The sequence below is a fragment of the Xenopus laevis genome, chromosome 9_10S (assembly GCF_017654675.1).
Source record: "Xenopus laevis strain J_2021 chromosome 9_10S, Xenopus_laevis_v10.1, whole genome shotgun sequence".
NCBI classification, from domain to species: domain Eukaryota; kingdom Metazoa; phylum Chordata; class Amphibia; order Anura; family Pipidae; genus Xenopus; species Xenopus laevis.
The window spans coordinates 108882924-109027102 of NC_054388.1; the positions used below are offsets into that span (position 1 = coordinate 108882924).

General features: G+C 41.4%; 4 protein-coding genes and 1 long non-coding RNA gene across 10 annotated transcripts; 3 read left to right on the forward strand and 2 right to left on the reverse strand.

Annotated features, from left to right (window-relative positions):
* Positions 1-11131: 11131 nt before the first annotated feature.
* LOC108703272 (matrix metalloproteinase-25) lies at positions 11132-24728 on the forward strand. Its single transcript, XM_018239385.2, has 10 exons — positions 11132-11575; positions 15125-15257; positions 16296-16434; positions 16520-16788; positions 18364-18540; positions 19788-19866; positions 20658-20740; positions 20828-20980; positions 21172-21429; positions 24155-24728. Exons 1-10 carry the CDS (start codon positions 11495-11497, stop codon positions 24421-24423), a joined length of 1641 nt encoding a protein of 546 aa, XP_018094874.1. The 5' UTR covers positions 11132-11494; the 3' UTR covers positions 24424-24728.
* On the reverse strand, positions 24639-48220 carry srrm2.S (serine/arginine repetitive matrix 2 S homeolog). 2 transcript variants are annotated; one of them, XM_041578171.1, is made up of 15 exons: positions 47991-48220; positions 45376-45634; positions 44343-44444; positions 44055-44219; positions 43539-43619; positions 41728-41784; positions 41563-41595; positions 41391-41432; positions 38878-38949; positions 38622-38772; positions 27366-34111; positions 26745-26990; positions 26535-26642; positions 25960-26052; positions 24639-25243 (listed from the first exon to the last, which is right to left on the reverse strand). In XM_041578171.1, exons 2-15 carry the CDS (start codon positions 45612-45614, stop codon positions 25234-25236), a joined length of 8145 nt encoding a protein of 2714 aa, XP_041434105.1. In that variant the 5' UTR covers positions 45615-45634; positions 47991-48220; the 3' UTR covers positions 24639-25233. The 2 variants fall into 2 exon arrangements, with proteins under 2 accessions (XP_041434105.1, XP_041434106.1); XM_041578172.1 differs by lacking the exon at positions 41391-41432.
* Positions 48221-56672: 8452 nt separating this feature from the next.
* On the reverse strand, positions 56673-58772 carry LOC121399174. The gene is made up of 2 exons (XR_005964791.1): positions 58442-58772; positions 56673-57185 (listed from the first exon to the last, which is right to left on the reverse strand). It is a non-coding gene; the product is annotated as an uncharacterized LOC121399174 (long non-coding RNA).
* Positions 58773-61180: 2408 nt separating this feature from the next.
* bicdl2.S (BICD family like cargo adaptor 2 S homeolog) lies at positions 61181-90814 on the forward strand. 4 transcript variants are annotated; one of them, XM_018237481.2, is made up of 12 exons: positions 61181-61242; positions 75937-76055; positions 77706-77757; positions 78090-78414; positions 78834-79049; positions 79528-79644; positions 80872-81018; positions 81458-81688; positions 81864-81986; positions 83613-83743; positions 89193-89313; positions 89847-90006. In XM_018237481.2, exons 4-12 carry the CDS (start codon positions 78109-78111, stop codon positions 89988-89990), a joined length of 1536 nt encoding a protein of 511 aa, XP_018092970.1. In that variant the 5' UTR covers positions 61181-61242; positions 75937-76055; positions 77706-77757; positions 78090-78108; the 3' UTR covers positions 89991-90006.
* Positions 90815-99372: 8558 nt separating this feature from the next.
* Positions 99373-111039, forward strand: LOC108703273 (ras-related protein Rab-35). Of its 2 annotated transcripts, none has more exons than XM_018239386.2 (7): positions 99373-99591; positions 102441-103081; positions 103172-103222; positions 104490-104613; positions 105113-105237; positions 106038-106162; positions 110164-111039. In XM_018239386.2, the coding sequence occupies exons 2-7, from the start codon at positions 103027-103029 to the stop codon at positions 110287-110289; spliced, it is 606 nt and encodes a 201-aa protein (XP_018094875.1). In that variant the 5' UTR covers positions 99373-99591; positions 102441-103026; the 3' UTR covers positions 110290-111039. The 2 variants fall into 2 exon arrangements, with proteins under 2 accessions (XP_018094875.1, XP_041434301.1); XM_041578367.1 differs by lacking the exon at positions 99373-99591 and adding an exon at positions 101261-101285.
* Positions 111040-144179: the final 33140 nt, after the last annotated feature.

Sequence of the window (144179 nt, forward strand, 5' to 3'; positions counted from 1 at the left end):
TTGTTTATATAAAATATAGTAGTACTTATCTGTTATCTACTGTGTATCCTGTGCTTGAATGGCTGAGGCTGAGGAAGCAGCTCCCATTAATCGGTTAAGGTGGAGCTATGCAAATACATATTATTCTTGGGGCAGTAATGTATAGGAATCCATTGGCTGTTGGAGTTGGGTGGTTAAAATCATAAGAGGCTGGGGATGCAGTTTCTCATGCAGAATTTCAATATATTTTTGCAAACATAGTAACTTAGGTTGAAAAAAAGATACATGTCAAGTTCAACCTTTGAAGTCTATATATAACCTCCAATTTGCCTCAGAGGGGGAAAAAATTCCTTCCTGACTCCAAAATGGCAGTGGGACCAGTCCCTGGATCAACTTGTACTATGAGCTATCTCCCATATCCCTGTATTCCCTCACTTGCTAAACACCATCCAACCCCTTCTTATACCTATCTAATGTATCAGCCTGTACCCCTGATTCACTTCCCAGCTCTCCCTGTAACACCCCTTTCCCTCCTCTAATCTCATTGGCTCCCTCCTGTCTGCTGGGAGGAGCTACTGGTGAATAAAGCATCCGACCCTTCCTTGTACCTATCTAATGTATCAGCCTGTACCCCTGATTCACTTCCCAGCTCTCCCTGTAACACCCCTTTCCCTCTTCTAATCTCATTGGCTCCCTCCTGTCTGCTGGGAGGAGCTACTGGTGAATAAAGCAGCCGACCCTTCCTTATACCTATCTAATGTATCAGCCTGTACCCCTGATTCACTTCCCAGCTCTCCCTGTAACACCCCTTTCCCTCCTCTAATCTCATTGGCTCCCTCCTGTCTGCTGGGAGGAGCCACTGGTGAATAAAGCATCCGACCCTTCCTTGTACCTATCTAATGTATCAGCCTGTACCACTGATTCACTTCCCAGCTCTCCCTGTAACACCCCTTTCCCTCTTCTAATCTCATTGGCTCCCTCCTGTCTGCTGGGAGGAGCTACTGGTGAATAAAGCATCCGACCCTTCCTTATACCTATCTAATGTATCAGCCTGTACCACTGATTCAGGGAGACAATTCCACATCTTCACAGCTCTCACTGTAACAAACCCCTTCCCAATATTTAGCTGGAACCTCTTTTCTTCTAATCGGAATGGGTGACCTCGCATGTTGTGGAAACTGCAAAGTATCCCTTAAGGCTTGAGCAATCGGAGCCCAGCAGCCTCATCATCAAACACTTATGAAGAGAGAGAAGCGGTTAATACACAGGATACAGCCCCAGAGATGTGTATCTGTCCATTGTTCCCCCTGGGGAGGAAAAGCCTCGGGTTACTGGTTTTTTTTTCATTCCAATCCACCCACCCACCCCAGGCACAGATGAAAGCCCATGGAGGCAGTTTCCCAGCAGCGAGGTTCCCTTTAATGATCTTTATTGGGCTGGTTTATGAGTGAGACACCAGGGTTATTGATAGACGGATACTTTGCCTCTCAGACTCCGGCCTCATAATAACTCCTCTGTGGAACTACAGGCGTTTATGAGGTCATAGAGTAAAATATGGGGCTATAAAACTATAATGACAAACGCATCTCATGGGAGAGAAAAAGATATATTAATATTTGGTTACTGATTGCCGGCCACAGATAAATATACAGGTAAAGGATCCCTTATTTGGAAACCCAATATCCAGAAAGCTCTGAATTACAGAATAGACTCCATTTTATCCAAATAATCCAAATTTTTAAAAACGATTTCCTTTTTCTGTGTAATAATAAAACAGTCGCTTGTACTTGATCCCAACTAAGATATAATTAATCCTTATTGGAGACAACACCAGCCTATTGGGTTTATTTAATGTTTATATGATTTTCTAGTAGACTTAAGGCATGAAGATCCAAATTACAGGAAGATCCATTATCCGGAAAACCCCAGGTCCCGAACATTCTGGATAACAGGTCCCATACCTGGACTGAATTTCTAACATTTGTTACACAGTCTAATATCTTTTTTGTTGTTTTACTAACATTTTATCTTTAGAAGAAGAGGCCCCTGTCAGGTGGATCAGTGCAATTCCTTTTCTGAGGGGCAATGACCATTTCTTTACCCATAATTCTTTCATATGGTCAAAATGGCGGCAGTTAATCACTTATACTATATCATTGATAGAGGAATGGGAATGATGGGAGCTACAACAATTAACTGCCCTCTGCTCCTCTATAAACTAATAGCGATTGGCCACCTGTGGTATCACCTGACAGGAACTAGGAATGATGGGAGCTGCAACAAGGAGCCGTCCTGTGCTCCTCTATAAACTAATAGTGATTGGCCACCTGTGGTATCAACCTGTACGGTGTCTATATTATGACAAGGCACATCCTACACCTTCATTCCTCAGCCGTCCAGCGTCCTCATGATTGTCCATGCCCATCTCCCCAAATGTGCCACTCACACTTCTTTAATGCTCCAGTTAAACTATTCCAGACCCCAACTCTTGAAGGCAGCTAATTAACAGACCCGGAGAAGACCTGATTTCCAGAGTCATAGAATTAGAGTTGCCAACTGTCCAGTTTCAACCCAAAGAGCCCAGTATTTTGAAGGACTGTCCAGGTGAAAACTGCCTACCAGGTTTTCCAAATTAGACAAACCTAGCTGGATTCCCAATCGTTGATCGACATGTCATAGCCCTGCCTCCGACGTCATCATCCCTCCCTGATACATCATTGACACACCCTGCCATGCCATTGGTCCTCCCCTTTACTGATGTAAATCACGGCCCTGCCGCTGCCCGGAGATACCCGCGGGAAAGGAGGCAACCCTACATATAACAAATAGTTGTTTTACAGGGGTAGTTCACCATTAAGTTAACTTATAGTATGTTATGGAATAGCTTTTTCTAAGCAACTTTTCAATTGGCCTTCATTTTTAATTTTTTTATAGTTAATTTTTAAATTTTTTGCATTCCTCTTCTGACTCTTCGCAGCTTTCCAATGGGGGTCGCTCACCCCATCTAAAAACAAATGCTCTGTAAGGCTACACATGTATTGTTATTGCTACTTTTTATTACTCATCTTTCTATTGAGGCCTCTTCTTTTTATATTCCAGTCTCTTATTCAAATCAATGCATGGTTGCTAGGGGAATTTGGACAAGATGGCTGAAATTACAAACTGGAGAGCTGCTGCATAAAAAGCTAAATAACTCCAAAACCACAAATAATAAAAAATGAAAACCAATTGCAAATTGTCTCAGAATTTCACTCTCTACATGGTACTAAAAGTTAACTTAAGGCCGAACGACCCCTTTAAAAGGGATTCTGTTTTCCAGGGTCGGAACCAGAGAACAAGCAGCAATTCCACACATGCACACACATTTATTTACACATACCTTTGAAACAAATGATCATTTTAAATGAATGTATATTGAAAATAGAAATGTCATGATGCATAAAGCAGTTGGTTAGGGTGGGAATTTGTTTTAACTGCAATAAGAATACTTTCAGTCATTCCACAGCATCCTGTGTTCTGAGTACCTTAGTGACTCTTCTCCCCAATAGCTCTATCATCCCCTTCCTGTTTAATACCTTCCTTTTATTGCTGTAACCGTTGTGGTTTTTGCTTTAATGAAACGCTTGCAAAAACAAGCCAACGACACATGTCAGCCCCCCTCCTTCCTCGCACACATAGTTCAGTCGCAGCAGTGGGAGATGCACTTTGTGGTCTTAAAGGGGCAAGAAACACAACCTGCAAAAATCCAAAAATATATATTTGCTGTGACCCCCCAGCAGCAGCCAAAGTGCAATGTGCAGCTAATATTGCTCTACAGTCTGCAGACATCATTTATTTATAGGAGACAAAATGCAGCCTTTCCCACTGACAGCACAGATTAGGAGAAAGTGCAAGACGGATCAATACAAAGGCTATTTATCTCCATTAAGATACTTCCCATAGCTTTCCAGGGTCAGGATGTTAACCCATTCAGGACTGAAATCACAGGCACAGTATCAGACACAGTAAACAAGTTTAGGGTTTGACCTATGACCTCACTCACTGCAGCTATGATGTCACAATAAGAGCTTTGTCCCCTTCAATCAGATGGAGATACTGTATGGCTGGTGTGGGCTGCAAGCTTTGAACCTCAACTCGTGGATTGTATTGTAGAGATATCATCTCCTCATCACTGCCTGAGAGTGGGCCTCACTACGAATCAGACCCTCATGTCCTGTACTGTTCTTAGAGGGGCCAATGCCCAATCCTTTCTCTGACTCACATTATGTACTTGGTCCTAAAGGGTCACTTGAATAACAGCCCAGACTCACAATCTATTGACTGTTACCTGGAGGCACTGCAACCAGAAAACAAATGAAATGAAAAGCTTTAGTAGTAGACGAGAAAGTTAAACACTATAAAAAACACACACGCCTGCACAATAAGATATAATGAGTGTACTTTTCTGTGTAATGTCTGCTTTGTTCCTTGTTAGGCTCATATCTCATCTCACAAGCATCTCTAATAACGTTTGTCTGTTTTGAACTCATACCTTGCTTTGAAATGGAGAGGGAATGTTGTCATGTGGGTCTTTTGTAATTCATAAGCTGCAAACATATGTATCAAAGATGAGAATCAAATGGTAAGAATACAATAGTTTAGATGGGATAGAATGCTTTGAATGTGTGGGATAGATTGGTTTAAATTTGTGTAATAGAATGGTTTGAATGGGATAAAATGGTTCAAATGTCTGGGATAGAATTCGATATGGTTTGAATGTGTGAGGATGGGGTGAATGTGTGCAGTACAATGTTTTGCATGTGTGGGATAGAATGATTCAATGTATGGGGTAGAATGGTATGAATGTGTGTGATAGAATATTTTTATGTGGTGGATAGAATGGTTGAATGCGTATGATAGAATGGTTGAATGTGTGTGATAGAATGGTTTACATGTGTGGAATGTGTATGATAAAATGGTTTATATGTGTGTGGGATATATGAATGTGTGTGATAGAATGGTTTATATGTGTGGGATAGAATGGTTGAATGTGTGTGATAGAATGGTTTACATGTGTGGAATGTGTATGATAAAATGGTTTATATGTGTGTGGGATATATGAATGTGTGTGATAGAATGGTTTATATGTGTGCGATAGAATGGTTGAATGTGTGTGATAGAATGGTTTATATGTGTGGGATAGAATGGTTGAATGTGTGTGATAGAATGGTTTATATGAGTGGGATAGAATGGTATGAATGTGTGTGATAGAATGGTTTATATGAGTGGGATAGAATGGTATGAATGTGTGTGATAGAAGGGTTTATATGTGTGTGATAGAATGGTTGAATGTGTGATAGAATGGTTTTGAATGTGTCTGAGGAAGAGATTGTGGGATAGAAAATGTATAACCAAGGAACACAATGAGCAAATATTTTCACCAGGCATGGATTTGCTGCGAAATTCTGCATTTTCGCCATCTGCAAATGTTTTTGAAAACGGTAGCAAAAAAATTCTAAGCAAAAAATCTGCTGCGAAAAAAGTCACCATGACAAAAAAGTCATCAAGACAAAGTTGTGGCAGAGACAAATAAAAACAAAAAAACCCTTTGGCATTAATGCATTTGGCCAAAAAGTCGCAGAGCCAAAGCTGCCACAGGCATTTTTTTTTTTGCATTTGGAGTGAGAAAATAATTTGCACCCGTTTCACAATTTTTTTTAGCAGTTTTGCACATTTTCCAGCGAAACGGGACAGATTACTAATGGGAAAGAACAACAAATTATACCATATTATGATGTTTAAAAGAGAACAACGTCATCTCCCTGGTATCTCACATACAGAAACCCTGTGCTAATAAATTACGGCTCTCACCCTCTATCCTAGATGGACGGGTTGTGTTCTGTTTGTCGCCATTAAAGCCGACCTGTCACCCTAGGAAATAATTCCAAATTATTTTTTTATCATGTTAGTTGAGCAAAATAAAACTTACTTACACTACATTTATTATTTCAATGTAGTTTCCTTCAGTCTTGTAATTACACAATCACAACACACAGACAGGAGCCATTTTGTGGACACTGTTATTAAGACAAGTTGTGTATCACCCAAAAATCTTGTGTATGCGCCCGAATGGGGGAACCGAATGCCCATAAACATTGCCCTACACAATTACAGAGTGTGAGGAGGGAAGGGAAATGTAATGAGAGCAGTGACATCTAGGAAGTGCTGAATGGAAAGTGAAAGTAATTGACTGCCCCGCCTCTATGCCTCAGGCAGAGAGGCGGGGCAGTTAATATTTGATTGACAGCTCAGAAGGAAAGGTTAGAACTAAGTAAGCCTTATCAGAAAGGTCCACCAAAAAATACCAGTAAACCCTCAAAGTAACGCTGCTCTGAGTCCTCTGTCAAAAGAAACACCACATTTCTTTCCTTCTATTGTGTACTCATGGGCTTCTGTATCAGACTTCCTGTTTTCATCTTATACCTCCAGGGCTTGGACTTGAGCATGCTCAGTTTGCTTCTCGCTCCCCTCCCCCCTCCCTTCTCTGCTGTAATCTGAGCTCAGAGCTATAGGTGAGCTCAGAGCTATAGGGAGAGACTCAGACAGGAAGTGATGTCACACCAAGCTAATATGGCAGCTGCTATCCTGAACAAACAAAAAGCTTATAGAGCTGTTTACTCAGGTATGGTTAATCATTCTACACAATATACATAGCATTTTAGCTTGTACTATTGCAGCTAGTCTATTGGCAATAAAATCCCTTCTCTTTTAAATGAGAACTAAACGCTAAAAATTAATGTGGCTAAAAATGCCATATTTTATACACTAAATTTATTGCACCTTCCTAAAGTTTCAGCTTGTCAATAGTCTATGTGTACTGTATATTGTGAGTAAGTCCCTAAGATCAGTAACTGACAGTCGCACAGAGCATGTGCAGTGAATCAGCAGAAAAGAAGATGGGGAGCTACTGGGGCATCTTTGGAGACACAGATCTTTACTGCTAAAGGGCTGTGGTTGCCTTGGGCTGGTACAGAAGCACAAAACATAGGGGCAGATGTATCAAGGGTCGAATATCGAGGGTTAATTAACCCTCGATATTCGACTGCCGAATTAAAATCCTTCGACTTCGAATATCGAAGTCGAAGGATTTTGCGCAATTCGTTTGATCGAACGACTAATTCATCGTTCGAAGGATTGTCCTTCGATCATAAAATTGTTAGCAAGCCTATGGGGACCTTCCCCATAGGCTAACATTGGCCTCGGTAGGTTTTAGGAGACAAACTAGGGGGGTCGAAGAAATTTTTAAAGAGACAGTACGTCGACTATCGAATAGTCGAATATTCGAAGATTTTTAGTTCGAATCAAGCGATTCAAACTAAAAATCGTTCGACTTTTCGACTATTTGAAAGTCGAAGTACTGTCTCTTTAAAAAGGTCGAAGTAGCCAATTCGATGGTCGAAGTAGCCAAAAAAAACCATTCGAAATTCGAACTATTTTTCCTCTATTCCTTCACTCGAACGTAGTGAATGGGCCCCTTAATGTACAACATTTCTAGCTACTTCTTTAGTTAAACTTTACTTCTCCTTTAAAAGCCTTTAGAACAGGTATGGATGCTTTAATGAAAAAAAAACAACATGGGCTCCATGTTTAATTTGCAAATTAATTTTGTTATACCGTTTTCTATGTGTAGGTGACAGGTCCACTTTAATTACACGAGCAGCTTCTGCAAACACCAGAAGCATCTCTACGTCATAATATTTAATTAGACTGCACAATTCCTAATTCCCAGAAGGTTTTAGATTTCCCAGCACAGGCAGCAGAACGACACACAAACACATGATGGGTGGGCTTCTCTGTCTAAAAACAGCCATTTTCATGCTTAAAGCTGGCTATAGACTCAAAGATCCACTCGTTTCGCGCATTCGCCAAACGAGCAGATCTTTTCCCCGATATCGGGGGGCTATATCGGGGGTAATTCGAATGTTTGGCCGTATGGTCGAGCGATCGAATTACGATACGCCAAGGGGCTCCGACGGTCGGGTAAAAATCAAACCTTCCTGATCGATATCGTGGCCAGATATCGATCGGGAAGACCCGTCGGAAGCCCCCATACACGGGCAGATAAGCTGTCAAATCGGTCTAAATGACAGATATCGGCAACTTTATCTGCCCGTGTATGGCCACCTTTAGTCTCAACTCATTGTTTGTTCATTGAAATATCAGAAGGATATCAACAACAATGTTATTCTTTTGTATACCATTTTGAGCCAATGCTAAGTAAACATTTCCCGATGCTGAAGCCAACAGGGATGTGATTCTTTAATTACCCTCCCCCCGGCAGATACCACCACGTCCTCTGCCATCGTCACCACTGAAAGAGAAGATGGTGAAACCATTGTTGGCAGTTCATGTGACAGTTTAGTTGAGGGCAACGAAGGAATGTGGTTTGATGTACCTTACACCAAGAAGATCATTTCAGAGCTTGGAACAGACTGGGTCCAGGGCTGGATATCCAGCATGTGAGGCTTTACTCAGGCTGCCCATTCATGTTTTACTTTACTTAGAAAACTTCCTGCTTTCTCCTTGGAAATCTCATTGCAGTGTGGTGTCAGCTGGACCTTGAAGCACCCACCAGAAAAAGAACTCACATGTAGAGGGTGTTATATGATGGAATAAGAATGGACTCCAGGGAACCCGGGAACACCCTAATAACTAGGCGTACTGGGCAAGGATCACCTGGTATCAATAGCCCTACACCCTGAACCAAACTTCCATGCTTCAGTTGGAGGCAGAGGTTTAATGCTCCTTTTAATACTCTTTTAATACTCTTTTCCCTTACATTTGCCCTTGGACACCCCCATCAAGGTGCAGTATATGACAGCTTTGTCCCATGAGTTTTCAGACTATAGCCTAAATTTAAGCAAATGATCAACCAACACTTATCTTTAAGGATAAGTAAACCTTATCCTTACCCTAAAATAAGTGAATGTAAAATTGATGAGGGGCTATTCTAAGCACTTTTGTAATGTATATTCATTATTTATTTTGTTTTTATTCCAAGATATTAAGGGATACATGTACTGTTAATATGAATGAATTGTGTTACAACAGCGCCACCTGCTGGTCAGTTTCCCACCAGTCTGACCACCAAGTAGTCAAGGAAGTTGTCAGGAGAAAGAAAGAGGCTGCTCTGATGTTCTTCTGCTTAGGAAAGATTTGAGAGAGGTTTCTAATTGTTTTCCTAAGCAGAAGAACATCAGAGCAGCCTCTTTCTTTCTCCTGACAACTTCCTTGACTACTTGGTGGTCAGACTGGTGGGAAACTGACCAGCAGGTGGCGCTGTTGTAACAAAATTCATTCATATTAACATCACATGTATCCCTTAATATCTTGAAATAAAAACAAAATAAATAATGAATGTACATTACAAAAGTACTTAGAATAGCTCCCTCATCAATTCTACACTCATCTTAAAGGTTTACTTATCTTTTAACTAACATTGGGGTTCAATTTTCATGAATATTCAGGAAAGTGAATGAGTATCAGTATCCAACCTCCCATCCACAACCCCCCTCCACCCCCTACCTGTACCTTATGCCTATAGTGTCCATGATCAGGGGAGAGGTCATGTATTTTACTATATATATATGGGGGAATCATCAGGCAGTTTAGGGAGCAAATGCCATGTACCTGCTACTGTATATGACTCCTACAGGTGTGACTATTGGTGACACAGTGAGTAGCATTAGTGCTGGGGTCTGGGGTTCAAGTCTGAGCCAGATCCTATCTGCAGGGGGTGTTCACTTTCTCTGGGTTTGAGTGGGTTTATCCAGAATCAGTGAATGAACGTGAATAAAAATGCATTTAGAATTTGCCTACCAGCGTTGTCACAGTTTATGTATTACGGTGTGATGTCATCAGTGATATCATAACTCCATGAACTGCAATTTCTGTCAACCTTGCTCCTCTCTTACACGATATTATAACTATTTCATTTAAAAGCCCCAACTTGTAAGTTTTACAACCCATCGCTATGCCCTTTGCTCATAATCGCACCGTACAAAACCCTTTCACTGGGGGAAAGTTCAACCTCTTTCAGTTCAGCTGTTTTTAAAAAGTAACAGAAATAATCACTTCTGCTTTACTAAGATTTATGTTTGAAGGAGATCTAAACCCAACACAGGAACGGATGTGAACTTACTCGGGCTGCACCTCTGAACACTTTTGCAGTTTTATATTTAAATATGTATAGAATTTATACTCCATAAAAAACAACTGAACTGAAAAGAAGTTTTTCTGAAGTGACACTTCCCCCTTAAACTGAAACTGTAATAGGGCCCCTTATATAAAATATATGGCTATTAGAAGTCACCTGGGAGCAGATAAAGGAATCTCATTCTAATTCTATATCCATCCTGGGATTTCAAGGTGACGTCTTAACATCCTTATAACAGTATTCCTTATACAACACACATTTCAATGCATGACATCACTAAGCTCCATTTATAACATGACATCACTAAACTCCATTTATAACTGATGACATCACTAAGCAGCATTTATAACTGATGACTTCACTAAACTCCATTTATAACTGATGACATAACTGAACACCATTTATAACTGATGGCATCACTAAACTCCATATATAACTGACAACATCACTAAGCTCCATTTACAACTGATGACATCACTAAGCTCCATTTACAACTGATGACATCACTAAGCACCATTTATAACTAATGATATCACTATGGATGGATTTCATTGGTTGCTGATTGCTGTTGGATCTTGGATGCTCTTGGATATCATGTGCAGACTGTCAGTGGAACAAGCATTACAGAACATTGATTTCTCCAGCAATAAGTGCTGAGGGTACAAAGCAGAGGAGAGCACAGAGATCATGAAATAAATAAGAAGCAGAGACACAGACAGGCAGATACATGAGATCTTATGGCAGGAAGAAAGATCTTACCACCCTGCCCCCAAGGAAAGGATTGTTTTCCTGTGTGGTGACATTTAGTAGCCAATTGTAAGTGCAGGTGTCAGTGAGAGCAGGAGGGCCGGCTGGGGGGGATGGAGTGAGAGCAGCAGCAGCAGCAGCACAGAGGAGAGGGTGCAGGGAGGAGCACATGGGAGGAGCACATGGGAGGGGCAGAGGGAAAGCAAGAAGGGGGTAGAAGTGATGGAGTTGAGGAGGGAGAGGAAGGAGAGGAAGGACAAGATGCTCAGGGGCAGTTCACACGGGGAGATTGAATTGTCGCACGAGTATTGTCGCTAAGGTGCAGAGTGAGGAGGAGAAGTACCGGCAGGAGACAATGGATTTAGGAGAAGCGAGATAATAGCGCTGGAGGTGCAAGGAGAGTCCGCTGCGCATTAATAAGAGACACAAGCTGAGCGCACAGAGCGCGGACACACCGGGGCGGAGCCGCAATATTCGGGAGAGAGGAGCAAGTTTAGGCGCAGCTGAGCAGGAGAATCTGGAAGAGGCGCAAGTTTAGGCGCAGGAGAATCAGGCGCAAGTGGCGGGTGAGAGATGTTGGCCGTGTGGCTGCTGTGGGGGAGTCTGGTGATAACTGGAGGGAACCCGAGCGCAAGAGACATCAGCAAAGGACTGGTGAGAAGATATGACAACTCCCAAACTGACACTTACTGGAATCTCTCCTCCTCCTCCTCCTCTAACCCCACTCTGTCCCCCTCCCCAATACTATAACCTGCCTGCAGCCCAGAATCACCCTAATATTCCTACTAGCACCCCTAGTGGCAGCTTCACAGCACCCCAATATTATATCTACACATTGACTAACAGCAGTAACTCCATCACTTGATCAATGTCTCTCCATCCTCATCCTCCAGCATCAGCTTTACACTATTATTATTATTATTATTATTATTATTATTATCAGACCTGTATCGTACTCCTCCAATCAGTACCTGTACCCTGACCCTTCCACTTCACCCTATTACTCCTATTAGTACCTACTATTCACCCTAATCCTCCAGTGTCACCCCATTACACTATTAGTTGTTCAATCCTGTTAGTCCAGCGTAATTCACTGTTATCATTAGAATTCTCTATGCTTCTCTTGCTGTACAACCCTACTATTCATACTCATTACTCCATCCTGTTACTATAGAATCAACCAGCTTTTCCCAGCAGCACCTCATCCCACTAATCCTACATCACCATATTTTCACATCATTTCCCCCATTCTGCTGCTCCACAGCAGCACCACACTACTACTCCAGTACTACTACTACTACTATTACTACGATTACTACTCTTATTATTCTGTTACTACCCAGCAGCAGTTACAGGATCCTTCTCCAGCATCCTACTGGATGCTACTTTACTACATAAGCACCTACATAGAACCTTCAACCTTCACCTCAACGTCTTATTTCTCCCATCAGCACCCTGCCTCCCCCTGACACTTCAGACATTATCATTTTCCTACTTGGCAAGAAGCACCTTAATAATCCCTTAATATTCATCCTGATTCTCAAGCATCACCCTATTACCAATAGTTCCTCATTCCTGTTCCTTCAACATCACTGAGTTACTCCAAACAATTCCTACAACCAGTCCCTACAACATTACTCAACTACTCCCATCAGCCTATTCATCCTGCCTTTCCAGCTTCATTCTACTTCTTACACCACTACATTCATCATGCTCCACCAGCATTAGCCTACTAATCACATTCTACTCCTCCAGCATTACAGTCAGGGCTGCCATCAGGAGGGGACAGGGGGGATAGTTGTAGGGGCCCGAGGGTAAGGGGGGCCGGCCACGCTTACTTGATTAGCCGGGCCCCTCCTCCTTTATGAGAGCTGCTGACTTCGGGAAGGCATGGAAGTTTAAGGGGCCCTGGCTTTCCCATAATGTGGGGGGGGCCTGGACACCAATTTTGGCCACCAATATTTTTTCTCATGTGGGGTCCTAGCCACCAATATTTTTTAATGGGGGGTACCTGGCCACAAATTTTTTTTATGGGGGGCCTTGACCACCAATATCTTTTTATTTTTTATTAACATGTGGGAACCCTAGCCACCAATATTTTTTGTTTTTTTACTGTGTGGTGGGGGGCGGACCTGTAGGTGTGGAGGGCAGACCTGTAGGTGGGGCTTGCGGTGGGTGCAGCCCAGGAAATTTTGTTGTATGGGGCCCTGTGATTTCTGATGGTTGTCCTGATTACAGTACTACACTACAGTGCTCATCCCAACATTCTTCATCTCTACTATCACCCTACTACTCACACAGCACTTGCATCATTTAGCATCACTGTCCCAGTGGCATCAGTACCTGCATTCTGCTCATTCAACTTTTTCCTTCCATCAGTTCCCTTCAGCCCTTTCCTCCTGTTCCACTAAACTACTCAATTACTACTACTCCACATTGACTTGTCTAACCCCTTCATATTTTACCTTTCTAGCCTTTTGTGTTCTTTGAGCATCATCAGTATGATCATCATTCAATCCTTTCCATAAACTTGCTCCTCAAGCATCACCTCACTGCTCCTAGCAGTCCTTCTAACTAACACCCTTCTTTTGTGAACAGAACCTCAATCCTTCTCTTTGGAGCAGAGAACAAAACAACCTTTCCGTTACCCTTCCAATACTACAGTTCTACTCATCTCTGCTCCTTATCCGAATCACTTCCTCCCTAAAGGACAAGTAAAGCCTACATTTTCCTACCATGTATATAAGTTGGGCACATCTCCTCCACCCAAATGGCATTATTTGTACTGCATCCCCTCCGTTTGTCATTACATTTCCCTAAAACAAATGGCAGCTTTCACCCAGGGGCCATTGTTCCTCTGACACATCATCAGTGTATTTATATTTACAAACAGCACATATGCAATGAGCAATTAAAGAATCACTGTTGATCACCTTTCTTGCTATTTCATCTGTACCATCTTTCACCACCTCCAGAAGCAGCAGTCAGTCTCACTGAGACCACAAGGCCCCAAATATATGACTCCAAATTCTGACTAAATTCTAGACTTTCTTCCAGCCATGCAGTGGCAACATCAGCTTCATGTAACTGCTTCTTCAGTGTGACTCTACTTCAACCAGTGTCACAAGATTCATGATATAACAGTGTTATCTTCCTGAGCTTTGACTTCCAACCAAAATAACACCTGCACTACGTCATTGTTACATGCAAACAAGTGTTTCTCCTTATTGGAGTTCCACTGAATCATATCCATGTAGACAATATCTCATTTCGTAAACCTCCAGGTACATCACTTATGCCTAACTAAAGAAGTAGCTAGAAATGTTGTACATGATGTTTTGTGCTTCTGTACCAGCCCAAGGCAACCACAGCCCTTTAGCAGTAAAGATCTGTGTCTCCAAAGATGCCCCAGTAGCTCCCCATCTTCTTTTCTGCTGATTCACTGCACATGCTCTGTGCTGCTGTCACTTACTGAGCTTAGGGAGCCACTCACAATATACAGTACACATAGAATAGAAATGTCACAATATAAGGCTGATTAGTAATTAATACACATAATTACTACATGGCAGCACAGAAACCAGTGCAATTAGCATCAGAATTTAATAATCAGCAAACCTGTAGCATCAGCTTATATTACAGCCAGGGAAGCTCATTTTCTGCTGGATAATTAGTGACGAGCCCTAAGCTTAGCTTCTCAACAGCCAATCAGAGCCCACTGAGCATGTGAGTGTCACAGACACTTTCCAAGATGGTGACCCCCTGTGACAAGTTTGAAGTCCTGGATCATTGCTGCTATTGACAAGCTCAAACTTTAGCCTTGTGCAATAAATTCACTATATAAAATATGGCATTTTTAGCCACATTCGTTTTTAGGGGTTAGTTCTCCTTGAAACATAAGCCCCATCCTGCCATGTCCCATAATAACATAAGGCTCTGTTAGTTCTTACAATCTGTTGTCACTCTCTTACTGTATATTCCTCTACCTTTCTGGAAATACCCTCAAATTCAGTACCCTTTGCTGATATTATGCAAGTTTCAATCTTCCTTCCTCTCAGGAATCTAAAAAAAGGGAAGTTTATTTTAAAAAAGAAATATAAAAAAAAGACCAATTAAAAATTGTCTTTGCAATTCTACTGTCTACTGTTTTTTTTCCCTTGGACATTGCAACAGAATTGCTCTAAATAATATCTCTAATTATAGGACTGGCTGACGAGATATGGCTACCTTCCACCTCCAGACCCTTTTTCAGCTCGGCAGCAAACACTGGAGGGGCTTCGCGAGGCAGTCAAGACTATGCAAAGGGTAGCAGGCTTGCCAGAAACCGGGGAACTGGGTAAGGAATGACTGTGGTGACAATACTGTTCCTGTGACAGTTGCTAATGCCATTTAGTATACTATGGTCTGCAAGCTATTAAGCAATTCAGCACAATAATATGTATATGGGATATAAGGGCACTGACTTGGGTGCAATATTGATCTTTAGTGATACTTTGCTGGGGGCTATAGGTCACTTTATTGGGTTCATTTGTGGACTGTGGTGGCTTATATGGACAATGTAGATGACGTCTCAGGGGATGGCTAGGTAGAGCGCATAGAACTCCAGTTCTGGCATGACAATACAATGACAAAACATATTAATGGTTTCTTGTCTTCTAATACTCTTTGAAACCCATTGGGCATACCCAAGCAAAATAATTAATGATCTCTAATAAGAAAGGATTGAAACTTAGTTACAGATGGGCCAGACCTTGATAAGAGTGGAACAGTTGTGCAGATGGAGCAGACCTTCTCAAGAATCTAATGCATCTGCCTTGCCAATCATTTCAAAGGGAAAAGTCTTTGACCACATGGGCTGAAGGCTTCAGTTTGGCCTCGAAATTACTAACCACCTGCTGCAATCTATAAAAGCCTGTCAAAAAGGGCCAAAACCATTGGAATATAGCCCCCAGCTCAAAAGGGCACCTATATCAAGTCAAAAAAATATATATTCCAAAACATTCTTTCAAAGTTTAAAAATGTACTCTTTATTTAGCATAAATATTAAAAAGTAGGCATACAGACCAATTGATGCTCCGCCTTACACGTTTCGTGCACTAATTCATAGGCATTTCAGTTTGGCCTCCTCAGTCTGTACAAAAGTGCAAGTTCCTAGAATAGACTGGAATATAGAGAAAATCACACAATTTGTGATGGACAGGATTATTAATTGATGTCACATTTACATCAACTGGCTCATTCTCAAGGCAGCAAACTCTGTATTAGATTCCAAAGTTGTGTCTTGAGTTCAGGTCTTGAGGCCTCAATGTTTGGAACACAATGATGATGTTTGATCATGTTTATCACTTCGCTTTGTTTTACTTCTCTTTATTAGATGATGCAACTGTGCACATGATGAATAAGCCACGATGTTCACTTCCCGATATCATTATGAGGCCTGAGCGCCGCTCTCGTCGCAATAAGAGATATGCCCTGAGTGGTTCTGTGTGGGATAAAAAGCTGCTGAGTTGGAGGTGAGAAATCGAGGTAACAAGAAAACAAAACTCTAGACTAAAACCCTGCCAAATCCCTCCATTCAATATGTTATGTCTGTGATAGGTTGGAAAACTCCCCCAGTACCCTGCCCCATGATGTCACCCGCACCCTAGTAAGCACTGCTCTTGCAGTCTGGAGCCAAGAAACACAACTGCGATTTAGAGAAACGCAAGACAAGCCTGACATACATGTAGGATTTGTTGCTGGGTCCCATGGAGATGGCTATCCCTTCGATGGTCAAGGAGGAACTCTGGGTCATGCTTTCTTCCCAGGTGTGGGGGAAAGGGCTGGAGAAACTCACATGGATGCTGATGAATCTTGGTCATATAATAGTAAGTTTAAGTGGGTTACTGTGTCTTCTTTGCAATCTTCAACAAATGGTACAGCCTTTCCAGTCATTGTTGCTCTTGCTAGTGTCACCCTTGAATCCTCCTTTTCTTTTCTTGGTGCACACATACATGGAGCATATTCCCAGTTCTCCTGACCCCTGTAGCCTGCATACAACCTCCTTGTAGAATGGCCTAAAAGCTTCTCAGGAACCAGTTCTTACATGTGCCTCCTACCCAAATATATCTCTGTCATGTATAACAGCACCCTGCACAATTCCTATCCTGCCCAATCTGGAGCTTCCTTTGGTTCCCACACAATAACCTCTGCTTAATTACTATTATTCCTAAATGGCGCATAATCGACTGGGACGCAACGTATGAATGGGGAGCTCCAATCAGGCCTTAATTTTGATAGATAATCTACTAGAATAGGCACTATAAACTATGTATTACTGTCTACATAATGAGTCTTTCTTGAACCAGTTTGATGGGCCAAATGATAAGCCGACTGTACAGAAGTTTCTTAGTGAAACTATAATTCATATCTTTTGAGGTGCCCAATGGGATTTTTAATAGAGATATTGCATATAACCGATAATGATTCACACATTTTCACACTCTTAACATAATAATTCTATCCTTTAGGAGGACTGGAGGCTGAAGCTGGGGTGTCTACTATAGGGTCAGATTTAAGACATCCCTAAAAGAAGCCAACTGCTATATATTCCTATACACTACACAATACATATCCTGTCAATTGGTATGATATGACTGAAACTTGAGTGTAACAGAAGATAATTTACCCTCTGTTGTATACACGAATATATTAGAAGTCAACTTGCAGTTCCATGCTGTATAAAAGCCTTCAACCTTGTACTGTATCTTTATATGGTCATGGAACTCCTTGGACCTTAAAATATCCTTATATATTACAATAGAGGGTACATTATTTACTAAATAATTATGTTTGCCTATGGAATGTCTTCTATTGGTACACTCTTCAAAACAAATGTCACCCTCCGACCCTAATTTAGGAGATGGCATGTAAGGTTGAGGCCATTGTTGACTGTCTTTCATTTGATGATTTCCTACACCTGTAGTATTGGTGCAGAAGGACTTGACTTTAGTTAAAGCATAATGATCAGGACATGCCTGAAGATTCTGCTCTATATGCATTTTCTTCTCTAAAATGTTCTTACAGATAGTGTGTGGGCAGTCTTGATCTACAGGAGCCCTTAGGGTCACAATCATCTGATTAGGTTTTACTTGGCCTCTTACTGAAGATGCATCAGCTGCCTGAGCATCTTCCTAATTGGCCTCTTATTACCATTACCAGGCTTCACATTTCCACAAGGATCTAAGGGAGCATCTTTGCTCTTAACTTTAATTGTTTCCTCCTGTTACGCCTCAGCCTCATGGAAGATGACAGAGAAATATGCCAATTAGTCCATGCTCTTCTTTCAATTCACCATTTTTTCATTTCAAAACACAGTTTGGTTTTGTTTATCTCGTATTATTCTTCATCTTTTTTAACAATCCTGGTTTATGATTAATTTTTTTTTCTTTTGTTTCCATCAGCCGAGGACGGTACCGACCTCTTTGCAGTGGCAGTTCATGAATTCGGACACTCCCTAGGGCTGTATCACTCATCCAGTGAAAACTCCATCATGAAGCCATATTATCAGGGGACTGTAGGGGACCCTAGCAAATACCGACTGCCCCCTGATGATGTGGAGGGGATCCAAATTCTTTATGGTAAAGCAATTAATCAATTAATGGGGGAGGGGATTCAAGACACAGTTGTTTAATTTTTAGCTTGTCGGGATTCTGAAACCATTAGTAGCAGCACTTGGATGTACCATGTGGGAATTGTTAAACTGAGTGAAAATGTGATAAGACAATAGCACTTGTTGGTGGGTGGAGTCCTTCAACTGTACTTGTGGGTCAGTTGATTCTCCATCAGAAATGTGGCAGCTAGCATTTCCAGCTACTACCCCTGATCCATGAGTGTATTAATGAGGCTAGTTGATTGCCATTGTAATAAAAAGGTGTGATTCTAAGCATTTTGTCATCCAACAGGCGATACATGGTTTCTAAACACTAGGGGGCCCATTTACTTAGCTCGAGTGAAGGAATAGAGGAAATTTCGATTGTTTTTTTTTTGGCCACTTCGACCATCGAATGGGCTACTTCGACCTTTGACTTCGCATTGAACGATTCGAACTAAAAATCGTTCGACTATTCGATAGTCGAAGTACTGTCTTTTTAAAAAATTCTTCGACCCCCTAGTTCACCAACTAAAACCTACCGAGGCCAATGTTAGCCTATGGGGAAGGTCCCCATAGGCTTTCCAAGGTTATATTGATCGAAGGAATTTCGTTCGATCGATGGATTAAAATCCTTCGAATCGTTCGATTCGAAGGATTTAATCGTTCGATCGAACGATTATTCCTTCGATCGTAGGAATAGCGGTAAATCCTTCGACTTCCTTGAACCTTGTTTTGTACTTGTAGAGTTGGTTACATGCTGTAAAACTCTTCTGCTATGGGTATATATTTACCAAATTGAAATAAATCCAGCAGTTCTCTAAAATCCATGGTTTATTTGTGCCCTTTATCAAGTAAGGTCCAAAACACTGCCTATTGGTAGCCTCAATAAACCTGTTGCTCGATTTGTTTCTAAGCATTTCTCAGCCAGCCATCCACTCAAAATTGCTCGGGCAATATAAAGGTCCAGAATTGCACTCTCATATACCATTACTCTTAGTGATTTCTCTGGTCTAACAAACCTATTCCATGCCATATACTGTAATGCTCACCTATCACACAGCAGGCCTAAGTTTCTGTCTAAGTACAGCATTGCACTTACTAATTTCACCATCCATTACACAGCGCAATACTAATCACATTGTTAACCATGGGCCATTCATCTACTCACTGTATGTTGCTTGATCTTTACAGTCCATATGTTAATGTCCATGTATTTATTGTTCAACCCCTCAGGTCGGCCAGACTCTGGGTATAGACCTCCTGCTGTTACACCAACCAGACGCGCCCTTCCCCCACGTGGGCCCACTCCGGGGTAAGTATCTTGTCTGCACTCTCCGTTTGTACCAAAAAGGCACTTTGTTCTCAGCAGTAGCCCTTCTGTAACCTCACCAATCATTGTGGTAGATAATCACCAACCATCAAAAAGTATACAAACCATTAATGGATTGGAGCATCAAAAAGTGCACAAACCATTAATGGATTGGAGCATACCAGACAGTCAGCCCCATGTTCATGCTCACAAGCACCATCTGACCACCCCTTTACGACCTTCTACTATTATGCAGCCATTTTTTGCCAATCCAAATTCCAAACACTTTAATTCAAACTCATTTGACAGTAGGCCATGGACTATTTTGTTTTCTTCTAAGTAATTGTCAACCTTTTTCATTGCAAGCTTACTGTGAAGGTCCAACCTGGTCAGGGCTCCCTTAGCTCATAACAAGGTTAGATATTGTTGAAAATATTCTTGTAACTGTGGCTAAATGGCCAAAACAACAATGTGTAGGAAACCAAATTAGTTTTCTCCCTAAATCTCACCCTAACTACCTTTCAAGTTGGGCTTTCAGGTGTAACTAGGAGAACAAATGGGTGTTCTTCTCAAACAGGCAGAGACTACCAAAGTCAAAACCCAGAGCACCACAGGTGGGCAGCCCTACACATTGGGAATCACTGTTGCCATGCATGCAAGATGTGTTGTAACTAGCCAGCCGGACACTGTGGAGCTAATGACACCTTAAGTGCACACACCATTAACAGAACCGTAGTGGTACTAACCACTTATCCAGCCTTTATTAATGTTGGCACATTCATACTTCTCTTTAGACCCCGTCTCCCATTCCCAGATCGCTGCTCAACCAACTTTGATGCAATTGCCAATATCCGAGGAGAAGTGTTCTTCTTTAAGAGTAAGAGCCAACAGTGTTTTTTCTTTATATAATGTTTACTTTCAGTATTATTTTGCAGATAACATCTTTATCCTTTTTTGGTTACAGACAGGTATTTCTGGAGAGTGCAGTCCTCAAGGCAGTTGGTCTCACTCAACCCTGCTCACCTCAACCGTTTTTGGCTGGGGCTCCCTCCAGACTTGCCTAAATTGGACGCTGTGTATGAGAGAACCAATGACAGCAAAATTGTGTTTATTGCAGGTAAGATCAAAACATTGCTAGGGTCAAAGGGGAAAATTGGGAATAAAAATATATTTTCACAATGCCATAATATTAACAGTGTACAATTGTATGATGCTAGTACCAAAAGGGGAGGGTTCACCTGCATCATAGAAGGTTGTGATTGAACCTGGTGACAAACAGTATCTTACTGTCCCATGACATCTGTGTAGGAAACTCATACTGGGTTTTCAAGGACACCTTGGTGGAACCAGGATACCCTCGGCCTTTGTCCGACTTTGGACTCAATACAGACGGCGTTGATGCAGCTTTTGTTTGGAAGCACAACGGGAAGACCTACTTCTTCCGCAAAAAACTGTTCTGGAGGTTTGATGAAAAGAGAGGACAGATAGACTCGGGGTACCCGAAAGACAGCAGCTTATGGGAAGGCGTGCCACCTGATATTGATGACATAATAAGCTGGGAGAATGGTGAGAAACTGCCCTGTCTTGTCTGTGTGGTTAAAGTACCTTAACTAAAACTAAAAGTTCCCCTGTAGTTGTCCCTGGGACCCAGAATTCATTTGCAGCATAATTAGGGACAGTGTCCTCAGAAAACTTATCCTGCTAACTCAGGTGCATACTCTAAATTTCCCACCCTAACCCCAACCCCGCACTGATCTACCTAAACCAGGGGTCCCCAACCTTTTTTACTTGTGAGCCACATTAAAATGTAAAAAGAGTTGGGGAGCAACACAAGCGTGAAAAAGTCCCTTGGGGTGACAAACAAGTGCTATGATTGGCTATTTGGTCGCCCCTATGTGGACTGGCAGCCTTCAAAAGACTCTACTTGGCACTAGACTTAGTTTTTAATCCATTAAAACTTGTCTCCAAGCCAGGAATTCAAAAATAAGCACCTGCTTGGAGGACCCTGAGAGCAACATCCAAGGGGTTGGAGAGCAACATGTTGCTCACGAGCTACTGGTTGGGGATCACTGACCTAAACTTAATCTGTATATGAGATTTTATGAACTCCATAGTTTCATTTGGACACTAACTATACAACTGGCACTCAGCAACCAACTCAAAACACTTCTGCACTTAAGAATCTCAACGATACCCAACAAGATGCTTGATGACTGCAACACTTACTGCCTGCCTGTATTGTACTGTCCTCCATCAACAGACTCATCAGGTTCTGCCCAAACTATACCAGATGCTAGGAATATTACAATTGCCCACAATTCTCTAATGTCCTGGCCCAAATATCCTCTGTTTCTAGACCAGATTCACAACTTTGCCATGTTCTTTAAATTCCCCCCAAAAAATGATCCATCCAATACTCTCCAAAGCCTCTCCTTCCTCTTCATGCTTCAGTTTCCAAACCCCCGGGCACAGCCCTCTGTTCCTGGGAATCTACATGAGCCATATTCTCCTTGTACCAGACTCTCTGTCCCTACCTTTCTACTTTCCAACCTGACGCTGCCCCACTGTACCAGAGACTCTCCAAAATTTGAGTAATCTTTCTCCTTGTATCTGGGATTTGACAAGCCCTTCCCAAGTTTCTAAATGGGGCTCATTTGGGACTATACTAGAAGGGCTCCAACATTCAAACATTTTAAAAGAAGGGCAGAGAAACGCAGCAATTTGAGGAGATTAGTCACCCAGCGACAAATCTCCTCTTCTTCCAGGTGACTAATCTCCCCAAACTGCCTCTCCTGCAGCTAGAAAGAAAATCGCCGGCGGGATGGCACTTGGTTCGCTTCATTTTCCAAAGTCGGCCGAAGTTGCCTCACAAGGAAACTTCGGACGACTTCAGTGGGTTTTGCCCACTGAATTATTATAAAATGAACATCCCACCTAAAGATATTAGAAGACATTCTATGACCTCTATTCAACAGCACTTGGCCTTTATATATTAGTGAAACTCCACTCTTACTTTCAATAGGGGGTACACTGGCACGGCAGCAATATTTACACAAACATATTTACAAAGTTAAACTGAATTTAGCATGTGCCCATTTATTATATACATGTTCATGACATAGGGCTGCCACCAGGTCAGGTGTTTTACAAGAGCAGGTTTTCGTGAAGGCACATGAACAGTCCCAAAGTCAGGCTTGACTGTATATCGCCCTGCCATGGGTGGCCATACACAATAAGATCCGCTCATTTGGCGACCTGCCCAAACGAGCAGATCTTTCCCCGATATGCCCACCCATGGCAAGGCTGAACAATCATGACTACAACAGAGAATGGCAACCCTGCCATTAAGCGTGAACAGCCAAAATCAGACTTTGCCATTGCAAACCATTATGTGGTAAATCAAATTAAAACAATATTCCAAAACAACACGACTTTATTGAAGCTTCTGTTTAAAATTCAGTGAACACATTATCCCACAGATTTACACTGCCTTTGTCAAACCCCCTTACTGGACACTTTCTCATTTTGACTAACCAGCTTGTCCATAACAAAGGCCCCAGCCTAGAGTCCAACAGAAGGAGCAAGAATGCTTATCTCCATGGTTGCTCTTGCACAGAACCACCATAGGTGTTGCTAAACCAGACACTAATGCCGCAATTAGAGGGAGAGGGAGAAATTGTGCACTCTAATTCATACCCATTCATCAGGCGTATTAATGGGTTCTGCCACCATAGGAGTAGAATGAGTTTTAGAAGCTGATGATGAACTTAAGCCAGACAGATTTCTGTGGCCTCATCACCTCAAGCCTGGTGACTCGCCCTTGGGTATTTAATCTCACTACCGCAAAACATGATTCTGAACTCTACCCTCTACTGATGGCAAATTGAAAACCTTGACCCACCTCCTCTGCATCCTAATAGTTTCTCATCAAACCAATACCCGCACACCTGAGGCACATTTCTAGCCAATGGCATCTGACATCAATGGAATGACCAAGACAACAGGGCAGGTGACTATACCAACTACTCAAGTTGCCCCCCCCCTCCAAAAATGCCTTGGTTCCCTGCACAGACCAAGCCTAGGCAACTGTTCTCTATAAAGGTTATCACAAAGCCATATAGAAGGTTCTAGGAGAGTTTTCCGGCAGCAGTGAATGTTCTTGATGGCCCCATACGATTTTCTTCAATACACTCCTTTATGTTCTACCCCAGTCTCCATTAGAATGCAATGCTCTACATCAATAATGCCTCATTCACAAATTCTTTAACACTTTCACCCATCTGTTCCACAGGTGACACGTATTTCTTCAAGGGCATGCAGTATTGGAAATTCCAAGGTGGCAACGTGGCGGCAGAGCCGGGATATCCGCAGAGCACAGCACTGAACTGGATGTACTGTCCTTTTGAAGGCCCCACCATTCCTACAAATGCCCCAGAAGGCAGGGGTCAGAGAGACTGTAGCTGCACTTGCACCGATGGAAGGAATTCAGCGACACAGATTGGCATCCTTGGGGCGGCGTGGTTGGCTTTTGCCTTTCATTTGCTGCTGCTTCTGTGCTGACAATTGCAAAGAAAATTGCACGGACACACTCTACAGTGTAGCCCTGAGTGGTAGTGCCCGGTGGAGTTTACTTTAAAAAGCAGCCACACAACACGCACAGCATGGACAACATTATTAAATGATATCGACCAACTGCAGACAATGAACTGAGGGGACTCTCTCTATATGGAGCCCAGCACATTCTGCAGTCCCAGGCAGTGACTAATACAATCTCCTGGTTTTGCCTATTCTTTTATTGACAGAAAGGATTCTCTCGCTGTACAGATTACAAAAAGAAAAAAATTAAACACATTACATAAGTCTCACTTTTTAAATTCACTTATTACGAAATTGCTGATGCAGAACGAAAGATGGGAGCAGGGCAGGGCTTAGTGATGTAACCTTAACGATGCGGGGGGAGGGGGTAAATACGCAGTCTCTATGGCATCTCACAGTAGAGGGCTGGGTGGGTGCACCTGTAAGGGACGGCACCAATTGAGTGAGACGGGTGCAAGCTCACATTTCATCTTCCGTGTTTAAGATCCTCAGGACATATGGGCAAGACAGCCAATCCCAGAGTGAATGCAGCTGTACCAGTGTAGTGCAGGCAGACACAATGTGGGTGCAGGGGAGTCACAGGCCTCCTTTATCAGTCACAGCTGCCTCAGATCCCCCACCCCAAGAAAGAAAAAAAAAAAAAAAAGCAGTACTGGGCACTCAAAAGTAAATAGTCTGCACCCTCGCAGGCAAAAAAAGGTCACCAAATTAACCAAGTCCCATAGTCATTACAGATGGAGGAAACGTCTAATCAACTTCCTTCACGTAAATGGATCATGGAGACCTGTTAAGAGAGAGGGACAAACGTGTTACATACGGTCAGTTTACAAAACACGGGCTCAGTGAGCATGCTTGTGTATAATAAAACAGGCCAACCTAACGCTATCTGAATTCATAAAATAAACAACCTTCCACTCACCTTTTATCCCAGGTAAAAGGAATCAAGTCAACTCCTACAAATGACTAAGTACAGAACTCTAATTTTATATGTCCCTTTTCTGGGTCACTCTCTATTCTACAGTCACCAATTGGAACCCAACGTAAAGAGAACTCAGTCAGGGGGAAATGTGAGAATAATGGCTTCTGCGTGCTCCTGGAAGTCAGATTGGCTGTTCTATAGAATATTGGAACTATAGTTGAATGGTTGATGCACCAATGCATTCATATATCTGTAACCTTGAGCTAAGGGTCCCTCACCAAAGATTTGACTTTCATGGGGACATAAAAATACTGTATTGTGGAAAGTTGGCATTTTAGAAGTCTAACAGCCATTAATAATGGTGAAAAGAGGCATGTACCCTAAAATATGTAAAATTGCTCTCATGGGCACTTGTGTAATTCCAACTTTTTTAGAATTCTTAATATTAGCAGCTCTTAAATGAAATGACAAATGAGCATCCTCTGCTGTTCAGCCCAGGTAACAGCCAGACAGAACGGCAAAAGCTTGATGCCCTGAAGCTGTAATCATCTTATCATTGACAAGACAGAGCTTGTGAATACCTTGAAGTTCTTCTGTTAGAGTGTCTGGCGTTGGGTGAATCCTTTCGCCTCTTCCGTTCTGGTGACTTTGGATTCCTCCCAGAATCCCTTTCTCTACAGTGAATGATGAGCAGGTTAATATTCGGACATATACGAGCAGCGAAACAGGCAAGCTTTTCCAAATATAAATAACACGGGGGAAATTGGAATATCACAATGCAGACATGGTTGCCACACTATCACAATCTTTTTTCATTTTAATCGGTTTTTTACCTTAGGTCCCCAGATACAGCTAGACTACATATTCCAGCATCTCTCAAGACATAATCATGGGTTAATGCATGCTGGGAGTTGCAGTTCAGTACCACCCATGGCTCTAACGTTAATAAAAAGGCTTAAATTCTGCATTTTAGTTGCTTTCTACCCAGTGTAGAGAGTTTGGGTGGAACCTATACACCAATGTTTCCAGGAATCCAAGATGTTGCGAAGAATATATTTTAGTTCATAAATCAGTGAGTTAAGCGGAGCCTTTATAATCTCTTCTTCCCATCACACTAAACAGGGGAAAGTACTTACTGAAGAATGCCTTGACTTACCTCCTTCGTGAGGATGGGGGAGATGGTTGGCGCCTTCGTTCTGCGGGAGAGTAACTAAGGGAACGGGAGTCACGCAGAGAGTCAATAGGTTTCCGTGGGCTGCGCGATCTTGGAATGACAGATAAACATTATTACAATCAGTGTTAATCATTTCCCTAAATGACTGGAAATTCCTGCGCAGCCAGCTACACAGGAAGAGATGGAACCCACCTTCTAGTAACAGGAGATGTGTCCTTCTTGCTGCTGGCTTTGTTGGACGCAGAGGAGGAGGAAGAAGACGAAGAGCTTGAGGAAGAGGACGAAGAGTTGGAGGAATCCGAATTGGAAGAGGAACTGGAGGATGACGAGGAGGAAGATGAAGTGGATGAGCTGCGGCTCCGTGAGTTTCGTTTCCTTTCTGAAGGAACAGGGGGCTCTGCTGCTTTGGGGGGTTCTGCTGGAATAGGGCTGGGCACTCTGTGAATAAAGGTAAATAAGACCGACCTTACTACAAAGATACATTTATTACCATGTGTGTAACTGCACTTTGGCTGCATATGAGTCAAGAGTGGAGTCAAGTTTATTGTACACAGCAATATACAAATCTCACCCACCAACCAGATTCATTTGATCAGACTGCAGTCAAAACTGTGTGGTTAAATACAATTTTAAGTACAAATTGGTCATCATTCTTAAGATCACCTTACAGTTTCAGCCCACATGCTAAAACCATACCAACAGGTTAAAGGATTTTATGATAAAATTGGGGTGAACAACATAAAGTGTATAATATCAATAAAGTACTGCAAAATAGGTTTGTACTAAGAAAATTAATCTTCAAGATACACCTACCTCTCCACAGCAGGAACATTCCCAGGATCCACAGAAGGCTTCTTGGGACTAGAGTTCGAGCTTGAGGATGAAGAGCTGTCTGATGAACTACTCTGCCTCCTCGACTTGTTGGTTAAAGATGGTGAAGCCAATGGATGTAAAGGTGATGAGAGTCTCTCCTTTCTATTTTCTACATTTGCGGTCATTGTACAGGCTGTGCTTTCAGTCAATGTCAAAGCCTCATCTTTTGGGGAGTCTATACTTAAAACCATCTTACTATTTTTTTTCTGATCCTGGAAAATTTCGTCTGAACCGTCTTCCCCACTTTTAGATGCTGGAGGTGTTTCTGGGGCAGTTGGTTCTCTAAGTAGTCTTAATGGAGACCTACTACATTCATCCATTACATGCTCTGGCTGTGCAGGTGAACCCTTACCTCTAGTCAAGAGTAGGCTTGAGTCTCTCTTGTTGGGAGCAACATCTTTTACGTACCCAATCTGCTTAGTGTCTAGACTTCCTCCCAGTTTATTGTTGTGTTTTTCAAGAGGTTGGGGTGATGGGGACTTCAGCTTGGTTGAAACGGCAATACTAGGTTTCTGTGGAGTAGTGGAATTAGATGGGGAGGCTGAACGACTTTTACAGGCTGCGCTTAAAGTACGGACAGGGGAAAGGTCACTTTTTTGAGACAGCCTAGATTTTTCTGACAGCCTCAGAGTCTCATTATTAGCATGAGATTTCTCTTGAAGAGCTGCTGGTGAATGCCCATTACTGGGCAAAGCTACAACTTTAGAGATCTGTGAAGTGTTGTTTTTATCAGGTGAACGGGACCTGGCTCTCTTTGCAGGAGAACGGGACCTTCTCTGTGGAGTCCGAGATCGCCTTCGCCTTGAAGAGCCGGATCTTTCCCTGCGATAACTTGTTTGTTTATCTCGTCTATGTGGAGATCTCGATCTTCTTCTTGGGGAAGACCTGGATCTACCACGGCGGGGATAACGAGAAGATTCATGTCTAGACAATGATCTTGATCTACCTCTCCAAGGGGAAGACCCAGAACGGCCTCGCCGTGTACGCCAAGATCTCTCAGTCCTTGTGTGAGATCTAGAGCGTCCTCGTCTAGATGATGATGGAGATCTGCGGCGGCCCCACCGTCTTCGCTCCTGCCAGGAAGGTGAACGATAACGCCTCGGGGACGATCTTGATCGCTCTCTACGCCGTCTATCACCCCTTGACCTGGAGCGAGATCTAAAGGCTCTGGGAGGTGTCCTAACCTTGCGCCGTGGTGGTGTTATAGATATTCCTTTTCTAGATGGAGACTTTGAAAGGGATCGTCGTTTCTGTCTCGGTGATTCCCTGCCTGCCAAACGTGAGCGAACCTGCTGTCTAACAGGTGACTTGGAAGAAGAAACTGAACGACTCTTTCTTAAGTCAGCTTTGCCTGTTTTTTTACTTAAATGTTCGTGTTTTAGAGGGATAGATAATTTGTTCTGGTCTGGGGATGCAATACGCCTTATTGGAGGAGTATTTTGGATAGTGTCCTTCCTCGGAGAGGACTCTACACGTACATGTGTTGACTCCTCTTCTGAAGAGCTGTGTTCACTGTCACTTGAAGAATCAGAACTGCTGTCTTGAGACGATGAATCTGAGCTGCTGTATTTTTTGCTCTCAGTCTTAAGATCTGCACTTAGAGACTTAGAACTTTTCCTTGTGGGAGTAGATCTCTTTTGAAGGGGGGAGTCTCTTTTCTCAGATTTATCAGGGGAAGGTGTCCGGCTTTGAGACTGACTAGAGTCTGCCTTTTTACAAGTTACCAGAGATGGGGACTTGTTTGGTGACAGAGCAGCCTTGAAACTCCTTGGTGGAGACCTTGAGATACTTCTTTCTAATCTTATGCTAGACTCATTAGCCACTGCAATGTAACTAGTATTTTTGGGGGATACTCCAGTATCTTTCTCATGTGACTTTGCTGGGCTGCTAACCTGAATAGTAGCATCATATTCCTTGTCTTCAGGTATTGGTGATTCTGACTCTGTTTTATTTTCAATAGGAGATCTCTTTTTTGGTGCAAGTTTGTCCCTAAATGACAGGGGAGAATCAAGGCAACATTCTGTAAAATTGTTTGTACCAGACAATGTAGGTGACTTTAATTCACATCCAGAGCTAATGCTTGCCTGTAATTGTACAGTATCTGTTTTTTTCTGTTCTGGTGAACGTATACTTTTTTTGCTAGCCTCATCTGGTGTGTTAGGTGCAGATGACATAGATTTATCACAATCCAAGTTTTCAAGAGTTCTAGGCTTAGGAGATGGTGAAGATGTTAACTGTTTTTCAGTTTTCTTTAACCTCTTTGCAGGTGGTGACATTACAATATTTTGCATTTTTGAAGAGTCCTCTTCCTCATCTTCTGAAGAGGAGGAGGATGAGGAGGAAGAAGAGGATGATGACGACGATGAAGAAGAGGAGGAGGAGGCAGAAGAGGAGGAGGATGACGACGAGCCAGATTTCCCTCTCTTGGGTGGATATTTCTGACTTTCATTGTGGCCTGGGGACAATTCAGTTAATTGAGATTGTGTCATTTCAGTTTCAGCCATTACCTCTTCCATGCTGGGGTGTGTCAAAGAAGTCTTTAAATTTGAATCAGACTGTGGACTCTCAATTAAAAGAGGCAGATCCAATTTAGTTTCTGACCGATTTATAGCTGGACAGAGTCCTGCTTGAACTAAGGAATCAGTCACATTTTCCTTGAGAGAAGACTTTGTTTCATCACGTTCACGAGGTGGAACCAAACCTGCATACAGTGAAAACTGGTCTTCAGACTCCGTTGATTTGGATTGTACCAACAATTCACCAGCAAAAGCAGATGATTCAGTCCCGATATTTTCAGAATGGAGACTTGTTTTATACCATTTAGAAGTTGTATCCTTATGTGAAAGAGGTGAGGCTGATTTCTGAGGTATTTGTAGTGGTGATCCTATACTTGATGTCTGCCACAGGTCAGATTTTGTGGTCAATGCTGGAGACTTCGATCTACGTATAAGTGCATCAGTGGAAGAGCTAAGTACCGGTAGAGATGTTCTATGTGGGGGTGTTTTAGATGACGATTCCAGATCAGATGATGATTCAGACCTGCCAGTGTGCTGTTTTTTCTCTCTCTTCAGTTGTTCTGTACTACTTTTAGTTTGAGGGGATTTTGGAGATACAGGTTTTTGTGAGGGAGTCCTAGGTCTGCCATCACTTTCAGATGATGATCTAGAAACAAGTTTTTGTTGAGATGTTTTATGCTCTGTATCACGCTGAGATGACTGAACACTGTCTTTAGATCTAGGATGTCTAGATCCATCTTGCCGGTCCGATCGAGGTAATTCTTTAGATTCAGAGCGCCTTGACCCAGAATCCAGATCTGATGAAGATTCAGAACTAGATCTATGGCGAGGTGGACCAGATTTATATTCTCTTTCAACAGATTCTGAACTACTACGTTTGGACAACCTTGAATTTTTGGAATGTTGTGATGGTGAAGTACTAGTGGCTTTGCAACGAGATTGATTAAACTCATGTTCTTGTTCAGATGATGATTCAGAAGAACTTTTTTGCTGGGCTTGTCTACTTTTAACTCTATCTGATGGAGATCCAGAACTACGCTCTCTCTGCAGTGCCCTAGTTGTAGGTGGACGTTCACAAGATGACCCAGAACTGTTTTTTATCTGCGGTGGTCTGGATTTAGTTTGTGGATTCAAATTCTCTGTGCTTGCTTTGCTTTGAATTGGTCTAGATTTAGAATGAAGACCTGATGAGGACACAGATTTTTTTTGTTGCATTAGACTAGTGGCAGACTGGCGTTCAGAAGATCCAGAACTTGATCTGCTTTTACGTGCCCGAGTAGGTTGCCGTTCCGATGATGATTCAGAACTAGGCCTGTGTGGAGGTACTTTTGCTTTAAGCAGACGCTCTGAAGAAGAGGCTGAACTAGCTCTGTGCTGTATGGATTGAGATTTATGTTCATGTTCAGAAGACGATCTTGCTCCATCTCTATGTTTTGGTAGCCTTGATTTTGTGGCAGTTCCTAGAGACTCTTCATATCTCGGTTTGGTTTGTGGTTTCTTTGATTTAGATTCATCATCAGATGACCTAGTATAAACCTTGGGTTTCATCACCTTTTCTTCCTTTGATAATTGCGACTCATGTTCTGAAGAGGAACCAGAACTAACCCGTGAAGACTGAGGTTTCCCTTTTGAACTTGTTTTTACTTGTAATGGTTTTCCTTTATGCAAACTATCTGATGAAGATCCAGACCTGCTCCTGCTTCTTGAACGGCTAGAATCATGTGATGAGGATGTCGAGCTGGACCTGGCTTTGCGCTGATAATGTTTTTTATTGACAAGTTCTGAAGACTTGTGCTTACGCTGAGGTGATTTGAGCCTTGATTTACTTTCTGAAGAGGACCTTGAATTATCTTTATATTTAAAGGTCTCTGGTTTGCTTTTACGCCCCACAAGTGTTCCAGATGATCCTTTTTTTGGAGGTGTCTTAGATTTAATCTCACGTTCTGAAGAAGAACCAGAGTGACTATGTGGGGATGGCACTCTTGATCTTTCTTTTTGAGTAAGCATCTTATTAGACTGAGATTCTATCGCTTTTGCTGAAGACCTTGAAAAATCACTCTGGCTTTGCCTAGATGATTCTCGTGACTTGATTTCCAGAGACCGACGATGAACTAGCTCTTTACGTTCCGGAGACGGTGACACACCTCGGTTTAAAGGTGCTCTGGAACTTATGCTAGCTCTAGAAGAGATTTTTTTGACAGGGAGATCATTTTCTGTTGATTTTCCATGTGACTTCCGAGATGCAGGAGACCTTGAATGGCTGCGACGATAATGCTCTTTTTGCAAGGACGGTTTGCCAACAGATGTTTTTGTCTGTTCAGGAGAATGACTCAGTTTTCTATTTCTTACTCTTGGCTCAGGTGAAGAGCTATAACCTTGCTTGCTAGAGTCTAATTTTGCCCTCTCTGCTCTGGACATAGACTTTATTGGAGTGGGCGACCTTGAAACAATTTTCTTTTGATTATCTCTAGAGTGCCCACTGCTACGTTTCTTGGGTGACAAAGATCTGCGGGTGAATGATTTTTGCTGTGGTGACACAGAGCGTGAAGAGGACTTTTGTCTAGATTTTGAGACCTCACGCAGATTGGGAGACACCATCTTTGTATGTGTTATTCTGGAGTATGACTGTTTCTTCCTAGATGTTGAACGGGATCGCCCTTTTCTTTTTGGTGTTCGAGAACGGGACTTGTTTATCAGAGGTGAACGACTAAGGGATCTAGAATGCCTGGAAACAATTTTAGAACAGGATTTTACAGTGTCCTTTACAGGTGACCTGGAACGTGACCTCAAATCTTTTGTCGTCAAGGGCGGTGAAACTTTACGCTGCCGCACTGATGTGGAGCGTGATCTACCTCTATTTCGAGGAGTCACGGATCGTGATTTCTTCTGTCTCTGTTGAGACCTAGAGCTCTTCTTCTGATTTAAAGACTTAGAACGTGATCTAGCTTTCCGAGTTGGAGAGGTAGTTCTTGACCTTGGTTTAATGTATGGAGACTTAGAACGAGATCTCCTCTGAGGTGATCCCATGCTGTATTTTGTATTTCCAACCGGTGATCTAGAACAAGAATTTGGCCTTTTAGATGCCTGCTTGTAAAAATCTCTCTTATGTGTTTCCCTGCTTTCTCTTGATGTGTCCAGCCTCCGCTGTGGTGATCTGCGTTTTCCATGTCCCTGAGGAGATCTGTCCGTCTCTCTCTGATATCGTGGGGGGCTTTGTGAAACAGATCTTGCCCAGCGCTGTGGTGTTCTTGATCGATTTCTACTTGGAGAAGACAGGACACGCTCTTTTCTTGGTGAATCACTAGGAGACCTAGCTTTCCGCTGTGGAGAGTGTGTCCTTTTAGAAGGTGAATATGAGGGAGATCTGGCTTTTCCTAAACGAGTTTTCGATCGAGCCCTCCTGGGAGGTGTGTTTGAAGGAGATCTGTATTTTTTTGGAGGTGTTTTTGATTTAACACCTCTAGGGGGACTATTTGATACACTTCTCTTCCTGGAAATGCTGTTATGAGTATTTTGCCTAGATGGAGAAACCTTTGATTTTGTTTCTTTTATTGGACTCACTGACCTCAAAGGTTTACCATCTCTTGCACTTAGATTAGCTCTGGTGACTTTATTCTCCTTGCCTCTTCCCTCAATCTTTTTCGCTCTTAACGGACTGGATTTTACACTTTCAGAGGTTCCAGAAGAAGATGATGATGATGAACGAGAAGAGGAATGAACACTTGGTGAATGCTTCTTGCTAGAAGCTACAGGAGAACGCCTGTTTACAGAGTTTTTGTCAAATCTTGAAGGGGACTCTCTACATTTCTGTAGAGAGCTTTTGCTTCTAGAAGAACTTCTATCCCTCCTTGACACTTTTGTAGATTTTCCGATGGGGGACTTCCTGGGCTCTGGAGAAGATACTTTTGATACCCTCTCTCCCACTCTTTCCTTGGAGAAGCGTTCATGCCCTTGCGGACTCTCCTGTCTGCCCCTCTTTCTGGTCAGCTTGCTGGAACTGGCTGAATCTTCATGAGCTTGCAGACGGGATGATTTTTTTTCAGATCTAGAGCTCTTTTCCCGGGACCTCTCATTATCAAAATCTTGTAGCTCATCTTTTTCAGTATGTCTTTTAGGAGGAGATGTAGAAAGAGAACGGTCCAGATGAACGAACTCTTTTCTTGAAACTTTCTGTAGATTGAGAGGAAATGAAGGCAAGTGTTACCACAACGTAAACTTGTTTGAATGCTATTCTCCGACAACTTGTTTTAAGTCAAACAAAACAGCATTTAACCGATCTTTACAAATATTTAAAATGGGAAGTTTCCTTAATATAGGATACTAAGCTCTTCAGCTTTAGAATTGAAGCTAATACAGAACATATTATTGTTGGTACTTGGTGGGTATTGCTATTTTTGCAGACAGGTAAGATTCATTGGGTAACTCATGAAGTCGGTACACATCCTCGTGTAGCCCATTTAAACTCGTGCACCCTTCACTAACATGCACATCCAAATTAATGAGGTCTAGTCATAAATATGCTGAATACAACAATAGCAAAACCCGTCACTTGTTTCCTCTCAAATAATCCTCCATGGTGTTCAACACAAAAAAAAATTCAAAATCAAACAATGAAGCCTGTTTTACATTGTTTTTAAACTATTTTGAAAAAAATAGTGTGGTATACAGTAGGTCTAGTGCCCACTTCCACCTGGTGGATGAGTAATTGTCCACTCAATCAATAGCTAATGCAAAAATTTATATTTGACAGGATATCAAAATATCACCTTCTTTACACAATGCAATGGGTGGGTGTTTGAACAAGACAGCAGGAATCCCAGTTATAACCGGAATGAGGATATTCAATGCATGTATGGTGGGAGATGAGCGGACCAATATTGGCAGCAGACTTGGATAATGGTCGGCTTGTCGATTGGGCCGGCTGGAATATTTTGAGGCGTCTGAACATCAGATAGTGTTACAGCTGAATCATCGGATACATGTAGAACACTAAATGCAATGGTGGCAGTAAAGATCAGAATTGTTACGTTTATGGCCACCTTTAGAGTATCTGAATTCAATAGGATGAACCAGCAGAAAGTCAAGTCACTGTACTGAATGCATTGTCTACATTAGGGATCATTCAAGCACTTCAACACCGATGACTGCCATCTTTTGCTTATGGTTGGGTACTGCAGAGCTCTGCTGCTTGGTGTTTCGGGCAAATGAAAAAGCAGGAAATAATCGTGAGGTCCATAAAAACAGTTAAAGACTGTGTAGCGGAAGCAAATTAAGATCAGATATGTACCCAACAGTGAATACTATGTGCTGAAAGATCGTAGGATGAGAGATCAGAATAAAAAAACAGGTCTCCAAACAGAACTTTACATCATTGCCGGTAGCAAACACAGGGACTAACAATCTGGAACACCCAGGAACATAAGTGTCAGTACTTTTCAATTTAGCTGCACAATTTGAGGTTACACTGCTGATGGTGCTCTTATAAAGAAATGCATAGAAAGAACAGAGGTACCATGGTGTACAAGAGGCCAGATAAACCACTGTCCAACTCAAAAGGGGAACACCTGTTGGGCTTAAACAAGTTATACACAAAGGGATACAATTAATTAGGAATGCACTGAGTCCACTATTTTGGATTCGGCTGAACCCCTGAATCCGTCACGAAAGCTTCGGCCGAATACCGAACCCAAATACTAATTTGCATATGGAAGTTAGGGGTGGGAAGGGGGAAAACATTTTTTACTTCCTTGTTTTGTGACAAAAAGTCACACGATTTCCCAGCCGCCCCTAATTTACATATACAAATTAGGATTCAGATTTGGTTCAGCCGGCAGACGGATTCAGCCAAATCCTGCTGAAAAAGGCCAAATCCCAAACCGAATCCTGGATTCGCTGCATCCCTACAATTAATACAAACACTGGTTTGGGGTCTTTCGGAACACATACCAGCACAGAAGTACCGAGACTATATTCATAAGTACACAGTGAATTCAGAAAGCGTGTGGCTCGTGTCGATGGGTCGCCAAATTTCCTCAGATAACACAGTTGAGAAGAATATGCATAAGGATCTATTATTTGTCCTTTCCTGCAATGCCATCCGTAAACTATTTAAATGGGGTGTCCATCCAAAAACAGGTTTGATAATACAACTCTAAGTTTACAATATATAGTAAAAAAAATATACAGTGGTTTAAAGAGTTAATAATGTATGGGATTAATACTAAGGATTAATGAATGCGTGCTGGAATGTTACTCGGAATTACTTTCTTATTATATTAAGAACGGCTTTTGGATGGACATCACCTTAAAGAACGTGAGCCTGCACATCAAGCACTAGAGACATACTGTACATCCAGCTGTGGGACAACACAATATGCAACACTGTGCGACTCACACCACAAGTAATAACACCACACATAACAAGAATATGCTTATCCCAACTGTAACGTCCCAAAATACCAATATAAGCCCTTGTTATATATAAACATTCACTGCCTGGCAGCATGTCAACTGTAGAGGTCAGTTGGCAATTTTGACAACCCAATGCACAGCAGTAGGGGCCGGCACTCCTCTCCAAACCTGCATCCACTTGCACAGGCCTTCACAGGATGATGCCCTATAACTGCTTAAAGGGGTTGTTCACCTTCAGGTTAAGTTTTAATGTTATAGAATGATTCTAAGCAACTTTGCAATTGGTCTTCATTATTTATTTCTCTCTAGCTTTCAAATGGGGGTCACTGACACCCTCTATAAACAAATCCTCTCTAAAGCTACACATTGTTATTGCTACTTTTTATTACTCATCTTTCTGTTCCGACCCTCCCCCTAATCCATATTCTCATTCAAATCAATGCATGGTTGCTAAGGTAATTTGGACCCCAGCAACCAGATTGCTGACAATGCAAACTGGAGAGCTGCTCAATAAAAAGCGAAATAAACTCAAAAACCACAAATGAAAATGAAAGCCAATTACAAATTTTCTCAGAATATTGGTCCGTACATCATACTAAAAGTTAACTCAAAGGTGAACAAACCCTTTAATGTAGGAAGAGATACTTTCATTCCTTCGTCATGCCAGGGGGCTAAATGAGAACCGAGAGGATAAAAATACTGAGAAAGCAAATTCTAAAAGTCTTAATGGCCAAGCAACACAAGTGCCAAAAACAACAACCCAGCTCTGATGAAAAGATTAGCATTGGATTTACAGAGAATGTGGTTCTTTAGACTTACATTGCCCAGAAAATGCTACTCTGCCTTAAAGGGGAAGGAAACCTAGTCGGCGCAAACCCCCCACCCATTTGTTGCCCACCCTCCCTCCTCCCCACTGGCCTACTCGTCCCGCTGGGCAAATGCCCCTAACTTGTTACTTACCCTTCTGCGCAGGTCCAGTCCAGGGAGTTCACAGACGACATCTTCTTCCAAGCGATCTTCTTCCTGCTTTGAACGGCGCATGCGCAGTAGGATCATGTTGCCGGTACGATCTACTGCGCATGCGCGTGACTTTTGGCGCATGCGCAGTAGATCCGTACCGGCGAAATGATCCTACTGCGCATGCGCCAAAACGCCGTTCACAGCAGGAAGAAGATTGCGTGGAAGAAGATGTCGTCGGTGAACTCCCTGGACTGGACCTGCGCAGAAGGGTAAGTAACAAGTTAGGGGCATTTGCCCAGCGGGATGGGTAGGCCAGGGGGGAGGAGGGAGGGTGGGCAACAAACGGGAGGGGGGGTAGGGGTTTGCGCCGACTAGGTTTCCTTCTCCTTTAAAATGACAGCGGTCTTAGGCAGGAAAGTGCACAACTCAAACCTGCTGAGCTTTTCTTAACTCAAGGTCTCTAGTCTCCCAGACAGCCTTGTTGGCATAAATTTAAATGAAGAATGGTTTCATGCAGTAATGCTTGATATGTAATCAACTGCCCAAAATCAATGTGTTTAACCCATCCAAACTTTCAGAGTTCCTCCTGTTTTCATGTGGGTGTGTGTGATGTGTATATAATACATATTTATAGAATCTCTCTCTCTCTCTCTCTCTCATTAAAGGAATGCCCTTAGCTGGGTTTCCCTTAGTTTCCCTCTGTTGTACCACTAGAAGTGCAGGAAAAAATGCAGAACCTCAATACTGAGGACAATCTATTTAGCAATTAAAGTGGACCTGTCATCCAGACACAAAAATCTGTATAATAAAAGTCCTTTTCAAATTAAACATGAAATCCAATTTCTATTTTTTATTAAAGCATTCATAGCTGTTGTAAGCTTATTTAAAAATATCAGCTGTCAATCAAATATTGCCTGCCCCTCCTCTATGCCAGTGGCATAGAGGCGGGGCAGATAATTACTTTCACTTTCCATTCAGCACTTCTTAGATGTCACTGCTCTCCACACATTCCCCCGTTCTCTTTACTGTTTAATTGTGTAACCAGGACATGGGGATGGACATCAGGTCCCCCATTCTGGTGCACAAACAAGATTCTGAGATGATACAAGACTTGTCTTAATAACAGTGTCCACAAAATGGCTCCTGCCTGCTTGTTATAATTATGAATTCCAAGACTGAAGGAAACAACATTCAAATAATTTATATAGTGTAATTAACGTTCATTTTGCTTGACTAATGTGATAAAATAGGATTTGGAATTTTTTTTTGGGCGACGGGTCCCCTTTAAAAGTCAAATAAGCATACTTACATCATTATAGGGTTTTTCCACTGGACTACGGCCTCGGTCACTTCTCCGATTTCTTTTCGGAGAGACAGATCTTTTTCTGGCTGGGCTCTCCTTTGCATCGCTTGAATGTTTGGCTCGATCAGATTTGCTTCTTGGCTGGCTGCTTCTTGATCTAAAAAAAAATAAATAAAAAATAAATAAGTAATTGGCAATGAGACTGCCTGTGTGTTACATTTCCCATTAAAAATTCACGTGAAAAAGAAAGCTCGGCAAGTACCTGCTGCGCGAGGCTTCATCTCTTGAAGAGGAGGAGGAAACGTCTCTCTGTTTCGGGGAGGCACTAGGAGATCTTAAAAAAAAAAAAAAAAATAATACAGCAAGCAAGGAAACTTGACAGCCTGTCGCCAACTGCAAGTCTAAACGCTCAATATTATTACTTACAGTTCTGTTTATGTAGCAGAGCCAGTGTGGCATACAAAATACTACACACACAGTCATGCCTCAAGATGCTTTACTAGGCAGAACTACATTTAGTTGATACAGGTATGGGACCTGTTATCCAGAATGCTTGGGATCTGGGGTTTCCCGGATAATCTGTCTTTAATTTAGATCTTCATACCATAATCATGTAAACAATAAACCCAATAGGCTGGTTTTGCTTCCAATAAGGATTAATTATATCTTAGTTGGGATCAAGTACAAGCTACTGTTTTATTATTACACAGAAATCGTTTTTTTATAAATTTGAATTGTTTGGATAAAATGGAGTCTATGGGAGATGGCCATTTTCTAAATCAGAGCTTTCTGGATAATGGGTCTGTGGATAACAGATCCCATAACGGTACATTTAGTTGATCCATTTCTCAGCAGTATCTCTGGAGTATTAGCAACTATTGTATCAATTCTAACAGCTGCCTTTAAAGGGGACCCGCCACCCAAAAGAATAATTGCAAATCCTATTTTATCACATTAGTCAAGCAAAATGAACTTTAATTACTATAAAAATGTTTAGAATTTTGTTTCCTTGAGTCTGGGAATTCATAATTATAACAAGCAGGCAGGAGCCATTTTGTGGACACTGTTATTAAGACAAGTCTTGTATCATCTCAGAATCTTGTTTGTGCACCAGAATGGGGGACCTGATGTCCATCCCCATGTCCTGGCTACACAATTAAATGGTGAAGAGAACTGGGGGAATGTGGGGAGAGCAGTGACATCTAGGAAGTGCTGAATGGAAAGTGAAAGTAATGGTCTGCCTAAGACATAGAGGAGGGGCAGGCAATATGATTGACAGCTGAGATTTTTAAATGAGTTTTACAACAGGTATGAATGCTTAAATAAAATAAAAATATTTGGGTTTCATGTTTATTTTGAAAAGGGTGACAGGTCCCCTTTAATGACATACAAGGATTCTGCTCAGCAGGGACAAAGATAACAAATGTAGCAACTAAATGTATCAATTTAGAACAGTTAAAGGATAAGTAACCATTTAAAATAAGTGAATGTAAAATTAATGGGGTTGTTCACCTTCCAAACACTTTTTTCAATTCAGTTATTTTCAGATTGTTCCCCAGAAATAAAGACTTTTTTCAATTACTTTCCATTATTTATTTTTTTTACTGTTTTTCCAAAGTTGAAGTTTAAAGTTGAATGTTGGTGTCTCTGGTGTTGAGTCTGGCAGCTCAGTAATTCAGGCGCAGACTCTAAACAGTTACAATTTTACAACATTTAGTTGTTCCATTTCTCAGCAACATCTCTGGAGTATCAGCAACTATTGTATCAGTTCTAACAGCTGCCTGTAATGAAACCCAGAGATTCTGCTCAGCAGGGACAAAGATACAAAATGTATCAACTAAATGTATCCATTTAGAATAGTTTACAGGGTCGGCGACTCCCCGTCCCAGAGCTGCTTTAGAAGGTGAAAAATTACACTTCAATATTAGAAAACCAGTGACACATAGAAAATAGAAAGTCTTTGGAAAAAAGTCTTTATTTCTGGTGATCTGATAACTAGTTGTTTGCAGGTGAACCACCCCTATAATGAGGGGGCTATTCTAAGCACTTTTGTCTTTTACATTCATTATATATTATTTTTGTATTCCAAGATATTAAGGGATACATGTACTGTTAATATGAATGAATTTTGTTACAACAGCACCACCTGCTGGTCAGTTTCCCACCAGTCTGACCACCAAGTAGTCAAGGAAGTTGTCAGGAGAAAGAAAGAGGCTGATGTTCTTCTGCTTAGGAAAGATTTGAGAAAGGTTTCTATTTTTTTTCCTAAGCAGAAGAACATCAGAGCAGCCTCTTTCTTTCTCCTGACAACTTCCTTGACTACTTGGTGGTCAGACTGGTGGGAAACTGACCAGCAGGTGGCGCTGTTGTAACAAAATTCATTCATATTAACAGCACATGTATCCCTTAATATCTTAGAATAAAAAAAAAAAAATAATGAATGCAAATGACAAAAGTGCTTAGAATAGCCCCCTCATCAATTCTACACTCACTGATTTTAAAGGTTTACTTATCCTTTAATAAGTCAGCGATCCCCTTCCAGAGCTGCTTTAGAAGGCAAAAAATTTAACTTTACACTTCATTATTAGAAAAACAGTTACAAATGGAAAGTGATTGGGGAAAAGTCTTTTTTTCATTTCAGTCGGCTTCAGATAGATCACCAGAAATAAAGACTTTAAAGGTGAACAAACCCTTTAATAAAACTGTTGCTATGTTAAAGGGGTGCATTGTATAAGGTAAGCTAAAAGGTAACGCCAGTTAAATATCTCCCATTACCTCTTTTTTTTCTTCTCCTTGGTTTTACGTTTGCTCTTTGGGCTGCCGCACAAGAGACAGTAAAGAGGATATTTTAGAGGCAGATATAAATACTCAGGCAGGCGTAAACATGTTGCCATGCAGTTATAAACTGAAACATTATTATACAGCACAATTAATTCTGGACACTCACCTGTGCTTCTGCTTTTTAGAGTTAGAGTCAGATCTAGAGTAAAAAAAGAAAAAAAATTATATATATATATATATATATATATATATATATATATATATATATATATATATATATATTAGGGGCGGTGCTTTTAAAAAGAGAGGAGTCAGGACCCATGGGAATTACCTGTGCTTATGGGACTTGGCTTTCTTGTCCTTGTGACTGGGAGAGCGACTTGAAGACCTATGAGATGACAAGGGATTAGAAGAGTAAGCTCCTGAGAGATTATACTGCAAACAAGTAAATACTCTAACAGCCACAAGGGCAGAAATCACAAAGCATAAGCCTTCCTTGCTTTCAGCTTGTCTTGTCCATCTCTTTGACATGCCATCTGTTTTTTTTTTTCTCTCTATTTTAAAGTGTTTTCAGAAAACTGGCAAAGAATCCTACAGCCCTTTTTTTTTTATTAATAACTTGTTTTTTATTAATGCCTCACCACAATTTTACATGTTCATTTTATGCAGTTTTGATATTGTTGTTACAAAATTGCACAACCGATAATCAATAAGCAATTTGATCAGAGTCCGTTTTGTCAGTGCGTTCTTAAATCATATGAGCATAATGTACAGCGGTAACACGTTTTAAAAAACAAGATTTGAGAAGTTTTACAGGCTGGGTAGTGATGGTCACTGTTATAAATTCACCACTCCTTCTGACAAAACATTTGTGTGAGGTCTATTTTCTCTTTTGCAATCTAAACAGATATCTACATAACAAACACCACAAAATAAACAATAAAATCAATTAAGCCTGTTACTCGCCCTTGCTAGAGGGGTTTGACAATTCTTCCATTACATACATTTTAGAGAATCTTGAGGGATATTGGGAGGCAGTCAATATACCCAACCTTGTTTAGGTCGTCGTTGCTAGAATTAAAGGGTTGGTACCTCGGAGACTTTCTCGACCGTACCATGTGGTTCGATAGAATGTGGAGACTGTAAGCTTTCTTATGTCAGGGGGGAGAGTGAGGATATAAGTGGTCCATATGTCTAAAAATTTGTTGGGGTGAGATTTTATTTAGGGACGCTTCTAGCCAGTCCATGTGGAATAAGAAGTGTAGTTTGCTCTTTACGAGATTCAGAGAAGGTGGAGTGGGCGATAGCCATTCCTGTAGTATAGCTTTTCTAGTAGCTGCAGCTAGCCTTTCTGCGAAGGCTTTGTTAGCCTTAGATATATGCTGGGTGTTACTAAATAGAGCCCATTCAATAGTGGGTTGGAATTTTTGTTTAGTCAGCGAATGCCAGTATCCATATACCTCTAACCAAAAGATTTTGATCACTGGGCAGAGCCACATACAATGAATTAGGGAGGCATCAGCTGCTGAACATCTCAAGCACGATGGGCTGGCTAGTAGTCTCATAGCGGAGTCAGAAAGGATTGGTGTAGTATTTGTAAAGTCATAATCTGGTATTGGCTGGATGGTAGTATGTGCATAGAATGGGAGTGAAGTTTCTCAATGTCTGATGTTGAGGTGCTACAGCCCTTTTTTAAAGTAGTAGTTCACCTTCGTCTTATCTTTTTGTATGACGTAGAGAGGGATATTCTGAGACAGTTTGTGGTTTTAGAGTTATTTAGCTTTTTATTCAGCAGCTCTTCTGTTTGCAATTTTAAAAATTTGGTTGCTAGGGTCCAAATTATCCTAACAACCATGAGCTGAATGAACGAGACTGGGATATGAATAGTAGAGGGCCTAAATAGAAAGAGCAGGAAAAAAAAAAAAAGTAGCAATATACATTTGTAGCCTTAGAGAGCATTTATTTTTAAGATTAGGTCAGTGACCCTCATTTGAAAGATGGAAAGTAAAAAGAAGGCAAATAAGGAAGACCAATTGAAAAGTTTCAAATAACGGAAGAGCTGAATAAAAGCAAGGTACACAAAGGAGGAGCCAAAGAACTGCCCCACCTTCAGTCGAGATTTAAAACTCCCAACACACTTACCGCCCTCGATCTTTCTTTTTCTTCTTTTTCTTGTGTTTAGCAGGAGATGGGGAGCGGGAACTGTCAGAATCTTCAACCAGACTACAAGAAGAAGAATCTGAGTAACTAAGGTTAGAGCCCAATACACAGGAAAAAAAACATTGCTCTCCTTCAAGAACTAGAGGAATGTCTCTCATTGAGTATCTAATTTAACTCCACCCATGTACAGGTATGGGACCTGTTATGCAGAATGCTTGAGACCTGGGGTTTTCTGGATAATGGATCTTGTCTTGTCTACTAGGAACTCATGTAAAATAACCCAATGGGCTGGTTCAAGGATTAATTACATGTTCGTTATGATCAAGTACAAGCTACTGTTTTACTATTACAGAGAAAAAAAAATCATTTTTAAAAATTTGGATTATTTGGATAGAACGGAGTCTATGGAAGACTGCCTTTTCTGAAATTCTGAGCTTTCTGGATAACGGGATTCCGGATAACAGATCCCATATCTGTCTGTATAAAAGCTAAGCTTACCTGTACTGCTTCTGCTGCTCCTGCGGTTTGGCTGCTGCATTAGCAGCTCTTCGGTTTGGGTCGAAACTGCTTCCGTCTACGTAGCTGTCGCTGATTCCAAAAGCAGCGCGCAGCCGCTCATTCTTCTTCTCGTTGGCTTCAGCCATTTGATGAGTCTCTGAAACACTTCATGCAAAAAGACAACGCGTAAACACAAGTAGTAAAACCTGAGGGTGGGAGGGATACGAGCTGCACACCAGACTACCTTCAGGTGAAAAATGATGTGGGCTAGGGGGCAGCATCTCTTACTTTGCCTTCTGCTTCTCTTCTTCTTTGCTTTGGGTCAGATCCTTCTCTTGTAACATCAGTCTGAAGGTGGCCACTTTTTCTTGGATCTCTGCTTCACTGTACCTGGAACATAGGGAGAAGTAGCAGGAGATGCCATTGGATTAGGATAGGACACTGCACAATTTGAAAAACGTCTTCATTTTCTGATTTTTCTGTGTGCATTTACATTCCTTTTTATCTGGTGTGAATGCTCACGACAAGAGCTGCTAGCCTATCAGGCCTTCTGCTGGTTATTTGTAAAAAAAAACAAAAACTAACTGTGCCAAATAGAAAATCCCCTATATAGTCCCCCCTCCCTGCTTTCAACCGGGCGAGCAGGCGCGCGCCTATAAAACCGATAGTCGGATGCTGGCAGAGCAAGGTCGTGGAAGGGGAGAGCAGGCAGAAGAGCTCAACCTGAACCTCACATCACTAGATATTATGGCTCCCTCACTTAAATGCCACAAAAGCACAATGTAGAGTTATATATGTTTAAAACATAAGAAGCAAGGATCTATTTAATTATAGGAAAAGCTTACCGATTTCCACGGTGGCTCCGGGTGCTCATGCCCCAGACCTTCAGCAAAGGGGAGCAGGGAAGGGTTTTTATTTTTAAGGGTTGAATCCCTTGGGGAACATGAAACGCGTAAGGCTTTTGTTTTATACATAATGTATTTTGTATTGTTTCAATTTCGGACTCCTGGATTATAATAACTCATTGACTTTGGTGTTCCGGAGTGGTGTCTGACTGATACTGAAGTTTTCGCACAATGTAGAGTTGCCTCATTGTAAAGCAATCATTATATATATAGGATGTCTTGATAAAGGTCCTCTGTGCAGGACCGGAACATTGACTTTCCCAATTAAAGTTTTAATTAAGTCCCATGAGTGCTCCGTGTTCTTTATGCTGATAAATATCTGTAACTGCTGAACATTTTGTCTAGAGAACAAAATTCAGTCTACACTTTACTATTACAACAAGCAACCCCTGTGCCGATTTCACATGAACTCTCACCCTTGCTCTTCCATCATCTCCTCCAGTTCCAAACATTTCAGCTCCACTTTCCTTTTTCTCTCATGATCTAAAATATCCTGGTTTGGTTTCTTCATCAAGAGGTTTTCCAGCTTCTTCAGCTCCTCCTCAGACTTGTAATCGGTCCTGTCCTTCTTGTGTCTGACGGAGGACAGGTTGCGTTGGACGTAGCCGTTGGTACCACTTCCCCTTGGGGTGGTGAGTCCAATTCCATTGTACATTGTGCTCCTCGGGAGTCAGGCTATTGGAGAAGAGAGAGCACAAAGAAGATGAAATATGTCGGTACAACAGTTCCCAACAACTCCAAACACAGCAGTTTATTTTGCGCCGTTGGCCCTGAGGAATATAGTTACTAGTTTTCCAGGTTTTCTGCATGGTCTGCGCTTTCAGAAGAAGTGGAAAGATACACTCCGGAGCTGGGCCGGAGGCAGGGTCTGTGTGTTTTAGGGCAATAAACCGTTTGTTCTGTAATGAAGGATGATGTTGCTTCTAGAACCATGCCAACCCATGTATCGTCTCAAAACCATTCAAGCCCAACAGAGGTGTACTATACTAGAACAGAACTAAATGATCAACCTTCATAGAAACAAAAATATATTAGAGAAAAAAATAGATTAAAATGAAAATGCAATAAGTTCAATAGCTGTGGTCAGTGTCAGTAGTAAAGTAGCCACGCTAGTGCAAGGGGTGCCACCCTAATTTCTAGAATTGCCCTTCTTCTATGAATCGGTTGCGTCAATTGCCCCAACTTTTCATTTGGTCTGAGTTTTACCTCTTTGCCACCAAAAAGTCTATCTAAAAAAAGTGGATTTTCCCCTAAAAGGCTCCATTACTCAACTCATCAATTTACAAGCCCTGCTGGATTGTAGTCCACTGGTTCCCTTGAAACCCACAATCATCTTGTGAAACCACTTTTCCTTCTTGCCACCACTCTCAGCCCTTGGCTTTACGCTCTCTATGCACAGCTCGCTCTCTATGCACAGCTCGCTCTCTATGCACAGCTCGCTCTCTATGCCCTTACTTATCTCCTGGCCTGTTAAAGCTCTATTATTGCCCACATACCACCACATCTGCCTGTCCTGTTTATTCCTGAACATCTGCATTATTATTAACATGTCTTTATATAGCGCCAACATACAGCGCGGTGATACACCTACCAATCCTATGCTTCTGTGACACCTCCCCAATATTCCTCCCCCACTGCGGTTTGTTGATGTGCAGCTTCTCTCCTGGCAATGTTAAGAGCCTTCCAGTTCTGCACGCCCTTTCTGCTCCCTGACATTGGGTCTCCATATATTACAGCTTCTGGTATAAAAGGAAAAGTTCTGCGTGAAAATAAAAACTGGGTAAATAAATAGGCTGTGCAAAATAAAAAATGTATCTAATATAGTTAGTTAGCCAAAAATGTAATGTATAAAGGCTGGAGTGACTGGATGTGTTACATAATAGCCAGAACATTACTTCCTACTTTTCAGCTCTCTAACTCTGAGTTAGTCAGTGACTATAAGGGGGGCCACATGGGACATAACTGTTCAGTGAGTTTGTAATTGATCCTCAGCATTCAGCAGCAACAGATATGACCCACGTGCCCCCCCCTCAAGTCTCTGATTGGTTACTGCCTGGTAACCAGGGTAACTAGTCAGCGTAAACCAAGAGAGCTGAAAAGCAGGAAGTAGTGTTCTGACTGACAAGTTATACATCAAATCACTCCAGCCTTTATACATGACATTTTTGACTAACGAACTATATTAGAATTTTTATTTTATTTTGCACAGCCTATTTAATTAGCCAGTTTTTATTTTTATACTGAACTGTTCCTTTAATAATAAGTGGAAGGATGACAAGACCCAGGGACCAAAGGTTAATAACAGGGCTGGCTTGTTCAAGAGACAAAGATGTATGAACAGATATATTGATTAACAAAGGGGTGATATATATATATACACCCTACTAGTTACTTTATTCGATTTGCCAATTGCACAAAAATCTTCTGTACTAGAACTGTAACTTCCTCCTCCTCCCATTAACACCTGTGACATGACAAGTCCCTAAACTGCCCCAAATTATAGTTTCCAAAATGTGTGTCTGCTGCCCCCTGATCTGCAGGCTCCTCATTCCCTGCCAGTGTTACTGCTGCTGCCAGACACAATCTAACGTGGGATTTCCAGAAGGAAAGGAGCTTTGCCATGTACAGGAGTAAACAATGGAGGGAACAATGGAGTGTAGAATGTTTCAGGAGTCAGAAGCAGCAGTGCAGAGAACAAACTTGGTGTGGAACTACAAATGCCTGTGAGTATTTGGGTTAAATCAGTGTCTGTCCGTGGGGGGAGTGTCCGTCTGTGAATAAAAGTCATAAGGAAATGGTGGTTAAATAGTTCGGAGGAGAGAGCGGCCCATAAGCGAGTGACAAAGACAGACACACGTGACACACAGACACGTGACTGCGGCCCAGCAGCACCGGAGAGAACTTTCCCGTTCGTTCCCACGTTTGGTTTAGTCCATTTCTACCCATAATAATAATAAAGGTTCCCCCTGGCCCGAGCAGCGCGCCATTTCCACTTATCTACCAGCAATCGCATCACCCGCCGCCCTCTCACCTCGGCCTTGGAGTGACCCTTTCCCGGCCTCCGGGCTGCTTTACGGGTTGCGCTTCCTTGGCCTGGCACCGACACTTCGCTGCGCCACTCCACACAAGGTGCGCGCTGTACGTTCCTCCCCCACGTGACCAGCGGGAGCGGAGGTGGAAGTTATCGCACCAATCAGAGAGGCAGCTCGCTGACGTCACCTCCCGTCGGACTGCGCGTCCCGGCGTGCCGCGCGGTTTAGTGCAACGTCACTTTCCTGCGTCTCCTTTTCCCGTATTCAGCGGCGGGAGCACGTGACGTCATGTTTGCTGTTCGGGAGCTACAGATGCCAGTGTAGGACTGATGGGGGAACGCTGGGAGATGTAGTTCACTCAATCAGAAGAAACAAGTGCAGAGGATCATTGTATTGTGTCCCCGGTGTCCTCACAAGCTCCTGCTTTCACTTAACTCTCTGTAGGTCACACAATGGCCCAGTCTTAGCTGATTTATATTCCTCTTCACTATTTCTTCTTCATAATCATTTTCCTTCTTCTTCTGACTCTTTCTAAAAAACAAATGTTCTGTAAGGCTACAAATGTATTGTTATTGCTGCTTTTTATTACTCATCTTTCTATTCAGTCCTCTCCTGTTCATATTCCAGTCTCTTATTCAAATCAATGCCTGGTTGCTAGGGGAATTTGGATCCAAGCAACCAGGCGGCTGAAACTGCAAACTGGAGAGCTGCTGAATAAAAAGCTAAATAACTCAAAAAACCACAAATAATAAAAAATGAAAACTGTTGGAAACTGTCTCTCAATATCACTCTCTATATCTTCGATGTAAAGGTCAACAACCCCTTTAAAGTTTATTTTCATGGAGACTTTGATGCTCTGAGACAATGTCGCAGTCGGCCAAATCGCCTCGGTCTAAAGTGAATGGGGCCAATGACACGCGGCATCCAGAAAGCACCTTCCATTTGTGACTTTTATTATTATTATTATTATTATTATTATTATTATGCCTTTGTATCTCTTCCCTCTCTGTCCAGCCCCTTTCCTATTCGTTATGCAGTCTGCTTGGTTGCTAAGGTGACATGGACCCTAGCAACCAGATAAGAGTTGCTGTACCAAATGGGAGAGCCCCAGAAATAATCCCAAAGGCTACAGCACAAATGGGACCCTCTGCAAGTTGCCTCAAGATCCAAATATGTCTATAAAGGTGTCCATATGTAAAGAGGCTGTATTGGCCCCAGACTAAGTCAGTACCTTATTGTAAGGGGCCCAATAACCTGACCAATATTATACTAATCCCTCTACATGTCCCAGGCCATTAAGAGCAGGCTGGCGGGCCCCATTATTTAGTACAGGCTTGTCTTGCACCTTCACATTTCTAATCTTGTGCAAAATGTGTTATTGTCACCTCTGGTGGGGCCCAAGAGGAATAGGGGCCCAGAAGGTATCGGAATAGGGGCCCAGGAGACATCGGAATTGGGACCCAGAAGGAATCAGAATTGGGGCCCTGAAGGCATGGGAATAGGGGCCCAGAAGGCATCGGAATAGGAGCCCAGAAGGCATCGGAATTGGGGCCCAGGGGGCATCGGAATTGGGGCCAAGAAGGTATCGGAATAGGGGCCCAGAAGATATCGGAATAGGGGCCCAGAAGTCATCGGAATAGGGGCCCAGAAGGCATGGGAATAGGGGCCCAGAAGGTATCGGAATAGGGGCCCAGAAATTATCGGAATAGGGGCCCAGAAGGCATGGGAATAGGAGCCCAGAAGGTATCGGAATAGGGGCCCAGAAGGCATGGGAATAGGGGCCCAGAAATTATCGGAATAGGGGCCCAGAAGGCATGGGAATAGGGGCCCAGAAGGTATCGGAATAGGGGCCCAGAAATTATCGGAATAGGGGCCCAGAAGGCATGGGAGTAGGGGCCCAGAAGGCATGGGAATAGGGGCCCAGAAATTATCGGAATAGGGGCCCAGAAGGCATGGGAATAGGGGCCCAGAAGGTATCGGAATAGGGGCCCAGAAGGTATCGGAATAGGGGCCCAGAAGGCATGGGAATAGGGGCCCAGAAATTATCGGAATAGGGGCCCAGAAGGCATGGGAGTAGGGGCCCAGAAGGTATCGGAATAGGGGCCCAGAAGGCATGGGAGTAGGGGCCCAGAAGGTTTTGGAATAGGGGACCAGTCCGAGGCCAAATCTGTGGAACACGAGATTACAATAGGGTGGCCCTTTCTTACAGGGGTGCTTCACTTTTAAGTGAACTCTTAGGGGCAGATTTATCAAGGGCCGAATTTCGAATTCACGTGAGTTTTTTTTTTTTTTTAAACTCCCATGAACTCGAAATTCGGGTGAATAGAATCGACCCGGAAACTTGAATAGAATTCGAATTGCATTTTAAAAGCTCGATTTTTTTCCTCCGAAAAAAACTTGGATGTCAGGAAGGCTGTAAACATCAGCAAATTGATCCCTGGATCTCTCCCAATGACTTTTACTGCAATTCGGCAGGTTTTAGGTAGCGAATAGTTGAATTCAAGTTCTTAAAGGGATACTGTCATGGGAAAACATGTTTTTTTTCAAAAGGCATCAGTTAATAGTGCTGCTCCAGCAGAATTCTGCACTGAAATCCAATTCTCAAAAGAGCAAACAGATTTTTTTTTATATTCAATTTTGACATGCGGCTAGACATATTGTCAGTTTCCCAGCTGCCCCCAGTCGTGTGACTTGTGCCTGCACTTTAGGATGGAACTACTTTCTGGCAGGCTGTTATTTCTCCTACTCAATGTAACTGAATGTGTCTCAGTGGGACTTGGCTTTTATTATTGAGTGTTGTTCTTAGATCTACCAGGCAGCTGTTATCTTGTGTTAGGGAGCTGTTATCTGGTTACCTTCCCATTGTTCTGTTGTTAGGCTGCTGGGGGGGGAGGGGTTGATATCACTCCAACTTGCAGTACAGCAGTAAAGAGTGACTGAAGTTTATCAGAGCACAAGTCACGTGACTGGGGGCAGCTGGGAAACTGACAATATGTTTAGCCCCATGTCAGATTTCAAAATTGAATATAAAAAAATCTGTTTGCTCTTTTGAGAATTGGATTTCAGTGCAGAATTCTGCTGGAGCAGCACTATTAACTGATGTGTTTTGAAAAAAACATTTTTCCTCATGACAGTATCCCTTTAAAGGGGTCAGACTTGAAAATCAAATTCTAATTTTTTTTTAAAAAACTAGAATCGAATTTGGATAACGCCCTAGTCTAAAGTAACAGTTTTTGCCATAAAAAATTCAAATTAGAAATTCAACCCTTGAAAAATCAGCCACTAAGTATATTATAGAATGACCAGTTCTTAGCAACTTTTTTAATAATTATTTGCCTTTTTATTCTGACTCTTTCCAGCTTTCAAGTGGGGGTCACTGACCCCATAAAAAACAAAAACAAATGCTCAGTAAGGCTACAAATGTATTGTTATTGCTACTTTTTATTACTCATCTTTCTATCCGTTCCCTCTCCTATTTATAATCCAGTCTCTTATTGTTGTACAACTGGGGAGGAAAAGAGTCGCAGGGGGGGGACTCGCCCCTTTTATTGTCACCACATGTGTATGATGCCCTTGTGGTGACAATAAAAGGGGCGAGTTCCCCACCTGTGACAAAATTGTTGTTGTGCGACTCTTTTCCTAAATCCAATGGCATGTGACTGACGTGTGCCGGCCGTCTAGAGGGATCTGCACCACCAAGCAGGGCTCATAGGAGAGGAAAGGAGGTGCGGCAATAAACAATATTCAACTTGTACAACTGGGGAGGACGTGGCCCTCCTGGAGCTTTTCTGGGGCCCTCCTGGCTCTTTCTGTTCCTCAGAGCTCCACAGGCACGTGGATACAAGTGAACCTTAACAGTACGAGGGGTCATAAAGATAATAAACTCATAAAATCTGCAAGGCAAGTCGTTCTGCTTCCTAGACTGATGTCATATGGGGTGTGTTGTTTGCTGCTTTGTTGTCAAAATACCCGCACCCTTCAGCTGGCCCTTCCCATTGACGGCATCACAAGCAACTTGGCTCACACCGAACCCACGATTATTACCCAGAAACATTGATTTTTTTAGGGGTCTGAACTGACCAAGCAGAGTGACCAGCCACACTCACCACTGAACAAATCGGGGCCATATTTTCTTTATAGGAGCCTGTGGGCCAATGTCTGGGGTGGCAGCTTAGGGGAAAGGGGAGTGACCCATGGGTGCCTTTTTAATAAAAAAATCCCCCTTAGGTTAGTGACTAACCAAATAAAACATTCAATTCTGCATTTCCAACTGCCAGCCATTAAGTGGCAAATTCACTAACCTTGGAATTCACCATCTTGGAAAGTGTCTGTGACACTCACATGCTCAGTGGGCTCTGATTGGCTGTTGAGAAGCTAAGCTTAGGGCTCGTCACTAATTATCCAGCAGAAAATGAGCTTCCCTGGCTGTAATATAAGCTGATGCTACAGGTTTGCTGATTATTAAATTCTCATGCTAATTGCACTGGTTTCTGTGCTGCCATGTAGTAATTATGTGTATTAATTACTAATCAGCCTTATATTGTGACATTTCTATTCTATGTGTACTGTATATTGTGAGTGGCTCCCTAAGCTCAGTAAGTGACAGCAGCACAGAGCATGTGCAGTGAATCAGCAGAAAAGAAGATGGGGAGCTACTGGGGCATCTTTGGAGACACAGATCTTTACTGCTAAAGGGCTGTGGTTGCCTTGGGCTGGTACAGAAGCACAAAACATAATGTACAACATTTCTACCTACTTCTCTAGTTAAGCTTTAGTTCTCCTTTAAAGCAGGTGTTTTATTTTTTGAATTTGACTAACCCATGAAAAACCATGGGTTAGTCTAGTCAACATAGGAACTACCAACAGCCAATCACAGCCCTTATTTGGAACCCCCGTGAACTTTTTTTTCATGCTTGTGTTGCTCCCAAACTCTTTTTACAGTTGAAGGTGTCTCACAGGTAAAAAAGGTTGGAGATACTGCAGCACAGTGTACCCGGGTGCATTACTTGCATTGTAGCAGGCAGGCTGCCCTTTTGTTTTCAGCATCATGGCAGTAGAGGGCGCTCCTACTCCAATTCAGTCATTCATTTGTTCTTGGCATTTAATTCCAAAATCCTCTTTCCTCAACCAAATCAGCCCACAAGTCTTACCTGCAGCCTAGAGAAGGGGGGAGGGAGCCGGGTTACTGATGTCAGTCTTTGTTTTCATGCAACTGCTTGGGATTTATTATTATTTTATTATTATTACTCATCTTTATACAGTGACAGCCTATTACACTTTATAGATCAGGCTTAGTCATCCCCAGCAATGCTAGCAGTGTAATTGCCCTGCCCACGGCACGCGTGTTGTTTTTGCAAGTGTGAGAGCGAATCCACATAAACACGGGGAGAACATACAAACTCCCTGCTGTGGTGGGAACTGAACTTGAAACTCAGAGTTGTTATAGCACTAACCAATGTTATTTGATCCATAATAAGCGCTGGCAGGTTCCATCTAGGAATGTGCTCGGCCACAGTATGGGAAATGGATCAGCTGCTTAACCACAGACTCAGACTGGATGGTAAGATCCTACAAAGTGGGTGAGGTTGATGGGTGGCACCCTAGGGATACAATCCGTGTATGTCCGTGAGATTCTAGAGTTTCTAGACTTGTGTTAGTTCTATGCAAAGTGGGGCCAGCAAGGCCGCCATTAGAAATCATTGGGCCCAGTACAACAACATTTTCCGGGCCCACCCCATCCCCCAAGCCCCACCCCAGATCCCGCCCACTCCACACAACAGTTAAAAGACCACACAGATATCAGTGCTAAAAAATGTAACCCCTCCACACAAACAAGTTATAAAAAGCTATTGATGGTCATGCCCCCCCTTTACAAAAAAAAATTGAGGCCCCAAAGAATATTTTTTTTAAAAAACAGTGGCGCCAGGGGCCCCCCATACAAATTAAAAAAAATTGGGGCCCCAAAGAATATTTTTAAAAAAAACATTGGTGGCAGGGGCCTATAGAAGATTACAATAATACATTGATGGTCAGGGGATTAAAAAAAATAAAAAAACACACTTTGGTGTTCAGAGGAATTGAACTCGTGGCTTCAGGACTTCAACATCGCCTCCTCTCGTGACTTCTGGTCTTTTCGCTGCTTCCGTGACTTTGTGTCTTTTCACCGCTTCGAGACTTCAATTTCGGCTGTTTTTGTGACTTCGGGTCTTTTCGCCGCTTCTGAAGTTCGGCTGCTTGGCTTTTTGGCTGTTCGGGACTTCTGAAATGGCCACAGACTTCGGTGCTGTCAAGGGGGGCCTGGCTCTTTTGAAAGTGCAGCACTGCCAGGCCCCACTTCAGGCCTGAGACACTCGTACCCTCTGTCCCCCTAATGGCGGCTCTGGGGGCAGCCATGTTGTCACTGTGAGGTCCAGCAGTTGTCAGCCTTGTGTGACTGTGATACTAAATATAATCAATTAAAAATTCAGCATCGTTTCTGAAATAATCAAGTTTATCTTCACTATTCCTCTCTCAGCGTCTGTTTCTCCTCATTAGGGATGCACCGAATCCAGGATTCGGTTCAGGATTCGGCGTTTTTCAGCAGTATTCGGTTTTGGGCGAGTCCTTCTGCTTGGCCGAACTGAATCCTAATTTGCATATGCAAATTAAGGGTGGGGAGGGAAATCGCATGACTTTTTGTCACAAAACAAAGAAGTACATTTTATTCACTTCCCACCCCTAATTTGCATATGCAGATACAGGTTTGGTATTCGGCCGAATCTTTCCCTGAAGGATTCGGGGGTTCAGCCAAATCCAAAATATTGGATTCGGTGCATCCCTAGACTTCATGCAGCAGTTGGGTGTCAGATATTCATTGACAGTTAGATCCAATATTTCTTATAGGGGGGCTCCCTTTCCTAGCAAATGTATTAGAGCTCATTCAAGTTACTGAAATAACTTTTGCACAAATTCTGCATGTAGAGAGACATGATGTCTGATGATTTAATAGAGTGAGCTCTAATACATCTTCTAGGCAAAAGGAGCCCCCCTATAAGATATATTGGATCTAACTGTCAATGAATATCTGACACCCAACTGCTGCATGAAGACAAAATGGAGAGGAATAGTGAACAAAAACTTGATTATTTCAGAAACGATGCAGGATATTTAATTGTGTTTAGAAAGTTTCTTATTTCAGTACGATGAAGCTTATATTACATTTTCTCGATAGTTCCCCTTTAAGGTGTTTTGGGCATTGTTCACCAGGGGACCCTAGGAGTGCCGATTTTCTGTAAGACCTATGTAGGCCATCAATGAAACCTTCAGGAGCCATGATGTGTGTCTGAGCCTCTTGCTGCTGCCCATGAGCTTCTGTCCCAATTTTGTGTAGGAGGCATAAATATTTCACATTATAACTGTTTCTCCCTCCTAGGTTTGTGGTGGGGCCCCCAAGTTGAGTCTTTGGCACCTTCGCTCCGTGACACAGACACCAAAACGCATGATTTAATAGTGCTGCTCCAGCAGAATTCTGCACTGAAATCCGTTACTCAAAAAAGCAAAAGAGATTTTTTTATATTTAATTTTGAAATCTGACATGGAGCTAGACATATTGTCAGTTTCCCAGCTGCCCCCAGTCATGTGACTTGTGCTATGATAAACTTCAGCCACTCTTTATTGCTGTACTGCAAGTTGGAGTGATATCACCCCCTTCCAGATAGCCGCTCCCTAACACAAGATAACAGCTGCCTGGTAGATCTAAGAACATCACTCAATAGTAAAATCCAGGTCCCACTGAGACACATTCAGTTACATTGAGAAGGAGAAACAACAGCCTGCCAGAAAGCAGTTCCATCCTAAAGTGCTGGCTCTTTCTGAAATCACATGACCAGGCAAAATGAGCTGAGATGCACCTACACACCAATATTACAACTAAATACACTTGTTGGTTCAGGAATGAAATTTTATATTGTAGAGTGAATTATTTGCAGTGTAAACAGTGTCATTTAGAAATAAAAACTACACCGTAAAAATCATAAAAGAATCAAAACATAACTTTAAAACATAAATTTAACCAAACATAAACCTTTCATAAAGGGACATTGTCTGCTTTGATAAAGCCATGTAAGTGCTGTTGTGTAGCTCCATTTTTTTTGGGTGAAGTCCAAAATCGAAACAAGTGAATTATGAAACATAAAATCGAAAAAAAAAAACAAATTTTATTAAAAGATGATCTCTTACCAGGGTAACCCCCAGTCCAAGGGTTTGCCAATTTTTAGGAAAATACAGAGCATTCAAGTGTAGTAAGAGGTCATCCTGTAGTAAAGCAGTAGCCACAAAAGTTTTTATGACGCGTTTCATGCCTGAGGTGGGCACTTACTCATAGTAAGTGCCCACCTCAGGCATGAAATGCGTCAGGCTTACATATGTCCTAATAAAGTTTTTTTACTTTAGTAAGTGCCCACCTCAGGCATGAAATGCGTCAGGCTTACATATGTCCTAATAAAGATTTTTTTCATTAATGAAAACTTTTTTGGCTACTGCTTTACTACAGGATGACCTCTTACTACACTTGAATGCTCAACATGATCTGCTTTGACCACAATTCCCCCCTCCCACTGGCTTGAGTCTGTACCATCTACTGCTGTCATCTGCAGCTTATACTGTATCACTAATATTTCTTGATTTTCTCTCCTGTCACTTTATTTTTCTTGAACTTGAAAAAATAGAATCGGCAGCCTCTGGATGAAAACGTGGCTTATTGCAACAGGTCACAGATCAACATCACCTGACGCGTTTCTGGAGTAACTCCCTTAATCATCCAATGTCACTTCCTTAAATAGGCCATGCAACAGCGACCTCTACAGGAATTACATAAAATTACATAAACATATATAAATCCCCAAATCTAAAAATACCATTTATGAAGTTCTCCTCCCCAGATCCTGTGTGCCAGCCACGCCCCATTTGTTAATCATTGTCAGATAAATGGGGAGATCAAAGCACAGATTCCCAGCACCCCTCGCTGTGTTTACTCCGTGAGCGTCAATGAGTCATCGCAGGAAAATAAGGTAGGAATGAAAGTGTTGGAGGCTCCTGGCTGAGTGCCCCGGGCTTATTTGGGTGAGTGAAAGGGCCTGGTAGCTGGGGCAGGAAAAAAAGAGAGGAAGAGGATGGGGTGAGAGGTGACAGTACAGGAAGGGGAATCCATTCAGCACCTGCAGAGAGACACAACAAGGTTTGGGGTGGGAGAGATGTATTTATTCTTTCTTCACTTGTATTCTTTTCACTTTATAGGTTCTCACAGCAGCCGGCATTGGACCCAAAATTGATGTATTCACCAACTTCCGATACAGAGCGTTCTCTCTAACTTTCACTTAACCTCTTACTGAACATTCTCTTCCATCTCATTCAATCCTTTGCCTACACTGAGTACCTTTCTTTTATCTCACTGAACATTCTCTTTCATTTCATCCCAGACTCTCCCTCACTGAACATTCTCTTTCATTTCATCCCAGACTCTCCCCCACTGAACATTCTCTTTCATTTCATCCCAGACTCTCCCCCAATGAACATTCTCTTTCATTTCATCCCAGACTCTCACTCACTGAACATTCTCTTTCATTTCATCCCAGACTCTCCCTCACTGAACATTCTCTTTCATTTCATCCCAGACTCTCCCCCACTGAACATTCTCTTTCATTTCATCCCAGACTCTCCCCCACTGAACATTCTCTTTCATTTCATCCCAGACTCTCCCTCACTGAACATTCTCTTTCATTTCATCCCAGACTCTCCCTCACTGAACATTCTCTTTCATTTCATCCCAGACTCTCCCTCACTGAACATTCTCTTTCATTTCATCCCAGACTCTCCCTCACTGAACATTCTCTTTCATTTCATCCCAGACTCTCCCCCACTGAACATTCTCTTTCATTTCATCCCAGACTCTCCCCCACTGAACATTCTCTTTCATTTCATCCCAGACTCTCCCTCACTGAACATTCTCTTTCATTTCATCCCAGACTCTCCCCCACTGAACATTCTCTTTCATTTCATCCCAGACTCTCCCCCACTGAACATTCTCTTTCATTTCATCCAAGACTCTCCCTCACTGAACATTCTTGTTCATATATTGGCAGACTGTAGTATACTGAGCATTCTCTTCCATCTCATCCAAGCTGTTGCCTACTCTCAGTACCTCCCTTTTATCTCAGTCTGTCCTACATTGAACATTCACTCTCCGCACCCCCACTACCAGTAACACTGGCTAACCATTTATTTGCCACCTGAAAATATCCTATGTTTTTTGTATTATTTTTGTAATAAAACCAGTTTTTGTGGTATTCCTGTTGACTATTTGTATTTCGGAATTATAGGTGCTGAACAAAATAATAGACACACCAGTGGCACGAGATAAGTTTAATAACACGGTGTTAGTTGGCTTTTTGCCTTGTTTTCTACAGACACTTACTGTTCCAGAAATGATGATGATGATGAGGGAATCATTATTTTTTTCCACTGGTGCCAGCGATCCACATTGATTAAATCCCTGATAGGACTGAGCATGGGAGATGTGGAACTTTACCATCATGATCCATATACCATGGGCGCGACCCTCTGATATTCGCGACCCTCTGATATTCGTTATATCCCGAAGCTGCAAAATGCCTGAATCCAAAAATACTCCATCTCAGACCTGTTGAAGTCAATGGGAGAGGCATCAATTTCAATTTGAAGATATTGTGGTTTTTAGCTCAGTTTAGCCCTAAAATCCCCAAAATTCAGAGTTTTCAGACAAAAATACAAAAAATTTGAGAGATTCGGGGAAAAAGTCTGAAAAAATCAGAAGGTTCGGGTTTTCATGCGATTTTATCATGTTTTTTCCCCCAAAGCGATTGATTCAAGTTTTTTTTATGAATAAATAAGGTCAAATCGAGCATGGGAGTTTGGTTGTGTTTTTTTTTACTATATGAGATAAATTCGGAGTTTAGATACTCAGTGGGCAATGGGCAGCAGAATAGTTTGGTGAGGGAAATGAGTGATAGTCTTGATTTCATATAAACACAATATGGAGAGAGGGCAACTATAGGGCCAGCAGAGCCCGTGGCTATGGACGACTCCAATAGGTCCCACTGACAAGTAGAACTCCATAAAGGTAGAATGGAACATAACTCTGTGAATGGTGCTGTAATAAGAATTACAGGTATGGGATCTGTTATCCAGAATGCTCGGGACCAGGGGTTTTCCTGATAAAGGATCTTTCTGTAATTTGGATCTTCATATCTTAAGAGTCTTTCTATTAGAAAAATCATATAAACATTAAGCTGGTTTTGCCTCCAATAAGGATTAATTAATAATTATATCTTAGTTGGGATCAAGTACAAGCTCCCATTTTATTATTACAGAGAAAAAGGAAACCATTTAAAAGATTTGGATTATTTGATTATAATGGCGTCTATGGGAGACAGCCTTTCCGTAATTCAGAGCTTTCTGGATAATGTGTTTCCTGATAATGGTCCCATACCTGCATATGATGGTTTCACAGTGGATTACTGTATATTCTAGTGTGACAATAGATTGTAAGCTCCATTGGCACAGGGACTTATGGGAAAGGTGTCTTTTCTGTAATGCACCGTGGAATATGTCACATAAAGAAGAATAATAATGATGTTTTTTATATATATATTTTCAGCTAGTCTCCATAGGAGATGCTTCATTCAGAACTTAGTGCAGATGCCAATAACAGAAATGCCCGTATAGATTATCAGCTGTAGTAACTCTTCTATTATTTATTATTATTATAATTATTATCATTACAAGGAGAACTAAACCCAACAAATGAATATGGCTGGAAATTCCATATTTTATATTTGTCAACCCTATAACAGTAATGATCTGGGCCTTTAATGCTGTGCAGAGGAGCTCACCATCTTGGATTTTGTTAGACATCTGCTCAGTGCTGGGGTGGAACTACCAGGGGTGCAGTGGGTGCAGGGCCGCCATCAGGGGGTACAGTAGTACCAGACCAAGGCCTAAAGAGGAGCCTGGCTGTACTGCACTTTCTGAATAAATTGGGCCCCCCTTGCCGATGTTCCTGAAGAGCGGAAGTCCTGAAGCACGAACTCCCGAAGACATGAAGCCACCAAAAAGCCACGAAAAGACCCGGAGCCACAAAAGGAGCCGACAGAAACCAAAGAAGCTGTCATCACCAAGGACAAGGAAGAAGAAGCTACGGTAAGTTCCACTGAGCTAGAGTCCTGCAGCAGGTCGGGTACCCGCGGGTTACCCGCAAAAAGCTGTGGTACCCTGTGGATTGAAGTTCCGGGTGCCGCAAACCCAAAGCACTTCCTGATTCGTGAGGGTCAGCGGGTCCAGTTGCGGATAAGGTACTTGCCGGTCGGGTAGCAGGTCCAAGCGGGTAAGAATGCAGGTCCGGGTTGCAGATTGCAGGATGCGGGTACGGGTCTGGTACGGGTTCCAAAAAATGGGGGGGGCAACTAGTTCTGTTATTGGCTTAGTGTGCTCTGGAGACTATAAGTTTAGAAGCTGTCAATCTTCCAGCAGAAAACAAGGTTTGTCTGCCATATATAACCTGATAAATTACATTCTGATGCAGAAGGTACTGGTTTCTGTGCTGCCATGTCCTGTAAATCCCAATGAAGTACCAATCAGTCTTACACCATGACATTTATATTGCAAATAGACAGTATTCGGTGGGTCAGACCCTAAACTCAGTTAACTGACGGCAGCAGAAAAGTGAAGTTAGCTTTGTTGAAGCAGAGCAAACAGAGACATAGTACTTTAAAATATAAGATTTCTGCGTCGGCTATACTGTATATAAGAGCGGAAAAAATATAAAATATTGAATCCCAGTCTGATCTGATGATTGACCAATAACTGATTCTGAAAGGCCAAGGATGATAAAGTGCAGGAGATTGGTAGATTCTTCTCTTGATGAGCTCATTGTGATATAAAAGAGTGTGACAGACCTGTCAGTGAGGCTACAGGGGCAGTCGTGGCCTATAGAGCCGTGAGACAGAGAGACATGTATGTGTAGAGTTCAGGAGACAAGTGGGAATAGACGTCCCATCTCCTGGTACAGTGAAACCCATAGGCCTCCTCCCTAGCAGCCACACCTGGGATCTGTGTACGTTACCTAGGGGGGGAGGAGTTTGGAGGGAGGTGGGGAGAGGGCAGGAGAGAGTCAGAAGTGCAGAGAGAGAGAGAGAGAGAGCAGCCAGGAGCACCTGAGAGGCAGCCAAGGCTGAGCAGGTGAGAGACAGCAACGTTAAAAACTATATACAGTACAGACAGTAACTGGTGCTGGGCTCAATATATTGGGGACACTTTGGCAGAGATACTTTATTTAACTTTTCTGTTGTATGAATGTTCTGTATATGCCTATGTTACACAAAAAGGTATACTTGTATATGGCTGGGTGACAGTCAGGGAGAGCTGTATATATGGCTGGGTGACAGTTAGGGAGAGATGTATGCATGGCTGGGTGACAGTCATTGAGAGCTGTAAATATGGCTGGGTGACAGTTAGGGAGAGATGTATACATGGCTGGGTGACAGTTAGGGAGAGATGTATATATGGCTGGGTGACAGTCAGGGAGAGATGTATATATGGCTGGGTGACAGTCAGGGAGAGATGTATACATGGCTGGGTGACAGTTAGGGAGAGCTGTATATATGGCTGGGTGGCAGTTAGGGAGAGATGTATATATACATATGGCTGGGTGACAGTTAGGGAGAGATGTATATATGGCTGGGTGACAGTCAGGGAGAGATGTATATATGGCTGGGTGACAGTCAGGGAGAGATGTATACATGGCTGGGTGACAGTCAGGGAGAGATGTATATATACATATGGCTGGGTGACAGTCAGGGAGAGATGTATATATGGCTGGGTGACAGTCAGGGAGAGATGTATACATGGCTGGGTGACAGTGGGTATTCGTGCCTCAGATACCCATGAGGATACGGGTCTCACAATGGCATTTCTCATACTAATGAAGGATGGACTGGATTGTTGTTGTGGGCAAACAAGGTCATGTGATTGTCTGTAAGGAGAGACAAGGAGCAGCGCTCGTGCCCATTGGTGTCCCCTGGCAATGACACTGATAACACCGACTGATTCAAATCAAAGTCACGTGTGAATGAGCCTCGTTCCCAGGCATTGATTAGATTAGCTTTCTGCTTCTTCCTTTATCTTAATGACCTTTCTCGTTAGGGCTGACAGCGTCCCCGGTCTTTTCTAGGCCTTTGTATTTAGGCCAGATAATGGGGTGATTCAGCTTTTAGTACTTTACAGAATGGCTCATTCTAAGCAACTTTCCAATTGGCCTTCAACTTTTTTTATTGTAATTTTTCGATTATTTGCATTCTTCTTCTGTCTTTTTCAAATGTTCAAATGGGGGTCGCTGACCCCATTTAAAAACAAATGCTCCGTAAGGCTACAAATGTATTGTTATTGCTACTTTTTATGACTCATCTTTCTACTCAGGCCTCTCCTATTCATATTCCAGTCTCTTATTCAATTTAAAGCAAGGTTGCTAGGGTAAGTTGGACCCTAGCAACCAGATTGCTGGAACTGCAAACTGGAGAGCTGCTGAATAAAAAGCTAAATAACTCAAAAACCACAAATAATAACAAATGAAAGCCAATTGTAAATTGTCTCAGAATATCACTCTCTGCATCATACTAAGAGTTAATTTAAAGGCAAACAACTCCTTTAAAAACTCCTAAAAGCAGCACATGGATGGCATAGGCCTATCTGATGCCGTGATTATTTTAACACAACTTTAACACAACAACAGGATGACTTTATATTTGCCTCCTTTGTGTTTAAAGCTGAGCACCACCACTTTAGAGGATGGTGATGACAGGTCTAGTAACCCATAGCAACAAAAGAACGACGAGGTTGTTCCAGGGAAGTGATGTCATAAAAGTTTTTTTTTCCTAACGCAAAACAATACATGAACCAGATTTGTGCTTCTAATAATAGCGCCAGTCGGACGTCAGCGTCTTGTTAGGGATGGACCTATTCTTAGCAGCTTTGCAATTGGCCTCCATTGCTTATTTTGCACATTGTTTATATTATTAGTAGTGATGGGCGAATACATTCGCCAGGCATGGATTTGCGGCGAATTTCTGCCTTTCGCTCGAATAAATTCATAAAATTTCACTGGCAAAAAATTTGCTGCTATAAAAAAAACTGTCGCGCATCAAAATTGTCACGCATTTGGACTCCCATTGACGTTAATGCATTTGGATTAGGGATGCACCGAATCCAGGATTTTGTTCGGGATTCGGCTTTTTTCAGCAGGATTCGGGCGAATCGAACCAGAATCCCAATTTACATATGCAAATTAGTGGCGGGGAGGGAAATTGCGTGACTTTTTGACACAAAAGAAGGAAGTAGAAAATGTCTTCCTTTTCCCATCCCTAATTTGCATATGCAAATTAGGATTAGGGTTCGGTATTCGGCCGAATCTTTCGCAAAAGGGTTCAGGGAGTTTTGGGGCGAATCCAAAACAGTGGATTCAGTGCATCCCTAATTTGGACAAAATAGCCATGCATTTAAAAATTGTCGATCGCGTCAAAATTGACGCTCGTCAAAAGTATTTTGACGCCCATTGCGTTTTCGCTAATTTTTCGGTGAAGCGAAACGGGACAGATTTGCCCATCACTGATCAGTCTTCCTACTCTGTAGCTGAAAATGGCTGGGGTTTGCTGACCCTCATCGACCAACCAAAAAAAAAACCAGATGAGCTATGTGTTATTTCTATCCTTACATAAAAAAAATCATAAAAACTGCCAATTCAGTGCAATCCTGCTGTCAGTACGGTGCACAGAGTTAGTCTTCCCCGGGGGCCATGGAGTCAGATTAGACGCAGCAGAGAATTCCACAGACAGGCAGAAGCATGAGGGAAATCTTTTCAGATAAAGGCTTGAGGATTCTATAATGAGAACCAACGTCACCAGACAGACAAACGATTCTTTTCTCTTTAGAATGTTGTGATTTCACGGCTCTCCGAGTCCAAACCTTTGTGCACAGCTTTGATCATACAATAAAGGACTATTTTTGCACCAATGGGCATGCCTAGAGACTCTACACGCTCGCCTGTTCTTATGGATACTGTCTGGCTGTATTTGGTTACTATATAATATATATACAGGTATAGGATCCGTTATCCAGAAACCCATTATCCAGAAAGCTCTTAATTACGGAATGGCCGTCTCCCATAGACTCCATTTTATCCAAGTAATCTAAATGTTTGAAAATGATTTCCCTTTTTCTCTTTAATAATAAAACATTCGCTTGTACTTGATCCCAACTAAGATATAATTAATCCTTATTGGAAGCAAAACCAGCCTATTGGGTTTATTTCATGTTTACATGATTTTCTAGTAGACTTAAGGCATGAAGATCCAAATTATGGAAAGATCTTTTATCCGGAAAACCCCAGGTCCCAAGCATTCTGGATAACAGATCCCATACCTGTATATACTAGGGATGCACCAAATCCAAGATTCAGTTCGGTATTCGACCATTTTCAGCAGGATTCGGATTCGGCCGAACCGAATCCAAATCTTTAAAATCGTGACTTTTTGTCACAAAACAAGGAAGTTAAAGATTTGTTTGTCACGCACTTCGTGTGCGGCTCTCTTTTTTCCCTCCCCCTCACTGATCTGCATATGCAAATTAGAGTTCCGCTTCGGTATTCGGCCAAATCTTTCAAAAAGGATTCAGGGGGTTCGGCCAAATCCAAAATAGTGGATTGGGTGCATCCTTAGTATATACAGTAATACACAAGAGCCATGAATATCCTGTAAATGATATCCTTATAAACGGTGCTTAGTGATGTCATCGGTTATAACAGCTTAGTGATGTCATTTCGGTCACATGACTCACTGAAACTTGTGTATTATAATAAAGTAACCGCTGAGGATATTAGAAGTCATCTCGGATTTCGATGACCTTGTGCTTTTTTTATGGTCATGCAACTCCTCGGTAACTTATAATATCCTTATATTTTTAGGGGATACTTTATTCACTATATATATATATATATATATATATATATATATATATATATATATATATATATATATATATATATATATATATATGTGTGTGTGTGTGTAATACATCCTTTTTAGTTATGTAAGCAAGTTTCTGGTTTTGATGGACTACAGCTCCCAGCATGTATATAGCCCTAAAATAGGTTAAAGTATGTTGGGATATGAATTCCAGGGTTTTGTTCCCCTTTAAACCGTTTACTAAGATCGAGTGGACGACAGAACCTGGCACCTGTAGCCGCATCCAAAAGAGAGGCTCGTTATTTGGACAGTAACCCAGTGTGATAGTGAGACGCAGCATTCTGCTACTGACAATTAAGTGGACAGGCACGTCTTGTTAGGCCAGAAAATCTGAGTATTTCCATTTTGCACAATATGCAGGTGTGGCTCTATCTCTATAAGTGATGACAAATGGGAATTTAAGTAGAACGCCTCTCTCATCTGTGCATGGGCGAAGCTGCAGAAGCACCCATAAATGCCTGACGCTGCCCATATGTTTCCCCATGTGCATTGTTCTCATTATGAAACTAGGCCAGACCAGAAGTCACATTTACTTTGTGTTCTGTCTCTGGGGGGAACCATTTACATTATACACTGCAAATAATAGTGGAGAAAGGGGGAAGCCCTGCCTGGCGCCCCCAGTTCCCCCAACAAATGTATCATTATGATGTATTTTATTTACTATGACCACTCAGAATTCCATAACCTGCCATCTGTTTGCTGTAGCCCTATTAAGTATGCATACAGGTTAACCAATCAGCTTGTCTGTCTGCTTCATATGAAGCTACAGCCCCGCTCTGCTCTAAGATACTATCTCACTACTGTAATCTGTCGTGTTGGGGAGCCACAAGCAAATCGTGTGACTTTCTGCTTCCCCTTGTAATGAAGACAAGTGCTAAACTTTGTTTGTGATTTCCTCTCCTCATGTTGTTGCTCCCAGTGTTCTCAAAGCAGGTGCTTATTTTTGAATTCTTGGCTTGGAGGCAACTTTTTGTTCCATAAAAAACAGTTGCACTGCCAAACAGAATCTCCTGTAGGCTGCCAGGTCAGATGGGGCTACTAAATAGCCAATCACACCTCATGTTTGGTATCCCTGTGAACTTTTTTCTTGCTTATGTTGCTCTCCAGCCTTTTTTTTAAACATGAATGTTGCTCACTGGTGAAAAAAGTTGGAGACCCCTGAAGTACATAGGCCATAGCAGATCTCCAATAAAGGGGGCCATTTTTACAGATCATTTTAGCTGAGAGTTAAACCAGCACCATATAGTATTCATTATTGGCTACAAGATTAAGGGAGTTTTTCATTTATGCTACGTGTCTCCTTTAAGCACTCTGGGTCACATTCTACACTGAAGTTTTTAATTGTATTTTACTGAACGTCCTGAAAAACATAGAAGTTCTGTAACACATATAGGTCATGGGCTGAACAGTACCCAGGTGTATCCAGAAAATAATCTTAGCTGACCAACTTTGTTTCAACCGAACAAGATATCAACTACGTAGGAGCTTTGATGTAATTCTGGGCTGTGAAGGGTGGAGTCTATAGTCTCTGATTTATACCAGTTTATAATTAGAGTCATTTATTAATTTGATGAAATGAAACACAATCTACCAAAATACACTTTTGGAGAAAGGGGAGAGGCTGCTCCGGTTCAAACTCACATCTGCGGCTGCTGTAGGCTTTTTGTTTAATATAAGAGTGTCTACACAGAGGCTCATGGGCCAGATATGACCACCTATAGAATCTGTATTGACCGAGATCTACAGATCTGTATGCTCTATCGATGATGTGCTCCAAGTCATTGGCTAAGGTGTGTGGGCAGTATCCAACCTAAATTGAAATGTGACAGAAAGGCAGAGTAATTGGGAAATAAAGGGAAACTATACTCCAGAATGAATACTTTACCAATATGTCATATTAAGTGGCCTAGGAAACAATCTTCCTAAACTGGAATGTATAAATCAGCAAATACTGCCCTTTTACATCTTTTCCCTTGAGCCACCATTTTATGATATTCTCTGGGCGGCCTCAGAGATCACCCGACCAGAAATACTGCAGCTCTAACTGTAACAGGAAGAGATCACCTGACCAGAAATACTGCAGCTCTAACTGTAACAGGAAGAGATCACCTGACCAGAAATACTGCAGCTCTAACTGTAACAGGAAGAGATCACCTGACCAGAAATACTGCAGCTCTAACTGTAACAGGAAGAGATCACCTGACCAGAAATACTGCAGCTCTAACTGTAACAGGAAGAGATCACCTGACCAGAAATACTGCAGCTCTAACTGTAACAGGAAGAGATCACCTGACCAGAAATACTGCAGCTCTAACTGTAACAGGAAGAGATCACCTGACCAGAAATACTGCAGCTCTAACTGTAACAGGAAGAGATCACCTGACCAGAAATACTGCAGCTCTAAAGCTCGCCATAGACGCGACGATTCTTCTTGCCGAACGACCGATTTTAGGGAAGTCCGACCAATCCTTCGAAATTATCGTGCGGTTAGTGGGATTCGAACGATCGTACATCTTACGATTTTTCGTCCGACATCTGTCAGGAAATTGATCGGCCAGGTCAAAAAATCTTTGTCGGTCCCAGTGCAATCTATCTATGTTTGCAGGGCCAAGCAGGCAGCTCCCCTTTGTTTTCCTGGCAAATTGGTCTTTTTAGTTGATGGTAAATTCGTACGATCGTACGATCGCTCCGAGAAAATTGTGGTCTCACGACGAGGATCTGATCTTTTAAAAATCTCAACATCTATGGCCAGCTTAACTGTAACAGGAAGAGATCACCTGACCAGAAATACTGCAGCTCTAACTGTAACAGGAAGAGATCACCTGACCAGAAATACTGCAGCTCTAACTGTAACAGGAAGAGATCACCTGACCAAAAATACTGCAGCTCTAACTGTAACAGGAAGAGATCACCTGACCAGAAATACTGCAGCTCTAACTGTAACAGGAAGAGATCACCTGACCAGAAATACTGCAGCTCTAACTGTAACAGGAAGAAGTGAGTAAAAGACAGAACTTTGTCCATTGGCTCATGTGACCTAACACGTTTAGGTGGCCTTGGTTTGTTTGCATCGTGAATCGTATGGTCCCAGGGGTGGCCCTTATTACTTAAAATGGCAGTTTTCTATTTAGGATTACCCAATGGTACATGCTAGTAAAAAAAAAGTATATTATTATGAAAATGGTTTATTTAAATGAAGCTGTTTTATGTGATATATTTTTATAGCGACCTACATTGTTTGAGGGTATAGTTTTCCTTTCAAATGAGCAGATCATGAGCCTCTTTAGTTTGACTAGAAGAAGAATGCATAAAGAATGTTCATTAAAAGGCTTTAGTTGTCCTTTTAATGTGATACATGGCACGGCTAAATGAATGCTACGCATTGGCACAAACTCGCCAGCCTTAAAGCACAATGCATGAGGGTAGAGTTACGAAAAGCCGAATTGGCAGAGTTCAGTGATAGTGATATCGGGAGTTGTATGAAGAGAACACTGTGCGTTTCTCCTGTCCTGTGTACATTCTTTGTAATATCTTTCAAGATCACATTAAAACCTTAGGGGAAGTGTGTGGGGTTTTTGTTGCCGTGCGAGAGTTTATGGGTAAAGCCACTGACTTTTAAACCCTACAGCTGATTGATTTTAAAAGAGGAGGAAAAAATTCACCCTTGAGCAGAATTTACTGTATGTATGTTTAAAATGTCTCAAAAGAATTCGGATTCTTTACTGCTAGATGAAGATGAATAATAGGGGCACGTTCCTTTAACCATACAGACACTAGGATCTCATTCAGGTCTGTATTTTATATACGAGTGTAGATATAAAACTTGAAGAACAGGGACCGCAGGAAACACCTGCCACCATGAATTTAACTGGGTTATTAGGTAGCTCCGCATGTGCTGGGCCTTAAGCCCATGACTCATTTTTGCCTACGTGTCCTTATAAACTAGATATTAGTCTCATTTTATACAAGCCTACATGGCTGTATAGACTGGAGGTTAATCATCACATTTTCTGTTTGTGTACATAGCCTTAAAGACTGCAGTTTAGACTAATTGTTTGCTTGCTTACATGGCCTTATAAACGATAGAGCCTCAGTTTCTGCTTGCTTAAGGGCTTTATAGACTGGAGGCTAGTCTCACGTATACTGGCGTACATGATTCCTGAATGATATTATGTACTGAGAATTGGCTTATTTATTAATTGCTTATATGGCCTTATAAACTAGGGGGCCCATTTACTTAGCTCGAGTGAAGGAATAGAGGAAAAGTAGTTCGAATTTCGAATGTTTTTTTTGGCTACTTCGACCATCGACTTCGACCTTCAACTTCGAATCGAACAATTCAAACTAAAAATCGTTCGACTATTAGACCAATCGATAGTCGAAGTACTGTCTCTTTAAGAAAAAACTTCAACCCCTTAGTTCGCCAACCAAAAGCTACTGAGGTCAATGTTAGCCTATGGAGAAGGTCCCCATAGGCTTTGGTAGCTTTTTTAGGTCGAAGAAAAATCGTTCGATCGATGGATTAAAATCCTTCCAATCGAACGAATAGCGCTAAATCCTTTGACTTCGATATTCGAAGTCGAAGGATTTAACTTCGACAGTCGAATATCGAGGGTTAATTAACCCTCGATATTCGACCCTCAGTAAATCTGCCCCTAGATGTTAGTATCATTTCTGTTTGTGGCCTTATAGACTGGAGGTTAGTACATTTTTTGTTTGCTTATATGGACTTATAGACTGGAGGTTAGTCTCATTTTCTACTTGCTTATTGGGCCTTATAGATTGGAGGCTAGTTTAATTTTCTGCTTGCCTTAAAGATTGGAGGATAGTCTTATTTTCTGATAGTTTACATGGCCTTATAAACTGGTGGTTAGTCTTTTCTGTTTGCTTACATGGCCTTATAAACTGGTGGTTAGTCTTTTCTGCTTGCTTATATGACTTTATAGACTGGAGGTTAGTCTTATTTTCTGCTTAGATGGCCTTAAAGATTGTAGTTTTGTTTAATTTTCTGTTTGTTTATGTTGCCTTAGATACTGGAGGTTAGTCTTGTTTTCCGTTTGCTTACATGGCCTTATAGACTGGAGTTTAGTCTCATTTTCTGTTTGCTTACATGGCCTTATTGGCTTATAAACTGGAGCTTTACGGCTTGCTTATATGACAGTTTGTACTGTTGCATATGTTGCCTTATGTGCTGGAGCTTGGCCTTGTTTTCTTCTTGCTTGTACCATAAAATATTACAATTCTAATGTTATGTAGAAGCAAGTGGTATGGATCCTGAGTAATAGGAAAGAGGAGATTACTCAATCTCAATATATATCAGTTTTAGGCCTATAAATCTGTGCCCTATGGAATCATACATGACTATTCCTTTATGTCATCTGGGGCTGCAGCAGACTGAATGCCTTATGTAAAATGTCAGATGAAACGTATAACTGCTTACAATACTTTGAAAAATGCCAGGCAACTCAAGGACAATAAGGGGCAGATTTATCATGGGTCGAATTTCAAGTTCATGGGAGTTTGTAAAAAAAAAAAATCAAATGTTTCGAATTCAGGTGAATGGATCGACCTGCAAACTCGATTCGATTTTTTTCACTAAAAAAGCCTCGATTTACAGGATGTCTCCAAACCGCTCTAAATTGATTCCAGTACGTCCCCCATAGGCTAAAACAGCAATTCAGATGTTACATTTCGAATTATTTAAAAACTCTAATCGAATTTTAACTATTCCCTAGTCGAATTACACTAAAATAAACTCGAAAGGTTGAGTTTTTAAATTAGAAATTCGAATTTTCACTTCGACCCTTGACAAATCTGCCGCTAAGTGAATATTAAAATTTTGTTAAAATACAATATTATAATATTTATTGTAAAATGAATCTGAAAGGCACAAAACTCTGTGTTGCTTTTATATAGATCATGAAGGTCAGAGGGACTTGTAATTTCCAGACTGTGCATCATTCCTTTATAAAAATGCTAATAAGAGCCGGGCTGGGGGATTCAGTAGGGATTTGCGCTACATAAAACATATGTTATAGCAGAGAGAGAGTACAAGGAAGGGGATGACGGGAATTTAGTTACCATGAGGTGCTGGGATTAGTAACAATAGAGTAGAGGAAATGAGTATTTTGCAAATATATTACATACTAGGAGGAGTCTCTTCAGCAAGAAAACTAGTTCTAAAGGACACAATGGAATCCATTTAAAAATAAAGGTTTTCTTTTTTTAGGGGGCAGGGAAGGGTTTTTTTTAGCAGTAAAAATGATCCAGTTGGGAAATTCCCATAACACAGGGGAGCCCAAAAATGTAGATTGGGATCTACCAGTAGATCTTTAGCTGGATATTAGTAGATCTCAAGACACTGTCAACAAACAGCTTAACTAAATCACCCTTCTATTTCATGCATTATTTCAGATATTTATTCTAAAAGTAGACCTCGCATTAGTTAAAGGGATCCTGTCATCGGAAAACATGTTTTTTTTCAAAACACATCAGTTAATAGTGCTGCTCCAGCAAAATTCTGCACTGAAATCCATTTCTCAAAAGAGCAAACAGATTTTTTTTATATTCAATTTTTAAATCTAACATGGGGCTAGACATTTTGTCAGTTTCCCAGCTGCCCCTGGTCATGTGACTTGTGCCTGCACTTTAGGAGAGAAATGCTTTCTGGCAGGCTGCTGTTTTTCCTTCTCAATGTAACTGAATGTGTCTCAGTGGCACCTGGATTTTACTATTGAGTGTTGTTCTTAGATCTACCAGGCAGCTGTTATCTTGTGTTAGGGAGCTGCTCTCCCTTCCCATTGTTCTGTTGTTTGGCTGCTGGGGGGGAAAAGGGAGGGGGTGATATCACTCCAACTTGCAGTACAGCAGTAAAGAGTGACTGAAGTTTATCAGAGCACAAGTCACATGACTTGGGGCAGCTGGGAAACTGACAATATGTCTAGCCCCATGTCAGATTTCAAAATTGAATATAAAAAAATCAGTTTGCTCCTTTGAGAAATGGATTTCAGTGCAGAATTCTGCTGGATCAGCACTATTAACTGATTCATTTTGAAAAATTTTTTTTCCCATGACAGTATCCCTTTAAGTATGGACACTCTTGTCATAAAATGTCCATTCAAAAATTCAAAGGCAGTACAATATAACAGATAGGTCTAAGAAACAGCTTCATACCGTCTTATCAAACAAGAGAAAAACCTGTGTCATACCCCATGTCTTTGCGGGGGTGGGGCTTATGCAGATTTGGAAGCTGATTGGTGGCATATCTGGGCATATGTGCATTATTGACTGGTGTCTTTTTGGTTTCGTGTTCACGGTCAGTCACGGGGCACAAGCGACATCAGCTAAATTTTGCCGTTTGTTCTAGGCATTTTGTGCGACGAGAAACTACAACAGCCTAGTTCATCTTTTGGACTCTAAAGACGTAGTTATGAATAACTCATGTGAGATGCATTTAATTATCAATATGTGCTAGTGATAGGGACGCCAATCAGGGAACTGATCTATCACCTTGGCTCCAGGAATCATGTGACCCCACATTGATATGTTACACTCTAATGAATCACTTATAAACTTGAATTAAAGGGACACAGACGAGTCTCCTGATTTTTACAAGAATATTTTTGAATCACTTTAAAAACATCCTCTAGGTTCTATTCTAACTTCTTCTCCTCTCCTAGCCCCTTTATATCTAGCTGTTTCAAAATCCCTTTCAACTCTGGCTTCGGCCATATTGATGGACATGATTGGTTGGAGTCAGTACCTCCAGCCAGCTGGGTCTTTGCACTGTACAGCACAGTGGCTGGAGTGTCAGAATCTGAGACAAACACGTGCAAGGGGTGGGTGGAAGAAACACCACTTGGAATGTTTTTAAAGTCACACCTTCCGGTAATAATAAAAACCCAAAAACATCCTGCGCAACTTATCTCTACTTATTTTGGAGAACGCTTAATGTATGATATAGTGTGACTTTTTCCACTTTGATAAGCCAGGAATAGAATAGTATACCCTACTATATGTGTATTTGCAGTAGGGCTGCCACCTGTCCGGCCTGTATTTAGAAGGGCTGCCCAGTTGAAAAATGCAAAAAGTTCCAAATTAGGAAATCCGTACAGGACATTTAAAATAATGACATGGTGATCAGCCAATCGCGGATTGACACATCTTCTGGTCCACCCCAATGTCATTAGACCTGCCCTCAACCTCACCAATCCCCCTGACGTCATCCACCCGCCCCCAACGTCATCCGCACTGCCCCTTTTCAGTGAAGCCAAAAGGTGGCAACCCTTATTTGCAGAAGGGCCGTTGGTTTGCAGCATAAACCTATACAGGGTCAGACTGGGCCAACGGGACACCGAGAAAAAACCCGGTGGGCTGGCCCAGACCTGCTCTCCTGATTAGGGTGGTGATGTTCGCACATGCATGGCTATAAAAGTCGGGAGGGGACCCCAGGTGACTGCCAGGTGGGCCCTTTTGGTTTGCAGTCCCGGTGGGCCCCCAATGCTCCAGTCCGACCCTGAACCTGTATAAGGACAAGTTATGAACTACATTAAATTTAATACCAGCTATAAATAGAGAGAGAGGCCTAAAGGTTTATCATCACCTAATGTTTACATTCTGTTTATCTGAGACGAGACTGTGAGAATGTATTAAGCCATTCAAAAAGGATCAGTAAACAATCGAAATGAAGTTAAATTGCATTAGTCATGGGCACAGATTGTCCCAGGGATAAAACAGAGAAGCTGCACCTCTACATTTAAGGCTGGGTAAAAGTAAAACCAATTAAAGTTCTCTTGTTATGGAAACTGTAAATACATTTCCTAATCACAATTCTATATGAAAGTTGGTTGCGCCATATTTTCTCAGCGTGCATTGGGTGCAAGCAAATAGTTTTGTCTAGCAATTGTAGTTATTATTAGTCTTGGTTTTCTGGGGGGCTTGAGGGCTGATGATACCCCTGTGCCATGTTCACAGATGATAAAGAAGTTGAGATGATTAGAATCTCCATTATGGGGGTAACAAAATAAAAGATGCAAGGTTTACTTTAGGTCTAGTAACCCATAGCAACGAATCATACATCCTAACTGTCCCGTTTTTAGAGGGACAATCCCTCTTTTGACAGCTCAACCTGCAGTCCCTTGTTTCTACTGGAAAGTCCCATTTTTCTCTGCACTGAACAGCCAGAAAAAGAAACAAAGTTTCTAACTTAATTGGCTTTTGGCAGAGAGCCCAGAACAGCCACAGAATCAGATAAGAATATAAGATAACAGGTCCCTTGGGAAAAGTTAGACAGCTTAATGGGCAATTCACCTTCATTAGCAAAACGAAAAAATTTGTACCGCAGAAATATGTTCAATCTTTCATAACCTGCCAAATTTTGTAAAATGAACATGGTAATTTAGGGTGTGTGGCCACAAAATTGCCACTCTAAGCGCAACAACGTTTTTGTCCCTCTTTTTATTTCCAAAATGTTGGGTGGTATGTAAGATGTTTGGATTCAAAAACTTTTCCTACATAGTGGGCTTTATGTGAAATATATCTAGCAATTAGGGAAATATCTTAATAGGATCAGCCTTGAGAAAAAGAGCTGGGATAAACAACAAGTACACAGAAAAACCAAGGAAAATAGCAACAGCCCCCCACTAAAGTTAATAAGTTAAATAATATGAGTCTAGGATTCCATTCGGGATTCGGCCAAGATTCTGTCTTTTTTTTAAGAGGATTCGGATTCAGCCGAATCCTTCTGCCCGGCCGAACCAAATCAGAATTTGCATATGCAAATTAGGGTCGGGGAGGTAAATCATGTGACTTTTTCTCACAAAACAAGGAAGTAAAAAAAATGTTCTCCTTCATACCCCTAATTTACATATGCAAATTCAGATTTGGTTCGGTATTCGGCTGAATTCGGCCGAGCAGCTGTTGAGAAGCTAAGTTTAGGGCTCGTAATCCATCAGAAAATGAGCTTCCCTGGCTGTAATATAAGCTGATGCTACAGGTTTGCTGATTATTAAATTCTGATGCTAATTGCACTGGTTTCTGTGCTGCCATGTAGTAATTATGTGTATTAATTACTAATCAGCCTTATATTGTGACATTTCTATTCTATGTGTACTGTATATTGTGAGTGGCTCCCTAAGCTCAGTAAGTGACAGCAGCACAGAGCATGTGCAGTGAATCAGCAGAAAAGAAGATGGGGAGCTACTGGGGCATCTTTGGAGACACAGATCTTTACTGCTAAAGGGCTGTGGTTGCCTTGGGCTGGTACAGAAGCACAAAACATAATGCACAACATTTCTAGCTTCTTTAGTTTAACTTTCCTTGTCCTTTAAGGACTGTAGGTTCTTCAGTCCTCCTTTCTATAAAATAGGTTCTGCAGTCCTCCTTTCTAGAAATATTGGGCCCTTCCTGACATAATGGAGGTCATGCTAGACATTGATATAATGAGTGTGTATTGGCCCTGTCAAACAGCCCAGGGGCTCTCAAACTATGGAGAGGTATGAGGAGGATCTATTATATACAGGTCTCACCATAGTTCTTACAAGTAACACTGGTGTGAGAAGCACTGGAAGAGTGAACAGTGGAAAGAATTTAGCTATGGTTCACTAGTCAGGTCTAAATAAAGTTGCTATGCGACTAAATTTTGTTCTCATCACTGGCTAGCAGTGCAATGGAAAATCCCAGCCCTGTTAATAATAACACCACAGTAAGGGAATGTGTTTTTGGCCTGATCTGCATGGTAGCGCCAAGCGGTGTCCACCAACCTTCTAATACTTAAAAATGTAGCTAAAAAGGCTATTATGCTAAAAATTTTGATAATCTATAAAATACACAGTATGAAAATACGTTTCTTTAATGACAGTGATGGAGCTCAGGAAAACGGGACGATGAAGAACAGAAACTGTGAGGAGCTTTCAGTATCTGAGATACTTTGAGTATTCTACACGGAATGAGACTTCTCGGCTGTTTGTGACAAATCAGGTATAAAAACCAAATTGGGAACAACAGATACATTTGGGTTATTTGCTGGTCTAGTTGGAATTATTTTTTGAATGATATTGTTATTTACCTCTTTGGTAAGTTCTTAAACTAGTCTATAAGACTAGAATCTTTCATCCTGATTGAGAATAAGAAGACCCTTGTGTTGGTTGATAGACAAAATGTCTACATGAATCAGCGGTCGGCCAAACTGGGAGAATTCAAACACCCAGTTCTTGAGCTAAGGATCAGATCAGACACAGAGCTCACATATAGGCACGGCCCTTATAGTGGACTTCTCTCTCTGTTTCTTTGGTCTCTTTGTCAGTCCTTTCAGACAGTACAATGCTGGTTCAGCCTTGTTTTAATTTAATGGGTCAGTTATTTGATATAGGACCCATTTAGGAATGAACATGATAACGACATACGAAAATCTAGAGGTTCTGGGCACGCTGATGACCAAAATCATCACATAGTTCATGGAATTTTTAACCTACAGCTCAGGACTTGAATTTGGAGCTCCATGCTGTTTTGGATTGACCTATGGTCACAAGGTCCTTAACTAGTTCTAAAGGAGTTTTTTTGTTTTACAGCTAATTCTGCAACTTTATTTGGGTCCCGAGGGAAAAGCCTAAGAAACACTTCCTTAGAAGGTCTCTGGCACATTATTAATGATATTAGGGTAGGGGAGAAAGAGTCAGTAAAGACCAGTGTATATAATAGGAAATATTGTAAATATATATATAGATATAAATATTATCTTGTTGGATTTAAAAATGTATAATTTTGTCACACCACCCATTGTGGAACTACAAAACCATCATCCTCATCTGTTTTGTGGTGAGAGTTAACATCCACGTAACCATAGAGTTTAGTGTGACAATCCTATAAAAGATGGGCCGCGCCTCTGCCAAAGCTTCAGCCTAAGGAGATTACACGCTAGAGGATTTGCCGCTGTGAGGGGGGAAAACAAACATTTCATGTGCTGTGGGAAAGAGTCTCTTTCTGAATGGTGTACTTTATTTTCATTTGTTTGGTAGATAATTAAATATGGCTACCAGGATATGCTATACCAGAAGAGCCCATAATTTACTAACGCGAGGTCTTCTTTTAGCGATGATGTCCGATTACGATCTACATCCACAAAAACATTGTTAGCCTTCTGTTCCATGGAAAATAGTACTTAAATATATGATATTGATATATGAGAGAATTTATATTGCTATATTCAACAACTATTTCTTATGTAACCTTAATGTACTAAATATCTGAATGAAAAGCATCAATAGGAGGGTGATTTAGATAAGCTGTTTCTTGACATTGTCTTGAGATCTACTGATCCCCAGCTAAAGGTCTACTGGTAGATCCCGATATACCTTTTGGGCACCCCTGTGCTATACCTTTGGAACAATGATAGAGAATCAGTCTGGGTAGGCCGGCTCTGCATTATTTTGGGTTGTGAGTTCTGCTTGATGCAGTTGGTCTAGTGTATAGTCAATGTTTGTCTGGTCCAAGTCAAATTTCTTCTGACATATACTGTAATGTACTTCATCATCTGATATGATACTGTCTCTACTGGTAGCCAGTCCAGAGGTCCATAGGAATATCCTTCCTCCTTTCTGTCTAAGTACACACTGTTTTTAATATTTACAGGCATCACAGTTGGGTTGTCCAGTCTGCCATCCACTGTCAAAGGAGGGATAAGGTAAGAACTTTTCTAAACTGGCACCTGTCATTTAATTAGCAATTAAATATTTAATGAAGAGTTGCATAATTTCCTCTAAGTGTCTTCTTAAAAAATTAATGCATACTTTGCACGTTCTTTTGGTAGGGTGTATGATGATTTTTGATGACTCACTGTATCAGCTATCTGCATTCTTTCATATTAAAATAATATACCCAGTGAATGTGGTGAGCAGAAAAACCCAACATATGTATATGAATGGTTTCTGAAAGGCTGCCTATATCTACATAGTTGGAATTTGTCCTGATTCTCCCCCACCTCTTCTAAAAAGTATTCCTCTTCCTTTAACTCAGCAGCCCCCTCATCCCTCTAATGACCTCAAGTGGAGCAGAATCTCATGAAGGGGGAGCGGAGTATCTAGGGAGCATGGGTTGGAACGGAGGCCTCACCTCTCCAAGTATGGAGGAACATTTCTATCCTTTCTTAATTGAGCGAAGACCCTCATACATGGAGGAGGATGAAGAGGAACATGAAGATGAAGACCTGAGTTTGGTGTTGGAGAAAAAGGACAAGGATCTACTCCTAGCCGCAGAACTGGGGAAGGCTTTACTGGAGAGAAATGACCAGCTGATGAAGGCAAAAGATGCTTTAGAAGAGGAACTTCGAGAAACCCTTGAGGTGAGTTTTAACCATGAATGGTAAGAGAACAATTAACAATTAACTATGGATGCTTGAGATAATAGAGAAAATCCTGAAGAAGGACCTGGAAGATGGAAGGGAATGGATTGTAAACAGAAAATGAAATTGTAAACATTTGTAGACTGGTTACATGCTTCCCCTCATCTGTTTCCTAGGGTGGCAAAAGGTAGGGTGGTCAGCGTAGCTGCTTTGAGCTCTAGTCATGGGTTCAATATCAGCCAGAGCATGAAGTATCTATATACTCCTCAGGTACCCTGCCTCCAGTACATAGAGGCATAGAGTTAACAGGCCCTTGATGATATGTACCTGAGGGTAGCAGAAACTGATTGAGGGGCTAAGGAAGATACTGTAATTTCATGAGTGAAATCATAATGCCTGTGACCACTTTTGCCTTGCAGACGATAGAACAGGAAAAACATGATATGCGGCTGAAGATGGAGGTACAGGAGAGCGAGTGGAGAGCACAAGTGGCAGACCTGGAAAGTGACCTAGCAGAAGCCAGACTACAGATGCAACAGCTCCTGTCTGAGCAGAGAGAGTGCGGGAGAGAGTCAGCCAGTGCCGCGCAAGAGTTGTCAGAACAGAACCAGAGACTTGTGGAACAGTTAGCGCAGGTGAGACACATGGGAGAGAGACTGCCCTGACTGTCAGATGGAATGTAGAGCAGATTGCAGTTCAGACAAAACCACACCTGGCAGTCACAGTCCCCGACCCTCCTTCTTTATTATGGAATTTCCCAATCCTATTATTGTGTAAAGCCATAATCCTGCCAGTGCTCTTTGATTTCACTCCATGGGGTCTGATGAGGAGAGCACTGATATTCTAAACATGGAGGCTGTGAAATCTATAGCCACATGTCTCAGCTGTAAATAAAACAAGGATAGTTTCTGCTTCCCAGCCACAAAGAATGGGAATACATAGATCTTTCTATAATTTAATCCTATAGGTAAATAGGCACATAAAACGTTTCAGATAGTACCTCTATCAGGAAATCAGACCTTTATCTTTAACATGAATGCATAAAAATTTAATTTAATAGCCACTCAGTTTCATACCTCCTGTCTACGTGTCTTTCATTTTCTTCTCACCCAGGCTTCTCAGGTAGAGCAAGCTCTCAACATGGAGCTCAAGTCACTGAGAGAAGAAAATCGAGACCTAACCATCAGCCGGGGACAATTTGCTCCATGTCTACAGAGCCTACGGAGTGAGGTAAGATTCTGCACATTCCTCATAGTGATACCTATTAAATATCACGGGCATATTCAGTCTGTGCCTCCCTCAGGGTGCTTGAAATACAGATAGTCAGGACATGGTTGTAGTTGAAGAGGTTCATGCTTTGAAATTCTGTCTCAGATTGTGGCTACCGGTACATGCACATAAGATTATCCATCAGACATTCTCCAGCACAACAGTGCATACTTTGTTAATTCCTTCTCTGGTTAGCATTTAAGAGTTCAAAACTACCTTCGGCAACAGGCAAACATAAACAAAGCAAAGCTATAAAAAAAAGTCATTCTTCATTGCACATGCACATAATGAAAGTAAACAGTAGTGTGGTCAAAAATGGAATATTTTTTAGAAAGTAAAAAAATATGATTGAAATAGTATCCAGCAAAGAGAATAACAGCGAGAGAGTCAGGCAGCCTGGGACTCAGGAGAAAAGACACAGGATGTAGAAATGGAAGATCCTGTATTCATGTCCATGACTTGAGTTCTTGGGGGTATATTTATGAGAGTGAAGTTAGAGATGGCCACAGTACGCTAGAGTGAAATTCCGCCATTTCTATGGGATTTTGAAAGGCGTATTTATCAAAGGATGAACTTTCACTTCCACTCTTTGATAAATACACATTTCAAAATCCCATAGAAATGAATGGAGAATGGCTCTTAGCATATCAAAGAGTCATGACTTGTGTCCATGGTCTGAAGAACAGGCAGGCATGTCAAATAGCCATAATCTGCGAGTTTGGTGAAAAGGGATGGTAAGATCCTGTAGGCATGTCAGACAGACATGACAGTTGCCATAACTTGCATCCATGGTCATGAGGAAGGTGAGGCTCCAGTAGAAATGTCAAACATCCATGACTTGCATCTTTGGTTAGAAGAAAGGTAAGGATCCTGTAGGCATAAAGAACAATAAGGGGAGGATCATGTAGGCATGTAAAGAAGCCATGACTTGTGCTGTTAGCATATCCATGAATTGTGTTCATGGTCAGAATGGAGGGGTGGATCATGTAGGCATGTCCATTAGCCATGACTTGTTTCTATGTATGTTTGTCAAACAGCCATCCATGACTTGCAGTAATAGGGAAGGGCCTAAAGCTACCCAACAACCTTCCCCATAAATACGCAAGATAAAAGTGTTGGTTAAATGCATTTCTTATATCCCACTATACCCAAGTGTCCTCTAAGAGATTTTCTTTGCTCTGATCCTAGAATGTTCTCTTGCTGGAAAATAAAAAGGAAATGGAGTCACAGACTAAACAGTTACAAGATGAGAATGATAATGTGCAGAACCAGCTGATCTCTGCTAAAGAGGGCATCTTTCACCTTCAGAGACAGAAGAAGGATGCTGAGTTGCAGGTAAAGGCAAAGAAATTGGGTCAGAAGAATGGTCAGTGAAAGTCTTGGGGTTCCTTGAGAAAAAGAACTGGGCATGTAGTAGTATGTGTAGCATTATTGTTTATAGGTGGAATGGGTGTGTTGGCCTATATCAAGGGCTGTCCAACTGGAAGCCAAATGTGGCCCTCAGAGGGATTGTTATGCCCCCAATCTACTCAAGATTTCTTAGTATGATATTCAATATAATCTGACCCTTGAACATGTAGTATTGGAAATGAGTGGCCCACTGCATGCAAGATGTCAAACAGCAATGACCTATACCATGCCCTTATAGGACCAGGTGGACACGAAGATCTTGTGTGTCCATCAGTCAGTTGCTAGACTAGAGCAGTGACTGAGAAACTGATAAAAAAGAAGAGTTGCTAGAGTGTGGGAAATGCTCACAAAGTATCTCTTTTAGGTGCAACAGTTGCAGTTGGAAGCCCAGAAACTGAGAGACAGTCAGCGCACCCTGCAGCTCCAGGTGAAGGAATTGCAAGAAGAGCTGCACATGAGGGATAGTCAATTCTCCACTCACTTCTCACTGCACTCTGAGATTCAGCAGAGCACTGCAGGCCAAGATCACGAGATGACTACTGAAGCCTTCCCTGGGTTGCCCTGTTTACCACCTTCTCCATACAACTTGCAAAAGGTTTTATTTTTGCATTGCCTCCCAGTTGGACACTCAAAGTATCTGCATTTTCACCTTTCTACTGCAACACTTCATGTTTTTTCATATTCCCTGTAAACCTGTTGTCCCAGGCCTGTCCCCATGCAGAATCCTCACATGTGAACCTTCCTAATAATGATTTCTCATTACACTGTAGATGGGGAGAAATTCTGTTGAGACCCAAAGTATTACCTCTGACTACATGGATACGTATCTGACAGAGAGGGAAGGGGATCTGCTCCGAGATAGTGAAGAGGAGACCATAAGGCTACAGGACAAGGTGAGGGATGGAATGACAGAATGGTCTCATTTTCACTTGTCATCTATTTATATATGTAAATCCCCTTCTTCAATTCACTAATTTAAATATACTGTATATAGAGCCCTGTCTCTTGTAAATTCTTGTAAAGAACTTTCCACTATCGCACAGGCCTGCTCCATATTTAGCATATAGAACTTTCCTCTCATGTCTAGGTCCTCAAACAGCATATAGAACTCTCCTCTTGTGCCAAGGTACCCTAGCATCATATAGAACTCTCCTCTCATGCCAAGCCAAGGTCCTCATGTAGCATATAGAACTCTTCTCTTGTGCCAAGGTCCTCATGTAGCATATAGAACTCTCCTCTTGTGCCAAGGTACCCTAGCATCATATAGAACTCTCCTCTCATGCCAAGCCAAGGTCCTCATGTAGCATATAGAGCTCTATTCTCACGCCAAGGTCATCATGTTGCATAGAGAACTTTTCTCTCATGCCAAGGTCCCCAAGCATTATAAAGAAATCTCCTCTCATGCCAAGGTCCTCATGTTGCATATACTGTAGAACTCTCCTCTCGTGCCAAGCTCCTAATGTAGCATATATAACTCACCTCTCATGCCAAGGTCCCCAAGCATCATATAGAACTCTCCTCTCGTGCCAAGGTCCTCATGTAGCATATAGAACTCTCCTCTCATGCCAAGGTCCGCAAGAATCATAAAGAACTCTCCTCTCATGCCAAGGTCCCCATGTAGCATATCAGTTTAAGAATAAACTCTGGAGAACCACAACGATTTCAGTGTATTTTTATTTCTCACAACATGTTTTTGGTATAAATATCCTTCATCAGGTGCTGGGCTCTTCTCTTGTGCCATGGTGCTCATGTAGCATATAGAACTCTCCTCTTGTGCCAAGGTCCTCATGTTACATATAGAACTCTGCTCTTGTGCCAAGGTCTCTATGCATCATATAGAACTCTCTTCTTTACCTCTTGTCCTCATGCAACATATAGAAGTCTTCTCTCATGTGAACATGTTTTTGGTATAAATATCCTTCATCAGGTGCTGGGCTCTTCTCGTGTGCCATGGTGCTCATGTAGCATATAGAACTCTCCTCTTGTGCCAAGGTCCTCATGTAGCATATAGAACTCTCCTCTCATGCCAAGGTCCGCAAGAATCATAAAGAACTCTCCTCTCATGCCAAGGTCCCCATGTAGCATATCAGCTTAAGAATAAACTCTGGAGAACCACAACGATTTCAGTGTATTTTTATTTCTCACAACATGTTTTTGGTATAAATATCCTTCATCAGGTGCTGGGCTCTTCTCTTGTGCCATGGTGCTCATGTAGCATATAGAACTCTCCTCTTGTGCCAAGGTCCTCATGTTACATATAGAACTCTGCTCTTGTGCCAAGGTCTCTATGCATCATATAGAACTCTCTTCTTTACCTCTTGTCCTCATGCAACATATAGAAGTCTTCTCTCATGCCTTGGTCACCAAGCAGCACATAGAACTCTCCTATCCACCCCTGGTGCTCATGCAACATACAGAGCTCTCTTCTCATGCTTAGGTCCTCATGCACCATACAGAATTCTCCTCTCTCCCCTGGTCAACACGTTCCATATAGAATTTCTTCTTTTACTTTTTTCCAGGTCACCATGCAGCATGTAGAACTCACCACTCTTCAAGAAGAAGTGCAGAGACTCCAGGATTTGTTACAGCAGAATAACTTAGACAGCATTGCGAAACAGGCTGTATTGGACCGGGACGAGGCTCTTATGAAGTAAGTGGACAAAGCCTAGAACAACATAGTCTGACATAGTAGGAGACAACTCTGCACTTTCCACTGCGAGAGTTAGAGGTATGTGTCTACTGTTACACACTGGGCACGTGCTTCTTCAGCCTACCTCTAGTATCACCCCGATTATGACTTGATATACTGTATGCTTATGAGCTGTATTACATCATGCAAAAACTATACATGGATTATAGGATACGTAAACCATAGGGCTGCTCTGATGTTCTTCTACTTAGGAAAAAAATTAGAAACCTTAAATCTTTCCTAAGCAGAAGAACATCAGAACAGCCTCTTTCTTTCTCCTGACAACTTCCTTGACTACTTAAAGGGATACTGTCATAGGAAAACATGTTTTTTTCAAAACGCATCAGTTAATAGTGCTGCTATAGCAGAATTCTGCACTGTCCCACTGAGACTGATTCAGTTACATTAAGTAGGAGAAATAGCCTGCCAGAAAGTAATTCCATCCTAAAGTGCAGGCTCATGTCACATGACTCGGGCAGCTGGAAAACTAACAAAATGTCTAGTCCCATGTCAGATTTCAAAATTGAATATAAAAAAAATCTTTTTGCTCTTTTGAGAAATTGATTTCAGTGCAGAATTCTGCTGCACTATTAACTGATGTGTTTTGGAAAAAACATGTTTTTCCATGACAGTATCCCTTTAATGATCGGGAAATGACCACCAGGTGGCGATGTTGTAACATTAATATAGCAGTTGAAATAGTAGTTATAGAGGTATTTTATACTTACCGTAAAATCCTTTTCTAGTAGGACCGAACTGTCAGTGCAGACGTATGGGTTATGTGTAGGTTCACCTCTGGAGGCAGGACAGAAAAATTGGTCTCTTGGCCCCTCCCTCAGGATATATAGGCTGGCTCCACCTCTGTTCTCCAGTTCTGTTACAAAGCTTAGTGAGGTGATTAGGAGACAGCAAGTAGGAAGGAAGGTCAAGAGACAACAGTATTGAAAGTAACATATATATATATATATATTTTTTTTAAACTTTTCACCCATACTAAAATCAGCCTGGGTGGGACTTACTGCACTAACAGTTGGGGCCTACTAGAGAAGGATTTTACGGTAAGTATAAAATACCTCTTTCTCTAGTCGGCCCTCCTGTCAGTGCAGACTTATCGGGACGTCCAAAAGCTGTCCCGTAACAGAAGAATAGGGTGGGAAGGCTGACCCTCCATCATATCAGTCATTAATTTATGCAACTTTGCAGCCAAACACGGCCTGTGTGGATGCAAAAACATGTAACTGGTAAAATTTTATAAAAGTGTTGGGAGAAGCCCATGTGGCTGCTCTACAGATCTGTTCTGGTGTAGCTAGGTTTTGAAGGGCACAGGAAGTACTTTGTGCCCTTGTAGAGTGGGCTGCCACTCAGAATGGTGGTTGCTTGTTGCTGAGGGTATAGTCCATGTTAATGGTCTCCACGAGCCATCTGGCAATAGTTCTTTTGGACACTGCTAGGCCTTTGTGTTCCGGAGAAATGAAAGGCAAGCGTCCGTTTCTTGTATATTTTAAGTGCCCTGACAACATCCAACTTGTGTAACAATCTTTCCTTATTGTTAGCGGAATTTGGGCAAAAGGATGGAAGAACAATTTCCTGATTGATATGGAACCTCGATACTACTTTTGGAAGAAACCAGGTATTGTCCGAAGGACAACCTTGTTATTGTGTATCACAAGCCATGGCTCTTTATGTGACAATGCTGCTATTTCGGATACTCTCTTTGCTGACGTAATTGCAATAAGAAAGTCAACTTTTAAGGTCAACCATTTCAGGTTACAGGTATGGAGTGGTTCAAATGGTGCCTTTTGAAGAGCTGACAATACTAGCGTTAAGTTCCAGTGAATCGCTGGGTCGCGAAAAGGTGGTCTAATCCGTAGGGCTCCTTGCAGAAATTGTTGGATATCTGGTTGTTCTGCCCATTTGAAGTAGAATAATACTGATAAAGCGGACACGTGAGATTTTAGTGTACTAGGTGCTAATCCTTTTTAGAATCCTGCTGATAAAAAATCAGTCATGACCTGTGGTGTACTGTCTTCCCAGGACAGTTGTCTTTCGTTGCACCAGGAAGGTTCGCCAGACTTTTTGGTAGATCTTTGCCATCGATGTCTTCCTAGCCTGGAGAAGGATGTTTATCGCTGGCGGAGAAAAACCTCTGTTGGACCACAATTGGGTCTCAAATGCCATGCCGTCAAACGGAGCATGGCCAGGTTGAAGTGTCGGATTGGACATTGTAGCAGAAGATCTGATCGTAGAGGTAGTTTCCATGGTCTGGAAATGGACATGCTCACCAGGTCTGTGTACCAAAGTCTGTTGGGCCAATCTTGTGCAATAAGTATTGTGGTCACTTTCTCCTGTTTTATTTTGTCTACCACTCTGGGAAATAGGGGGGAAGGCATACACTTTCTGGAAATTCCAGGGAAATACTAAAGCCCCTGGTCTCTTGTCCTGGAGCAGTAGCACGGGACTTTGAAATTGTGTCTGGATGCCAAAATGTCTATATCCAGTATTCCCCCCATGTGAAAGATTTTGGGATGGAGGATCCAATCGCCGTGGTCGATTGTTTGCCTGCTGAGGAAGTCGGCTTCCCAATTGAGTACTCCGGGTATAAAAACAGCTGATATGGTTGGTACATATTGTTCGGCCCAAGACATCACCTACGCAACCTCCCGCATCGCTAGTTTTCATGCGGGTTCCTCCTTGTTTGTTGATGTAGGCCACAGCTGTGGCATTGTCTGATTGAACTCTGACAGGTTTCGCTCGAAGCAGGTTGGACCAACATTGAAGAGCTAGCACTATAGCCTGCAGTTCTAGCACATTGATTGGTAAGAGGGCCTCTTGTGGGGACCATCTGCCTTGAAGTGTATGAGACTGACACACCGCTCCCCACCGAAAGTACTGGTGCCGGTTGTCACTACAATCCAAGTTACAGGAGCCCAACTTCAGCCGGCATTTAGGTTTGCTGGGACAATCTACCACAGGAGACTGTCCTTTGGGAGAGTAAGGAAATGATTTGCTGAAGATCATGGTGATCTTTGTTCCAGTACTGCAGAAAATTGTGTTCTAGAGGTTTCAAATAAAATCTGGCGTACTGAATGGCCTCTAGTGCCGCAACCATGAACCCCAGAAGTTGTAGGCAGTCGGCTGCCGTAACTATGGCCTTCCTGAGAAGAGATTTTGTGCAGATGATTATGTTTTCTACTTTGATATTTGTTAACTGTACTGTCTGACGCCTGGCGTCAAACTGCAGTCCCGGAAATTTTATTTGTTGGGCAGGTAGTAGTGTGCTTTTCTGGTGGTTGATTAACCACCCATGCTGTTTCAGGACCTGTAAAGTTAAGGTTTTGTCTTTGGTTGCCTGACTTAGTGATTGTGCTTTGAGCAGTAGGTTAACAAATGGTAACACATGGACTCCCATTGTCCGCAAGTGAGCTACCATTGGTGCTAGTACCTTTGTGAATACATGTGGTGCCGTGCAAAGGCTGAAGGGTAGGGCCACAAATTGGAAGTGTTGATCTCCGACTGCGAACCGGAGGAAGGTTTGTGATTTTGGATGCATGGGAACATGAAGATATGCATCTTGTAGGTCGATCAATGTCATGAAGCATTCCGTTTCCATGAAGACTATTGCTGATCTGATCGACTCCATCTTGAATTTTTGGCTGTAAATGAATTTGTTTAGTTGTTTTAGGTTGAGGACAGTGTGATAAGTCCCATCTTTTTTTGTTGTGGTTGGTCAGGCTCAGGTTGGTTTTGTGGTGGTATCTTTCCTCTGCCTGTCTGGTTGTTGCCACTGTTGCCTAGTGCGTCTAGCATTTTGTTCTGGATTAGTGCTACAAAAGGTGGATGATCTAAAGAAACTAAAATTACGATTTGGTGTTGACCATGTTCATCTATTGGTAGGCCTGTGTGGTTGATCCATCCGTGCCTTTTACCCTGGTGGAAGGAAGGTACTTTTTCCCTCCTGTAACGTCTGTGATGCTGGACGTAGTATAGCTGCTGCCTGAGTATATGCTCGTTTCTAAGAGGAATCTAACTTCCTGTCCATAGGATCTTTGAAGGCTGCCTCTTCAGTTGGAAGGGTAGTTTGTTTTGAAAGTCTAGAGATGGCTGAATCTACTCTAGGTGGTTTATCCCATAATTTGTGCTGTTCTTCAGGTACTGGGTAAGTATCATAAAAACTGAGACGCATTTGCGTCTCAGTATTCGCGCCAACAGGAGAAGTGCGCCAACCTTTATACTGGGCCCTTTTGTAAAATGGTGCTGTCTGCTGATCTGAATGCAGGCCATTGCGCTCGGATCCCCCATATGTACCCGTGCTTTACCGAAAGCACAGGTAGTGGCTGGGGCTCAGTGTGGTCAGGCGTTGCGCTGACAGGTTAGTAGGTAGTCAAGCAAACAGTCACGTGCACATCCGAGCCCTATGGAATGCCTACCCCTGGTGCTCGGACCCTAGGAAGTCGGCACTTCCTCAACACAGCCAGAAAGAAAGAAAACAGGTACCGGCACACAGGGCGAATTCAAGTAGGTGACTAGCCCCTTACGTGTTTATTAGTCAACACAACGTTACGGGGGCAGTTCCCCCTTCGTCACCTGACTTGAATTCGCCCTGTGTGCCGGTACCTGTTTTCTTTGTTCCAGGTTAGTAGGTAGCTCAGCATACCTATGAGTTTGTGCGCTGGTGGGATCAGCTGTACTTATACTTATCTGAAGCCACAATCCTGATATATAATGTCAGATATATTGGTAGCATTGCATACCCATCTGTGTGGCTGTGAATTTTATTCACCTGCAGGGCATTTAGGTAGCACTGCATACCTGGCCCAAAACCCCAGTCTTGAGACAGTAACTGTCAGGGGTTCAGGAATCCTTTATTCCACTTACTGCAAACTGCCAGCAAGGAGGGAATAGTATAAAAAGGTTGGGAGACAGCTCTGCATGGCTCCTTTGTAGTAACCTGTAATAAAAATAATAAACTAGAAGAATGATTTCTGTCCTTCACCTCCGAGGCAGGACAAAAGAACTGGAGAACAGAGGGGGAGCCAGCCTATATATCCTGAGTGAGGAGCCAAGAGACCAATTCTTCTGTCCTGCTTCCAGAGGTGAACCTACACATAACCCATACACTGCACTGACAGGAGGGCCGACTAGAGAAATGCCCTCTAGTGTCAGGCATACAGATTGTATCCTGGAAACTATATACCTGTAGTCCATGTAGAGACCACTGGATGAACCACTGCATCTCCATCAGTTATGGAACTCTCATAATTATCTGTACACTTGCTGGGAGCCTTAGTTACCCACATCTGGAGACACAAAGGAGGTTCATGCTACAGACCCCTTGTCTCATTTTGGGCATTAAAATGTTGGGAGGTATGTTATGAATATACAGTATATATAATATATGTTTGTGTTTCAGGAAAGGGGAGCTGGAACAAGAGTTGGCAAGGTGCCAAATGGAAAAAGAGAGCCTGAACCTCCAATTACTGAGCACCATCCAACAGAAAGTGATGCTGAGTCAAGAGCTGGAGGCCTGGCAGGTAGGTGGCACCAGTAAGAACCGTATGGGGTGTGAAAGTGCGGGTGCAAGGATTGTTAGGGTAAGTCACTGTGGAATGAGACTTGGTCCCCATAGCATTAAGGCTGGCTAAGGTAACAAACCCCTAAGTACTAGCTGCTCCCATGAACAAAGAGGAGGCTGGGCTTGGTCCCTAAAGAGAGGCCGTTTGGGTTTTTACTGTTAAAATTATCTTAGCGAAGAGAGCATCATCAAAGTGCTTTACCTTCCTATCGAATGCATTAGGAAAAACTGAGGTTGGCATATCAGTGCCATCCATGTCCCACCCACTTCCTGCCCATGGGAAAGAGAGCAGTGCAGAGATGAGAAGGCTGAACCTGGGTTAGTACTAGAGGGAGACTGTATTCCTGTACTGGTCGATGCACCATGTACCAAGGTTTTGTTCCAAAATCTTGATGTTTTGTTCCAAGTGGACTCACCCTTTTAACCCCCTACCACAGTCTCAGGGAAAACCTGGTGTGAAACCTCAGTCACCGGCATTCTCTCACTTTACAGGACGACATGCAGATTGTGATCAACCAGCAGCTGCAATCCCAGAAACAACAAGAAACCCAGAAGGTTCCAGAGACCCCTCAGAATTCCTTCATGAGAAGGGACAGCAAACAAGGGAGGATCTTCTCCTTCTTCAAGAACATATGATGGTGAAGGACACTGCCCACGATGAGCACTGTTACTACTTTTTTTAATCATATTTTTGTAAATACCTCTGAGAGGGAAAGACTGGACGTTGCACGTTCTTCTACCCATTGGTCTTGTGTCACATGATCGGGATAATACTCATTTCCCAGGGTTACCTCTTTGTCTAACGCCCCATAATGACCTACCATCTTTCTCAAAAAAGTTGGAGGAAATTCAGAAGATCAACCTGACCCTCATAAGAGAATTCTGTCACCTGGAACAGGACCTTGTACCCACACCCCCATTATATCTGAGAGGTCATGATCTCATTAGCTGTGCTCAATGATGTCATCATACAGGGAGATATTCCTGGATGATAATGAGATGCCTACAGTGATCAGAGCTACCATCTATAGCTGATGGGACCAGAAATTTCTTGTGTGCTCCAGGGACCCTCCCAGAGACACCGCTGTACCACATCTGCGTCACCCTGCAGGGGGAGGAGCAAAATTCTTGTCCCAGTGACCCATTCCACTGGCTACAATCCTGTACTACCCTACGTTGTGTATGACAACAAGTTCCCTTATGAGTGTTCCTGCGGTGCCCTGCAGTGGGAGGGGCATATCAAACCTAAGCTGCCAATAGTATGACTGGGCTACTTTGCAGAGAAGGCAACAGACGCCATGCTGGGTGGCTCTGCCATTTGATTTGGGGGACAGAGGGGAGCAGAGTGAAGCAATAATGGGTGCATCGTACTTTAAAGCTGTAAAGTTCTATAGCCTGTACATACTGTCCATGAATTGAGTGTACATAAAAATGAATATTTATATACTTATTTTAACAAATTACAGCATCTTTTGCGTTTCTTTATCCAAACATAGGTAGGGTTGCCACCTTTTAGTTCTGGCCCTACAGGCCAGGAATGTAGAGGGTGGGGGCTGGCCAGAGAGGGGCGGAGTTCTTGAATTTTCGGGGGCAGACGTGACATTTCAGTCACTAAGTTTTGATAGCGGTTTGGCAGGGAAGGGACTGCAGCGCTTGATTTGGTGAGTAGGGGAGCTGAGAGGGGACGATTCTGAGGCAGACCAGTGGCGGATCTGAGGCGGGCCAGGGGCAGAACAATAGGGATTACAAATTTACCGGCTAATACTTTGACGGTATATTTTTAATCCCGACCTTGGCTGGTATTTTAGCGGCTAAGCCTGTGAAATACTGGGGTGGCCAGTGTTGGACTGGGACACCAGGGGCCCACCAAAAAACCTTATACCAGGGGCCCACCAAAAGTTTTTAGACCAGGGTCCCACTCTCAGTACTATTTTCTTCCTCTCCTCAATCAACCTCTATTCTCCTAGGGGCAAATTCACTAAGATTCGTAGTTGCGCCAGGCGCAACTTCGCCGCGCTTCGCCAGGCGTAGTTTCGCCAGCGCTCCGCAAATTCACTAAAATCCGAAGTTGCGCACAGGGGTAGCGTAAGGTTGCGAAGTTGCGAAGGTTAATTTGCATACGGCGCCAAATTCAAATTTCAATGGAGGAATACGTAGAATCACTACAAATGCCTGGGAAACCTTCAAAACATCAAATAAAATTTTTTTTTTACCCTACACATGTGCCCACTGTATAGTTAAGTTGCCATGAGTTAGGAAATGTAGGGGGGAAGGAGGGGAGCCCCAAAAAAATTCTCTATCTTTTTCAGCCTATCAAAAAATTTGAACTTTTTTGGAAGCAATCCCTATCTACTCTATTGCGCTTCGCCTGGTCTGAGGTGGCGAAGGAAGTCTAGCGTAAAAGGTAGCGTTCAGTACACTGCGCGCGTTAGTGAATTTGCGTAGTTACGTCGCTAGCGAAACTTCACCAGGCGTAAGGGTGCGAAGTAACACTAGTGAATCTACGCCAGCGTTCGTTAGTGAATTTGCGAAGTAACGAAAATGCCCAACGCTAGCGAATTGACGCTAGCGTTAGACGCTTCGGCGCTTAGTGAATTTGCCCCCTAGTCTCTATTCTTTACACACTATAATCTATTATTCCACCTATTTTGCCAATTTGTTCTCATAGAAATAGGGAATGACCATGAAATAGGCCAAAAGTTTAGCAGCACTGACACCTGGGAGTTTTCCTGGTATCCCGGTGGGCCAGTCCGACACTGCAGGTGGCAACCCTACACATAGGTGTTAGTGATGTGCAGGTTGAGAATTTCTCGACCCGCACCCGACTCTAACTGGGCCCGCTGCTGTCCTCTTTTTATAGACCCACGCCCGCCCCGCAGTGACGTCACAAGGGGCAGGCGGAAGTCTATAAATTCCGGCCCTGGAAGCTGGCAGGCCTAAAAACTAATAGTGCCCCAATTTAACCAACAGGTCCCTTCCTTACTGTTTAGGGTTGTGGTAAGTGGCTTTTACTCCCAGCATCCTCGGCCAGTTAGAGCCTCTTTGGCCTCCTCCCTATAAATATATGTGTGAATAATACTCCCAATACCTTCCGGAAACTGCCTATTCCCTATTGAAATGAAATGGCTGTATGCCGCCATCTGCTGGGTGTAGATGGTATAGCAACAGAAGTGCACTTGTTGCCATTAGGATGATGGGAGTTATAGTTTAGCAAGGGCTAGAGAGCCATCGCTTGAGGATAACTGACCTTGTAACTTCACTAAATAATATATCTATTCTGTTAGTGTATGAAAAGAGTTACATTAATTTCTGCATACATATACTGTACCTTTGCTCGCTCTTCAGCAACTGCCAGCTCTGTGACTTCCTTTAGGTCCAGCGCGGTGACCCCAGATCTTCATGGCCAAAGTAATATATGAAACAGAGGCCCCAGCAATATGCCTTTTTTTTTTTTTAACTTTCCCAGCATTATGACGTAGTGGCCCCAGAATGTAACACAGACATATTCACTCCAACATACCCCATGTTTTTCCATGGGGCCTTGAACAAAACAAACTAAATACTGGGTTTCTGGGACCCCAGCAATGATAACTCACAGTATGGGTGCACACGCAAGTGATGTCACAATTCCCATGCTGTTATTCTATATAGCCCTGTCTCTCTGAGAGAAGCTGAGTATTGCAGCTTATACAGAGAACAGATGCTGGGGCCAATGTGTCTTTGGTAAGATCATGTAATGCTGGGAAAGTTAAAAAAAAAAAAACTGTCATATTGCTGGGGCCTCTGTTTCATATATTACTTTGGCCATGAAGAGCTGGGGTCACCGCGCTGGACCTAAAGGAAGTCACAGAGCTGGCAGTTGCTGAGGAGAACTATCACTTCTATAACACCCAAACCAATGACTTCCACCAGACGTGCAACACTTAGGGGCATATTTAGCAGTTAACGGGCGAGTCACTGCAAATTCTGCCAAAAGCGAACTTATAGAATTAAACTGTCGGCCAGGCCTGTCTCTGGTTGCACCAGCTGGGGGAGAACTGACTTCTGCTACATTGTTTTGAGAGTCAGAACCAAAGAACAGGAACTGCTTTGAATAGCAAGTCCAGCATGGGAAGGGGAAGAAAAATAATCCTCCTTAGCTCCTAGTCAGGAGTCATAACCCGCAGTGCTAAATACAGCAGGCAGCCGGGAACTGATAGAAAAGTCGCTTCCCCATAGGCTTATTCTGTGTTCTTTCTGGGAAATTTTCGGCCTCACCCCCCAACGACTGCTGCGAGTAAAAGCTGCTGTGTAAAGGGGAGACTGGCAGGGGGTGGGGGATAAACAAGGAACAGTCGGGCAGGGAAAGAATTGGCTTTAGGCACAATGAGAGGGGGCGGATGGGAGGCCCATGGAGTTAATAAGGAGCCTGCTGTGCTAGAGCAACACACAAGTGCCACACAAAGCTCAGAGTGTAAGCTCCCCAGCCTACTGCCGGCATCAACTACACCTCCCAGCATTCCCTGACAGCCCTCAGTCCTCAAGAGATGCTTATTCTTTAATAATTATCACCCCCTGTGAATGATCACGATGTACAACAAATCCATCACAGTCGCTCCAGGTCCCGCCCACATTGCTCTGCTGAGGAATAAAAGGGCAGCATCAGGCTCGCAAATGGTGCCCCCCAGTGGAGCAGGCTTGTAGTTGCGGACAGCTTTAAGGGTGCTTCACCTTTAAGTTCACTTTTAGTATGTTATAGAATGGTTAATTATAATGTTACATTGGCCTCATTTTTATCTTTTTTAAATTATTTGCCTTCTTCTGTTTCCAGCTTTCAAATGAGGGTCACTGACCCCACCTAAAAAACAAATGCTCTGTAAGGCTAGAAATGTATTTTTATTGCTACTTTTTATTACTCATATTTCTATTCAGTCTTAAAAACCACAAATAGTAAAGAATGAAAACCAAGAGTAAATTATCTCAGAATATCACTCTCTACATGATACTAAAGGTTAACTTAAAGGTGAGCCACCCTCAGCTTTTAAATGGGGGTCACTGACCCCACCTGTCATGGTTTGTCAAGCTACAAATGTATTGTTATTGCTACTTTTTATTACTCATCTTTCTATTCAGGCCTCCCCTATTCATATTCCAGTCTCTCATTCAAATCAATGCATGGTTGCTAGGGTAATTTGGACCCTAGCAACCAGATGGCTGAAACTCCAAAGTGGAGAGCTGCTGAATAAAAAGCTAAATAACTCAAAAACCACAAATAGTAAAAAATGAAAACCAATTGCAAATTGTCTCAGAATATCCCTCTCTACATCATACCAAAAGTAAATTTAAAGGGGAACAACCCCTTTAATGTTTGCTGAGTTTACACTGGGCCTGATGGTCTCATATTGCCCTAATAACCAAAAGCATGATGGGGTGTCAATGTTACATTGTTGGCAAGGGGGGCAGGGACGAAGGTCCTGGAGGGAAGTCAGTGCTCGTCTACCAATGAGCAGGACAACGATCCTATGCACAAAGACACAGCAGCTCACTATGAAGGAAGGCAATGTCCTCGAGTGGCACAGTCAATGCTCAAAGTACAATTCCCTAGCAACATGTGCCATGCCCTGCCTGCTCACAGATACCATAAAACTATGGCAGCACATAGGTATTACCTGTACTAAGCACAAATCAGCAGGAACAGTCCCTAAGTTTGCTCATAGTCTGTACAGAGGGATCCCATAAAATTATGGCAGTATAGGTATTCCCCTGTACTAAGCACAATTCAGCAGGAACAGTCCCTAGGTTTGCTCATAGTCTGTACAGAGAGATCCCATAAAACTATGGCAGCATAGGTATTCCCCTATATTAAGCACAATTCAGCAGGAACAGCCCCTAAGTTTGCTCATAGTCTGTACAGAGAGATCCCATAAAACTATGGCAGCATAGGTATTCCTCTGTACTAAGCACAATTCAGCAGGAACAGTCCCTAAGTTTGCTCATAGTCTGTACAGACTGATCCCATAAAATTATGGCAGCATAGGTATTCCCTGTACTAAGCACAATTCAGCAGGAACAGCCCCTAAGTTTGCTCATAGTCTGTACAGAGAGATCCCATAAAACTATGGCAGCATAGGTATTCCCTGTACTAAGCACAATTCAGCAGGAACAGTCCCCTAAGTTTGCTCATAGTCTGTACAGAGGGATCCCATAAAACTATGGCAGCATAGGTATTCCCTGTACTAAGCACAGTTCAGCAGGAACAGTCCCCTAAGTTTGCTCATAGTCTGTACAGAGAGATCCCATAAAACTATGGCAGCATAGGTATTCCTCTGTACTAAGCACAATTCAGCAGGAACAGCCCCTAAGTTTGCTCATAGTCTGTACAGAGAGATCCCATAAAACTATGGCAGCATAGGTATTCCCTGTACTAAGCACAATTCAGCAGGAACAGTCCCCTAAGTTTGCTCATAGTCTGTACAGAGAGATCCCATAAAACTATGGCAGCATAGGTATTCCCTGTACTAAGCACAATTCAGCAGGAACAGTCCCCTAAGTTTGCTCATAGTCTGTACAGAGGGATCCCATAAAACTATGGCAGCATAGGTATTCCCTGTACTAAGCACAGTTCAGCAGGAACAGTCCCCTAAGTTTGCTCATAGTCTGTACAGAGAGATCCCATAAAACTATGGCAGCATAGGTATTCCTCTGTACTAAGCACAATTCAGCAGGAACAGCCCCTAAATTTGCTCATAGTCTGTACAGAGAGATCCCATAAAACTATGGCAGCACAGGTATTCCCTGTACTAAGCACAATTCAGCAGGAACAGTCCCCTAAGTTTGCTCATAGTCTGTACAGAGAGATCCTATAAAACTATGGCAGCACATAGGTATTCCCTGTACTAAGCACAATTCTCCATTCAGTTAGTCAGACTCCCCTGAGAATGAGAAGATGAAATTCCAGTTTATATTTCAGGACAAAGGCTCCGCCCCAGTCTCAGGGCTATTGATGGTGCAGTAATAAGCAGTGACGAGACAAGCCCGGATCTGAAATACAATACAGTGCAACCAAACACTCCCTCAGGCAAGGGCACAACTGATGCCTGGGAAACTGGCAGTCAGCACTGTGACGTCAACTACACCCACGCAGGCCATCGGGCAGGTGAGGCTTTAAACCTGGCATTTTTAAAGGAGCAGTTTACCTTTTTTGTATGACACATACCATTTAATGCTAATTTGCAATTAAACTTCATTGTTTTCATTTTATTTATTATTCACTTACATTTTAGGTTCTGCATCTCTCTCTTACCACTACGTTAGCAGGATTCTTATCCCAGGGGGCCCCAAGTACCTTACCAACAAGTAAAATAAGGTTCCAATGAAAAAAAAGCCTCCTTTCCATCACGGCCACACCCCTGATCTTTCCAGACATGCCCAAATTATGCCCAATCTCCTCCTATGACCACCCAAACCCACAAGCCCCACCCTTTTTGCTCTCCATTTTTAGAGCTTTACTGTCTTGGAGCACCCCTCTGCCACGGGAGCTAATAACACAAACTTCATATGGAATAAAAAAAAAGACCAACAGAAAAGTTGCTTGAATCAATCTGTTTAAATATAAAAATGACATAGAAACTCCCCATACCTCCCAACATTCAAAAAACGGAAAGAGGGACAAAAAGTCATGCCACGCGTAGCGAGGTGAAATTTATTGACCACGTCCATTGTATGGCCACACCCTCTAATTACCATGTCTGTTTTACCAAATTTGGCAGGTTATGAAAGTTTGGACACATTTCTGTGGGTTTCAGTGCAGTGTTTTATGTGCTATTGCAGTTTTGCTAATGAAGCTGAAATTGCCCTTTAAGCATCTAGTCTCAGTTCTCCTAAGAGACCTGCTTATCTTAAATAGTTTCTTTGCTTCTCTTAAATTGTTACAAGTGCAGGTGCTGAGTGTTCCGGGCTCTCTGCCAAAAAGCCTTGTATTTTAATTAAGTTTCAAAAACTTTGTATCTTTTTCCCATATCTTTTTCTGGCGTCAGTGCAGGAGATCAAACAGAAAGTCGGATATTTCAGTGAGAAACCCGGGACTCTGGGCTGAGCTGTCAAAATCGGAAATGTCCCGCAGAAAACGTGAAAATTGGGTGGTATGACCTAGCGTCTTCTTTATGTCAAGGGTTTATTTGACATGGTTGGATTTATAGTGTCCATATGTTTAATAATCCCCTCTGGCACGGCAATGGTTCCCTCCGCTCAGAAACTAAAAGATTAGCTGAGGGGGTCGGTCCAGCTGTTGGGGGGGGCTGCTAAATTCCCAGCATCCTCACACTGGCTTAGCGAGTATTTTAATGTTGGTGACAGCTGGGCTGCTTCAGGCTTGTACAGCGGCATAAATGAAATGCCAACCATCAATATATGATCACTGTGAGTGTTTGTGCCAGCACCCAAGGCACCCACCACCCCTACACTAAACAATAGCATGCCCCATTTCCACATCTTCAGCTGTAGAAGGGAGGCAATATCCATTGGTTTAGAGGGGTGAGGAAGGACCTGACATCGCTTAACAGGTGGATCACATTAGAATTTTCGGACCCTATAAAGAGTAAATCTGTACTTTGGCCCTGCATAATTCACACAACAGGAAATGCCTAACGCTCCAGATCTGTGCAGCGAGAATATAATAATTGGGCCTCAAACATGAAATCTTGCACAATGTTCCACAGTGAAATCCAGCAGGCACAGCTTCAGTGCAGGCAGACATTGACAAATTCACATACACCCCCTCTGTATGTATTCTTGGTTAAGCCCAGGGTAAACCCTGCCCCCAGCAAAGGGGTATTGACTGCACCATTTCAATATGAGGGGTAAACCCCTTATTCCCACCCTCATAATGGAGTGGTGCAGTCTATGCCTGTGCAGAGGCCAGGGCTAACTCAGTTTAGACGGGGTGGGGGCCTGATCCCAGTTTATATTGGGAATGGGACACAATAGATCCTGATGTAGAAGTTGAGCATGGGGAAGTGGGTGAAATCCCATCAAGGATGGGGGATCCAATTTGATCTCCAGTTTACAATGGACATGTCAGATAACAAGTGGTTATGGGTCTTACAAATCCCTATTTAGTATGGGAGAAATGCAAGTCAGTGCCCACCCAGAGAAGAGGCTTCCTAGAATATCATAGGGATGGAGGTCCCAGACATGTCAGTCATATTCCTCATAGGGAAGTTTAAATTCTGGATGGGGCACAGAAAATGCCAGTTTAGGACAGGGAGCAGTAAGTGCCAGTGTAGGACAGGGATGGGGCACAGCAAATGTCAGTTTAGGACAGGGATGGGGAGCAGTAAGTGCCAGTTTAGGAAAGGGGTGGGGTGAACTAAGAGCCAGTTTAGGACAGGGATGGGGAGCAGCAAATGCCAGTTTAAGACAGAGATTGGGAGCAGTAAGTGCCAGTTTAGGAAAGGGATGGGGTGAAGTAAGTGGCAGTTTAGGACAGGGATGGGGAGCGGTGTCAGTTTAGGAAAGGGATGGGGCGAAGTAAGTGCCAGTTTAGGAAAGGGATGGGGCAAAGTAAGTGCCAGTTTAGGAAAGGGATGGGGTGAAGTAAGTGCCAGTTTAGGAAAGGGATGGGTCGAAGTAAGTGCCAGTTTAGGGCAGGGAAGGGGTGAAGTAAATGCCAGTTGAGGAAAGGGATGGGGTGAAGTAAGTGCCAGTTTAGGAAAGGGATGGGGGAAGTAAGTGCCAGTTTAGGAAAGGGATGGGGGAAGTAAGTGCCAGTTTAGGAAAGGGATGGGGCGAAGTAAGTGTCAGTTTAGGAAAGGGATGGGGTGAAGTAAGTGTCAGTTGAGGAAAGGGATGGGGCAAAGTAAGTGCCAGTTTAGGGCAGGAATGGGGTGAAGTAAATGCCAGTTGAGGAAAGGGATGGGGTGAAGTAAGTGCCAGTTTAGGAAAGGGATGGGGTGAAGTGTCAGTTGAGGAAAGGGATGGGGAGCAGTAAGTGTCAGTTTATCATCACGTATCTCCAGCACAGGGCGCTGATGGGGCCCCAGAGGATCAGTAGTGGGCCCGGGAGACACATGATCGGTGACGCTGTTGAGCCGCGGGGCGTTCCGAGCTCCCGCCCTCTCTCCCCGCAGTGAGCGGATTATCTGGGCCGGGGGAAGGGGAGGAGGGAGAGTGACCGCAGCCAGACCCTCTCGGGAGGGGACATCGGGGCAACAGCAGCGGAGAGAAGAGGAGGGACCGAGAGAGAGAGACGCTCCCAGGGGTAAGAGACAAATACTGTGCCGGGACTAGAGAGAGAGGAGACCGCAGCCCCCGCTCATTCCACTCTTCCTACAGAGGGGGGGGGGGGGGGGGGCGGTACAATACTCGGGGCTCTGCGGAACCTGCTGAATGTGATTCCCAAACTGTGTGTTTAGCCCCGAGTCACCTCCCAGCCGCGTCTGACATTCCTCCATCTTATTCCTGCACAATCCCGCTCTCTATGTCCCGTATATTCCCTCTGTACCCCCCTCTGTACCCCGACACTTTCTCTGCCCCGCCCCACTACTGGCACCAGCGACTCCTCAGCCCCCTCAGCCCATTCACTCACTGGCGCACACGAACTTCTGCCCACTCTCCCGGCACTTTCCCAGCATGCACCGCGGCCGTGATGATTGTATAACAGTAGTACTGACTCTATCTCTGACTCTGTATCTCTGACTCTCTATTGGCGCCTCTTGTGCTGAATCCCTGGCAGTTCCACGTCTCTCGGGCTGAGCCCTTGTGAAGTAGTACGACCCAGAGGCCCCTCTGTTAACTTGGCACATTCTAAAGTTTTAAATGTGTAAGAATTACAGTCTCTGTGCAGTAATCTCTCCCATCACTCCCTTGTGTTTGCTGTGTGAGGAAACAATGGTGGGGGTGGGGCAGACAGGAGAAATGGGGCAGGAAAGTGGCAGTTTGCACAAAGTTCTCCTCAAGTCAAGCCCTGGGGTCATGGGAAAGAGGAGCAATAATAGACTAGTAATGGACTAATACTGTAGAAAAATTTATATCAAAAAATGATATAAGTCCCAAAGCTTTCTTCAAGTAAAAAATATTAATTTATTGAAGTACATTTTAAAAGAATTATAGCTGGTACATACTACCTCCCATATCCCACCTTACGCGTTTCGCACCCTCCGGCGCTTAGTCATAGGTGTGTCTATCAGTAGGGGGTCGTTCACGCGTAAGGTGGGATATGGGAGGTAGTATGTACCAGCTATAATTCTTTTAAAATGTACTTCAATAAATTAATATTTTTTACTTGAAGAAAGCTTTGGGACTTATATCATTTTTTGATATAAATTTTTCTATAGTTGATGGCCCTTTTGAACTGGGGCGAGTCCCGTGGGCTTGGTTTGATAATAATATGGACTCCCGACTTTGTATAGAATTATGGACTAATACTGGACTAGTAATGACTAATAATGGACTAATACTGGACTAATACTGGACTATTAATGGACTTATACTGCACAGATGGGTAAACGAGTGAGGGGAGCTGGAGAGGGTGAGAGACTGTAACATGTAAAACAGGCCCTACATAGACAGATTTTGTCGGCTAAAAAAGGTTTAACTGTTGATTCACCCCTCCGCTTAAACAATATGGTACAAGACTCTGGTCGTACAGGCTGCAAGATCTACACTAACTGTCAGCTGTCTGTCCCTTTGATTACATTTGCAAAAGGCACACGCAGTGAACAATCATTTAACGAGGATTTATCTGACCGCCCATCCACTGACCAATTTTGTTGTTTCATGACAAAAATTTTGAAACCTGTCTGATCGGCTGTTGGGACGGTTTTGTCTGAACAATACGATCATTTGCGCTCCTGTCGGTGTAACAATAAGTAGGCAATTTAAAATCGGTCATTTCACACAGCAGAATCTGCCCATGTATGATCTTTATATGCTCGGGGAGAATCTGCAACTGAGGTCAGTAGGTAGTTTGAGAGTAGATTTGAGTGGAACAGGAAACAATAGAGGGAGACGGGTAAGAGCAGAGTTCAGTGGAACAGGAGAGAGTAGAGGTGAGGGGGCAGGAGAGAGTGGAGTTGAGGAGAACAGGAGAGAGTAGAGTGAGAGTAGAGGGGAGGGGGTCAGGAGAGAGTAGATAAAGGTGAGTGTGGATGTTGAGCAGCAGCAGGTGTAAATGGTGAGAAGCCAGTTGAGTGAGAGTAAAGGTGAGGGAGGCGGGAGAGAGTAAAGGTGAGGGAGTAGAGGTGAGAGCAGAGTTCAGTGGAACAGTAGAGAGTAGAGGTGAGGGGTACAGGAGAGTGAGAGTAGAGGTGAGGGAGGCAGGAGAGAGTAAAGGTGAGGGAGGCGGGAGAGAGTAAAGGTGAGGGGCAGGTGAGAGTAGAGTTGAGTGGAACAGGAGAGAGTAGAGTGAGAGTAGAGGTGAGGGGGACAGGAGAGAGTAGAGTGAGAGTAGAGGTGAGGGGGACAGGAGAGAGTAGAGTGAGAGTAGAGGTGAGGGGGACAGGAGAGAATAGAGTGAGAGTAGAGGTGAGGGGGACAGGAGAGAGTAGAGTGAGAGTAGAGGTGAGGGGGACAGGAGAGTGTAGAGTAAGAGTAGATATGAGGGGACAGGAGAGAGTAGAGTTGAGTGGAACAGGAGAGCGTCAAGATGAGGGGGGCAGGAGAGAGTGGAGTTGAGGAGAACAGGAGAGAGTAGAGTGAGAGTAGAGGTGAGGGGGACAGGAGAGAATAGAGTGAGAGTAGAGGTGAGGGGGACAGGAGAGAGTAGAGTGAGAGTAGAGGTGAGGTGAGGGGGACAGGAGAGTGTAGAGTAAGAGTAGATATGAGGGGACAGGAGAGAGTAGAGTTGAGTGGAACAGGAGAGCGTCAAGATGAGGGGGGCAGGAGAGAGTGGAGTTGAGGAGAACAGGAGAGAGTAGAGGTGAATGGGGGCAGGAGAGAGTAGAGTGAGTGTAGAGGGGGACATGAGAGAGTAGAGGGGAGGGGGTCAGGAGAGAGTAGATAAAGTTGAGTGTGGATGTTGAGCAGCAGCAGGTGTAAATGGTGAGAAGCCAGTTGAGTGCTTTTTCGCTTTCACTAGTGAACCCTCCTCCCTTCTCCCTCTCTCTCCAGAGGAATCTGGCTGCTGATTTTCTGCTGACTTCCTTCCTCCTGGAACAACAATCCAAGAGGAAAACCCAGTGACGAGAGGGACACGCAGTCCAGCACTGGAGGAGGAAGAAGAGGAACGCTGAGGAGAGAGTGACTTATATAGAACTAGGAGAGACAGTTAGGCTCGAGTACAGGACCCGGGGGATATATATATATCTATATACACACGCACAGGAGATACTGAATATGCACAAGAGAATGTGATGTCGGCACAAGTTGGAGTCACAATTGTACATACAGAGGGCACAAGAGTGACAGAGTGAACTGTAACACACAGGTTGGAGGAGTGAAGTGTAACGCACAGGTTGGAGGAGTGAACTGTAACACACAGGTTGGAGGAGTGAACTGTAACACACAGGTTGGAGGAGTGAAGTGTAACGCACAGGTTGGAAGAGAAACACAAATAAGTCCCATGAGTGGTGACATGGATAAGGGTCACGAGTAGGAGTGTAACAGACACAAAAAGTGACATTTGGAATTGGGATAGTGCAGAAAGGAGACTGCAAGGACACAAGGAAGTGCAGCATCCAGACACTTGAGGTGTAACATGGCCGCTAAGGACTACGACCATCTCTTTAAACTGCTTCTTATTGGAGACTCTGGTGAGTACTGAACAGTACAGACTTTTTCCACCAGCCCATAACGTTCCTTGCCCACTCTTACACCACGTGTGTCTTCTTCTCTTCATTTAGGTGTTGGAAAAAGCAGCCTCCTGCTGAGATTCTCCGATAACTCCTTCTCTGGTAAGCGGATCACCGAATGGAAAGGCTGAGGAGTAGATGTGTCCAGTGGAGCACCCTCAGTGCTGGAGGAGAATGTGAGGGGGTCAGCAGGGTCCTTTGCAGACAGATTTGGAGCCTCAGACAGGTGTAAGCTCAGCAGCCTGGAGATTGGGCGGTCATGAAAGATATGACAGTTGGACCTGTTACTTTGCAGTTTACCTGACTGTCCACCCACTTAGCTCCTTCACCTCTGCAATCCACCAAGCCCTCCCCCTCAGACATACCCCTTCACTTCCAGGCTATTATACTTAGAGAATTCTGAGGCCCCTAATCTGCCTACAGTGGGTGCTCCTGTCCCCCTTAAAGGGATACTGTCGTGGGAAAATAAAATTCAAAACGCATCAGTTAATAGTGCTGTTCCAGCAGAATTCTGCACTGAAATCCATTTCTCAAAAGAGCAAACAGATTTTTTCATAATTCATTTTGAAATCTGACATGGGGCTAGACATAGTGTCAGTTTCCCAGGTGCCCCCAGTCATGTGACTAGTGCTCTCATAAACTTCATTCATTCTTTACTGCTGTACTGCAAGTAGGAGTGATATCTCCCTCCCCCCCAGCAGCCTAACATCAGAACAATGGGAAGGTAACCAGATACCAGCTCCCTAACACAAGATAACAGCTGCCTGGTAGATCTAAGACCAGCACTCAATAGTAAAATCCAGGTCCCACTGAGACACATTCAGTTACATTGAGTAGGAGAAACAACAGCCTGCCTGAAACATTTCCATCCTAAAGTGCTGGCTCTTTCTGAAATCACATGACCAGGCAAAATGACCAAATCCAGGATTCGGTTCGGGATTCAGCTAGGATTGGGCCTTTTTCAGCAGGATTCAGATTCGGCCGAATCCTTCTGCCTGGCCAAATCCTAATTTATGCAAATTAGGGGTGGGGAGGGAAATCTCATAACTGTCACAAAACAGGGAAGTAAAAAATGTTTTCCCCTTCCCACCCTAATTTGCATATACAAATTAGGATTCAGATTTGGTTCGGTATTTGGCCGAATCTTTCAAGAAGGATTTGGGGTTTCGGCCGAATCCAAAATAGTGGATTTGGTGCATCCCTACATTTAGAAATAAAAACATCCTAAAAATCATGACAAAATCCCTTTAAATACTTCACCACTGAGAATGTTCTTTCAACTCCTCCCACTTGGGACACACTCTGATATTGGTGACTCCGGTGCTTCTTACTACTACTTTACTCTCGCTGTATTCTCTGTTTTCTGCAGGAAGTTACATCACAACCATCGGGGTCGACTTCAAGATCCGCACTCTGGTTCTGGATGGAGAACGAGTGAAGCTGCAGATCTGGGACACGGCCGGGCAGGAGAGATTCAGGACAATCACCTCCACGTGAGAGAGAGTGTGTGTGTGTGTGTGCGGTTCAACACTTTGCATGAGAGTGCCATGGGGAAGGAGCATGGTTGAATGGTTGTCACCTTGAGGGAGTAGTCTCTGCAGTGGAGAGAGATTAGGGGGATCGACAGATCGGGGTATTGTATGGAGGGCAGGTGAGTCCTGGGACATTGCTTGTATGGAGGGCAGGTGAGTCCTGGGGCATTGCTTGAATAGAGGGCAAATGGAGAATTGAACAGAGTAAAGATGGATACTGCTGCATTGTGTGTATGGGGTACAGGTTGATTATGGAGAAGGTAAGGAGACATTGCTTGTATGTGGGGGGTTGTGGAGGCAATGTTTGTGTGGGGAACAGGTGATGGGGCATTGCTGTATATGGTTGAGGGGTCAGTGATAAGTGAATTAAGTGCATGCACATGGAATGGGAGTAGAACACAGGGTATTAGGGGGTTGTTGCTATAGGAACACTGACCATCTGTATCTCACCCTCCCACAGGTATTACAGGAACACTCACGGTGTTATTGTGGTGTATGATGTCACCAGTCCAGAATCGTTTGTGAATGTGAAGCGCTGGCTGCATGAGATCACTCAGAATTGCGACTCTGTCTGCACTGTACTGGGTAAGAAACATGCGACTAACTGGCCAGGCTACATATGTGCCCTTTGCCTGACAAACTCTAACATTGGCCACTCACAGACCTTCCTTCAGACTAATTGGTTGGATATTGGCCAATATGGACACACACATGGGCATAATCCGAGTTGTGATAGTTTAAAGGAGAAGGAAAGGTTAAAACTAAGTAAGCCTTATCAGAAAGGTCTCTATAAATACACCAGTAAACCCCCAAATTAATGTTGCTCTGAGTCCTCTGTCACAAGAAACACAGCATTTCTTTCCTTCTATTGTGTACTCATGGGCTTCTGTATCAGACTTCCTGCCTTCGGCTTAAACCTCATTGCCCTGGGCAAGAGCATGCTCAGTTTGCTCCTCTCCCCCACCCCTCCCTTCTCTACTTTAATCTGAGCCCAGAGCAGAGAGAGACTCAGGCAGGAAGTGATGTCATACCACATTAATACTACAGTTCCTATTCTAAACAAACAGAGAGTTTCTAGAGCTGTTTACTCAGGTATGGTAAAACATTCTACAGAATAAATATAGCATTCTAGCTTGCACTATTACAGCTAATCTATTGGCAATAAAATGCCTCCGTAGCTTTCCTTCTCCTTTAAGGATGCTGGTTGGCCAGTGATCCCCTGCATGAAGTTCAGGTTCCAACTCATTTTCAATCAGTAAATCAAATAAAACAACTGACCCATTTGTGGCCACCTTACTGCCCCCCCCCCCCCCGACACGTCACAACCTGCCCAATATTGGTCATTTCCCATGGTCCCTGACAGCCCTCTGTGGTTTTTTTCTCAGTCGGTAACAAAGATGACGATCCTTCCCGGAAACACGTGGAATCCGCCGATGCCAAGAGATTCGCTGATCAGATGGGTGTCAGATTGTTTGAGACGAGCGCAAAAGAGAACCGCAACGTGGAGGAGGTGAGTGTAACGTGTGTGTAGGTTGTTATGTATTTATTCACATTCCCATACATAAACTCTAGCCCAGCTAATTGTAATGGAGTCACTTTAGCAACATCTGGGGAGTCATCCCCTCCTTGTCTGCATATAGTACTCTGCCCTGCGATTGGCCAGTCAGCCGGGGAGGAACCTCCCACACCCCACTCTGGCATCTGTAAGTACCCAGGGATGTGACTGCTGTTTTGAGATTGGTGTGGGATTGGTATCGGATTGTTATGAGATTGGTTTGGGATTGGTATGGGAGGTTTGAGATTGGTGTGGGATTGGTATGAAATTGGTATGAGATTGGTGTGTGACTGGTGTGAGATTGGTGTGGAATTGGTATGAGATTGGTGTGGGGTTGGTATGGGATTGTTATGAGATTGGTATGGAATTGGTATGAGATTGGTGTGTGACTGGTGTGGGATTGTTATGAGATTGGTGTGGGGTTGGTATGAGTTTGGTGTGGGGTTGGTATGAGATTGGTATTGGATTGGTGTGTGACAGAGATGTGACTGCTGTTTTGAGATTGGTGTGGGATTGGTATGAGATTGGTGTGAGGTTGGTATGGGATTGTTATGAGATTTGTATGGTATTGGTATGAGATTGGTGTGGGATTGGTATGAGATCGGTGTGGGATTGGAGGGGGGGGGTCTTGTCCACAAAGTATGATATCAATTCAATACACATTTTATAGTGAAATCTAAGCATGTGGAGCTGCCATTGTAATGTCACATGCGCACCAGTGGTATATACTTAGTTATAGACACGCCCCCTATACTGCACCCTAGTCCGACGCTGATTTGATTCGACTGAGGAAACGGCAGAGATTTGTTCTGGTGAAGCATGCGTTTATCCTAGGAATGCACCGAATTCGGGATTCGGCCTTTTTCAGCATCCTTCTGCCCGGCTGAATCCTTCTGCCCAGCCGACCCGAATCCTAATTTGCATTTGTAAATTAGGGTCAGGGAGGGAAATTGCGTGACTTTTTGTCACAAAACAAGGAAGTAGAAAATTGTTTTCCCTTCTCACCCCAAATTTGCATATGCAAATTAGGGTTCGGATTCAGTTCAGTATTTCGGCCGAATCTTTCGCGAAGGATTCGGGGGTTTGGCCAAATCCAAACAAGTGGATTTGTTGCATCCCTAATTTATCCATTGGCAATTTACTTTATTGCTGGGGAAGGCATCTTGTCTCTCATAGAAAAAAGGAAAATATAGAAAAGAATGCAGGTAAAGTTGGCCTTTATTATGTATTAGTTTGGCTTTCTTTGGACTGGGCGGAGCCAAATGGGTGGGGAGTTGTTTGTAGAGCAGAATAAACATGTCTGATCTCACAATGGGAGACAATCAAACATGATGCATTTGTAGGCGAGTCCTTTGAGCTGCAGCTGGGAAAGAAAAGAACTTGTCATAGATAATGGAGTCAAATAACAGGCATGTCACTGTCGAGGAACATTTAAATCCCACTGGCCCTTTAAAGGATAAGTAAACCTTTAAAATAAGTGAATGTAAAATTGATGAGGGGGCTATTCTAAGCACTTGTCATTTACATTCATTATTAATTTTGTTTTGATTCCAAGATATTAAGGGATACATGTGCTGTTAATATGAATGAATTTTGTTACAACAGCGCCACCTGCTGGTCAGTTTCCCACCAGTCTGACCACCAAGTAGTCAAGGAAGTTGTCAGGAGAAAGAAAGAGGCTGCTCTGGTGTTCTTCTGCTTAGGAAAGATGTAAAAAGGGTTCTAATTTTATTCCTGGCATGAACCATTTCTATGAGAATGGCCAAAACGGCTGTTACAGACACACCAAAACTGCCGTTATAGACGCATCCAAACTGCCGTTATAGACGCATCCAAACTGCCGTTATAGACGCATCCAAACTGCCGTTATAGACGCATCAAAACTGCCGTTATAGACACACTAAAACTGCTGCTTTCCTTATTCTATTTTCTTTTGGTGGTTGCTCTGGTGGTGGTTATCTGCACTGCTGCTTCTGACTACTGAAACCAGCTGATTAACTGACCTGTAGGAGAACAGACTTCTACTGCATTGTTTTTAGAGTCAGACTCAGAGAAGAGAACAAGACAAACCGACCGTTTAATTGCAGTTGCAGTTACTAATTGTGTAATGGTTCTTTATGGGAAAGTTGCATATGCAGAAAATGACACTGGCACGAAAGTAAAACTGTCAGCCAATGAAACTGGCTTGCCGCTGACATGTACAAAACATGACTTTGATTATGGCGTCACCTGGTGTCCATTTGTGCTCAAGATATGTGTGTGTTTGTTTAAATTCTCAATGAATAAAGGTGGAGCTTGACAAATAAAATGGACATACATAAGACTCTTGGCAGGAGAAAAATTACTAAAATACTATAAAAGTGGTTCGGTGGGGAACCAGCAATGCAAAACAGGTGAGAAAACATAGGAGAGGGCTGCAGGATATTAAAGGGGTGATCACTTTTAAGTTCAATTTTAGTATGTTATAGAATGACCAGTTGTAAGCATATTTTCAATTGGTTTTCATTATTTATTTTGTTATAGTTTTTTTTACAGCTTTCAATGGGGGGGTCACTGACCCCATCTAAAAAACAAATGCTCTGTAAGGCTACACATGTATTGTTATTGCTACTTTTTATGCCTCATCTTTCTATTCCGTCCCTCTCCTATTCATATTCCAGTTTCTTATTCAAATCAGCCCATGGTTGCTAGGGGAATTCGGACCCTAGCAACCAGATGCATGTTTATAATGCAAATTGAAGAGCTGATGAATAAAAAGCTAAATAACTCAACCAAAAATAATAAAAAAATGAAAACCAATTGCAAATTGTCTCAGAATATCACTCTCTACTCAAAGGTGAACAACCCCTTTAAAGAAAAGGACATAAAAGGGAGAGAGAGGGGGGGGGGGGAAAGAACAGGAACCAATAAGGCAAATGAAAGGAATGTAGAATAAATCACAACTGAGTATAGATTGTGTCAATGAAAGATATGAGTTTGGGGGGAAAAAAACCTAGAAATGCACTTCTCCAGTTTGGAATTTAAATGGCTACTGGTTGCCAGGGCTCACTTTCCCTAGCAACAGGGCAGCAGTTTATAAGTCAGAATGGAAGACAAATGGAGCATATAAAACTCAAATAACAATGATAATGTCGCCTCACAGGGGAACATTATTTGGTTGCTGGGGATCACATTTTATATTTCAAAACAGGCTAATATAACAAAAATCCATATATAAAGGAAGATCCACTGGATAGTTGCTAAGAATAGGCTTCTATAGCCTGCTACACATTTCTAGTAATGCTCAGTTGTTCTTATAACTAATGGAAGTGTTTCTGTACTACTAGTAAAGTCCATATTTGTTTTTAAAGGATAAGTAAACCTTTAAAATAAGTGTAAAATTGATCAGGGGACTATTCTAAGAGATATTGTAATGTACATTTATTATTTATTTTCTATTTATACCAAGATATTAAGGGATACATGTACTGTTAATATGAATGAATTTTGTTCCAGCAGCTCCACCTGCTGGTCAGTTTCCCACCAGTCTGACCACCAAGTAGTCAAGGAAGTTGTCAGGAGAAAGAAAGAGGCTGCTCTGATGTTCTTCTGCTTAGGAAAGATGTGAGAAAGGTTTCTAATTTTATTGCTAAACAGAAGAACATCAGAGCAGCCTCTTTCTTTCTCCTGACAACTTCCTTGACTACTTGGTGGTCAGACTGGTGGGAAACTGACCAGCAGGTGGTGCTGTTGTAACAAAATTCATTCATATTAACAGCACATGTATCCCTTAATATCTTGGAATAAAAACAAAATAAATAATGAATGTAAATGACAAAAGTGCTTAGAATAGCCCCTCATTAATTTTATCATGCACTTATTTTTAAGGTTTACTTATCCTCTAGTGCACATCTACTCACACTATTAACCTACGTTGGTTTATTATAATATAATAATAAATATAAATGTTTCTTCAGATGTTCCTTTCTGCGACCCGTATGGTCCTGCGCATGAAGAGAGACAACCAGGCCAGGCTGAATCCCAGCGAGGTTGTCAGCATCACCAAGACGAAAAAGAAACCGCACGTCAAGAGATGCTGCTGACTCCGCCCCTTGGATGTGTCGGGGAGGGGCTTCTACAAAAGTTAACTGGAAATGACTATGGGAGTTTAAGGGGGGGCGGACTGGATCATACCACTGTTTTGGGGGATACATGATAGAAGAAAGACGGCTTATGTTGTGTGGAGACTCAATCACGTGGCTGTGTAGGTGAGCCTTGATGTGAGTTCCAGCAGCCATAGTGGGAGACTACTGTACTTGGCAGCTGACAGCCACAAAACTGCCAGCTGGAGCTGCAACACCGTGCCGTAGAGCATATGGGTCATCCAGTACAGAGGCCTTTCAGTTCCTATGCTGAGGGCTGCAAAGAGAATCCATGGACATTTTCCCAATAAAAGTGATGGGGTGAAATTTAATATTAAGGAGAACTTAAGGAATGTACAGGACCACTAGGAGGCGAATGCACGGTGAAATTAGAGGAGGAGTAGATAAAGTGAGAAGAGGGACAGGGTAGTACAAGTACAGTAGCTGCAGGGGGAACCACTGGATCATATGCTCCACGGTGTTATTTAGATATGTTTCAATAACTGACGACGGCAGACATATTTAACCCGGTTCGGGCAGCCATCTTTAATGCATTCCCTCTCTCCATGTTTATAAACGCCTCTCGCCACTGTATATCTATATATTTATGTATTACTTTTGTCCCGAGCTGTACATGAATCTAAAGCTTATTTTTGCATTTACGGTAACTTGATATTAACTTGGAGATTATAAACTGGACCTTTTTTTGTACATAACGACTCATTGGGTGTTCCTGGTTCCTCTTCGCTCAGAGATGGGAGGTTGCTGGTCTGTTCTGTCAGGTCTGGCAAGTCTTCGCTCTCCTCCATTTATACACTTCTCTCTCTGGGCTAATGATAGCCTGAAACCCAATGTTCTTTGCTCACCTTCAGAGGTCATCTGTGGGCTTCTTACACAATGGATTGTCTATGGGGTGCAAGGCTTCTTTGTGCCAAAGTTAGTCTGAGCAGAACGGAGACACATTAATCCATTTTAGTGTAAGTAGGTGGCCATTTTCTTTAGGATCTTTCCTTGCAAGAGTAAGTCCACCGACAGTGGTTCTGCATGAGGCACAATATACTTGCTGTTCTCTTTCCCATGGTCAGGCAGGGACAAAAAGACATAGAGATAATAAGTGGGAAAACACTCAGACCACATTGTCAGCCTGACATAGGAAAGAGGACAACCTACACATACAGTATGTACAGAGATTAATGGACAGCTAAACGCTAAATATGAATGTGGCTAAAAATGGCATATTTTATATAGTGAACTTATTGCACAAGGTTAAAGTTTGAGTTTGTCAATAGCAGCAATGATCCAGGACTTCAAACTTGTCACAGGGGGTCACCATCTTGGAAAGTGTCTGTGACACTCACATGCTCAGTGGGCTCTGATTGGCTGTTGAGAAGCTAAGTTTAGGGCTCGTCACTAATTATCCAGCAGAAAATGAGCTTCCCTGGCTGTAATATAAGCTGATGCTACAGGTTTGCTGATTATTCAATTCTGATGCTAATTGCACTGGTTTCTGTGCTGCCATGTAGTAATTATCTGTATTAATTACTAATCAGCCTTATATTGTGACATTTCTATTCTATGTGTACTGTATATTGTGAGTGGCTCCCTAAGCTCAGTAAGTGACAGCAGCACAGAGCATGTGCAGTGAATCAGCAGAAAAGAAGATGGGGAGCTACTGGGGCATCTTTGGAGACACAGATCTTTACTGCTAAAGGGCTGTGGTTGCCTTGGGCTAGTACAGAAGCACAAAACATAGACACATTTATTTAGAGTTGAATTTCAAATTCATTTGAGTTTTTATTTTTTAAAACTCGAAATTTGACCAATTGAAATTTTTTATAAAAATCAAATTTTTTAAACTTGGGTGAATAGGATCGACCCGAAAACGTGAATCAAATTTGATTCGAATTGTGAAAACTCAATGCGAGAATTTTTTAGGAGGAAATACTCAAATGTCAGGAAGGTTGCAAACAACTCCAAATTGATCCCTGGACATCTCCCATTGCAATTTCGACAGGTTTTAGGTTTAGAATAGTCGAATTTGAGTTCTCAAAGGACCAGAGTATGATAAATCTCGAAATTCTTATTTTTTTTAAAAACTCAAGTCAAATTTGACAGTTTTGACAAAAAAAAAACTTGACCCTTGATAAATCTACCCTTACCCTACCAGCCATGCACAATGACTGGTACCCTTTAAACTCTCATGTAGAAAAGCTGTGACGGGCATTACAATAATTAAGATGGGTGGTGCACTTATACGGAATGAAGAGGGGATTATAGAAAATAACAACTGGCAATGTTTTTAATTAATATTATTTGAGAAAATTCAGTGGAACATTTTCTCATCTATTTTTGAAAATACAGTAAAATATATCTTGTGCGTTAGAAAGACCAGTCACTATGACTTTGGGTGATGGAACCCTTTTGAGCAAAATATCCTTTGGTATAATGTCAGTCTTCATTTACATTATGTTTTGGGGATCTCTACTAGCCCAAGGCAATCACAGCCCTTTGGCATAGACTATTAGTGCCCCAATGGCTCACCATCCTCTCTGGGCTGCTGTTACTCACCTGAGCTTTGGGACCCCAATATACAGTCACAATATACAGTATATATATATATATATATATATATATATATATATATATATATATATATATATATATATATATAATGCATACATCGCAAAACAAGAATAATTAGTTATTAAGTGATGAGTTGATGATTGGCTACCACTTCTAATATTAAAGGGCATGTAAAGGCAAAACAATAAAATCCCATTTTTACTTTCTTTAATGAAAAAGAAACCTTTCTCCAATATACTTTAATTAAAAATGTGTACCGTTTTTATAAGAAACCTGACTGTATGCAGTGAAATTCTCCCTTCATTTACTGCTGTGGATAGGAATTGTCAGACGGTCCCTAACTGCTCTGCAGGGAAACAATCATACTTATGAACAGCAGGGGGAGCCCCCGCCTTACTTCCCAGCCATGCAGAACTCAAGCAGCTTTGTTTATGACGACCCCTAAGCAGCCCAGATCACACTGAGCATGTGCACAGTCTTGGTCTTGCAAAGATGTATAACAAAGTTACAAGATGGTGACCCCCTGTAGCCAACTTTGAAAGCATAAATTATTTGTTTGATTAGGCTTGTGGTGCAGTAAGTTCATGTTTATGTTTAGTATAGAAAATACAGCATTTCTAGCCTTATTCTAGTTTAGACTTTACATGCCCTTTAAAGGGGACCTGTCACCAAAAGAATTATTCAAAATCTTATTTTATCACATTAGTCAAGCAAAATGAACTTTAATTACACTGTATAAATTATCTGAATCTTGTTTCCTTCAGTCTGGGAATTCATAATTATAACAAGCAGGCAGGAGCCATTTTGTGGACACTGTTATTAAGGCAAGTCTTGTATCATCTCAGAATCTTGTTTGTGCACCAGAATGGGGGACCTGATGTCCACCCCCATGTCCTGGCTACACAATTAAATGGTTAAGAGAACTGGGGAATGTGGGGAGAACAGTGACATCTAGGAAGTGCTGAATGGAAAGTGAAAGTAATTGTCTGCCCCGCCTCTATGCCCATGGCAGACAATATTTGATTGACAGCTGAGATTTTTAAATAAGCTTACAACAGCTATGAATTCTTTAATAAAAAATAGAAATTGGATTTCATGTTGAATTTGAAAAGAACATTTATTATACAGATTTTTGTGTCTGGGTGACAGGTCCACTTTAACAGCAGCCCAGAACACTGGGTACTTGATTTAATAATATAAAGAATGTTCTTATACTGTAAAGCCCTTGTGCACTATGCTTCATGCACCACTGAGTGTAAAGGTTTTGGGAATACTCATACAGAGCTATTATTCATAGAGGTCCAGAAAGGAGCAGCCCAAATAATATGTAAGCGTTATATATGAACATGTAAATTTCACACAGCTAATAAAACTGTAATGCAGTAACTTAGTTTAATTTCATTGGTGTATTGAAATATTAATTGTGTACAAAATGCTATGGTCACACTCTTTCAGTTGCCATCAACAAAGAACCCCATGGAATCACATATTAGAGCTGGAAGCTGCAGTGAGTTGAATATGGGGGTGTACGGTCATTTTATAAAGTGTTCAGAACACAACATTACTTTCAGGCTCACTCACTGAGCTGCCCGACCTGGGACACCAAAACTACAAAACATAACCTAGCTTCAAATATAACCACATTTTGTATATTAACAATACCCATAGGAATGAACATGAAATAGTTTGGGTAGTGCTTGGTTGCATAACGCCCAAGAAAACAGGATTATTTTCAGCACCTCCTAAAATATATCAGGCCAGCCGGTACATTATTTTCTGTTAGAGTCCTGCGTGGAACCAATTTATAAGACCACAAACCCACAGTTTGCGACCCAAACCGCAACCCACATCCCGCATATTTACCCACTTTGATCTGCTACCCCAGCTGCTGGGGTATCAGATCAAAGTGGGTAAATATGCGGCCAGTGCGCCCCAACATATTTTGCCCCAGAGACCAAGGACTGGGGGGACATCGATTGTATTTGCAGTGTCAAATTCGGGTGTGCCAGCGCCAAATTTTGTGCATGCTGCATCAAATTCAGTGCATCTGCTTCAAATTCAGTGCATTTGAATCAAATTCGGTGCATCCACATCAAATGGGGACTCTGGGGCGTAGTTTAAGTATGTCCAAACCAGAAGTGATGTCATCAATTGTGGGCAGGGCCCGAAAAAAGTTTTATAAAATTTTAAAATGAATAAAATATAGACAATATACTATAAGATAAGAAATTTAGATGAGACCTGCAACCCAACCAGCAGACCCGCGACCCGCATCTATACCTGCACCTGAAAATCCTATCCACATCCCACAGGGTAAGTAAGTTTTTTGCGGGTAACCCATGGCTACCCGACCCACTGCAGGATTTTACTTTGTGTCTTTGTGTCCAGCCCTGTAAATACATCACCAAGATGATTCCAACGAGTCTACTTTACGCTTATTATAAGCAAAAAAAAGAAAATGTCAAACTATGAACAACTGGTCTTTGAACTGAATTTCAATGGAGAACTTTTGGCGAGGTTGAGGATTTTTGAGCTCACAAATAGATAAAAGACTGTGCATGCAGCAGGGGCTCATTTATAAACTGAATGATTCGCACAGTGAACACATTTCATATTATTTATATAATTGTTTTATTATTTATACAGATGCCCGTGATTGGTTTATTTATTATTCAAACATAATTGCACTTTTTTATTAACACTGATTATCTTGAATAGCTTTTTAAACATGGCTTAAATGCAAATGTTTATGCCGCACTTGCCATTCGTGTTACGCCACAACTTTGTAGAGAAAAAAATATTTAACAATATATGCAAATTCTGAATTAATATTCACAAAAAAAATCTAATTTATGAGCCATTCACCTGAAAGAGAAATGACAGTTCATGTTGCCTGTTGCCGCCATAAAAAATCACTATAAATCATCGGGCCCCATCCATCAAAATTTTCTAGGCCCTGTCCATCACCCAAGCACCACCCACCCACCCAACGCTACAGTAAAAATGCCATACCAACATCAGTGCTAAAAACTGTAAACCCCACATACAAGTTATAAAAAGCCATTGATTGTCACCCTCATAAAGTTTTTATGGTTACAAAAGGAACCCCCCTCATTATCGGACATCATCTCTTATATGAATCAGCTTAGTTGGCAAGAAGCCTTAATAACTAAAACTAAAGGAAGTATTTCCAAAGATTCTTTTAGGCTGGTTTGGTCTCCTTATTTTGAAATCTGTAACTCCAATACTGGCGATCAAATAATGCGTTTTCTTCAATAGTTAGATGACCTATCTGACACTCCAGATGATAAATGGGCTTTTTCTTTCTTTTATTACTTGTGCATCCACTGGCTTAGTTAATTTTTAGTTCGTTTTTTGTTATTTTTCATGAATGTTATAGTTTTGATACTATCATGCCATTGTCTCCTTTGCAACATATTTTCTTCATCTGCATAACATTTGTTGTCATTTTGATTTCATTTGTTTAATATGAAAATCAAATAAAATATTTTAAACTACATAAAGTTTTTAAATAAACAATGGTGCTCAGGGTCCCCCTACATGTCAAAAAAATAGTAATTGGTGGCCACTGAACCCCTATCAGATAAAAAAAACATTGGCGCCAAGGCCCCCCATAAAAGTTCTTTAAAAACATTGGCGCCAGGGCACTTTTGCTCGTATGACTATGAAGATTTCTACTCATCCAGGTCATGGTATATCTAGTATAGGTAAATCTAAATCAACTGGACTTGCTGAGTAATCAATGAAAACGTTTCACTATTCATCCGAGCAGCTTCTTCAGTACAACTGACTGGTGTGGGAAGTTCTCGGCATATAAACTCTTCCACTAATCCAATCACAATGGCACATTGTAACTCTTCAAAGAGGTGACATCTGAAGAATTTCACAGAGGTGTAGATTCTGTGTAGTTACTGTGATAGGATTATCCAATGTGTCATGCAACTCCTAGATACAGGTGGATGTGTGAAGTGTTCGGAAACCGCCGGGGTACAGATGTTAGAACAGCATTGTATGTTGCAGACAGGTGGTGTCGAAGGCCCCCGCCTCTGTTCAGGGATGGTTTCTCCACCTTGACATGAATCGCCTCTTTCACGCCTCCTTCAAACCAACGGTCTTCTTTATCCAAGATTTGGACCTTGCTATCTTCAAAGGAGTGTCCCTTGTCTTTTAGGTGTAGAAAGACAGCCGAGTTTTGCCCTGTAGAGTTCACCCTCCTATGCTGAGCCATTCGCTTGGAGAGCAGTTGTTTTGTCTCCCCAATGTATAGATCTGTGCACTCCTCGCTACACTGGACTCCGTATACCACATTGCTTTGTTTTTCTTTAGAGGTTGGATCCTTTGGGTGTACCAGTTTTTGTCTCAGTGTGTTGCTAGGTTTGAAAAACACAGGGACATGGTGTTTGTTAAAAATCCTCCTGAATTTCTCTGACACTCCATCTACATATGGGATGACTATGTTTCACCTACTATGTGTCTCCGGGTGGTTATTTCTATTGGTGTTCCTGTTGGGCTTGGTTGCTGCTGTTTTGACAAAGGCCCAGTCTGGGTAGCCACATGCTTTCAAAGCTCCTCTGAGATGTTTTTGCTCTTTGTCTTTGGACTCTGTATCAGTTCCCACACATTCCGCCCGGTGGTGCAGAGTTCTAATGACACCCAGTTTGTGTTCCAGCGGATGGCGGGAATCAAACAACAGATATTGATCCGTATGAGTGGGTTTCCTGTATACTTCCATCTTCAAGTTACCCTTCTCTTGGATGCTTATCAAACAGTCCAAAAAGGCTAGTTTGTTCCCGTGGACATTTTCCCTTGTGAACTTGATGTTATTGTCCACTGAGTTAATGTGTTCTGTAAATGCCGCCACTTCATTGGATCTGATTTTAACCCAAGTGTCGTCCACATACCTGAACCAGTGACTCGGTGTAGTTCCCAGCTTCTTTCGTGGCTTTGGGTGTGTTTGCGGCTTTGAGATTCGACTCTTCGGGATTGTTGCTCTTCGAGACTTTAGCTATTTGGGACTTCAGGGATTCGGCACAACTTTAGTGCTGTCAAGGGGGGGCCTGACTAATTCAAAAAGTGGAGCATAGCTGGGCCCCCTTTAGGCCCAGACCCGGTACAAAAGTACCCCCTGTGCCCCAATGATGGCATCCCTGCTTGCTAGAAAACTATTCTAACCTGTTCTAAATGAAATAATGTTATTCATGGTAACAGAAGTTCTGTTCTTGAGAGAGGTTTCAGCCATTAGCTAAACAGGTGTAATAAAAAGTGTTGCAGTCTATTTAAATAATCTGCATCTGCCATCTCTGACTGTTAATTTTGTCATCCAACGTTCATAGAGAGTCTTGTTCTTCCTATACTGCCCGATGAGGCCATCTGCAGGCTGTAGTTGTAGGTGTATAAACGCTGTTTTCTTTAAATGTCAGTGTTATTCTATGGCAGTACTGTCCAACTTCTGTGGTACTGAGGGTCAGAATGTAAAGGCATTGTGATGCTGCAATGCCTATGAAGTCAGTCCCTGTTGCCATGGCAACAGGGTATAGTGATGTCATCATTATTTAATCTAAGTAAATATTACCTTGGCAACAGGGCATTGTGATTCCATCATTGTTTACTCCAAGTAAATGTTGCCTTGGCAACATGGCATTGTGATGCCATCATTGTTTACTCCACGTAAATGTTACCTTGGCAACAGGGCATTGTGATGTCATCATTGTTTACTCCAAGCAAATGTTACCTTGGCAACAGGGCATTGTGATGTCATCATTGTTTACTCCAAGCAAATGTTACCTTGGCAACAAGGCATTGTGATATCATCATTGTTTACTCCAAGTAAATGTTACCTTGGCAACAAGGCATTGTGATGTCATCATTGTTTACTCCAAGTAAACTTGTTACCTTGGCAACCAGGCATTTTAGTTAACAAGTAGGCTTTCAACATCACTGACAATTCTGTACTAGTTGCTGGTTAGCTGCCAATCAGTGCACACTGGTACTGTTTGGTACTGATCAGTAATTTGTTTACAAAGATCTACTCCAATTGGATTATTTGTAAGTACAATTTAATTATTCTTTAATGGTACATAGAATTTATTTTTCATTTTTAAAACTGAAAAAATTTATTTAAAATCTAGTAGTTTATCTAGGCTCGTGACTTTACTTTCATGTCAGTGCATTTGCTGGTTAGCCTCCAATGAGTTCACCCTGTGACTGTTTGGTACTAATGAACCCAATGTAACCCAGTTTTATTATCTGTAAATACGTAACCTCTCTATCTATTATTTTATATCATATAGAAAAAAATTTGAGATATTTGATTTACTTAGTTACTGGCTTTATATTACAATTTTTATTGAGTTGTCTCAGTATTAACATTAACATGGGGGGAATGAAACAAATGAGTAAAATTCACCTTTCAACCAAATTATTTCCAAGGCAAAATAGAAAATTGTTCCTAAAAATTTTGTATCAATAACAACAATATTATAGTTTACTTGTGTTTTTTAAGAAATGATTGCTTCAACTACTTATTTTCTAATTTAGGAATAATAACAACAATGTATTCGAAATTTCAAAAAACGTTCAACACCATCTTTAGAACGAACAATGAGGTAAGGCTAAAACTTTTATCTTTAATATTCAGACAACTTAGGGCTCTGTTCTATCCTATTGTTATCTATATTATTGTTTAACGGTGGCCTATATATCCATCTATCTATCTATATATATCTATCATCTATCCATCTATCTATCTATCTATCTATCTATCTATCTATCTATCATCTATTCATCTATCTATTTACATATATAAAAAAAATTAGCAAATCCCGTTTTGGAAAAACATCAAAACCAAGGAAAAGTTAAAGTCAAAGGGTGTTTAATACAAAATGTTTGATGTCAGTTGGCATTTTACCTGAATTTTGTCTTTACTCCAAATGCATTGACGTGAATGGATTTTTTTGCTGCATCTTTTTCATGTTATGTTCTTCTCATGATCTATCATCTATCTATCTACCATCTATCTATTATCTTTTATCTATCTATCTATCATCTATCTATCTATCATCTATCTATCATCTATCTGTCCGTCCGTCCATCAGTCTGTCTATCTATCTATCTATCTATCTATCTATCTATCTATCTATCTGTCTATCTATTTATCTATCATCTATCTATTAAAGTATTAAAACCTGCCTGGTGGGCATTAGTATCAGCATTGTTATGAAAGCTCTATGTTTTTGGATTTTATGGTTATTTCACCTTTGAATGAAGTTTAGTATGATGGAGATATTGATATTTAGAGCAATGAACATTCAGCATTTTTTTTAGTAGTTCTCCAGTTTAGAACTGAATCTACTTGCTAGAGCTCAGTGTACCCTAGCAACCAGGCAGTGCTTTCACTTGCATATGAATAGTAGAGGCCCTGAACAATATAACAATAAAATGGTAGTCTGTGCTTTCACTTGTATATGAATAGTAGAGGCCCTGAACAATATAACAATAAAATGGTAGTTTTACAGAGTAATAGATTATTGTCTGTTGACCCCTATTTGGGCTGATGGGGTCATAATAGGTAATAGAAAACTATAATTGTTGTTTAAAGGAACAACTGAAATGCTTCTTAAAATAAACCAAAATTTCAAAAAAAGCTAATCTGTATACAACATCCTTACCTTCATGAGGAACAGCTTTCTATTGTACATGTTATATGAATATAGTTCATTTCATACACCATGCTAAAGGGATTATTTTTGAGCATAGCAAAATAGCCTCGACACTCAGAGTAAGATTACTCATCACTAAGAATGTGAATGAAAAGTTTGTGTCAGGAGGTCATGAGTAGTTTGTAATGAAGGTCTGCGTTTCACACTGACATTTTGAGATTTACTCTGCTGATACCCTATTATATTGCACTGCAGGAATGTCATTTTTTTTATTGTATTTTCTTCCAAATAATTCATTTTTGTATGTATCCTTTGTATAGGACCGCAATCAACGTACGACTGTGACTGCACCATCTTGTCCCCAGGAACTGGTCATTGAAGCAATGATCACAGAACAGGTGGTATCAAAAGCACTTGTTGAAAAACTTCTGACTCCACAGAAGAATGTAAGTTTTCTCATCAGTATATAAATGAGCATATGTTGCCTCTCAGTAACCACTTATCCAGAAATATAACCATTTCAACTGGAAAAAGTGTTATTTTATGTTGAGTGAGTGAAACTTGTGACTTAACAAAATAGTTTTTCTGAGTAAATATTAGTTAAATTTAAATGAATATATCTGGCCATGCCTCTATTAAAACAATACATTTGGACAAAAATGTAACATTTTATAAGAAACTCTGCTTTTTCCTTAAATATATGCCATGAAAGAGATTCAATTAAAACAAGTTACAAGGGCACTGAGTCAAAATAAAATTTCAGATGACTAAAAATAACCCCATTGACAATAAAATGACCTTTTATTTTGGATAGTCTTATATTATTGTTATTATTATTCTATAGTAAAAGCTGACTATTCAGTCAAGGCTCATAAGAATTTGTTTTACTTGAGTGCTTAAGTGTGTGTATTTCATTTCTGCAGGAATCTAGCTGCAAGAATATCAAAGCTAGAAAAGCTCTTGAGAGAAAAGCTCAAGATGAAGCCGAACAATACACAAGGCAGAAGAACAAAAGAATGAGGGAACAGGAACAAATTAAACAAATTCTAAAAGAAGAATCTCTTGAGAAAGCTGAACAATTTGCAACACAGCTGAAAGAGAGACTGAAAGCTAATGAAAGTCTGAAGATCAACATTCTAGACAAAGAAGTGCAAGAAGAATCTAAAAAACAAATATTAAAACGCAAATTAAGAAATGTGCTTCTTCTGGAAAAGTGGAAAGTTCAAGAAAAAGAAGACCAGGATGAAGCAAGTAAGGAAATGAGGAAGAGGAATTTGCGAAATGTGCTTATTAAAGAAAAAGTAAAAATTCAAAAACAAAAGGAATCTGTAGAGGAAGCTCAGCGATTTGCTATACAGAAAAAACACCGATTGATAGCAAATGAGAGACTAAAGACCAACATTCTAGAAAAAGAAGAACAAGAAGAACCTAACAGAGAAATATTAAAATGCAAGGTAAGAAATGTCCTCCTTCTCGAAAGTTGGAAAATTCAAGAAAATGAAGCTCAGAAGGAATCCAGCAGAGAAATAATACAGCGGAAACTGAGAGAGGAACTTCTTAAAGAACAGGCTATAATTCAACAACAACAGATAAAAAATCAAACACTAGACAGCACAGAAGTTAAGAAACACATAAAAAGTCTAGAGCAAGAAACTGAGGAAAAGGTGAGTTTGTGCTTGGAAATGGTGGTCATGAATTATAAATACAATAATTAAACCATTAGCAATCAATATGATGTTTGTTTTAAACAGATGCCTTGGAAATTCTTCTCATTACTTGCTATAAGTGATAAGAAGGGTAGCAAATTTTGTACCTTATATTACAAAACCCCCTTCAAATTTAAAACTGGAAATATATTGTTTCTTAAAATAAACAGGTTTCAGTGGGTCATGTTACACAAGTGACATCACTAATCTCAATTATAACTCACTTGACTCTATTATAAGAATATATGTTTTCACATAACATCATATAATCATGACTTTTTTGTATTGTACTGAAATTACCTCTGGATAAATAAATCAATTTGAATAATCATAATTACAGTAAACGTGTATAGACCTAGTTTATTTTCCAGTAGCAAAGCTTCTATACCAATTGTTCATCTCCATGAGGCATATATATATATATATATATATATATATATATATATATATATATATATATATATATATATATATATATATACACTGCATTTTAGGAAAACAAAGCAAACAAAAAAGCCCCATTGTGCATTACATAGTAATAGTGTAACATAATAGATGATAAAATCCATCAAGTTCAATCCTGAGATACTTGCTTCATCATTTTCCCTTTGAATTCTATCTCCACAGGTTGAGTTTATCAACAAGCAAGAAGAGCTAGCTATTAGTGAGAGAGAGGAGAAGAAAGAAAGCAACTTTGCAGAGGTGGAAATAGAGACACCAGAAGAAATGAAAAATATGGAAATAGAAACATCTCCAGAGGAAGAAGCTCAGATGCTTCCAGGTGCAGTTTTATATCAAATCAATATTGAGTATTCTTGCTGGTTGGTTTTTGTATATTATATTGTACAAATCATACACTAAGGGGCAGATTTACATATGGTCGAATATCGAGGGTTAATTTGATATTTGACTTCGAACCGCAAATTTTTTTTCGACCAAAGAATTGCACCTCGGTAGGTTTTATGTGGCGAAGTAGGGGGTCAACGTTTTTTTTAAAGAGACAGTACTTCGATTATCGAATGGTCGAAAATTCGAACGATTTTTTGTTTGAATCGTTCGATACAAAGTCTAAGTCATAGTCGAAGGTCGAAGTAGCCAATTCGATGGTCAAAGTAGCCAAAAAAATCATTTGAAATTTTATTCTATTCCTTCACTTGAGCTAAGTAAATGGGCCCCTAAGTGGGTTATTAATCAAGCACCAAATATTTATCAAGATTCATTAAGTCTGATGGTCTATAAGCTCAGAATCTGAAACCTCAGCATCTAAAAGCTCTTGAGGTCCTGTATAAGTCAATGGGGAAGGTCCCAGTATCTGAACTGATAATTTCGGGGATTTACCTAAAAATCTGAAAAATGTTAGTTTTTACGGAAAACTCTGAACTATTCAGAGTTTTGCCCGACCCTATTTTTTCGGGCTTTTTTCTTCATAAATAAGGTCCATTCTGGAATTCGGAGTTGCTCCAAGCTAGATATTAGAGATACTGAGATAAATTCGGACCTTGATAAATAACCCCTTAAAACTTACATTTCTGCAAATTAAATAACATCTGAATACTCTTCTATTCAATATAGTTGTATTTAAACCTCTATTTCTTATCTTCTCATCAGCTCCAGCCAAGCAAAGTCCCGAGAAAGTTCCTGCTGAGGAACTAAAGGTGAGTATTGGAAAGAAAAGCAACGCCACAGAGGTTGAAATAGAGAAAACAGAAGAAATGAAAAAGATGGAAATAGAAACATCTCCAGAGGAAGAAGCTCAGATGCTTCCAGGTGCAGTATAGCATATCATTCATATTGAGTATTTTTGCTGATTGGTTTCTGTATATTATATTGTATAAAATCAAACACTAAGGGGGTTATTTACTAAACTCTGAATCCAAAAAATGATTCTTTTTTTTTAGTAAAAAAACAGAATTTAAGAAAACACCAATTTTGGGAATTAATTTTTTTTCGGGAAAGTGTATTGATAAATATAGAGGAAAAATCCCGTACGGATTTTGTCAGAGTATTTGTTCAGATAATATTGAGATAAATTTGGACTTTGATAAATGGGCCTCACAAACGTACATTTCTGCAAATTAAATAACATCTCAATACCCTTCTATTCAATATAGTTGTATTTAAACCTCCATTTCTTATCTTCTCTTCAGCTCCAGCAAAGAAAAGTCCAGAGAAAGTTCCTGCTGAGAAACTAAAGGTGAGTTTTGGTTTCAGGAAAACAGAGTGGAGGTTGTTTTATTCAGGATTATTAGTTTTTATGGGATGTAAATAAAATCCCACTGAAAGTGATAGGCCCCTTAGGCATCTACATACTTCTCTTGTCTTTGTACAAATGGCACAGGCCAGAGTTAGTGAGTTAGTCTGACAAGAGAATAGGAAAGGCGTCACAGAAATAACTTTAAGTTGTAATATTTTAAATATTTTAAAAAACCCAAACTCAATCGTGCAAAACACCTCAAGAAGTTTTTTTTTAATAAACAATTTTCCTGACTGCTGGACAATGAATAAAAAAACACTTAAATTAGAAAGATTTGATTGCTATAACTCTAAAAAAATTGATTTAAAAAACCCCTACATTATAAAAAAGCTTAAATATAGATATACATCTCTTATTTAACTTATATAGAATTTTGAGAGATTTTAGTTGCCAATTTTGTTTTGTAGAATAACATTTTCCCTCAATGCAAAATTAATGTAATTTTTTTGGATGGGTATCCCTTTAAAGTTACTTTTAGTAAGATAGCAAAGATTTTTCTCTGTTCAATTTTTTCTGAAAATGTTTTTCATCGCATCCTTTTTACGTTGGATCTCTATAGGACACTGGGAGCCAAAAGGCATCTCTTCACATTTCATCACCTGAAGCAGATGCACAGAAGGATGTTAGGGAAAAGCCTGAGGTAGCCAATCAGGATAAAAATACAAACCTGCAAAAGACAATAGCAAAGGAAGAAACTAGAAATAAGAATAGAGTTCGGATCCGTAGAGGTGCTTTTTCTTTACATATATTTTACTAATTGCTGTTTAACTTCAAACCTGTTCACAACACCCAGCTAGATTGATATCTGTTATAGTCAATGTCTGCATTTAATCCTAGTGTTTACATGCATATCACAGACAGGGCAATTGATGTAGAATTATATGGGGAGCACAGTTATATATAAGGAATTACCTCTCAAAGACACCAGCCACTAAGTACCCATCAAGAGTACCCATAGTACTGAAGTTAATGGAAATATAGTCATGTTCACTAGTTCAAAAGCTTTTGAAAATGTACTTTAATGGTTCTCAGTACGGGGCTATCGATATAAAGTTACTCAGACCAACAGCTTTAGAATTAACTCATTCCCACTCATAAACAGAAAACCCTACAGCCATATAGTCCCAAAGTTCCCAATGGTACTTTTTGCAATGTAGCTTAACCAACCTTTTCTTTTTTTATCAGTACCTATAAAGAAACCAGAGTCGTTCTTTGATTTTCCTGACCGGATGAAGGTAAGTATTAATGGCAAAATAAATAGGCTTTTCTCATACGTGCTATATTGAACCCGAATTAATGGTATTTCTTTTACTTCTCTAGCGGAGAACTCACTATTGTCGGATCGTTGATGAGCTTGACAAAACTCTAGACCAAAATCAGGTGGAAAGAAGGTAATTATTCTGAAATATGTTTGTTGTTTTATCAGAGGTTTATATGGGATGGCAGATTGCATGACATCTTACCCATAGTGCATATATATATATGTGTTCAAGTACAACAACTGTTAAAGTTTTTGTTGAAAGTTTGGCCCATAACAAAGAATGTGCAAGAAATAAGTTTAATTAAATAAATGTTTTTCATTTTAGGCTGGTGCAAAAAGCAATACCATCTATTACAGATTTCCAGCTCCAATCATATATCGGCGAGGGTGCATTTGGAAAGGTAAGCTATTCTGTCTCTTTATGATAAATCAAAATCTATTCTGGGTGACTTGAGGAGAAAACACATAAATCATTTGGCTAGGAATTAGACAGCACGAAAAAGTTTATGGTTCCTCTATTTGAACTACTTGTGCCTATAACCACTGCTGAACATAAAAGATTGTCATCCGCTCATTGGTGACACCACATGGACTTTTATACCTTGAGCAGCTCTAACTAAAAACAAATAAATAGGTTATAGCAACCAGTTAGTGACCAGCAACTGATTTGCACTGATTCATTCTGTCAGTTGTATTCTAAAGATACTGTAAATTATGATGTAAGTAAAAGAGCTAAAAATAAAGAAGGTGACCCTGGTTTCAAGATGTGGCCTTATCATGCTTAATTTCCACTTTTCAATGTGTTTTTTCTCCATCACAAACACCTAAATAGAACGGTAGCACCAAATATGTATTGTATTGTATCTCATGAAGCTCTTTCATTGCAGGTCTACAAGGGACAACACAGAACCTCTGGAAAGACTGTGGCAATTAAAACCATAGAAATGCACGATATCAACAATAGAGGTGTATTTCAGTGGTAAGTTATGGGTCAAATAGTGATTTTATGAAGCTATAAAAATATAGATTTTCCATAAAAGAAACACATTCATCAGCTTCCTAACTAATGGGGGGGGGGGGGTGGACAGACATGTATAATATTAACAAGGGGTTAAAATGATGTAGAATTAGAGCATTTGGACATTTATAAGAGACAGGCCTTGCACAAACCTCAGATTGTAACATGTCTACACAAATTTATTTTAATCAGAAATCACTTTAGGAAAGAACATTTGAACCACTCACTCACTATCTCTGCCATAATTCAATGTGACGTTTTCATGTATTGACTTTTAACGGTTTTAATTTCCCAGTGTTGCCCAAGAGCAGCGCATCCTCCGGCTGATCGACGAGGAGAAATGTCAGTTCCTTACCAGTTTACTCTGCTCCTTCCAGACTGAAGATCATTTGTGTCTGGTTATGGAGTATGCGGAAGCAGGAAACTTAGCAGCATTCACGGCTCAACCTGGAATGCCACTTGAGAGAGTTCGGTAAGTACTACTTATCTTTTAGGGAGCTCAACCCAAGGTGAAAAACCCTTATGTCACTCTTACCACTTTTTATATCTAATACTATTATTATTGGGTACTCAATAGGAAGAACATTGGCTTCCCACTAGTCACACCAAACCATTTACTGGTTCATGCCATTAAAGGTTGCTCCATCCAAGTTTTAATGCTCTGTGGGAAGTTGAGACAACAAAATGTCATGTTCCACTAAATATTAGGCCTCAGGAATAACATATTTGCCATAGCTATATATTGATACGCTTGCATTTATGAAACTGATTTAAAAAACTGATATATGTATAATTTATTTTAATCTTTACAGATTCTACTCCGCTTGTCTGGTTCTAGGACTGCAGTTCTTACATGAGCACAATATCGCCCATAGGTAAGTAATAATTAAGTCTTATATTTATGTCAGACCTTTTATATGATACATATTTTTGTTGAACCAATATCTTATAATGCACTTCTATTTGATTTGCAGAGATCTAAAACCAGAGAACATATTGCTGTATGGTGATGGTTATGTCAAAATTGCAGACTTTGGGATCAGCGAATTAGGTAAGATTTGTAACATATACACGGTTAAGCAGTTGAGCATTGGTCATACATGTTATTGTAACCAGAGGTAGACAGAGGGGCACAGTACAACAACCTGCTTTGTGTCATATACTGGGTAGATAATTAAAGACCTGCAGTGACTTCTGCTCTTCTGTTCAACCAATGAATATAACTTTTATATGGATAAACTTTTTGACTTATTGCTTTCTTTCTGCTTCAGGAATGAACTTTGACACCATAACCAATGGCGAATGTGGAACCATCTTCTATAAGGCCCCAGAATTATTCCGTGGTCAATACACAAGATCAGTAGACTGGTGGGCACTGGGAGTGACCATTTATGAACTGCTCACTGGAATCGTAAGTATCTATTTAGAGTACAAAGTGGGCAATCACTGATAGAGTTTTCACAAATCCATTTTTAACTACATTTAGTAGTTCTGACTTCTGCTCTGTGTTCTGAATGTACTGACAGGCATGGTATCACCATAATCAGCTCCATGCACTGATAGGCCAATGATACACCAGAGATTTGTGCCTGAGCAGAAATCAGAGGCTCAGCCTTTTTTTCATCCTGTTTGTTTACAACGGCCAAAAAAATGCCTATTGCACCACAGGCCTTAGGGTGAAAATGATTCTCTCAGAGTATTTTGGAAACCTATTTTTTTGTTGCCACTTATTGTATAGAGGAAATTCAGAAAAATCTACAAATGGATCATTATCACCCTTATAACATGGGAAACCTTGACATGGTTTTTAGCTTGAAATTTAAAAATGTATTTACTACTAAATTTCCAATCAGTAAAGTATATGGTGCAGATGCAGGTGTTAGCTTCTCGAACAAATTAAAATTGCCTTCAGGCATCAGAGCAGATTAGCAAACAAAATCACATAACTTTAAAGAATATTTCCTATAAAGAAAACATAATTTGCAGGAAAAAAACATACATTTTTTTCTTATTTTAAAAGGGCCTATAAAGGACACACACAACAAAATAATTAAAAACATAAAATGTACATAGTGAAAATGTAATGATTATGAGTTAATTTTTAAAAGATACTATTAGATATCAAGCAAATACAAATTATCCGGAAACCCGTTATTCAGAAAGTTCCTAATCAAAGAAAGGCAGTTCCAAACTAAGATAGAATTAATCCTTATTGGAGGCAAAACCAGCCTATTGGGTTTATTTAATGTTTATCTGATTTTCTAGTAGACTTAAGGTATGAAGATACAAATTACGGAAAGATCTGTTATCCGGAGAACCCCAGGTCCTACGCATTCTGGATAACAGGTCCCATACCTGTACCTTCTTTGTTGGCTGCTTGGTTGGGAAAATCCTATAGAACTTATAAGTTATAGACCTTTACTTGTATCCAAACTCAACACTTTGTTTTTTTTTTGTTGTTTTTTCAGGTACCATTTAATGGAACAACTACACTTGAAATTTATGTAATCATCAAAAGTGAGGAGCCAAAATTTCCAGAAGATATAACTGAGGATACGCTCAGTATATTAGTAAATGTAAGTTCCAAGCATGATTTCAGTATGTTGGGTTGGCATGAGAGTTCTGCACAAAAGTAAAGCCTCTCCATTATTACTTACCCTATGCTTATATTTATCCTTACTACGATTCAATAAAAGTACTTAAGTACCACAATTTGTTTTGCAGCTCTTAAAGAAAGATGCACAGCTTCGCCTTGGGACAGGTGAACATGGTACAGAGGACGTGAAGAAGAGTCCATTCTTTGAGGTATGTTATTCTGGTATCCTGCATGCCACATTCACTTATTTTTGCTCATACCCACTATGAGCTAATGATTTTGTCTTTATTGCAAATCTGCATACTTTGAATAGATTAATAATGTACATTCTATTTCTCCTGTTTTTATAGGGATTAGACTGGGTGGCTCTTGAAAATAAAGAAATCCAGCCCCCATTTATCCCTGAAAGAAGACCACACGAACAACCAGAAGCAGAACTCGAATTAAAAACGGAGGTTAAAGCAAAACTGTGGGAAGACACCCAATGGGGATTAGATGACCTGAAATACCCCATGGGTTCATCTTCTGATAGCGAAACATAAACCTACGTGGGCTGCGTTTTACTGCCAGCCCTGGTGCATAGGCACCACAAGCTATACATTTGTTAAAAATGTATATATGTCTATTTTTATTTGTATAATGCTCACAAACCCCTGTCAATCACTGGAAGCAACATTTCAAACACTATCGGAATATAGCCAAATCTCTTATTATAAACTCAACATCAACAAAACCCAAGGATTACCCCTAAGAACCCCAGCAAAACCAACTAACCCAACTGAAACAGAAATGGATGGATCTACAAAGAACACAAAGCAATCCATCCACTTACTACAACAACAGCCCTGATGATCTGCAATTGCAGACAACAAAGAACTGGAACCTAAATGGACTAGAAACAATTGGACAACTATTTCAGTTAAACACACAAGTCATATGAAGACCTCTAAACCCAATTGAACCTACCAAAGCACCACCTACATAAATATCTGCAAATAAGACACCTCCTATCACCATGGCAAAAGAAAAGATTATCTAGATCAGTGCTGTCCAATTTATATGGTACAGAGGACCGGAATTTTTCTAATCTACATGGTGGAGGGCCGATACTGGAAGCCAGTGTTAGCCACTCCCTGTTTTTAGACCACACCCACTTTAAACCACACCCATGTTACCACAAGACCATGCCCGCATTAATAGCAAACCAAAAAAACAGATGGTTGGTGCTCACTGCAGGGATCAGGGCTGGAACTAGGGGTAGGCAGAGTAGGCAGCTGTTTAGGACGCAATCATTGAGGTGGCGCACTTTTAATCGGGTTTTTTTCCAAGCACTTATTTAATAATTTGTTTCAGTAATCTTGGTCACTTAGTCGGGTGGAATCCCCTTCTTTCACCTTCTCCCTCTTGCCAGCAAGTAATAGCTCCTTTTGTGCGGAGGGCTGTATGATGGATGGCTGTTGGGCTTGCTGGTATAGGTATGGGGGGGCAGTTTAATGGATGGCTGTTGGGCTAGCTGGCACAGGTATGGGGGGGCAGTTTAATGGATGGCTGTTGGGCTTGCTGGCACAGGTATGGAGGGGCAGTATGATAAATGGCTGTTGGCACAGGTACAGGGGGCTATATTATGGATGGCTGCTGGGCTTGCTGGTATAGGGGGCAGTAATATAAATGAAAAATGTTGTACATTTTCTTGCTTTATTTACCATCACTGTAAAGGAGGTAAATGGTAATGCAGGACAGGGGGCGCTGATTGAAACTCTTGCCTAGGGTGCCAAACTACCTTGGCCCGACACCGGCAGGGATTCTACTCATGTGAAAAAAGTTAAGTCATATTAAGACATTCCCTTAAATCCATATGCCTCCTCCTCCCCTGTGTATAATACAGTACCCCAGTATATGCTTAAACACCTTAGGGGCCACTAACAATGGTTTTCTAATGCTAACAAACCCCCAGAACAAATACCAGACTTATGTTCCATTGGGATCATAGGGCAGGCAGAGTATGGCAAACACAGGGTGCAAAGAGCAGGCAAAGTATGACACACACAGGAGCATAGGGAAGACAGAACAGAGCAGGAGACAGGGAAATCAGGAGCAGTCTAATATGTACTACATACAGTGACACAGTGCTGGGGCCCATTAGCATTTTCAGTAAAGTGTGAACAGGTGAACAATGTGGGCAGTTTCAGTCTGGGTCTCAGGTGGAACAGTACAGGGCTGTAGGGGTGTGAACAATAAAGGGGGGATTACATGTGTGAACAATACAGGGGGGATTACATGTGTGAACAATACATGTGATTACAGAATGAATTTGAGGTTTAAACTATGCAGGGGCCAGTTAATCTCTGTAGTGATACCTTTTAATGCTTACAAATGGTAAAAAGAAATAGCGGGCAGACTTTGATGTGGAGGGCCACATAAGGGGGGTCACCAGTTGGACAGCCCTGATCTAGAATGTACAGTATAATTACCAGTCACCCATCAACTGAGAAGATACAGTATATCACCAAGTGGAACAAGACCTACAAATTACCACATCATTACCACTCCTCCAATGGATACAAGCGGCAAATCTCCCCTCAAATACTCCAAGTGCACCAACCACATGGAAAACCAAAAGAAAATCTTATACAGATGGTACAAAACACCCACAGCCCTGCATCAAATGTTCCCATCGATCCCATCCATGAAGGCATGGATTTGGCAATACTGTAAAAACTTGAAATAAACTTTTCAATAAATGTAAAACATTGTGTGTTGTCATATATATTTTCTTCTATTATAAGTATTTCATTTTCTTAAAAAAAACACAAAAAATGATTGTAAGGCCATTTTCCTTAGACAATAGATAAAAATACCTATAGAACAAATTGTTAGCAAGTCCATTAAATTCTTCCCATGTACCTTATGCTTAATGTTTAAGTGTTCCTGTATTAATATAACACTAGACCTTTCTAGATGAACTACACATGGAGTGGAGGGGAATTTAAATAATCATTTTACTGTTCATAGTGTGTGTGTAAAAAATATTTTCATTTTCCATTGTTATTTCTCAGTATAATAGACAGGAGCCATGAATATCCTGTAGATTATAATCTTATAATACACAAAAGCCATGAATATCTTGTAAATTATATCCTTATAAACGGTGAGTTCTGATGTCATCAGTTATAAACGGTGAGTTCTGATGTCATTTCTGTCACGTGACTCACTAAAATTTGTGTATTATAATAAATAAAGTACCCCCAGTTGTAAAATATGAGGATATTACAAGTTACCTCGGAGTTCCATGACCTGTATAAAAACATTTGGCCTTCGCCCTCGTGTTTTTATATGGTCATGAATTTCCTCGGTACTTGTAATATCCTTATATTTACAATAGGGGGTACTTTATTCACTATATAAATGGTGCTTGGTTATGTCATCCGTTATGTTATAATCAGTGCTTTGTGATGTAATTCCTGTCACATGAGTGACTGACAGGAACTTGTGCATAACCAAGTCAGCATCAACGACTGCAATCACCCCCCCCACCCACAGAATGGAATTCCTTGGTGACATATCATATAATTATATCTTACAATATGGGGTACATTATTTACTATATAAACATTGCTTGCTGATCTGTTATAATGGCTGCACAGTTTATTATGTCATGACACACTGAAATGTATTTTATAATATGCGGATATTAAATGTGACCTTGGAGTTCTATAAAGTTAGCAACTTTGGTCACAGGGAGTTCCAAATGAATTAGCATCCCCTCATATGTTCTACATTATTGGTCATTTAGTTTACTTCTAAGAGGCCCCTAGATCAAGATTTATTTACCTGTCCAGATCACTAAACAAGCAAACCTTGGTCAACCATATTGGCCTAATATAAGTGTTCTGTTTTCAGGCCAAGCATTTGGAGGGTGAGTTGCAATTGATTTTACACACCATATCATTTTCTTAGCATTTCATGGATTCTTGGGGGCAGATTCACTAACCAGCAAAAAGTCGCCAGTGACCGCTTCACGCCCATAGCTACACTTCGACAGGCGAAAATTTGCTTAGACAACGATAAAATGCAGAGTTTCATCATGGGCACCAAACACTGGCGACTTTTCACTTGCCCACTGTATAGTTAATGTTCCATATGTTAGAAAATGTATGGGGGAAACCGGTCAAACATAAAAAAAATGTCAAGGACTTTGCAGGCTATCACTCTAAAAAAAAGAAAAAGACACCAGCATTTTTGAACTTCAATGCTTTTTCCACTCACAGAATATGCAGTGCACTTCACCTGGTCTGACTGGCAAAGGCAAGTCTGGCAAAAGACGTAACGTTCAGTAAAGTCCGCATTTTAGTGAATTTGTGGAGCAATGTCCGTTCGCCAGAGCGAATTGTTACCTGGTGATAGAGTGCGAATGAGCGATAGCGCCTATCTCTATTGCTAGCAAATTGGCGCCTGTGCCCATTAGTAAATTGGCAATGTCCCTGTGGGTAGTAACTCTAGCAAATTGTCACCAGCATTTGCCACTTTGTCCTTTAGTAAATATGCCCCCTGGTATGTGTCTTGTACCAGGTGGGGACAGATAGATTCCTTTCCTCCATCTGGCACAGGTGCCTCTCTGATCCCAGTCTAAACCTAGACCACACCAGTACCTTTACTAGAATGCCCACTTAGTACTACTGTACCAGCCATGCACAATGACTGCTACCCTTTAAACTCTCATGTAGAAAAGCTGTGACGGGCATTACAATAATTAAGATGGGTGGTGCACTTATCCTGAATGAAGAGGGGATTATAGAAAATAACAACTGGCAATATTTGTAATTAATATTATTTGAGAAGATTGAGTGGAACATTGTTTTCCCATGTATTTTTGAAAATACAGTAAAATATATCTTGTGCGTTAGAAAGACCAGTCACTATGACTTTGAGTGAAGAACATTGTTGGAACTCTTTTGAGCAAAATACCCTTTGGTATAATGTCAGTCTTCATTTACATTATGTTTTGGGGATCTCTACTAGCCCAAGGCAATCACAGCCCTTTGGCATAGACTATTAGTGTCCCAATGGCTCACCATCCTCTCTGGGCTGCTGTTACTCACCTGAGCTTTGGGACCCCAATATACAGTCACAATATACAGTTTATATATATATATAATGCATACATCGCAAAACAAGAATAATTAGTTATTAAGTTAGAGTCACAATAAATGGCAGCTCACAAACCAATGCATTCTACTTTTCTGCTTAATGATTGGCAACCACTCCTAATATTACCAGAAAGAGAGAGGCTGCTCTGATGTTCTTCTGCTTACGAAAGAGTTGAGAAAGGTTTCTAATTGTTTTCCTAGCATAACCTAGCTTCAAATATAACCAAATTTGTATAATAACTGTACCCATAGGAATGAATATAAAATAGTTTGGGTAGTGCTTGGTTGCATAAAGCCTATGGAATAAAGACAATATAACTGTGAGCCACAGACCTGTATCTATACCTGCACCTGAAAATCCTACTCTCATCACGCAGGGTACGTACTTTATTTTGTGTCCAGCCCTGTAAATACATCACCTAGATTATTCCAATGAGTCTACTTTGCGCTGATTATAAGCAAAGAAAAGAAAATGTTAAATTACAAACAACTGGTCTTTGGATTGAATTTCCATGGAGAACTTTTGGAGAGGTTAAAGATTTTTCAGCTCACAAATAGATAAAAGACTGTGCATGCAGCAGGGGATTATTTATGAACTGAATGATTCACACAGTGAACACATTTAATATTATTTATTTTATTGTTTTATAATACACAAAAGCAATGAATATCTTGTAAATGATATCCTTATAAATGGTGACTAGTGATGTCATCAGTTATAAACGGAGAGTAGTGATGTCATTTTTGTCACATGGTTCACTAAAACTTGTGTATTATAATAAATAAAGTACCCCATGTTGCAAAATATGAGGATATTAGAAGTCACCTCCTTGGTAACCTTTAATATCCTTATAATTTACAAGAGGGGGGTACTTTATTCACTATATTATTTATACAGCTGCCCATGAATGGTTCATTTACTATTCAAACATAAGTGCACTTTTTTATTTACACTGTGATTATCTTGAATAGCTTGTTAAACATGGCATAAATGTGAATATGTATGTGCACACTCACCATTCGTGTTACACCACAACTTGGTAGAGAAAAAATATTTGCTAAATAATATATGCAAATTCTGAATTAATATTCAAAAAATAACCATCATTGCTATTTATATATATATACACACACAATGACCACACACATTGGCCACACTCACACACCCATTCACCTGAAAGAGACATGAACAGTTCATGTTGCCTGCTCCTTGCAAGCGGCGTTGCCATTAAAAAACACAGGGCCCCATACAAACAACATTTTCTGGGTCCCACCCCCCACCCAAGCCCCACCACAGATCCCACCCACCCAACCCCCACAGTAAAAATGCCACACAGACATAAAAATCGTAACCCAAGTTATAAAAGCCATTGATGGTCACCCCATAAAGTTTTTAAATAAACAATGGCGGTCAGGGCCCCCCTACAAGTTAAAAAAAATTGGTGGCCAGGGCACCCCTATCAGTTAAAGAAACATTGGCACCAAAACCCCCAATAAAGGTTCTTTAAAAACTTCTTTGTCAGGGCCCCCCTTACAATTTGAAAAGATATATTGGGGGGCGTGGCCTAAGCACACAATGCGTTAACAACTGTTTCACAGCAGCTCCCGGGACAACTTAACAAATAATTGATCCAGATACGTCCATCGAAGCAGAAACCTGTGCAGTTTATTACAGATATTACCGGATTACCCCTCACTATGGGGAGAGTGAAAAAGAAGCAGTCACCGCTGAAACTTACTTCTTTTTCACAAAGAAGCCGGACCTGGATGATATCCAAGATGGGGCTCAAACGCAATCGGAGGAATCCGCGTCACAGCAGAGTTCCCCAGGTACAGTTAAAGTTGCACCCTCCACTCCACACAAACCCTCTACATCGGAACAACATATCAGATATGCTTTCAGCCTTTCGGGCAGATCTCCAAATGGGCTTTAAAAGCATGATGAAAGATCTGAAGTCAGAAATAACTGCCTTAGGCAATAGAACAGGGCATTTGGAGGATAAAATGGAGGAAATGGTTAGTGCACATAATAAATTGGTGGATGACACACACAAAACAGGGGAACCTATGGCTGACATAAAACGCAAAATTATGGATATGGAGGACAGATCCGGGCGGAACAATGTCCGCATAAGGGGCATTCCGGAACAAATCCCACAAACTCAGCTCCAAGAATTTTTTACTGAATTTCTGCGGGTGATGTTGCCGGATATGGATGAAAAGTTTATTCTTATTGACCGCATTTACAAATCAAAAAACGCTCCTCAGATGGTGCCGAGAGACACAATTGCTAGACTGCATTGTTTCCATGTAAAGGAAGGGCTACTCCAGACAGCTAGGAACTCGTGAATAAATCTGACAAATATAAGAATATTGAACTATTCACAGACCTTTCTCCAATGACATTACAACCCAGAAGGGAATTTAAAGAAACAACTACTATACTGTGACAGCACAGCATTCCCTATCGGTGGGGATTTCCACTGAGGCTCATTATAATGAAAGATGGATCCCCATTCACAATTACAATGCCAGCACAAGGGGCTACCCAAGTCCGCATCTGGGGCTTGCATCAAAGCAAACAGGCTAAACAAATGCAGGAACAACAAGCAGAAGTTCTACCTTCGCACACATGAAGGAATATATGAAGTATTCAAACTGTTTATTTGGGTCTAACTAAGGGTGAAACTATCCCGGGAAACGCATGTTAGTGTTGCTTGGCTATGTGGTCAACCCCCAATATAGACTCTACCCTGTGGATTCTTACTGGTATAGAACCCCACGGCTCGGTGGGAATATCCACTATTATTATGTTAATGTTTTTCTTTTTATGTATGCTTTCTCTTTCTTTCTCCTTCCCCCTCCCTCTTCCCCCACGGTATGTGTATCCTAGGATAATGTCTACTTTCTGTTGTACCTTAAGTACAGGGTCCACTGCGGTCAACACATGGCTGACATCAAGCACTCAATCTATTCACCATAATGCCATTTAAAATAGTGACTATCAATGCCAAAGGCCTTAATAGTCCTTACAAAAGGTCTTCTCTATTCCATGAAGCAAAAAACAAAAGGCTGACATATTAATTATACAGGAGAACCATTTCACTCCGTCCACTGCAGGTATGCTAAAAAACAAAAAATTCTCTACAATCTATTCAGCACCGGCACAAAAAAAGAAGGCTGGTGTAGCAATATTGATACATGAAGCCTTAGATTTCACTTATATGAGTCACCATGTGGACCCCAAGGGACACTGTATTATATTAAACTGTACCATTCACCAAAAGCCATATACTCTAGCAAATATTTATTCCCCTAACATATTTCAACTTGCATGTCTTAAAGGTGTTATGCAGAAAATCACATCTCTGAAATATGGAGCTTTGGTACTAGGAGGAGATTTTAACCTAGCCCCTAATCACTTATTGGACAGATCCCGAACCTCCAAATGTAAGCCCCCATTTCAGAATTTTATGCAAAAATATGACACCTGGAGACTTCAACACCCAAATGTTAAAGACTATACATTTTACTCTCATGTACATCTGACATACTCCAGGATTGATTTAATATTAATCCAGAAAGATTTGCTGGACTATTTCGACCATACCCATATAGACCTTATCATAAATCCTCAAGAATTCAATGGAGACTGAATCCACTTTTGATATCTAAACCATCATTCAAACAGAAAGTGAGTAAGGCCATTCAAGAATATTTCCAGATAAATGATAACCAATGCAGCACATTTACTTTATGGAATGCCCATAAGGCATTTATTAGAGAATTCCTTATTAAAATGGGTTCTAAACACAAAAAAGAAAAGAATTTGACCTACCAAAATCTGCTACTTAAACTATATACCCTAGAAAACACTAATAAACAATTGCCTAGTCAAGACACAACTATTTTAATTACTGAAGTTAAAAAAGAACTACAAACTATGGCAATGATACATATGCAAAGCAAGCTAACATTTATTAAAGCTACGCATTACAGAATGGGGAACAGAATATCCCAACTTTTAGCACAGCAGATAAGGTCCACTCAAGTGAAAAAACTAATTCATATGGTAAAAGACAAACAAAACAATCCCATTTATGATCCCAAGGAAATAGGGAATAGATTTGCTGAATTTTACAAACTTTTGTATAATATTGAACAAGATCCCAATGCTTCTCAAGTAGATGAGTTCCTAGACAAAATTAAATTACCACAGGTTCAACAAACTAAATGGGGAAAACTCAAGAACCCAATAACTGATTCGGAAGTCTTGAAAGCAATACTATCTTTTCCTAGTAATAAGGCCCCAGTTCCTGATGGGCTCACCCATATATATTACAAGACACTCTCCTCTATATTGATCCCTTATTTAACTGATACTTTCAACGCAGCCTTTATCTCAGGATCCTTCCCTATAGAAATGCTCCTAACGCAAATCATAACAATACCAAAACCGGGGAAAGACCCAAAACTATAGACCAATTAGCTTACTGAATGCAGATCTATCTATGCTAAAATTATAGCTATGCGAATACAGGCACTAATGCCGGAAATTATAAACTCTGACCAGGTGGGGTTTACATCAGGCAGAGGAGCTCCGGATGGCACTCAAAGAGCTATAGACATCCTACATTGGATAGAGTGCACTCGAACGCCTTCTATACTTCTTTCTCTGGATGCAGAGAAGGCATTTGACAGAGTCAATTGGACCTATTTATCAAGAGTATTACATAGATTTAAATTCCCAGTAGAAATTATTAAAGCGATATTGGCTCTATACACAGTTCCCTCTGCACAAATTAATACTAATGGAACTCTTTCTGCCCTTTTGATATAACTAATGGAACCCGGCAGGGGTGTCCATTGTCCCCTCTGATTTTCTCTTTGATGATCGAACCCTTAGCTCAAGCAATACGTCAGAAGCAAGATATCAAAGGGATTAACATATTTGGCTCTGTTCATAAAGTAGGCCTCTTCGCAGATGACACTATTATTTAGATGTCTCACCCTTCCACCTCACTACATAAATTTATGCGATTACTACAAAATTACTCCAAAATCTTATATTACAAACTTAATGAAAATAAAACACAAGCTATGTGTATAAATGTCCCCGAAAGGGAAGGTATTTCTATAAATCAAATGCATAAGTTTGAATGGGTGGATAATGCAATAAAGTACTTCGGGATTGACCTTGTGTTTCCCCCAAGTGACATTGTTAAAGTGAATTTCACTAAAGGGTATTATGATGTATAGAATGATACTTATCCTGGTAGGGAAAGCTACAGGTTTTAAAAATGGTAACACTACCAAAAATTCTATACATGTATAGAACAATCCCAGTACAAATCCCATCAAGTTATATATTGAAACTGCCGAAGCTCTTCTACCAGTTCTTATGGGCAAATAAGCCAAGTAGACTATCACAAAAGATCCTGCAATTACCAAGGTCATCTGGAGGTCTGAATGCCCCTAATATCATGGGCTATTACAAAGCTTCTACCCTTGACCAACTTAAAGCATGGCTGACCTTGGATATGGATAAACGTTGGGTACAAATAGAACAGGACTCAATTCTTCCTCTTTTATTGCCACAAGTTATGGGCACTCCAACTCCTACTATGTTTATTGACCCTCAAGTTGCCCCACCTACAGTAATTCATTTAACAAATATTTGGCAAAACCATAAAAGAAATTTTAAAACTTCACAGCAGATATCTCCTATGGCTCCAATTTCAACGCTGGAACTCCTCATACCGGACTTTAAACTAAATCATTGGGGAGACTTTTGTTTAGCACCAATACACTACCTCACTAAGAAAAGTCAACTACTATCATTTGAGGAGCTACAACAAAGACACTTCCTTCCTAAAATGGTGTTTTATTAATATCTACACATAACGCACTTTATGAGAGCTAATAATGCCATCCCTCTCAGGGAACCAGCGCCTATGGAAAAGTGGTTGACTAATTTAACACCAACTAAAGGAGGAATATCCTTATGGTATAAAACGCTAATGCCTATTATGAATATTAAATGTCTACCGGCAATTATTAAGTGGGAAAAGAAAATGAACATATTTCTAACAGCAGAAAACTGGAAACAATCGTTTTCCAATCCTTCTAGATACTCCAAATGTATTACTCATTTAGAGACCTCGAGGGTGATTCATTATGAATGGTATATGACTCCACACAAATTACAATGCATTTACAAGAACATACCTAACACATGTTGGAGAGGATGTTCCACATATGGTGGGAGTGCCCTAAACTTCAGTGACTTTGGTCACAAATTGAGTCATTCTGTCAAAATAAAGGGAACTTACATATTCAAATTACTCCAGATATGAGAATTCTTGGCCTCATTGATCCAAATGTTCCTAAAGAGTTTCACTCCATTTTACACCATTTGGTCTTTGCGACCATACAACTCATTCCAAGGAAATGGAAGTCTGAAGAGACCCCGCTAATCCAACAAATTACTCAGGAGTTGGATTTACACTACCAATATGAAAAAAATGGCAACCTTGGCCACCAATACCTGAGCCATAAGTACTGCTGTTAACGGTTGCCTAGGATCACATACCCTGCCCCCTCTCCCACTAATTCTATGGGGCAAATTCACTAACAATTGTAGTTTCGCCAGGCGCAACTTCGCCGTGCTCCGCCGCACTTCGCCACACTTCGCCAGGCGTAGTTTCGCCAGCGCTTCACAAATTCACTAAAATCCGAAGTTGCGCACAGGGGTAGCGTAAGGTTGCTAAGTTGCACTAGCGTTGATTCGCTAAGTAAAGCGAAGTTACGCTAGCGAAAGCTAATTTGCATAGGGCGCCAAATTCAAATTTCAATGGAGGAATACGTATCAGCACTACAAATGCCTAGAAAACCTTCAATTCATCAAATAAAATTTTTATTTTGCCCTACACATGTGCCCACTGTCTAGGTAAGTTGCCATGAGTCAGGAAATGTAGGGGGGAAGGAGGGGAGCCCCAAAAATTTTTTCGATCTTTTTCAGCCTATCACCCATAATGTAGAAAACATGCCAGAGTTTTTTGGGACTTAGAAAAAATTTTGACTTTTTTTGAAGCAATCCCTATCTACTCTATTGCGCTTCGCCAGGTCTGAAGTGGCGAAGGAAGTCTAGCGTAAAAGGTAGTGTTCAGTACACTGCGCAAGTTAGTAAATTTGCGTAGTTACGTCGCTAGCGAAAATTCGCCAGGCGTAATGGTGCGAAGTAACACTAGCGAAACTACGCCAATGTTCGTTAGTGAATTTGCGCAGTAACGAAAATGCCAAACGCTAGTGTTCGGCGCTTCGGCGCTTAGTGAATTTGCCCCTATATCTCTATCTTTCTATTCTAATTTCATTGTATGTTGTATTACTATTCTGATAGCGCATTTGCTCTATTATGGAAAAATTCTGAAAATCAATAAAGATATATATTGGAAAAAAAAGATATATTGGGGCCCCAGAGAATTTTTTTCAAAAAAAAAAAATTAGTGGCAGGGGCCTATAGCATAATAAAATAATACATTGGTAGCCAGGGATTTATTTAAATAAAAGAAGAAACACTTTGATGTTTAGTTAAACTCGTGGCTTTGGATCTTTAGGTTTGGCTCCTTTCGTGGCTTCAGGACTTCATCTTTGGCTCCTTTAATGGCTTTGGGTCTGTTTGCGGCTTTGGGTCTTCAGTGCTGTGGGATTAAAGCTCTTTGGGACATCGAGACTAAGGCTCTTTGGACTTGGTCTTATCGGGACTTCAGCGATTCAGCATACCTTCGGCACTGTCAAGGGGGGCCTGACTAATTCAAAAAGCCGGGCCCCCTTTAGGCCTGGTCAGCACCCCCTCTGCCCCTATGATGACAGCCCTGCTTGCAAGGACTGGCACAACAACAACATGTGGGATTTGGGAATACAAAACATTGTGCAGTGCCAGAATGCCATTGGGTGAAAATGAGAAGAATTACCAGAAACCTGTTCTAACTGATATAATGTAATTCATGGGACCAGAAGTTCTGTTCTTGAGAGAGGTTTCAGCCTTTATCTAAACAGGGGTAATAAAAAGTGTTGCGGTCTTGTTATTTAATTTGCCAATATCTATAAGGGAGACCAACTTGGAAAAGAACCTCATGGGTATAAATTCATTGGAAAACCAAGTACTTTTCAAAGACTAAAGGTAAAATGTGTAACATGATTTGCACTATGAAACCTGATGTTCCAAGGAAAAAATGTATTCTACACATTGTCTATCTGCCATCTTTAACTGTTACTTTCCTCATCCAACATTCATAGAGAGTCTTGTTCTCCCTGAACTGCCCGATGAGGCCATCTGCAGGCTGTAGGTGGTGTTAACACCGTTTTCTTTCAATTTTAGTATGTTATTCTATAGCAGTGCTGTCCAACTTCTGTGGTACTGAGGGTCAGAATGTTTTTGATGACTCTCTTTTTTAACCAAACCACTTTAAATCACACCCATGTTATCACAAGTAATGTTAAGACAATACCCTCATTAATGTTGGTAGCACAACAAAGAAACAAAAGGTTGGTGCTCACTGCAGAGTTACCACTGATATGGGAAAAAAGTTTATGCCATACACTTAAACCATACGCCTCCTCTTCCCCTGTGGACAGCATAGCAAGCAACCCCCATCACTAGTTAGAAGCAATAAAAGCAGACTAAAATGGAGGGCCACACAAATGGGGGTCCATTGGCCATCCAGTTGGACAAGTCTAATCTTGAGAATAAACTACGGGTTGATATTGAGCAGATGTCAAATGCCACCCATGTTGAAAAAATCGTTCGAATATTCGACCATTCGATAATCGAAGTACTGTCTTTTTAAAAAAAAAACTTCGACCCCCTACTTCGCCACCTAAAACCTACCGAGGTGCAATTTTAGCCTTTTGGGAAGGTCCCCATAGGCTTTCGAATGTTTTTTTTGGTCGGAGAAAAATCTTTCGATCAATGGATTAAAATCCTTCCAATCGAACGATTCGAAGGACTTAATCGTTCGATTGAACTATTTGCGGTAAATCCTTCGACTTCCATATTCAAAGTCAAAGGATTTACATTTGGCAGTCGAATATCGAGCATTAATTAACCCTCGATATTCGACCCTATGTAAATCTGGCCCCCATGAGTAAATTGGAATCAAATTTCAACACCTGCAATACATTAAACATTTGTATTATTTGATGAAAAAATATGTTCTAATTTTGGAAATTGCAGACTAATAGATTTGTAATGTAATTATGAACTTATAATAAGAATAATATGAACTTTAAAGTTTATGTAATCATTAACAATTCTATACTCTTTCTAAAATATTGAAATAACTATACAATTCTTCTGATTCTGATTTTGATAGTAAAGTTAAATACATCAGTCCATGTGCCCTATGCCTTGATAACTGAAAATGCCTTGACTGACTGACTGAAAATAACTGATAGGAGCATAACTTTTTTGAGCATATTCCAATTTTTTTATTGAAAGCATGAAATTTATGATTGCTGAAAATGTTACACTTAAATGGTGTCACCAATAATACACTGTATTCTATTCTGTTCTTTTTATTCTTTTATTCACACTAAGCTGTATTTA

Coding starts and splice junctions, on each gene's coding strand:
- LOC108703272 (XM_018239385.2), top strand. CDS start 11,495: ATGTTGGCCGTGTGGCTGCTGTGGGGGAGTCTGGTGATAACTGGAGGG. Junction 11,576..15,124: donor GAGACATCAGCAAAGGACTG/GTGAGAAGATAT, acceptor CTCTAATTATAG/GACTGGCTGACGAGATATGG. Junction 18,541..19,787: donor GGGGATCCAAATTCTTTATG/GTAAAGCAATTA, acceptor TCAACCCCTCAG/GTCGGCCAGACTCTGGGTAT.
- srrm2.S (XM_041578171.1), bottom strand. CDS start 45,614: ATGTACAATGGAATTGGACTCACCACCCCAAGGGGAAGTGGTACCAAC. Junction 41,596..41,727: donor GCCAAGTCCCATAAGCACAG/GTAATTCCCATG, acceptor TTTTTACTCTAG/ATCTGACTCTAACTCTAAAA. Junction 26,053..26,534: donor CCCCCATCCTCACGAAGGAG/GTAAGTCAAGGC, acceptor CATTCACTGTAG/AGAAAGGGATTCTGGGAGGA.
- bicdl2.S (XM_018237481.2), top strand. CDS start 78,109: ATGACCTCAAGTGGAGCAGAATCTCATGAAGGGGGAGCGGAGTATCTA. Junction 79,645..80,871: donor TACAGAGCCTACGGAGTGAG/GTAAGATTCTGC, acceptor CTCTGATCCTAG/AATGTTCTCTTGCTGGAAAA. Junction 81,689..81,863: donor CTCCATACAACTTGCAAAAG/GTTTTATTTTTG, acceptor ATTACACTGTAG/ATGGGGAGAAATTCTGTTGA.
- LOC108703273 (XM_018239386.2), top strand. CDS start 103,027: ATGGCCGCTAAGGACTACGACCATCTCTTTAAACTGCTTCTTATTGGA. Junction 104,614..105,112: donor TTCAGGACAATCACCTCCAC/GTGAGAGAGAGT, acceptor ACCCTCCCACAG/GTATTACAGGAACACTCACG. Junction 106,163..110,163: donor AGAACCGCAACGTGGAGGAG/GTGAGTGTAACG, acceptor ATGTTTCTTCAG/ATGTTCCTTTCTGCGACCCG.